This window comes from Pelmatolapia mariae, linkage group LG20 (assembly GCF_036321145.2).
Source record: "Pelmatolapia mariae isolate MD_Pm_ZW linkage group LG20, Pm_UMD_F_2, whole genome shotgun sequence".
NCBI classification, from domain to species: Eukaryota; Metazoa; Chordata; class Actinopteri; order Cichliformes; family Cichlidae; genus Pelmatolapia; species Pelmatolapia mariae.
Genome location: NC_086244.1, coordinates 36,266,311 through 36,393,139, shown reverse-complemented (window position 1 = coordinate 36,393,139; position 126,829 = coordinate 36,266,311). Strand labels below are relative to the sequence as shown.

The 126,829-nt window shown below is 40.4% G+C and overlaps 1 protein-coding gene across 1 annotated transcript; it reads left to right on the top strand.

Annotated features, from left to right (window-relative positions):
* Positions 1-57,481: 57,481 nt before the first annotated feature.
* ctnnbl1 (catenin, beta like 1) lies at positions 57,482-126,164 on the top strand. The gene is made up of 16 exons (XM_063463929.1): positions 57,482-57,648; positions 58,581-58,811; positions 60,560-60,666; positions 60,842-60,981; positions 61,539-61,636; positions 65,530-65,623; positions 69,440-69,531; positions 72,295-72,367; positions 73,574-73,632; positions 74,259-74,407; positions 82,216-82,397; positions 96,032-96,129; positions 100,024-100,104; positions 115,103-115,240; positions 115,889-115,961; positions 125,555-126,164. Exons 1-16 carry the CDS (start codon positions 57,619-57,621, stop codon positions 125,641-125,643), a joined length of 1,734 nt encoding a protein of 577 aa, XP_063319999.1. The 5' UTR covers positions 57,482-57,618; the 3' UTR covers positions 125,644-126,164.
* The last annotated feature ends 665 nt before the right edge of the window (positions 126,165-126,829 follow it).

Below are 126,829 nucleotides of genomic sequence, written 5' to 3'. Positions count from 1 at the left end.
AGGGAGTTCAACAAAATCTTGGACAGAGGGATATAATAATGGTGATACACTTACCTACATAATCCTGCCAGGTATAAAAATGATAGCTCTGGCAATGAAATGAATCACACTTCTTTTACAGTCGGTGGATTCCTGCTGAATAAATAAAATTTTAACTTAGTGACTTAGTTATATAAAGTCAGAACAGGAACATCCTCTTTTTAAAAAATCCTTGAAAATGTTCTTGAGACTTTAGCAAACAGATTAAACTTTTATGAACAGTAAATAATATTCAGACAGCCGTCACTAAGCTCAGCTTATTTAGCTTTAAGTTCAGAAGCTGTGACTGTGCGTGAGAGCTCACCTGTCTCAAATGAAAAAAGCATACAGCAATAGTGTCGATCTCTGTGTCAGGAATGAATAATAGTTCTGAAAAATTAATGAAGTTGTTGCTATGCCACATGCAACTCTCTTCCTTTGGAAACACTCATTGATCAAACATGTGGTTTCGCAGAAGATGCTGGACTCAACACTAAATCTGAATTAATGGAAGAAAGGACAATTTTTAGTGCCTATAAAAGACGGGGAAATAGGATTTGCAACCAGAATATGTGTCATAGTTTAATGAGTCAGTCAGCCATTTTGGCTTCTGGAGACACGACTTAATCAGTCAATTAGAGCAGCCCTTGATTAATATGGCTGGACTGGGAGCAACCTGCAGCCAAGAGAGAAAAGGGCCAGTGAATGAATAATCACCACCTGAGTGCTGGAGCACTGCTGCGTGAGTTATAATCATCAAAGATTAAAGGGGAAATAAACTCAAATTTTAAATATGGTCCTGGCTCTCAGCTTTGCATGATGATGAGCCGTAGCAATTTTTCTGAATGAGTGGAGAAGGAAAAAAAAAAGTTCAAAGATGGTTATTTGGCAATTGAGCAATAATGATACCTCTGGGGGCTATAAGGAACAAAGTCATGAATAAAACAGGACTGGCTGTAATTCTTAACACTCTCCATGGCTTCCAAGAGGCCATGATTCAAGAAAATCGGACTATATGTTTCAATAATCAATATTTTATGAGCTACAGAGTCATTTTCATCTCCCTTCAGCTCCTTTTTGGTCATCTGTGAACCGGAATACATCATCGTTGAGCTGGTGCCGCGGAAGGTGCTATTAGACTATCAAAGCTGACCGATTGCTAAAGTTGCCTCAGAGGCAGCATTGCTGAAAATCCAATATGTAACAGCAGAAGTTTAGTTGGAACTTTTATGCCTTCAAAACAGTAAGTTATAGCTTGTAGAGCTGGAGCTGCATTGCTTCAACGCGGGTAATTTAAAGACTAAAAGAATTACAGTCTGCTGTTTCATCTCTATTAACATCCTCTAGAAGAACCATAATGTTATTATTCTGCAGTCATACTGGTGCTATTTGTCCATACTCGCAGCAAGTAATACTCTGTGTTTTACTTGAAGAAAAAAGTGTGTGTATTCTGGGAATTCTTGTTAGAAAAAAAACTTAATTGAAGACAATTATGTGCTTTTGTATTTCTAGTATATAAAACAGCACATGGCAGGAAAAGGTAACTAAAGTAAAGCAGCCTTTTCATGTATGGCAAAGCCCCATATCACACAATATGTTTATGCTGGGTGGTTGAAACTTTAGAATTCCAGTTTTACTGACTTCTGGAAAGCTTTTGAATATGCACAAGTTCACAGATCCATAAGTAATCGTAGCTGGTTAATTGGTTTCTTTGTTTAGTTTAAATGCAAATTAGTTTCAATTAGACACTATAAACATGACTGTGCATTAACAGCTATGTTACTAACAGCTGAGAGGCAGATGCTGTTTGGCTAAGTATAAAGAGAGCATGCATAATTAGCCCAGTGCACAAAGGAATTACATCACTTCCTGCGTTCACCATGTGGAGTCAGAGAGCACTCACTAATCACATGTATAACATGTAAATTGGATAATGCTATCTGTTGCAACTACATGTGTTCACACCTAGATGTTTATCATGTATGAACAGACTGATGACGCACATTTTGGAGAAGATTCGATCATTTACATTTGACTCACAGTATTTTTTCTGAGTATCCATCCATCCATCTATCCATTCGCTTCCGCTTATCCTTCTTCAGGGTTGCGGGGGGCGCTGGAGCCTATTCCAGCTGTCTTAGGGCGAGAACCAGGGTACACCCTGGACAGGCCGCCAGTCTGTCGCAGGGCTAACACATAGACAGGAGACAACCAATCTCACTCACATTCACTCCCGCATTCACACCTATGGGCCAGTTTAGTGTTTCCAATCAACCTATCCTTATTTTCCCCACTAATTTAATGCTGCATTCAAACAGAAATAAAAAGTCAAAATTCTGTACATTTTGTGCATTTTCAGAAGCAGTCTTCATATCAGTAGGTTGGAAGAACCAAATATTGTAATTTTGCCTCGTTACACCACTGTCAGGGTTCCTGGGTGGTTCATCCAGTGTTTTCAGTTTTGTCATGTTCAGTTTATTTTCCACATCCATGTTTTTCACTTCCTGTTTTCTGTGCCAGCCTGTCTACCTGTGTATTGTGTTCCAGTTTATTCCATGCATCATTAGTCAGACTAAGTTCAGCCGTGTACTCACCTGTCTCCAATCGTCGTCATCGTTAGTCTTTATTTAAGCCCTCAGTTCCCTCCAGTCCTTCGTCTTGTCATTGATGTTGTCGTTCCCATGAGTGCCGTATGTTCAGTCAGCCATTCAGTCAGTCGATAGCTGCGTCCCAAAACGTAGGCTGCATCCTTTGGAGGACCCGGCCGGGTCCTTCGAAGGATGCAGTCTACGTTTTGGGACACAACTTTTCAGTTGTCCAGTCAGTCAGCCATCTTATGTTCTGTTCATTTCTCCATTATCTACAATAAATCACCAATCCTCACCTACCTGCGAGTTCTGCGTTTGGGTCCTCTCTTCCTCTCATCCACACACACCCCTGACAACCACCACACAGGATTTTAATGAAAATTGTGATTGAAAAGATAAAGTGCAAATTCTACCCTTTAATTTAAGGTGTTTGACAAAAGTATTGCATTAACTGCTCCATTTTCACAGGATCATTTGTAACTTGACAAACTAAATATTTTTTAACAAAATTTTTTTTCTGTTACATTTTCCTTTTATCAATAATTTATCACTGGCCCGTACTGCCCATACAAAGAACATGGTCAGGCCTTGAAACCATATGCTCAAATCATAGCTTGTACTGGTCAGATCTAACACTTTACCTAAGAAAAACACAGATTCTTTAAGGCACTTGAGGAGATGAAGAGAATTCATAAATGGCCATGAAAAACAGCACGCCCTGTTAAACATGGCATCCACATTCCCAGAGGAAAGAGTCATGTATGCTGAACAATAATAGGCAGTGGATAATTCTACCATGAAGGAAAATAAGTGTAAAAGTGTTTTCATCACTGAGCCTTGGACCAAGTCCAACCTCATCAGGAGGGTGAATTTATTTCAGAGTCAGAAATGCATTGGCTTTAATTTCACGCTGCACGCATTTTGATACCAGCAAAAGGAGAGGGCAGAAAAGAGGGACAGAGAGAGAGAGAGAGACAAAGAAGTACAGAGAGAAAATATGAAGTTTAATTTTCTGCCAAAAGTCACCATACCAAAGAGAATTAAAGTTGATATACTTACAAACAAAAGAGGGAAAATAAGATAAGGGGACAGGGGGAATGGAATAAACACTATATAAATTCAGAGGAGGTAATTGGAATTTTGTTTTGGAAATAATTTAATTCATTCAGTATTTAATGTTCGGCTTTGTATAACCCGTCTTCATGAATGCTGCAGTGCTTGTAAAATGTCTCCATTTTATTTCTGGATGTAGACTCAAAGGAAGACTATTAACAGAAGGAACTGGTACTTTAAGAAAAAAGAAATACTTTGTTGTGAGCCTGTACGTGTGTATTATACTTTTTTTTTTTTTTTTTTAGCTCTTATATTGGAGAGAAATGCTTAGTTTTAATACCTTAGGATGTGCCATGCCTCTTGGTGCCTTACATTTGGCCCCTTTTAGCATGGTGATACTTGCCAGGTAAGACTCCGCCTGCGCACTGAGCTGCTAGGTGTTTTACTTGTGGCGTTTGGTCTTTTTACATTGTGGCCAAAGCTTTTCTCCATTGTTTGCACGAGGATGACATGCAAAAGGAGTTAGTGTAAAGGTGTATTGTGACTTTAATAAAAGGACTCCATCATGATTTTGTGTAGCCTGATAATATATACCAATCACTGACAGGTGAAGTGAATGACACTGATCATCTCTTCCTCATGCACCTGTTAGGTGGTGGGGTATTTTAGGGAACAAGTGAACATTCTTTCCTCAAAGTTGATGAGTTAGAAGCAGGAAACATAAAACTGAATAACTGAGATGGTGTATTAGCAAAGTCACTGTTTAACTGGTTTCTTATGTACTAATCTGCAAAGGCGGACTGTAACAAAGCAAAAATAGTTTGTTACTATACTTAAGTAGAATTTTCAGCTATCTGCACTTTATTTGAATGTTTATTTTTCTGGCAACTTTTGCTATTATACATTCTAAAACAGATATCGGTCATTCCCATCCCTTGCATTTTCAAAAAAGGTTCATTAGTTTAGGTTTAAGCCATTTCAGGGGAGTTATTTCCTCTCCCTGCATGCCTTCAAACATCAAACCAATTTAAATTTAAATGGACAGAACAATAACACATAAACGACAGTGCTATTGGTGTATCCGTAACCACTGCTTATCACACACAAAAAGATGCAAGACACAAAAGCATATAATTTATGTATCATTTATTGTACGAAGGTGTTAAAGTGGGTTGGAATGATCCAGAATTATGTTTCTTTGTACAGATGTAAATGAAGTTGCAGTCACAGTACAGCTCCAGCATTTAGTTAGAGCTACAGAAGAGGAGCAATGTTTTTTTAAGGTAAGGTAATTTCAAATGCAACATTTCTAACAGCTTAACAAATACCAGCAAACACACAAAGTGTTTCTGTGCAAATTGTGACACAGTGTGTCTGCTAGCTAAAGGTACAAATGCTGTATTACTCAGGGAGAGAAAATAATGTGAGATGAGGAAGAAGAGAGATTACATTAGAAGGTAAGGAGTGTGCAGTGACATTTGATAAAGTGGAAATGTAAAGCTTACATCTAATGTCCTCATTTAGTTTAGTTTTTTTTCCCTGTCAGATATAGGATCCATACTTGATATGAGGTTGAAGTTAATTTTCTCAAATTGTGAGTTTCCTGAAAAAGAAACTGAAGTATATTAACTTTTGTTATTTAAAGGTTGCATGAAAACAAAGCAAAGTGCACAAGGGGTTGATTTTCAGCACTGTGGTGAAGTTTAGTATATAACAGTAATGCACTATGTTGTAAGGCAGCTGTGATGTTCATGGTTACTGGTAGGTTACATCAAAGCAGATATCATCATTTAAGTGGATAATGGCGATTAGATTAACTCCATATTTATACCATCTTTGTAATATCTAGGACGGGACCATGTGCCATAAAGTTTTTGACGAGAACCTCCTGCTCTAAGCCAGAATGCGTAATTCATGTAATTTAACACTCAATAAGGAGCAGCGATGGGCAGGTTCTGGCAAGTTCTAGGAAGTTTGCGATCATTGACTGGGATCTGATAGGTGGGGAAGCAGTGATTTTGGATGTGTGCTGGTGGGTGGAGGAGGGTACAGCCTCAGTCCTGATAGTTGGAGGACAGTGATGGAGGAGAAATGACAATGGCTGATGGTTGCTGGGTGATTGAGCATTTACAGTCATGATAGCAGGCTTGATAGCACATTGGGAGCTGTTCATATACTTGTTTGGGGGTTGCTTGAGCCTTCGATCCATTTTTTCAACTTGGTGCCAGAATGGCCATCTTTTAAATGTTTTTTCTTGATCTCTTATAAGCTTGCAGCAGTTTGCTCTAGCAGCACTGCCATATTGTGCTGTTTTGCATTTTTCACACATGCTGACAAACTTGATGATTTTTTGTAATATGCAGCCTGCAAGATAAAAGTGAACACACTTCACGGATTTTGTGCTTGACTCACGACCATCAGCTGTTCCAGTCTCATTGACGGGGTGGTATTTTTCTCTACTGTGTCCAAGAAGTTTGCCAGAAGGCTACTGTCATCTTCCTGGTAGCTCCCCGACCTGATGGTGATAAAGAGCTGCCCAAGAGATATTATTCTTAGTTCATATTGTAATTTCATTGGAGTTGGGACAGGATTTTAAAATGATAAACAGAATGGTACGTATATGGCACTTTTCTACACTCAAAGGGCTTTCTGCTACAAGCATCATTCACCCAATGAACACATCTGTGTGAGTATTCACTCACACAGATGTGTTGGGGGCAACTTATGGTTCAGTATTGTACCTGTGGACACTTTGATATGGAGACTTGAAGAGCCAGTCAGACTACAACCTTCTGATTAGAAGATGTCTCACTTTACCTCCTGAGCCACAGCAACCCATAAAACCCTTTAGATTTTTAGACCCCACACAGCTGAAAGTATTTACAAGGCAGTGATATGTTAAACTTGGACTTAACATAAGCGTAAGTACAGCACAAGTATAAATACTTGTGTAACTGCAGCTGTGTGACCAGGTTCCCAGTGTGCATGTGCAATGCCACATTTGGTGTGATTACCATTTCATCTCTTTAACCATGGCAACATACCTAAAACTATGTTAACACAGTGGGTAACAGTAACTGTAAAGACAAATCCTCATATTTTATGGTCAGAATATATTCTAATATCACAAAAATTAGAAAATTGCTTAATAAATCCAAAGATGCCACAAATGCTGTTGCTCTTATAAAGCAACTGCAGCCTTTCGCCTGGAGATGATGTCATCAGACAGTCTTCACTCGGTGTTTTGACCCTTAACTGCGATACCCACTATGTCACCAGTACATGTCATTTGTTGTGTGCGTGTGTGTGTGTGTGTGTGTGTGTGTGTGTGTGTGTGCTTTTAGAAGCTGATAGTAGCTTTTAAAAATGCTCACAGCTCTTGGTATTGTTCACATAAAGAACAAACAAAAAAACAAACACCAATAAACTAACATTTAACAAAGTATTTTGAAAATAATTTCCCAGAGGACCTACTGAGTTGAGCATCCATTCAGCTATCCTTTTTTTGAAAACTTACCTAACATCCTAGTTAGTCACTGGGAAACTTTGTATGGACCAATAGAGAAGATGCTAACAATCCCCATCCCTTTGGCTCTCCCAGTCTCCAGTTGAATTGAAACTGGCCTCAAATCCCTCAGAAAAAAGTACTTTAGGCTCTGTTAGAATTTTCTCTTTCTTAGCTTGCAGCAGTCTGCTGTCTGCTTTACAGTACCTGCCAAAAGCTGCTTCTATTTCTGGAGCAGAGAAACTGCTGCATATAAGCATATCAATACAATACAGGCACAGAGCGTCACTTCATTCATGTGATTATTGCACAGATGATAAAAAAGAAGTCTTAGACATTACACAAAAAATACAGCTTGGTTTTTAAAAGATCCTCAAATCAGCCATTGACTCAGTGTTTTTTTTAATTTTTCTAGACAGAGGCCTAGGGATGCTCTAAAAATGACAACTGCACGGGAAGCTTGTTGCTCAGCTGAGTCACCGCTCTGCTGCTTGTGTGTGGAAGATGTATATGCAGGGCAAAGGTAAGCAGACTGCAGAGCAGGTACCTCCCATAAACACACACTACCTGGCAATGTGTCACAAAAAGTATGGCATATTTAGCAGTAGCTGATTGTCTGTACCCTGTGATAGACTGGAGACATGTCCAGGGTGTACACTGTCTCTTGACCCATGTCAGCTGGGATAGACTTCAGTGCCCCTGCAGCGCTGGGGATAGCTGGATACGTGGTTAAGAAACTGAATGGATTCTTTCCTGATTTTCTAGTATGTAAGGATATTTATGCATTTATGCATGGTTAAATATGTCTTTGTTGTACTGATGCTTCATAGGGATAAAGAATGTGGGAAAGCCTATTTATTTCCCCCTAATGGTGCCACATTTGTAAGGAAGATGCGTTTGTGGGTTGAGCAGCAACGTTGAATATGTGGGTTGCGCCAAAAAAAAAACACTTGCCAGATCTTCTCTGCTGGTGCCAAACAGCTTATTCTGCTATTGACTCTTTTTTGGAGCTTCTAGTTCCCCATGTGCTGACAGATATCACCTATAAATAATCATTGAAACACTAAGTGCTATATCATATAACCTTTTTGATATTTTTTGCCTGGAGTGTTGCATTTGGACCCAAAAATCTTTTAGCTATAACAGCATTTGAAAATTATGAGAACAGTTGGGAAGTAATAGAACATTTGCTAAAATTTGTGTCCTGTGAGGCACCAGAATTTGCAGACATCCTAAACCAATTAATTAGGAAATAAATGTGGTTTGAATTAAATTTGTTGGGTGTTAAAAAATGTTTTCCACACCTCATAGAAGCAAAAACCCACTTTCTTAGAGTGGACAGGTTAATCTAGTACACACATTGGTGCGATACTGGACTGGACAACACTAGCATAGAGTTTACCAGCTCTTATTCTGGAGAGGTTGCTTATGTAATCTGGGCCATTTCTGCTTTATCAGTGATCAGAATGGATGATGCAGACATTCTGGCCTATTAGTATGGTACTACAGGCACTTAGGTAAAGTAACTGTAGTGCAATTAATGGATTGATATCAGGGATAAGAGTCATTTAATGATCTGATAACCTTTGAAGCAGCTGTACACAGTTAACATATTAACACTATAGTTGTATGAGGTTAAATCATTGTCCCTTAAAACACAATGTGCTGCGAACATTGATTTTGACTATTGTCTGTGTCCAGCAAATCTGATAAACCTCTTCAGCAGTTAAATGTGCCACTGTGTTCAGAAATGAGCCATTATCCTTATCTGTATGAGGGTTGATCATCTTCACTAAGTTTAAGCAGATAATAAGAGTTAAATGAAAATGCCATAAAACCAAAATAGTGAAATAGACGGTGCTTTAGGTTTGCCACTATGCATGCATCCACATGCAAACCACGTGCAAGTATTGGATACATTGTTAAAAAGAGAATGTTGGCTAAAGTAACCTTTAATCACTAATTTAAATATGATTTAATTAGACACGATCAAGATATGATCTTCTGCAAGGCTCTGCTCTTCTTTAACAGTGCCCTTGGTAACCCACTGCACATCGAGCATGTGACTCTGTTACAGAAAAGGCCTAAGTAAGCGTCATGTCTACATGTTGCTCTTTACTTGCAACTCAACATGCTGGATTCTTGAGATAAACTTAAAAACATTTTGTATCAAGTTCTGTGATGATAATGGAATCATTCATTATTAAACTTTAAATCTAATTTTAGGTAATTTGTAAGAAAATAGCAGAGCAAACGATTAGCCTGTTAACTTTGCAGCGAAACAGAGAGAGGCCATCAAAGGGTGCCTGCAGCCTGTAGAGCAAGCAGCCCTTTGCTGACTGAGCACTCAGCAGTCACAAGCATGCATCCTGACACATAAAGGCAGACACTGAAACCATCACATCGTAATGTGCCTCTATCTTCACGACATGTTCATATTGAATTTGTGCTACAAACTATGTGATGGCACGAGGACGATGATGGATGACTTTTAAAACCGAGTCCGTCATGGAGATGCATGTTACATGCACAACTGAGAAAGCAATTACGGCAGATATAATTCTCACATATACACAAATGTCAACCCGCTAGTGTCGCTCCTCTTCATCCAACTTCCCCTGCCGGTCTGTGTCTCCTTCACTGCCACTTTCTTTTTCAAATATTTGAGCAACTCAAGCAACACCGTGGGTATTTGATGTGATTCATTCATTCAGCAGACTCAGAAAGACATGCAGCAGTGTATGAGAAGGATACATGGGGAGTGATTACACTTGAAGAAAACCGTGCCCTTTATATTTGTAATGTAAGTTTCTTTGAGGGTAGACTAAATGGTTTAAAGAAATATTTATACACTGCATTTAATGCACTTTGTTCATTTGCCTTTGCACACATGAACTTGAGTGACGTCCCATTCTTAATCCAGAGGGTTTAATAAGATGTCGGCCAATCCTTTGCAGCTATAACAGCTTCAGCTCTTCTGAGAAGGCTTTCCACAAGGTTTAGGAGTATGTTTGACCATTCTTCCAGAAGCCAAACCCTGATGTTGGATGAAATGCCCTGCAGTCTCTGCTCTAATTCATCCCAAAGGTGCTCCATCAGGTCACAACTCTGACCTTCCTTATGGAGCTTGTTCAACCGTGTCTTTATGGACCTAACTTAGTGCACTGGTGGACAGTCATGGTGGAACAGGAAGGGGCCATCCCCAAACTGTTCCCACAAAGAAGAATGAAATTGTCCAAATTGTCTTGGTATGCTGAAGGATTAAGAGTTCCTTTCACTGTAACTAAGGGACCAAGCCCAACTCCTGAAAAACCTCCCCACACCACAATCTTCCCCAGCTGTTTGTAGAAGCAGTCTGCATGCCTACGTGCTTGATTTTATACAACTGTGGCATGGAAGTGATTGGAACACCTGATTTGGATGGGGTGAGTGAATACTTTTGGCAATATAGTGAGGTTAGTGAGAACTTAAATTGCTTCACACCAGGAAAGGAATGTAAGGTGTTGATTACACGAAAGGTGGCAGGCGCCATCAATTACTCAAACAATAATAATGATAATAATAATGTCGCAGCTTGCTCTTATTCTAACAGAGAGAAGGAAAAAATCCCCCACTGTTGTGCCCCACCTTGCTACTTTTTACCAACCCCCTCTTTTATTTTCTCAGTGCAGTATTCCTGAGCACTAATACAGAATTAGGACACCCTCCCCCCAAAAACTATGTCTTGTATACACAAATCATCTACTGACTGGTTCTATTTTCAATGAATAAAACACTAACTTGTCTTTACTGTGATGTCTGTGAGATGTTAATTCATAAAGCAACTCAATAAAAGGTCCAGGATTCAGGGAGCCTATAAACACACCAAAATACAACCATATTTCTTTCTCCTGACTTGGCTGCGCACACACACACATGAACTCACACAAATGCACACACACATGCACGCGCGCACACACACACACACACACATGAACTCACACAAATGCACACACACATGCACGCGCGCGCACACACACACACACACACACACACACATGAACTCACACAAATGCACACACACACACGCACGCGCGCGCACACACACACACACACACACACACACACACACACACACACACACACACACACACACACACACACACACACACACACTTTGCTAAGGCAGACAGTTGTTGTTTTAACCCATGTAGGCATACACACACAAAGGCTTATAGGATATTTACGCTCACACTCCTTATGAGACTTGAGATGACTGTGTTGCTATAGTAACATGAGTAGTGAGATACATGGAGCATCTTGTTTGGTCACTGCCCTTTTCAAAGAATCGTCCCCCGAGGCACTGAAATGAGAATGCAGCCTAAAGATGTGGACTATATAGGACTTCTTCTGCAGCAGCTATAGAAAAGATCTGAACATGTTGAACTCTGTGTGTGTTTGTGTGTTCAAGTCTCTGGCCTCAGTGCATTAAATAAGTACTTGTTCAATGTGGCTTGGACAGAATGTAACTCATGGATTTGTAGACACAATTTACTGATTTTACTGTCCCCTAAAACATCACACGCAGAAAATCATTAAATACCTGTTTTAAAAAGGGTACTCTACAGAGGACTGAAAAGTTGCTCTATGGATACGGTGTGTGTGTAATTGTGCCCGCTCAAGACGAGACTATGGGGAAGAGACATGGCAGATTACAGGCTGCAGCTTTTGTCCAAAAAATTATTTGATACAGGAGCCATTGACAAAAAAATAAATAAATGAACAATAACCTGTCAAACCATCAGAACCCTTCCAGCTCATTTTTCCTCACACTTTCAAAGGCCTGTTTGAGTGGAAAGACTTTGTTTTAGGATTTAGGTTAAACTTAGGTTCATGTTAGGGTTAGGATAAGTCTACTCTACTGAGCACTTATTCAACATGCCTATTTCACCCATTTATACTTTTTTCTGCATCTAAGTGTTTTCTATCTAACGTTCACACAACATTCATATGCTGACAAATGCATTAGAGAGCAACTTGGGTTTCAGTATCAAGGATACATAGGTTTGCGTACTGGTGCAGCCAGGGATTGAACCACCAACCTTCCAATTATTCAATGACCTACTCTGCTTTATAAGCTGCAGCCACCCAGACCTAAGGTTACGAGGCTTGGAGATGCTTGACTCTCGGTTTGTCATAGCAGAGGCCATGTCAATGAATTTTCTCATAAAGATGGCTAAACAAACGTATACGTATGAGTGGGCTCCTCAAGATAGGTAGAAAATGTACAGACGGATATCCAGAAATTACTCAAATAATTAGCAACATGTGTTCTTTAGACTGTAATTAGATTCAATTTTAATGCAATTCCTTCTTAGTCGAATCTGTCTCGCAGTATCAGTTGGTTAGCCTTGGTAAAAGTGCATTTTTGCATGCTGTTTTTGAGCATTTGAAAATGCAGCCTAAAGATGTGGACTATATAGGACTTCTTCTGCAGCAGCTATAGAAAAGATCTGAACATGTTGAACTCTGTGTGTGTTTGTGTGTTCAAGTCTCTGGCCTCAGTGCATTAAATAAGTACTTGTTCAATGTGGCTTGGACAGAATGTAACTCATAGATTTGTAGACACAATTTACTGATTTTACTGTCCCCTAAAACATCACACACTGTATCCATAGAGCAACTTATCAGTCCTCTGTAGAGTACTCTTTTTAAAACAGGTATTTAATGTTGAAGAGATTGAGCATCATATGAAACATCACATTTAATTGTTTATGTAGCATTTATGCCTCTAAAGATTCCTTGTGTTCCATTTGTAATGTGGAACTACCTCAGTGTTAAGTGTAAGCTGTTGCAGCAGCTTGTTTACACAGCACAAGTGGTGTGTCAAATAAAATAGGTACATAATTTTGGGAAAATTCATCATTTGCATCGGAGCCATGTTGCAGTGTACAATTAGTCCCCAGTTCAAAAGACATGGAGCATTATGTGACATACTCCGGTGATCTGTGAGCCACAATCAGTCACCTGTTCCAGATTAACTATCACTGTCTGAATCAGGGTGTGAATGCTTTCATTTTGCAACAACTTTCAAGCAAATTACATTAAATTACTTCTTTTCACTGAAAATCCCATAACACAATTAATGTGATACATTTACTGTGTTTTTGCTTTACTTCACTATGCCCTTATAACACAGCAGTGGCATTTCAGTTCTGTCAAAATGACTTTATCATTAATGGTATGTTAGAATTGAATTTTGGAATCTGTAGACTGATTCATGATTGAGTGGTTCTGAGGCTGTAAATCAAGTCTGGCAGGATAACAAATAAATTGCATCAATATTCAATTGTTCACCTTGCAATTTAAGTCCTGTCTGAACTGTGGGATTATGTAAAAAGACAGATCGTTAGGATGTAAAGGTTGTGGCAGTGCATGGTTGTAGTGAGTCATACTATCATGCAGAAGCCGACATCCTGCAAATTAATGTTTGTATTCATCATAACCACCATCTTTCTCCTGCCTTAACAAATCTGGGCGTGTTTACCATGAGCACAGCTAGCTTTAGATATTTTAGCCTAAATTCTGTAGTTCTCGTGTGATTTGTAGTACATGCATCAGCTTTTTGCTTTATTGTCCAGTACTAGTTATCATTGTTTTGAAATAGCGATATCAGAAGCCCTTTCTTTATATCAAATTCAACTTCTCTCATGTCCTGGGTCCAGAGGGGATTACTTCTAAACAAGACTGAGGTATGCTGACAAGTCTTGGTTTTCAATCTTAGAAATATGGCTCTCTATACTATATTTATATCTGTCTAGGTCCTCAGTCATCTTGGTCATAATAGTCTTAAGAGCCTGAAAAGAAGACGAGTGGACTTCTTTAGGTTTTTTGGAAGACGTTTCACCTCTCACCCAAAACGTTTTAAATCAGAAAAGGTGGAGAGTCTCAGGTATTTAAACCTTACTAGGGGTTCTCCTTTAGGAGGTGGTTGTTGAACCATTATTAATCATATGCGTCATCACACGAGCAAATGTGAGAAAAAAAGGCATGGGTCATTACCACCAAAGGTTTTTAACCACCCATTACAGACCTTCCACCGGTTGGTTTCAGAAATGAAGAAGCCTCTTGGATGAAAGGTGAGACATCTTCAAAAAAACCTAAATAAGTCCAGCTGCCTTCTTTTCTAGCTCTTAAAATAACTATATGTATTAGTGTCGAACAAATATAACAGTCCAGAGCAGGTTATATTTAGAGTTTTGGTTTAAAATCAGCTTTAAAAAATACCACATGGATGTAAGATATTTTCTAGATGACATTTTCCATGATTCTCAGGTAATTAGATTTGCAAACATGTTGATATGTTTATATTTAGTTCTGATTTGGTGCCATGTCGGTTACACCGCTGCAACTTCAACAAATGAACACAGGTTGGAAAACTGAATTTTTTACCCTGTCCAGGGTATAACCTGCCTCTTATCCTATGACAGCCTGGATAGGTACAACAACAACAGCACAGGGATATCAGAGCACACGCTACAGTAGCAGCCATACATCGATCAGGTGTAAGATTATGACCACCTGCCTATTATTGTGTTGTGTCTATCAGGAACAGCATGAACTTCTTTGGCAATCTGAACTACAGTTGTTCATGTGTTGGATCAGACCAGCCTTCACTCCTCGCATGCGTCAGTGAGTCTTGGCTATCCATGGCCCTGCCACTTGTTCCCCATCGTTCCTTCCTTGGACCTTTTTTGCTAGATTGTGACCACATCAGACCTAGAACAGCCCACAAGGGCTGCAGTTTTGGATGTGCTCTGACCCAGTCATCTAGCCATTACAATGTGGTCCTTGTCAAACTCGCACAAATCCTTTCACTTGCCCATTTCCCTGCTTCTAATACATCAACTTTGAGGACACAATGTTCACTTGCTGTCTGATATATCCCACCCACTAACAGGTGCCACGATGAAAAGATGATCAGTGGTATTCACTTGGCATGTCAGTGGTCATAATATGCCTGACTGGTGTATAAAGAGAAGTTTTAGATATGCTTTTGGGAGAAAAAATGATACAAAAAGAACACAAAGCATCAAAACCTTTCACGGCTGTAGTGAAAGTGTTGGCATAATTGCATTTGTTTCATAGCTACGCCTTACTGGTTATGATCTGAATATTGATGTATTACTCATGGCTTTTGGTCTATTTCCTCAAATGTGTCTGGTCTGACCTGATGAAGTGAAAATCAATAAAAAAGAAAAATTAGCTGGAAGTCAATTTTCTCTTTCTGTCCTCGACTCTCTATTTATAGCGGACAATCTAGCTCTAGTTTGTCTTTGACTGTATATATTTTCTCTTTTGTAGTTTCTTTTGTTTTTCATGGGTTCTTTATTTATGGCGAACTCTTTTTCTTTGTTAAATAATTCTACCAGTCGTGAGTCGTTCTGGTGACAGACCTCATTGTTGTAGCCATTCTAGCAGTCATGGTAGCTCTGAATAGAATTTCTGTGATTACAACTGATAAAATGGTGTACACCACATGGCCAGTGGTCATGCCTGGCAGAAACACAATGGATTCAAAATTCACTGCAGTCAAACTAGAGACAAAAGGTTGCCCTGCAGAATCTTTATAACTTGTCAAATAAACACAAAGGTAACAATCTTAATAATGTTTAGCTTTGTCCTAAACTTCATAAAGCATTGCCCAGGGTGTAAATGTGTAGACAGTTCTTTTAAACAGACCGTCAGTCTGACAGGGACAAATACAATTCAAGAGAAAATGCAAAGAAGGGTAGCAGTGAAATCATGAATTCTTCATAAGGTGTTACAGCTCAATATTAAGAAGGTGTTGTGGTGACACTGTGCACCCAGTGCATAGCTAGCAGGTTTATATGAATGCAGGCTGTGTGGGTGGTGATGCACTGTGGTCGATAGGATTCACACCGGGCCTTCAATATCACAGCATCACGCAGTCTCTTCAGCTCAAAGCTCCATCTTAACAGAGGTAATCATTTATCCTCTGTGGATCCACTGAAATGACTGTCTGTCTCACACACACACACACACACACACACACACACACACACACACACACACACACACACACACACACACACACACACACACACACACACACGCACACACACATTAGTCAATTCTCCCTCTCCCCTGTGACACCATCTCAGATAGAGTGATGAAATGATTTTCTCCTCCAGTGCTTTTCAATTCACATTAGGGGGAATATTGTGCACCCCCCTGTTTAAATTGCTACAGGTAAATCAAACTATATTGGGTGCACTGAAAGCTAACCCTTGTTACTTTATCCGTACGATCTACAAAGAGGCAGATACGTGATTGCATGTAAGTGCAATGGGAATGCAAAGCCTATATTTGAATTATTTTCTCTTGAATTTTAGAGGATGAAATATTTTAGAATATTGCTAAAACAGTGAAAGTGCATTTGCCGCATACATTTACATCGTCTTAATGGATGCTGCATTTGAAGACAGCAATCATGTCTGCCAGCAGCCATACCAATGTTCTTTTCTCGTTTCAAAGTTTGCTCGGATGGGGAGCTAGCACGGCTTCATTAGCAACAATTTATAGCGGCAACAACAAACCCACACGTACACACAAACTCAAAGAAGTCAGAGTTTCCTGTTAAAAATGCCTGCAGTGAAACCCTTGAACAAATAGCTCTCCAAACAAGAACAAAGCACTACAAAGCAAATCAACGCTCGATGCCAGCTTAATGACATCTGGGAATTAAATCACTTTCGAGAACTGCAGTCAGGTAACTCAAAAAAAAAGAAAAAAAAAAGAAATACAAACAAACTCTGCATTTCAAACTGACGGCACATACCGAACACATTTCTTCTCCTTCAGCTTCCACCTGCCACTGGATTGATGTCCTGACAGCTGTTTTTGTAGTCCTAAAATAGTTGAGAATAGCTTTGTTTTGGCCCGATGATCAGCACAGAACTTTAAAAACTGCAGTCTGCAATTGACACAACATTTAACGCAGCTTTCTTGATTTCATTCACACATTTTTTTCTAGGGATTGATCCTGAAGTAGAAGTAGTGGTTGCATGAAGCAGTGTCTTGGAATAAGTTGGGTTTTTGAATTTTGTTTTCAGCTTCACAAAATAAAAGTTTGTCTTTAGTACAGCAACTAAGTCTTCAACTCTGCAACTTTGGGTCCACATTATCCACACACTATGATATAGCCAAGATGGGAATTATAGTCTTACTAGAACCCTGCACAGGCTTCTATAAGATGTCTATTTATATAATTGAACAGATGTGCTAAGAAGTCAAGCACAGCTGCAGTGCCTGCAGATCAGCCGATCACAATTCAGGTGCATATTTTGCTGAAGTCATATAGGGAGTACTGTTTAGCCTGCTTACATTTCCTGTGCGCCTGCAAGTTGCTTTGCAGCCCACCTCCACAACAGCTGCTCCTTTTGTTTTGGATCTGACTTAAAGAGTAGCAGATCTCTTGTCGCTGGTGCCTGCTCTGTTTGGTGTTGGGTCTTGCTGCGGCTTTCCCCATGTACCGGTTTCCATGGATGCACATGGAAAGGCAGGCAGGAATGACTATTCTGTCTTATGCAGTCATGCACGTAGAATGGAATGGCAGAGCGAAGCCACACTGCCAAAATATAAGTTACTGCAGCTGGAACTAACAATCGTCCCTCAACTACAGTGGTGCTGACTGAACTGAATTCTCTAAGGCAAGTATAATGATCTCCAGGGTAATAGTGGCAACTAGTAATTGATCATCTCAGTACAATTTTCAAATATAGCTGACTCAGAATTAAAGATATGCCAATGACAAAAAGAACGAAGGCTTGTCAGTTCAACAAACTTCCTCCCCAATTGTTTCCCTAATGAGTTTTTCCTAAGCTACATAACAAGGATTTTGTTGCTGCTCAAGTCAGCCTTACAAATTACAGCATTGTGCTTGTACACATCCATGTGAGCATATATGTACTTGACTGTGCAGCATTCTGATTCTTAGTAAAAGTTTAGTGGATGTAACTTTTCTCACAACTGGTTTGTTGTGAATAGTGTTCATATTAAACTGAAGTGTGTGTATACATTTACACACATTTTAACTTTAAACATGCATGTATTATTCATTTATGTTTGGCTGTATCTCCAGTTCACCTGAAGAACCTCCAAAGATTACAGCTTTCACTACCCTGCACGCTTTAACTACTCTGGAACAGCTCTATGTGGGTGTCACGGTGTAGGAGGATGGAAGTGATATTGTTTGTTTGACCACAGAACAGTTTTCCACTTTGTCTCAGTCCACTTTAAATGAGCTTTAGCCCAGAGAAAACAGCAGCATTATTGGATCGTTTGCACATATGGTTTCTTGTTTGCATGACAGAACTTTAATCTTCAATTGTAGATGTGACTGAAATAGATGCCAGAAATCACTGTCTGTGAACACGGATCACAGACAGTGATTTCTGGAAGCATTCCTGAGTCCATGCAGTGATTTCCAACACAGAATCATTCCTGTTTTTAATGCAGCGCCTCCCGAGGGCTCAAAGATCACAGGGATCCAGTATTCATTTCTCCAGGTTCTCAGAATCTCCAACATTTTTGGAAATGGCTTTCTACGTTAAACGTTGCTAATAATGCAACAAATAATTTTATTTGAATGAATTTTCGGAAGCACTTGAAACTATGCATTTAACTATATTCAGCAGTTCATTTTGGATTTAAGGCATGGCGGGACCACAGATCTGTTTTGAGCCATCTTTATTCAACATTTGTCACACCACCACAACACTCATCGACCCCTGAGTCCCCGTGGGCGTGATTGCGGATGCCATGCAGGTGCATCCTCACGGCACCGCAGACCACACCCCACCACACAAACTTTCATGTGTTGTTATATACAAGGTCCCTGGTTTTTCAAATGCAACGAACACAAACCCATCCTCAGGGAGGGTAGCAATATGTGGCACTGAAGATAGAATTTTATTGTTAACCTCACAGGAGTATTGTAATTAGGTGAACATGAAAATTCAGGTAGCCAAAAATCTTGTCTAAACATGTAACTCTTGGGAAAGTCAACAGCAGTCAAACTTTGAGAAATATTGAAAATGGATTCAATCATGTTGCCTTGATATTTTGAGTTTTCCCTGCTTTTTCTTTTTAACAGTGCAGAACATGAGGCATTAACTCCAGCAGGAATGATACACATCAAATACAAACCATATTTAAAATTCTGTGAATATTGTCACATCTTAATTATGAATTTTACCCCAGAAACTATAGCTGGTTTACATCTCACACAGAAAGCAGAAGATTGTCATTTAACGGGATCAAATCACAGCAAAGTAATTATTTAGGTTGACATACCTCATAAAAGAAGACAACCAGCTGCCCCTGGGCCACTCTCTTTTCTCTGACCCACACTCACACAAACTCAATCACATGGGGGGGATAGGGATGATGGGAACTGTGAGTCCAGTGTAATTACCCATAGTTCTCTGTGTGACATCTGTTCATCTGATAAGCCTTGGGTTCATCGATCTCTCTTAAAAAATCAGTCAGCTCTGAGAAATTGGCGTGGATCTCTGGCATGAAATGACTGGGCTTGGCCCGTTGGCTGAGGCTTGTAAAAGTCTGTCTGTGTGTGCACAGGCTAAAGAGCTGAAGTGCAATTTAAACAGCTGCTACAAACTGTCACTGTGGGGTTCAGAGTTTGCTTGTTATTAAAAAAAAAGAAAGAGAGAGAGCAGCTTAAATATGAGCGATGCCACATTGTACCGCATCTTCAATACGATTTGAGGGTCGGAGCTAGTGCAACAGGACTGAATGAATGTCTGAATCTCTGTTTGTTTTAAATATAGGCACCCAGACAGTCCTCATCACAGGTCTTGTTCAGGGCACATCCGGCACTGCGGTTGCCTGTCTAAACATTTGCTGTGTGTACTCATCCACAAATTTTGGATTTTCTGGAAGTTATGCAAACAATTCACGTCCCTGTGAACATACAAACAGCAAAGAGAGCATTCAGAGGTGGAATCGCAATTTTAGCTCATCGTAACATCACTGATCTAGAAAAGTGAGAACAAGGCCATTTTTATATATGTTAGAATTTGTTTTCACTCAAATCTAAAATACTATTTAGTCTAGTATAAACATAGCATGAAAGAGAAATAATGCATTGTATGGATATTGTGTAGCAGGAGTTTTCCCAGTATTCATGCAGGACTTGCGTATTTAGATAAATCCTTCTGCATTTTGTTAAGCATTTCAAACCCTTTCACAATAATACATCTGATATACATCCAGAGCAGAGCTGTGAGGCATTAAAGTAGGGAGCCGGAGAATGAAGTAAAAACACTGCACAGGAAAGACAGGCAAGTTAAGAGAAAGAGAGATTGCCACCTTCAATTCTCTGCTGAGGGATAAAGAGATCGCTACCCTCCATTTCACAAGTCTGTCCCTGATGAGCTGGTTTAGTCGGTTCTGTTTAGTGATGGGCCAGCCACAATTACGGGCAATCCACTTAACTGGTGACAGCTTCCCTAAACGTGATAAATTACACTGGCGGGGCAGAAATAACATTCTAAACTTTGGTTTGATAAATTTGGTCTCTGTTTGGTTCCAAAACTTTGCAAGTTAATGAGTGAAGTCCCACAGCTCCCGAGCTTTTAATTGGTGTATTTTGTTGTGAGTGGCTATTCTGAGGTGTGTAGGATCCCGTTAAAGACACATCTATCTATCTATCTATCTATCTATCTATCTATCTATCTATCTATCTATCTATCTAGTAATGAAATGTTAAATTAATTAAAAGATAATTGCACAAAAATCAAAGATTAACACATTTAAATGCAAATTGATTAAATCATCCAAGTAAAATTGAGTGAATTACAAAGTAAAAGATTATTAACCTCTTTAATATTTCCAAATAAAATGGATTTACTGAAATAAAAGAAAACAGTCAAAAGTCAGCCAAAGTACGCCAATTAATTCAGAAATAAATAATGGATTTTTTTTTCTTCAATAAATCTGAAAATGCACTTTGAAAAGAGGCACGGATGGCTGAAACCACCAGAATTAAGAATACAGCGTTTGATCAGACATTTTAAAGGTCAGTCCAATTTCATCATTTGCTTTTTCTCATCCTTTAAGCTGTTTGATTTTCTTAGCCATTTAGCTGCCCCTTCCAGTCCCTCCATTTTCCTCTCCGTGACACACGAATCAGAGAGGGCCACTCGCTCATTTAGATTACCTTTTTTTCCTTTACATCATTTTACCAAGGGCTTAAGTGTCAAAGAAAGGGACAATAACTACCAAACCTAACAATCATAGTGTGACAAAAAAAAACCCCAAAAAGGTGGGGTCCTATTATTTACCACAGATGCTATGTGATTATTCTTGGTAAAATTTAAACCAGAGGTAAATAGCTTAATTATACTATTTTACTTTACTGTTTTGGACTAACCTGTTTTTCTACATTTATCTTCAGCTATGACCACACACCATATTTCATGTTAAGACATGACACTGCTGTCAGCATCTGTTTTCCAAAATGCTGATCTAATTCCTTACATGAGTGTGCTAAATGCCCTGCAAGAGACTTTCAGATCCTGGCATCTGCCCTATGATAGGTCTGACTGGCTGGCTGAATGGATGGATGGATGGATAAAAGCATATTAAATAAAACAATATACTTCATAAAGGCTGATCTATATTATTTATGTGGTAAAATATCTCTGTTCCTTTTTTTATTTCTTTATAAATGTATTTCTGTCTCTTGTGACTCACTCATTCAAACACACAGACACTTTCATTCTTCACTGTTATTCTTTCCCTCTCTTCCACCCTCCACTCTCGTGTCTCTCGTGTATATCTCCATTGTGACACACACACAGAATCGCTGACATTTCCACCCTTCTTTCTGTCTCTCTCACTCTACTCTTTGCCTCTACCTCTACCTAGCCTCTCTCTACTTCCATTCCCCCCCTTTCTCATTCTAATGCATGGCTGTATATTTGGCCTTTGTCGAGACACCCTCACTCCTGGAGGATGCTCCTGGAATCAATTTGGGTTGCCTGTGCCAAGCCACTGATCAACAATTTACAGGCCATCAACTGCTGGGGCTGCTGGGAGGCTGTTTAACTGGTATATTATGTGTCTGACATGACAGAGCATTTACAGCAGGTTTAGTCCCAGCTTTAAACACAAAGAGGACTACCTCTGACATTAGCTTACATTGCTGTTTGTGCAATTCCATACTATTCACAACAGTTTTATTTAACCTGTAGGTTAAAGCAACTGTATTTAACCTACAGTTGCTTTCCTGTTTGCAACTCTAAACCTGGACCCTGTGGCCAATCAGCTGAGGAGTTTGGATTTAACTTTTTTAAGAAAACATCAGAGAGACAGAAAAAAAAAAAATCAATGCACCTACAGAGCAATGAACAAAGCACCAGCACACTTCATTGCAGTGAATTTCATGCAACACATTTGACAGAGGTGAGATTGAAACCTGCATGAATAAATTTAGACCTGCAAATCCATTAGACAATCCTTGCATGCGTTTGTGATTTCTTTTTATTGTTCTTGTGAACTCCTAAATTGGGAGTGCACAACTTAAGAATTCTGTAGTGCTGTATCCATAGAGAATAATTAAATTCATCGGGGCTCTCGCATTCTCTCTTGACACTATTTGCGCGTGCAAAGAAAGGGAAAGCGAATGAGAGCAGAAAGAGAGAGAGCGAGCTTGAGAGACAATTGGGCAGTTCAAACGACAAACAGGCAGAAAGGAATGTAGTGGTTGCCATGCGACGGCCATATATAGTGGTGATGGCCTCAGTAATGCTACCTGGCGTTCTGTTCAGTGATTTAATCAGCTCTCCCAGCCAGCCATAAATCATCATCAGGGCGAGTTACAAAAGCTTAAAGGAGAAACACTGACAAACACCAGAATTCACAACACTGTTGCTGAAAAAATAAGCTTGTTTCTCTGACTTCTGTCCACTTCTACTCTTTTGTCCAGAACAATTACATGGTTCAGTGTATGGTCGGTGATTGTTTTAAAGATTAATGAGCAGAGCCAGGTTTGTAGCCCAGCGGGGAGGACACCAAAAATGGTTGTGACATCAGTGTTGCCAAGTGAACAAAAAAAGACTTCATGATGCATTTATATTAAAATGTACCCATCAGTAAGTCTAACAGCCATGTGTGGTCATTTTTACATGTCATGTTTTTTCAATAGGAGGATTTGCAGGATTTGCAGGATTTGCAGGATTTCCTCAGACAGTGGCAGCTGGCTTATGAATAGCGTTAGCCACTTTCCCTTTGTCAGTTTCTTTAAAATGTCCATTCAAACAGGTGAAGGTGATTTAGGTGTCTGATTGTTAAATCAAATCCCTCCAAGATTTACTTTGACAAACTTTGTTTCCTCACTCACAGTAAAAACATGTTAAGCTGTAAATGTTGTGCTGCTGTTTATGTGATGAAAGGCACAAACTCGTAATTGGACATATGTGAGACTCTGAGCAGCTGATCCCTGGTCAGCACTGAGAATGGCAAAAATCATTTGGTATTCATCAGTTCATCAGTACGTCCCTATTTACAAACATGTATAGTATTTGCTAGACACTTGCAGTCATATGCTGTGAACGTGACCTACATGGCCAGGCACTTTTGTTTTTTGCAATATGACTTTTTTATGATATTTGGAGTGCTTAGACAACGGTGGAACCTCTTCTTCATTGAGCGTCAAGTGTCGACATTAAAGAGTTAGCTAGCTTCAGCTTTCCATATGGTTATCAAGCTTGCTAGCTTCCAGATCCTGCATAATATCCATACTCAGGCTTGCATTGACAATTTAAGACGACATACATTCCTTTAAGGCATCTCTGGGCACTGATGGTCTATACTTCAAACTACAAAGGCTATGAAAAAGTATTTCACTGTAGCAGAAAGTTTCTGCAAATATGGGCAGTGCATTATTATCAATATAAAGTTATTTTTTATTGATATAATAATTATTTCATGTTAGGCAGATAAAAAAAACTTGAATGCACAAAATGCCAGCAGCCATACATGCCCATAAGATAACACTGACTTTACCACTTTGACAGATGATGTAGTATGCTTCAGCTGTTGCTCTCCTTATCAGTATTTTTCTCTTTCTATCAATCGTGTATAAGTTAATCTTTATAAACTCTCTGCACTTCCATTTATGAAGACATCTCTTGATTGTAGACTTTGAAAATGAAACGCCTACCTCCTCAAGAATTTTCTTGGCTTAGTTAGATGTTGTGAAGTTTCTGTTCTGAACCATGGAAATGTAAATTCATCACTTTGAATCAACTTTGGCTATTAGGTCTGTTCATTTGACATAAAATAACAAGGGAATGGGCCTCACCTTGAAACGAAACTACTTGTCAGTTAATTGTTAATTAAATTTGAGGGACTATGTATAAAAATGGCTCGAATCCCTAAAAATTTAATTTAATCTCTTTGTCAGACCCCCTTGAATTAAAGCTGAAGATCTGCACTTGTTAAATTATTGATTGTTTGATTTTAAAATCCACTGTGGTGGCAAAAAAACAGGTAAAACTACAAAAACTGTTACTTTATCCAGCAAATTATGGACCTAAGTACATTTGACACTACTACTTGTACTTCTCCTTGTTGGCTTCTTTAGTCCTAAAGGAGACACTTCAGCTACCATGTTCCCATGTTTCCATATTTAATATATTCTACAAGATGAACTGGCAAATTTAAATCCCATTAAATAACCTATGACCTATACCACAAATTGGGGAAATACCAACATCAGCAAAACTTTCATTGTGTTTTATATCACCAACTAGTTGTTTCTGTGGTATTCCACTGAGTAACATTTGTAGATTTAGCACATAGGGCAGAGAGATCCTCATCTGTGTCATCTAAAGTTGCGCCCTCCAACTCCCCTTTAAATACAGGACAGATGGCTCTTGTGCAAAGAAAGCTGTCTGAAGTAAGAAGGAAGCACACACAAACACGTGCACCCACACAGACACAGCAGCAGGTAGACTTAACCATAGGTCTTATCAGGTTGCCCCAGCTGTGTTGCCAGACGCTAGCCTCTGCTCACCGTCTGTCTGCCATAGTTAAACTGGGGGTGTTTAAAATTAGATTTAACATCGATCATTTCCCCGGCCTGAATAGGGCCTGGTGTCAGAGGGTGGCAGGGGCAATCCCTCACCCACCGTCTGTCTGTCTTGCCTTAACACAACATCAGTCAGTCTTGGGAGAGATGGAGGAAGGATGAGGTGAAAAGGAAAACAAGTAAAGGAAGATAAAGCAGAGTTGTGCAACTGAAAAAGGGGAAGGGGAAAAGCAAAAAAGGAGGGAAGAATCGGTGGAACAGGTGACGAAAATAAAGATGAAAGGAAGAAGACAAGACTGTAGAATAGATTGTAGCACCTTATTTCTCTTTTATCCTTTAAAAACAGATAAGCTACATGAAGAGCAAATAGAGATTTGTTAAGTTAAGTTTGAAACAATTCTGTTAATTTATTGCATTATTACTGCTCTTCAAAGAATAAGACTGCAGTGGTGGAGGCTGCAGGTTCCTGACAGTTGTGTCATTTACATGACTTATTTGCATGGTAATTGTATTTTCATGCTACGTTTCCCTTTATGCAGTGTTACCACCAAGGTAGAGGAGGAAGCTGATCTGCATATTAACAAGCTACATGGTAAGTAATAGCAACACAATTTTGGATTATAGACTGAGTATATATTCTGTCCCTGGATGTTTTTACCATATTTTATCTGAATTACTTACATTCTTACACTATGTGACACAATTTTTGTATTATTTTTATTATTATTAGGACAAGATATTGAGATTAATTGTGCTTGGAATCTGCTGGAGCCATTCTTCCAGTTTTGGGGTAATAGCTTCTCATGTTCCTGTTACTCTGGACTTTACCTTCCTTATCTGCTCCAGTTATTCCTTCAGCCCCTGGTACTTCTCTGTTTTCCTATACTCTTGTTGCTGTGTGCTGGAATTCACACATCTGTCACAATTGTGGTCTTCTGCTCCTTTTCAGCCACCACTATGTCTGGTTGGTTGGCCACCAGGTGCTTGTCGGTCCAAACTCAGTCCCACAGGCCCTGTTGTTCTCAGCCACCCTTTGTTGTCTCCCATCGGGACTTGGGAACTTCTAGACCATATGCACAGATGTTCCTGCACACTATCCCAGGCATTTGGTTGTGCCTCTTAGTGTATGTGGTCCCAGCATTCATCTTACATCATGTGTTGGATAGTCTCCAGGGGACCTTTGCACAGTCTGCAATGTGGGTCTTATCTCCTGAGCTAGACTGTTGCCTCTATGGACCTGGTGCTTAGGGCCTGTTCTTATGCTGCCGTGATTAGAGCCTTTGTCCTTTAGGACGGCCTTTTGGCAGGATTTTTTTTTTTTTTAAGTCTGCCACTTCCTTTTTCTGTGGATGGTACATCCCATGCAGGGGCTTGGTCATCCATGATAGTTTCTCTTTCTGTTCTGCATCACCATCTGTCTTCAGCTGCCTGAAGCATTCTTGGAGCAGCTCATCTCAGGAGGCCATCTTCCTGATGTGTTTGCAGATGGTGCCTGTTTCATCTTGGATTGTGCAACTGATGGTCACTAATTCTCACCCTCCCTCTTTCTTTTGATAAAAGAGCCTGGACTTTGGGTGACCTCTGTGCATTGCAAGACATTTTTGTGCCTTGACATCAATGCAATCTGTGTCCTCCTATCAGTCCATCATCTCAGTATATTCCACATTTAACTGCGACTTGTGGAATTGCCTTTGAGTTTCCACAGTCAGTCCGATTGAGTTCCTAATGAATGTTATCAGTCTACTCTTAGCCTTGTACAGTGCCAAGCACTCCAGTATCCATTTGGAGAGCACTGAGTCGCAGGTGTTCTTGAAGTCAATCCAAGTGGTGCTCAGGTTTGTTTGCCTCATCTTAAAGTCATAAAATCCTGCTCTGTCAACCAGGATCTGGTGCTTTGGCTCTTTGGTGTTATTTCCAATGCCTTTCTGAGCTTTCCTCATATGCTTACTCAGCTTGGTTATTAAGATGCTGTTCGAAAAGTCTGAAAGGACCTTCCATGTTGTGGAGGAGCAGATAATTTTAATAGTTACTACCAATAATAGTTTGATAGTGTTGTACCCTTGTGGGAATCCATCGTGATTGGGATTGTTCTGCCTTGTGTTAGCCAGTTTGGATGACTGCCTGCTGGCAGCAGACCCCTTATTTGTGCTGCCAGACAATCATAGAATGCCTTAGCTTCTTCTGCCATGGATCAAGTCATAGCCTGGTGCTGTGCAGCTCATTTATTCTAGAGATTTTATTGTTGGATGTGTGTCTTTGTAAGATAGACTGGTTCTTGCTTGTTGTTGTTGTCTGCTCTAATGTCCACCAGTCGCTTGGCATTGGTCTTGTGTGACACTTCTTTACCCCAGATGTTCTTCCAGTATTGCTCAGTCTCAGCTGTGGGTGGTCTGTCCTTGTGCTACTATTACCTTGTAGGTGAGAGCACACCCTAGATAGATATGTGGAGAACAGGCCATTTATTCTCTTGGCCTCTGCTTCTCTGGTGTCTCTTCAGCATTGTAGCTAGAGTGGTGGCCTTTGTTTGGCACTTTGTAGAGCCTCAGTATTGAAAAGCTTGTTGTATCTTATACGCAAGTGCTTCTAGGTGCTTCCATTATTTCTATATTGCTCACCACCATTGCCACTGTGTTATAGCCTCTTTGATCCAACTTTGATAGTACCAGACTCCCGTTGAAATTATTGCACTGAACAATTAGGTGCTTTTTGGTTAGTGGGGATGCTGGTTTTCTATTCATAGATAGTCCCCAGATGTTTTGCATATAACCTCTGTTACTAGGTCAGCTGGCACAGTAGCATGTTCCACTAACCTGCTCCTCATCAGCATGTCCTGGTTCTTCAACAGCTGATGTGGATCTTGTTAAGCTGGACAACCTTTGAGCTGGCAAGGCTTCAGTTATGTATCTTGCATTCATGTTTCTAGTAGTCAACTTCCAGATAACCTTATTTTACCCACCCTTGGCTGACCACTAATCATCACCTTTTACCTTCTGGTGATTTTAATGTTTTTATAGTTTTATTGCCAATATTTTGGGTAACTTTCTATACATGTATTTTTTGTGATAAATTATATAAATTATGATATTTTATTCACTCATTGGTTACCATACTTTTAAATGCTTTCCATCCGATATGAAAAGGAACAAATACCTTTTACTTTCTTAAACAATTTTTTTTAAATGCTTATGATTCTTTTTTATTTACAGTTTTATACACAGTAAATTTATTTAAACTCTTTCTAAAAATTTCACATCACTAATAGATGATTTTCCTCTCAATGGAATTTTTAATTTCACATACTTAATGCTTGCAGTGCTTGTTCTTGGAATAGAAGCAAATGTGGAAAATTTTTATAAAATTCTACTTAACATAACATAGTGTTACTATGTACTACTCTATCTATGTAGATAGATAGATAGATAGATAGATAGATAGATAGATAGATAGATAGATAGATAGATAGATAGATAGATAGATAGATAGATAGATAGATAGATAGATCAAAGGTGGTTGCTACAGTTTATGAATATTAAACATCCTCCGCTCCTGATTTTAGCAGTGCATTTTGAGTTTTAGTTATCACACTGTTTACTCGAACACTGGACTGAAAGAGTTTTGAAAGGACTGATAAAACAGATGAAAAGTGTCAAAGAAAGCTCAGTTTGGATTAGTCACTTCTATGCTGTGCCATACCCTTTGCCAGTCAAGCAGCACATCCTTTAATGAAATACACAATGATGCCTTTCCAAGCATGACATTCTCTCAGTAATGCCATCCATCCACCACATCCTAGTTATGGCCTTGCAGCAGTAATGCCCACTCATTGGACTGTGTTAATACCATCAGCATCCTTGTTATGTTTGTGAGGCATGGCCTTGCCGAATGTGAGGAACATTGATTTTTATATCCCTGCTTCCAGCAAGGTTTGTAGTATCTTTAGTCTTGCACCTGGCCTTGCATCTTTATTGCATTTTTGAGTAAATGCAGTAATTAAACAGTCACTGTTTTTCTGATTGATTTGATCAACAGTGTGATAAATTCTGTCCTTTTCATAGAATAGATGCATAACTCAGTCGCAGTTCAGTTAATTCCTTAAGAGGCTTCCTCATTACTGTCTTAATGGCTGTTCAATTAGAGTTTCCATCACTATGAACTGAAAGTGAATTAGTCCAACACTGTAGACTATGAACTGCAGTCAACTATTTGTACAAAAGGGTCATTCGAGGCGTGGAAATGGGTTTTATTTCAGGGATGAACTCATACGGCTGTTAGAGTAATGAGAGACTAGGTGTTTTGTCTGCATATGGACTTACACTAATACAATACAGTATGGAGTCCAAGGTCAGCTGAGGCTTTACATTGTCTAACATACAGGGATCTGTGTTTTATGACTAATTACCTTCAATACTAATAATATTTCCATGATATTACAAATATTACTATATTGTTAGCATACCACATAGTGAACATTAAGCATGCTTTTTGACAGCACTGTCAGCATGAGCGACATGCAGAGCTGCTAGCAAGGCTTTGTTCTCTTACATAAACACTTCCAGTTCAGGTTTAAGATAATATATAATGTATATAATCCCCAGAAGTGTGTGTCAGAGTATACCTGTCTTGATGAGCTGACATGAGCTGTCTTTTGCCATATATGCCCTTTACTGCCAAACAAACATAGATAATTTTTCTTTTTTTTCTGCAATAATGTCTTCTTCCCTCTTGAACCCTTTGCGATATCCATCAATCCTTAACTGTTGAGGGACACACTCATTTCACAGGTCAATTAATTTTAATCAGACTGTGTCAATTTAATCTGGGTTCAAACCGCTAGACGGACACTTTGTGAAAATCTCATTAACCTTCCCATTTCCAATCTGCTCACTTCATCAGTGGGGCACAGCAATGACTCAGTCATTTTCAAACCCACGCATTTTCTGTCAGTAAACAAACTCGTGAATTTGGATAATGTCAGAAGAAAAAAGATGCCTAGGAGAGGAAACACGCGACCCTCACCGCACACTGAAAATGACACTGACATTGACTTAGTGTCCTCGGGTAGGTGTTTTAATAGCAATAACGCTGGCGAGAAAATCAATGTGAACTCAAGATAAGGTTATGGTTAAATGATTGCTTTGAGGGTAAGGGGCGACTGCGGCAGCAAAAGAATGGTGATGGTTAAAGCAGGATACGAGTGACGGCACTGAAACGCTTGTTAAACAAACATTGTCCCAATCAGGCCAAAAAGTAAATCTGTCAAACTGCGTTCACGCTGCACAGACAAATGCTGCTACTGGGATGTCTTTTCTTTCACCTGATTTTTTACTACTGTGTGTCACGGTTCGGCATGGCAGACCGTGGGGATGTGGGGAAAGGAGGACCCAAAACGCAGACTCTGCGGTGCAAACAGTGCACTTTATTTACAGTGAAGGCTGTAACAGATGCACAATAAACCCCCTTTGCTCCCTAGACTCCCGTGTGTGTTCCCCTCTGACGTCCGTGCTCGTGCTCTCGGCAGTTGTGTTTCTGCACACCCTGTGCGTGCTGCCCTTCTGGTCCCTCGTTCCACCTGCAGGACAGAAGCAGCCGTTAACGCTGACCCCGCGCGTACACACGATCCGTACTTCCAAATGCTACACACACTGACTTGAAGTCTAGCTTAATGATCCCGCGCCGGTGGGAGCTCCAACACTCTCCTAAATAGCTCCCCCGACGAGCCCTGATCAGCAGCAGGTGTGTGGCAGGGACTTCAGGTGTGGCCAGTCCTCCAGCAGGGCCACACCCATCAGGCCTGCAGGTGGCTGTCCTCCATCCTACAGCCACACCTATACATCCACACCCTGCCTATACATATAACGAGTGGACCACAGAATAACACAGCATTGTGCAGACAAACACACATCCCCAAATAATAACCATAACAATAATAATAATAATAATAATAATAACAACAATAAAGGTCCATCCTGCTCACGGACCCCGAGTCCTCCAGAGCCGGGTCCGTGACAGTACCCCCCCTCTAAGGGTCGGCTCCCGACGACCCTAAAACAAAAACACAAAACAAAACAGCACAACCAACCCAGGGCGGGCGGTGGGGGGGTCCAGGACGGAGGGCCCCAAAACCTCTCCGCTAAACAGCCACCACAAAACAACAAACAGTTCGATAGTCCAATCCCCGGTCCAGTGGCAGCAACCATAGTTCTGGTGGCCGACCCGGTGGGCGGCAAAACAAGCTGGACCCGCTGTGGGTTAGGCAGTGGCGGCAAAACAGTTCAGGGGGCCTACCTCCAGTGCAATGACGGCAACGTTGCAGCTCCGGCGGACGGCCATGGGTCCGGCAGCAGCAGCAAAACAGTTCTGGGGGCCTGCCACTGATCCAGTGGCGGCGAAGCTGCAACTCAGGTGGCCTGCCACAGGTCCGGTAGCAGTGGCGAAACGGTTCCGGTGGCCTGCCCCGGGTCCAGTGACGGCGGCGGCGGCGCTGCTCCCCCTCTGGCGGCTTGCCCCGGGTCCAGTGACGGCGGCGGCGGCGCTGCTCCCCCTCTGGCGGCTTGCCCCGGTTCCAGTGACGGCGGCGGCGGCGCTGCTGCCCCTCCGGCGGCTTGCCCCGGCTCCAGTGACGGCGACGGCGGCGCTGCTGCCCCTCCGGCGGCTTGCCCCGGCTCCAGTGACGGCGGCGGTGCTGCTCCTCCGGTGGCTTGCCCCGGGTCCGACGGCAATGACGCTGCCCCGGTGAGCAACGGCGAGCAGCAGTGTAATGCGCTGGTCGCTGAAGTGGACGCGCCGGACGTCGATGGCGTCGAGAGAGCGCTAGATGTGGACGGCGTGGAGGGCGCGCTGGACGTGGAGGTCCCTCCGGCACACCGACCTCCAGTTCCGGCTGAGCGGGTCCCTCCAGACCTCCGAGCTCCTGCTCCGGCTCGCCGAGCTCCCCCGGCTGCGGCGCGGGCTCCTCCCGCTCATCGAGCTCCTCGGCTGTCAACGCCGGTCGCTCCGGCTCGTTGAGGTCCTCCAGCAGCGGCGCTGGCTCCTCAGCTGGTGGCTCGCTGAGCTGCTCCCGCTCTCCGAGCTCCTGCTCTCCGAGCTCCTGCTCCGGCTCGCAGGGCTCCAGCCCCGGCTCCTGCTCACTGAGCTCCTCCAGCAGCGGCACGGGCTCCTCAGCTGGTGACGCGAGCCCCTCCCGCTCGCCGAGCTCCTCCGGCTCGCCGAGCTCCTCTGCTGGCGACGCGAGCTCCTCCAGCTCCTTGGCTGGCAGCACAGGCTCCTCCGGCTCGCCGAGCTCCTCCGGCTCGCCGAGCTCCTGCTCCGGCTCCTTGGCTGGCAGCGCAGGCTCCTCCGGCTCGCCGAGCTGCTCCTCCGGCTGCGGTGTGGCTACAGACGGTTGCTCCGGAGGCGAAGATGGTAATGCGGTAGCTGCGGGTGGAGTATAAGGTGGCTCGCTGAGCTGCTGCGGCGCTGGCTCCCCAGCTGGCGGCACGAGCTCCTCCGGCTCGCTGAGCTCCGGCTCTTGCTCCTCGAGCTCCGGCTGCGGCACGAGCTCCTCCGGCTCGCTGAGCTCCGGCTCTTGCTCCTCGAGCTCCGGCTCTTGCTCCTCGAGCTCCGGCTCCGGCTCTTGCTCCTCGAGCTCCGGCTCCGGCTCTTGCTCCTCGAGCTCCGGCTCCGGCTCTTGCTCCCCGAGCTCCGGCATGTTGGGTTCCTCCAGCGGTGGCGCTGGCCGCTCCAGCGGCTTGCTGAGCTGCTCCTGCTCGGGCAGCGCGAGCTCCTCCCGCTCGCTGAGCTCCTGCTCGGGCAGGGCAGGTCCGGGTGGTGACGTAGCAGCCGGTGAAGAATATGGCAGAATGGTGGCTGCAGGCAGATGAGACGACAGCGGTGCTACAGCTGCAGATGGTAAAGCGGCGAGTGGTGTGGAGACCTCTGACCGAGGTGATGTTACCTGCGCTGTCGGCTTGTCCACTGCAGACACAAACACAGATGGTGAGGGAAATGGAAAATTGTCCGTACTACTCACCACAGCCGGCTCTTGAGATGTCCGTGGGTTAGGCTGCGGTAAGGAACGCCGGCGGCGCGAACGTCGTTTCCGGGTAGACGTCGGGGCCGGCGTATCAGGCTGCGAATCCCCCAGCTCGCCGGGCTGGTGGGCAGCCTGAGTAGGAGAGTGGAGGTGGAGGGTAGAGAGCAGGAAGTCCAGGACTACTGAATTAAGGGAGTCCACCAGCCAGGGGAATTTAACAAGTGTCTCCTGCAGCCGCTTCTCCACGGCGCGACGCAACACTTCCGCGGGCTTCTCCCACCATAACTCACACAGTCTATAAACTCTGTCCATTACCTCCCTCCTAAGCCTCTCCTCAGAGACCGCTGGGTCCATGTCTGGCGGGATCATTCTGTCACGGTTCGGCATGGCAGACCGTGGGGATGTGGGGAAAGGAGGACCCAAAACGCAGACTCTGCGGTGCAAACAGTGCACTTTATTTACAGTGAAGGCTGTAACAGATGCACAATAAACCCCCTTTGCTCCCTAGACTCCCGTGTGTGTTCCCCTCTGACGTCCGTGCTCGTGCTCTCGGCAGTTGTGTTTCTGCACACCCTGTGCGTGCTGCCCTTCTGGTCCCTCGTTCCACCTGCAGGACAGAAGCAGCCGTTAACACTGACCCCGCGCGTACACACGATCCGTACTTCCAAATGCTACACACACTGACTTGAAGTCTAGCTTAATGATCCCGCGCCGGTGGGAGCTCCAACACTCTCCTAAATAGCTCCCCCGACGAGCCCTGATCAGCAGCAGGTGTGTGGCAGGGACTTCAGGTGTGGCCAGTCCTCCAGCAGGGCCACACCCATCAGGCCTGCAGGTGGCTGTCCTCCATCCTACAGCCACACCTATACATCCACACCCTGCCTATACATATAACGAGTGGACCACAGAATAACACAGCATTGTGCAGACAAACACACATCCCCAAATAATAACCATAACAATAATAATAATAATAATAATAATAACAATAAAGGTCCATCCTGCTCACGGACCCCGAGTCCTCCAGAGCCGGGTCCGTGACACTGTGTACTTTTCTGCATCATGAAGAATTTGTGCATTTTTATTTTATTTTATTTTTGCTGAAATTGAATGAAAATCTAAGAGATTAATAGGTGGCTATTAACACAAAAATGGATTGGTTTGCATGGCTATGTTGTGTAACTTTCTGAAGCCAGTTAATTCATTCACACCAACATCATGATGATTGTTTTCCTCTCTCTCTCTGTCTTGCCAGTTCTCATTCTGGCCACAACTATTTTTGGCTCTTTTCATGTGTACAAGTTAATGCAACACTGTCTATACTCCCCCAGCAACAGCTATAAATACATTGATTGCCAATATAGTCAGACAGCACATCTTAAGAATTATTTCAAGAGAGCATGAAACAGCATTTTAAGTTGTTTTTTGTGCTCAAGCAGACGAGACAGTCTAGTCAAGTATATTACATGGTGTTATATATTTCTTTTGGCCATTTCATCCAATTAAAATAGCATTACACGTGGATCATCATTGATTAGTAGATGCCCTGAGGATGTCTGATCTTTGTGCTAAAATGCCCTCTAATTATTTTACGCCTGTCCCACCACGTGTTTTGATTTTAGTCAATGTGACAGATTTTTACCAACAGCTAAATCATTTTTAGTGCAGCGTAGGTTCTCTGAGATTAATGTCTCCATTAACCAGCTGTTTGTATGCTTTCTGTTGCAAAACCTCCATTTTTACAATCTGCAAAATCGTGGGGAGAAAGTGTAAATGAGCTTTTGATTGTACAACACTCTCTTTAAGTGAATGAAACAATACATAATTACATTTTAAACATGTGCACGGAATATTTTAAAATGTTATTATCCCTATATTTGATATTGTAAATAAACAATTGTTCTCTATTTTATATAAAATAGTAAAATTGCAATCATGACTAAGCAGCTGTATGCATGCATTATGTGCAACTAATTTGATTTTACAGATGGAAAACCAACATATTTACACTGGCTACACTGTTGTTAGTTATTAACATGGTTATATTACAGCTTTTATTTAGTGCTCCATTAAAATTTACCAGACTTCAAAGCAAAACCCTGCGACACTACAGAAATATGCTGTTGTTATATGGTGAATCTTTAGGCACCACGATTATATCTTGTCAGCTGAGGTTACACACACTTCATTAAGCTTTACTCTCATTCCAACTAATGCTTAGTGGTTTTTATTTTAAAGGTTTCAGTGTGCTTGGCAGACCAAATCGAGTGCACCCAACCACTACGGCCAAGTACTCATTATTTGGACTTCAGTGTCGTGGAGAGCTGATAAGATGCAAACTCATTTGCATGAGAGGCCAAGACACCCTTCAGAAACCATAGAGCCGTGCAGGAAAGCCACTATACTCAACACTGGCCTTTCATCTCTATCTCTATCTCCTTTACTCTTCTATTCTCTTTCTTCCCTCTAACACACACTCACAATGCCAGGCACAAAGAATAACATGCATGCACTGCAAAAAGAGAAAAAGAAAAAAGACAAGGTTGGCAAGAGATTTTATTTGGAATGAAAGCTTATCAGGTTAATTTTACAATAGCTACCATAGCTTGCAGACTTGTAGCAGTATGTTAACTCTTTCAGGTTTTGTAAAACAAAAAAGAGAGAAACTGTCTCACTGAGGGGTTTTTTGTGTGTTTTTTTTTCTTTGGGGGGTTCATGATTATTCTCCGGAAAAGGTCATTTTGAAGAATTAAAGAGCAGCTGCACAAAAATGCCCTGAAGTAAGGGTGACCATTGTTGGTACAAAATACAAGACATTACCTGGCTTGTCATTTTTATAGTGTAGGAATATGAAGATACACTCACATACACACAAACACACGCATGTATGGGTGCTCCTACTCCTGCTCTCACTTTCTCATAAAAGCACTCACTGGCCTTTTTAGTATTCTGATGGGGTTCGTGATTCTCTGTCAACATTTGACTTCACAGGCGGTGGGGATCAGACTCATACAGAGAGAGGCCAACCGCCTGTGGCTCACCACTGCAAAGGACTATTGATAGGTATTACACAGACAAAGGGACAGACTGACAAAATGCCATATAGACGGACACCTGGTCTCCTTACACTTGAAGTGAAGAGACATTTGACCTTAAATAACCTGGATTGGCAGGTACAAAATCAGAAACTGTAAGAATCAACTCCTCTTATTCTGCTATCATTTGAGCTACAGTGGCCCTTTATGGTCAAAAAACGCAAGAAAGACGGATGATCAGAAAACAGACAAATAATCTTGCTAATTACAGCAAAGACCTTTTTTATGCCTTGAAGATATATATAACAAGCAGTTTTTGCTCTGAGGGGCTTAACAGTAATTCATATATATATATAGACCCTTTAACATTCATCTCACATCCAGTTTGCTTCTGGATATGATTCAGCTGGAGTACATTTATGGCTGACATTAAAATGCGACGGCAGTATACACAGTGAAATTGGATTTCTCTTCCCCTCGCCTAAATGCAGATTGTGTCCTTTACGTCCTTTGAAACTGACAGTAAACATCTCATCTTACTTGTTCACCCACAAGTACCCAATTTTTGACATATATTTTACAATTCAAGCCATGTGTTGGCAGTTTGATGTGTTTTTATCTCTGTGTGTAGCTTCTTTATGCGCATTGCTGTTGCTTTGCATTGCCTTTCCAGGTGCATCCTGGGGCATCTGGGAAACAGAGATGGCATCCTGCACATGCGCTCTGCTTTGCTTAGAGAAATATGTAGTGGATTATGTACTGAACATGCTGGTGCAGTAATATCCTGATAGTAGTAAAGCTGCAGAGCTTGTGACCAAACACTGAATATTTAATCTTTACTGATTTAAACTTCTGGTGCATCGTCCTTCCTCTCCATCTGCCACTGACGTGTCCTGGAGCAAGGCACATCTTATCTCTGTTGCAGTTATGCCTTCCAGGTGGACTTGAAATGATGAAACATTATGCTTCTCTCACTCCAGAGCAAGCTCATTTCTTACTGTCATGATCACAGCTGCTAACTCAGTGCTCACGCTGACCTCTCACATCTGTTTTCATTACCCCAACCCCAGCCCCTGTTTACCTATAATAAGTAGAGAGTAATGGGTAAAAACAATAATGTTACCAGTGCTGGGTCAGATTCCCATTTGCGAAAAAAAAAAAGAGGTCCCTGAAAGATTGGGGGAGTGGGTAAGTCATATAAAGCCTAAGTTGTTTCTACTTTCATTTTCATCATCCTGTAGAAGGAATTTGGATAAGAGGTTTTCTTAACCAATACCTCAGTTTAAGAAACTACAACAGGTTTGATGATGAGCTGGCACTCTGTAAAATGAAATGAAATGTGTAAACTAGCAAAAGTGTAGCTTAAAAGGGTGTGCGAAAAAGTGGGATTAATCGTTTATTAAATGCTACAGTTTCACATAAATGACTCTCTTTTTTACTTATACTAAACACATGTATCTACTGTATGTTCAGAGTTTGGGTTTAAAATCAACTGGAAGTTCCATGTCTTTACAGATCCTTTTATTTAAAGCATGTTTTAAATGTAATAATTCACCTGGTGGGGACGTTTTAGATGTGCACCTTAAGCCATACCAATACTAATCTACTGTCCTCATCATCTGAATACAGTTCTCTCTGAAGAGCGAAGATTATTGCAGCTTTTGCTCTTCACTGAGATAAATTTAACACTTATGCCATCCATGACAGGTGTTATCCTTAGACACCTGGCTGGAGGATTTTGCAATGTGTTTCAGCACAGAAACAGCCTTCAAAGAGTACTCCAAGTAGAGAACCGTTCAAAACGTGTGCTGCTAAGCTTGTTGTGTGCCAGACTGGTGACACAAGTTGTGATCTCTGACTGTAATTCTGGATCTGAATTCGGTTCAGCGAGGCAGAAAATCTCCTGGTAACATTGTCTCTGTGCTACATCCACTAGAAATGCAGATCCTGTTAGCCAGAAGGAAATGTTAGCTAGTCACCTGGTTGCACGATCAGCTGGGTTGTTGTTGGTAGACACATTTCCACTGGCTTGCGCTTGTGGGCTGTTTGATCTGTTGCACACAATTGTGAACATAAACGTAAAAGTGTCTTGACTCATTTAAGTTTTAGCCAAGCACTACTCTGCTATGAGTAAAGAAGTGCACATCATCCAGTGTCATGTCTAACTTTTCCTGGTGCAGCTCTGCTACCTCGACAGCTAGTACAGCAGCACAGAGTTCAAGTCGTGGAACTGTGGTCTCTGGTTTCAGAGCAAGCTTTGCTTTCCCAAAGATGAACCTGATGTGACCTTTTGCGTCTGTAACTTTCAGGTAAGCAACAGCTACTACTGCTTTAATAGATACATCACAAAACACTAATATTTCTTTCCTTTGAGCTGCTGACAGAAGGGAGTAATGTCTACATCCTTGGTATCTTTAGCTCCGGTAAGTCCCAAAGGAAATGTCTCCCTCTTTGCCACTTTTCGTGGTTTTACATTGGGAGTGGCACATCCCAGTCACAGCAAATAAAAGTATGTGTATAATTTTGTGTAGCTACAGATTTGACTGTGCTAACATACAATGAGCTTTCTTCAGTACATCAATGGCCTCTGTTGCAGTACAGAATTACTTGAGCCCATCATCAACATGATGATCTCTCTTCATACTCCTCCCTCCATGGTTGTCCGTTTCAAACCTGTTGTTTGGCAGACACTGCCTTAGTGATCAAAATGGGAGAGGGGCCACCGTTGGATTAATCTTTGAAGAATTCTTCATTCATAAAGCAAATAAATGCTTGTCTTCAAATGATGATGCCAGCTTATTATCCTCTATGGCAACGGTGGGGAACTCCAGGCCTCAAGGTCCAGTGTCCTGCAGGTTTTAAATGTGTCCTTGATCCAACACAGCTGATTTAAATGGCTAAATTACCTCCTCAGTATGTCTTGAAATTCTCCAGAGGCCTGGTAATTAACTAATCATTTGATTCAGGTGTGCTGTACCAGGGTGATATCTAAAACCTGCAAGCTACTGGCCCTTGAGACCTGCAGTTCCCCACCCCTGCTCTATGTTCACTAAAGGTCTGCTTGCTAAGGTTATCTTAAACAGGAGGTCCAATGCAAACCTCTCTTTGACCTTGATGCTGTTTCCACATGGTCTGAAGGAACTGGGTCAACCGTTCTCCAGAATACTGGTCTTAAATGCGTTCACATTAGGTTTGTGGGCTCCCTTCAGGCACATGTCTCCAAATGTTACCCATTCTAAATCAAGGCATTGGGCATTTTTTTTATTGGCCCATTAAAGTGACTGCACACCTGATGGACATGAATAATGTCCCTTCCAAGCTGTCACGGTCCTGGGTCTGTGACCCAGTGTTTTTGTTTCTGTATTACTATTGAACTTTGAATTTGTCATTGTTTATCTTTTCTAGTCTTTTGGTGTTCCATGGTTGCTGTCTCACCTAGTCAGGTCCGCGTCTGTTGTGTTTCCTGTTTTACTTTGAAAGTCTGTGTCCTATGTCAATGTATTGAGTTTTGCTTCTCTTTGGTCTTGTCATGTCTGATTACTCCCAGCTGTGTTCCCGTTCTGTGTCTCATTCCCTCGTTATCCCTCTGTGTATTTAAGCCTTGCGTTTCCCTTTGTTAGTTGTTGGTTCGTCTGCGTGTCTTCCCCTGTATTTCTGCTGTGTGTTCCTCTATGTTCCAGGTTCCACGTCTCAGGTTTTCATGTTTCAGGTTTCTCGTCACAGGTTTTTTTTGTTCCTTTCATTATTATTTTGTAGCTGTTCCCAGTTTAGGTTTTTGTTAGCGTAGTTCCCTGCGATGCTCTGCTTTGGTTTGGATTTTGCCTTTCATTATTAATAAACTTTCTCACAGCTACGCTGTCGCCTGTGCTTGCGTTTGGGTCCAAATCCTCTTTCTCCTGACGATCTGCCTCCCAGATCGTGACAGTACGAACCAGCCCATAGCTCAGTCTCCTGCTCAGTCGCACGGAGTTCAGCCTCCTGCTCCCCAACCACAAGCTCCTCTTCCACCACAACTGTCAGACAGTCAGCTGCTCAGGCTCCAGTTCAATCACTCACTCAGTCTGTAGCTCAGTCACCACCAACTCAACTTCCATTACAACCATCATTACTGCCTTCACCTAAGGTTGTAGCCCAGTTAGCCGCCTGGCCTGTAGCCCAGTTAGCCGCCCAGCCTGTGGCCCAGTTAGCTGCCCGGCCTGTAGCCCAGTTAGCCGCCCGGCCTGTAGCCCAGTTAGCCGCCCAGCCTGCAGTCCAGTCAGCCACTCCACCACCTCTTACACCTCCACCACAATCATCTCCACTCCCCGTAGGTCAGCCCTTAGCTTCGCTCTCTGTAGCTCAGTCTTCAGTTCTGTCAGCCACTCAGCCAGGGGTCTCAACGCCTTCTGGCCCTGCATCAGCTCCTGCTGGAGTCTCGACTGAGCCTATCCAACACTCTGCAGCTTCCAGGCCGTCATCTGCCTCCGCTGGGGGGTCCGAGGGGCCTGTCCAGCTTTCGTTTGTCTCCGCTGGAGGGTCTGAGGGGCCCGTCCAGCCTTCTGCTGCCTCCGCTGGGGGGTCCGAGGGGCCCTTTCAGCCGCCTGTCTCCACTGGAGGGTCTGAGGGGCCCGTCCAGCGTCTTCTGCTTTAGCTGGGGGTTCGGGAGAGCCCGGCAAAGCATCACGCCACGTCAGCTGGGGGTTTGGGAGAGCCCGGCCAGCACCATGCCACGTCAGCTGGGGGTTCGGGAGAGCCCGGCCAGCATCACGCCACGTGAGCTGGGTGTTCTGGTGAGCCCGGCCAGCATCTTCTCGTGTCTGCTGACGGCTCCAGTGAGTCTGTTCAGCCACCACCTGTGGCTTCCATGCCGTTGCCTGCAGCACCACCAGCAGCTTCCCCACTGTCGCCTGCAGCGCCACCACCTGCTTCGTTGCCTGCGGCTGCCATGCCGCCATCTGGTCCTGCCTCGTCTGGTCCTGCGGTTGCTACGCCGCCATCCGACCCACGTCCAGCACCTCAACATTGCCGGCCACTTTCCTGGCCACTGGCTGGATGTCATTGCCGTTGTGAACGATGTCGCCGCCGCTGGCTTCTGTGCAGCCGGCCTCCCGACCTGCTCAGTCTCCGCCGCTACCTTTTACGCGGTTGGCCTGCTTAACTGACTTCTGGACTTTTGGAGCTGTCGACTTCCGGGTCGTTTTCACTTTGAGCTCCTGTGCTGTTGTCCTCCGAGCCGGCACTCTGGATTATGTGTGGACTGTTGCTGGAGCATCAGCGCCATTGTAGACGCCCTTTTTGGACTCTTGTTCCCTGTTGTTGAACTTTTGCTCCTTGTTTTTCATTTGTTTCAGGTGCGGGAATTTCTTCTCTATTATTGGGAGTTAAGTTTCACTCAATAAGTGTCGGTAGTGCTAGGAGTACATCACCATCTAGAGCTATCACAAAGTCCATGGCCCTTCTTCCACTGTGTGTATTACGCTGGGACGTGTTTTCAAGGTGTAAGAAGAGCCGGCTCCCTGAATGCTGAATATGTCAAAGAAAGCAGACCTGACTAGTAACTTGTCACTAACCATATGTGAGGGTATGACAAGTTACACATACATCTTCTTCCTTTTTTCAGGACATCCTTTAGGATATACATTGATTAAACACATCTTTGAACATGTTCAGAGTTGGACTCTGAACAGTGAATAACAGCCTTGCAATCTCTAGCTTTATGGTTTGTAGACATGCAGCATTTGTAGCAAATGGAATGCTCTTTGAGAAAATTCTTCCTCTCATCCAAAGTTTTCATTCTGAAACCCCTACATTTTTCCAGAGTAATTGTTTTCTTGTAAATCATACGATGCTTGTCTGGATCGATGCCAGGCATTTTGCCATCTGGAGTTCTGAAGGCTTCAACCTCTGTCTTATTAGCAGAGATGGGAAACTTGGTCTTCCACTGCTTATCTAAAATCCTCTCAGATTTCAGGGGGGCTGCACTGGAGCTCTGGGGGGAAAAGCTTTGGTCTGTTTTCATTACTGCATGATAGTTAACAAAATTAACAAAGAATGAGAATGGTGGGTAATGAACAAAATAGTTTTGTTTATATTTGGTGCCTTCAGTAACCCGTGACTCTTCAAGGTTTTGTGGGAGCTTTTCCAGAATTGAGTTGATTCCTCTTGCTGAATTGACGCTCAAACCAGATAGGTAGCCCTAATTTTTTGCTGCATCTACCTCAAGGAAAAGATCAGCAAGCTCTTGAAGATGTCAGTTATCTTTATTAGAGATCTTTGGGAAGTTCTCAAGACATTTGAAAAGCTTCGATGACCTCTGGAGAACTTCCCGAAGTTCTTATCTAACTGTTGCCACAATCTGTCAAGATCAGCTGCTGGATTATTGACGTGGACTGCTCTCGTTCTTAAAGCACGCTGAAGTTATTCCCCCCTCCAATCCATTTGGTAAGTAAGTCTAGTTCCTCGCTAGGTCTGAGATTTAAGCCTTTTTTGGACTTCCACGACAGATAATTCTCTCACCAACTGTCAAGTAGCTTATAAAAATACTCTGCCGTAAGAAGATCATGATGAGCAAGGAAGGCAGCAAGGTCCGAGACCTCTGTAAAAATCTGTTTAGGTCTGCCACTGACTTCATGAGGACCCCACTGTGAAATAAGAATGGGCAATAGGCTTTAAGGTTGGCGTGAATGATGGTTGCAGTGTCTTGAAATTGTTGGGGTGTGTGAGGAGAGAGAGAGAGGCTGCAACATAGGTTGGCTGGCATATGTAACACTTTTATACCAAGACTCTGAAGTATTCTTCTTTTCATCTGCTGATGAAAGAAGTGTGCATTGATGTATTCATCAGTGTGTTGTTGTGACACAGCTGGAGATAAAGGAGGGGCAGTGATGATAACATCACTTTTACCATCTTCATTGTCTGCAGCAGTTAATTCTTTATGTGCATTAAGCATTGCAGCAATGCAAGCTATCTCAATTTCCATGTCTATTTGATGTCTGGCAAATTCTGTTCTGCTTCTGCTTTAGCATGCATTTCTGCTGTATTTCGGCTTGCATGTGATTTGCAAGAATGACGTGAAGGCACTGACTTTGCTGATTAATCTTTACACTCTAACCTGACCTCCAGGTTTGAAGCTTCATTTGGATCTGGAGGATGTGACATGTCAGTACTTCACGAAGATGTAGTGTGCATCAAATCCACCATGACGCTCTTGATGTATGGTAAATCTTTTCACTCTACAGAACACCTAACACCACTGAACAAAGTCCAACTTTTAAGTTACAGCAGCGCAAACTGTGAATCACACTGTTATTATTCCATTGGTGATGGAGAAAATATAGAAATGTACTACTATTTGGTCCTCATGTTGCTTTCTCTATTTTACTCGACACGACATGAATTAAGGAATTGACTGGTTAGATTTGTATGTTATTTATCACCAACAATATGTATTAAATCAATAAAATTAGTATTAAAAATTAAAAAATTATTAAAAAGTATTAAAAAGTATTTAAATATTAAAAATATTATTTATTTTTATTAGTATTAAAAATAAAATTAGGGGGAGGAGGAGGGGGAAAGGACTGGCAGTGTTTGTGAATGACAGATGGTGTAACCCTGGGCACATCACTGTGAAAGAACAACTCTGCAGCAGAGACATTGAGCTGTTAGCCGTTAGCATGCGTCCGTACTACCTGCCCTGGGAATTCTCGCATGTTATCGCGATAACAGCGTATGTCCCCCCCTCGGCCAACGCGGATGCAGCCTGTGACACTCTCCACTCAGTGGTCAGCAGACTGCAAACACAATCTCCGAGAGCCCTCCTCATAATATCAGGGGACTTCAATCATGCCTCACTGGACTCCACACTGCCCACCTTCACCCAGTATGTGACTTGCCCAACCAGAGACAATAAAACACTGGACTTACTGTATGCCAATGCTGAAGAGGCATACAGTTCATCACCTCTCCCTCCCCTGGGCAGATCTGATCACAACCTGGTGCACCTTGTCCCTGTGTATGAGCCCTTAGTGCGCAGGGAGCCACCAGCCACCCGCACAGTACAGAGATGGTCGCAGGAGAGCGAGGAGGCTCTTAAGGATTGTTTTGAGTCGACTGTGTGGGAGGTGATCTGTGACGACCACGGAGAGGACATCGACAGCCTTACCACATGCATTACTGACTATATTAATTTCTGTGTGGATAACACCATACCTACCAGGACTGTACGGTGTTTCTCCAACAACAAACCTTGGATTACCCCAGAAATTAAAGCTGTCCTCAAGCAGAAGAGGAGGGCCTTCAAATCCAGAGACAAAGAGGAGTTGAAAAGGGTGCAGAGAGAGTTGAGGGGACTGATAAGGAATGGGAAGGACAGCTACAGGCAGAAGATGGAGAACCAGCTTCAGCAAAACAACGTTGGGGAAGTCTGGAGAGGCCTCAGAACCATCTCAGGCCACAAACATCAGAACTCTCTGCCTGGGAGGGATGTGAGGTGGGCAAATGAACTGAATCATTTCTTCAACAGATTTGATTCAGCCATGAGGCAGTCTCCAACATCGGCTGCAGACTCACCCACCCCCACTGCTGCTGTTCCACCTCTGACACCTCAGACACTTCACACCTCCTCTATTCACCCTGCTCACTCCTCCCCACCCCCAACAACAGCATCCAATACACACTCAACACAAGGCTCCAGACTGTCTCTCTCAACCACCCAGGTTAGGAGGGAACTGAGGAGGATTAATGGCAAGAAGGCAGCGGGTCCAGATGGCATCAGTTCGAGGGTCGTCAGGTCCTGCGCGGACCAACTGTGTGGTGTGATGGAGCACCTCTTCAACCTGAGCCTGAGGCTGGGAAGAGTCCCACAGCTCTGGAAAACCTCCTGTGTTGTACCAGTGCCAAAGACTTCACGCCCCAAGGACCTCAACAGCTACAGGCCGATGGCTCTGACATCCCACCTGATGAAGACCCTGGAGCGGCTGGTCCTGGCTCAGCTTCGGCGCCTTGTGAGCTCATCACTGGACTCACTTCAGTTTGCCTACCAGCCTGGCATTGGAGCGGATGATGCCGTCATTCACCTCCTACATCGCTCCCTCGCTCACCTGGAGACCGCTGGAAGCACTGTGAGAATCATGTTCTTTGATTTCTACAGTGCCTTCAACACTATTCTTCCCTCGGTTCTGAAGGACAAGCTGGAGAACTCAGGAGTGGACCATCACCTCACTACCTGGATTTTGGACTACCTCACCGACCACAGTATGTGAGGACTCAGGGCTGTGTGTCGGACAGGGTCGTCTGCAGTACGGGGGCCCCACAGGGAACGGTTCTGGCTCCGTTCCTCTTCACCATCTACACTGCAGACTTCTCCCACAACTCCACCCAGTGCTTCCTGCAGAAGTTCTCTGATGACTCTGCTATAGTCGGCCTCATCACTGATGGGGACGACAAGGAGTACAGAGGACTGACTCAGGACTTTGTGGACTGGTGCCAGCTGAACTACCTCCAGATCAATGCCAGTAAAACAAAGGAGCTGGTGGTAGACTTCCGCAGGCACAAACATCCTCCATTGCAACCACTGAACATCCAAGGTATGGACATTGAGGCTGTGGACAGCTACAGGTACCTTGGTGTTCATCTGAACAGCAAACTGGACTGGACTCATAACTCAGACGCCCTCTACAGGAAAGGGCAGAGCAGACTGTACCTGCTGCGGAGACTCAGGTCGTTTGGAGTGGAGGGCCCACTCCTGAAGACCTTCTATGACTCTGTGGTGGCCTCAGCCATCTTTTATGGTGTGGTCTGCTGGGGCGGCAGCATCTCTGCTGGGGACAGGAAGAGACTGAACAGGCTGATCCGAAGGGCCAGCTCTGTTCTAGGATGCCCTCTGGACCCAGTGGAGGTGGTGAGTGACAGGAGAATGGTGGCTAAGCTGTCATCCCTGTTGGACAACATCTCCCACCCCATGCATGAGACTGTGACAGCACTGAGCAGCTCCTTCAGTGGGAGACTGCGGCACCCACGGTGTGGGACGGAGAGATTTCGCAGGTCTTTCCTCCCCACTGCTGTCAGACTCCACAACAAAGACTTTAACTGATCTAACACACACATCCACAAATGTGCAATAACACTAAGTGCAATAATCTTTTCTGGCATCGTTATATTTTTACTCAGTTGTATATAGCATTTGTATTCTATTTTTATCTTATTGTATATTTTATTCTATTTTATTCTAGTGTATATAGTATTCTATTTTATTCTATTCTGTACAGTTGTGTACTGTGTTTATTCTTATTTTATTTTATTCTAATTTTTGCTTCATAACTTTTGCACTGTCCACTTCCTGCTGTGACAAAACAAATTTCCCACGTGTGGGACTAATAAAGGTTATCTTATCTTATCTTATCTTATCTTAGTTTCACTTTGATCTCCCCACAAACTAAAGTGTTTTCCACATCTATGTTATTAGGCTATTAGTCAGTAACCTGTGTAAAAAAACAAAAAAAAAACAAAACACAAGGGTAACAATTTTCAGCAGCATTAATATCCTGTTATTTACAACAGCCTTGGATTTTACTGTTGTCTTTTTTATTGATTTTTATCATCATTTTCTCCTCATCTCTACCATCTGATAACATCTGTGAGTGAAGCAGACATCCCTCGTAGGGATTATTCTGTGTGGAGGATGAGTGATAGGACATGCGAAAAGTCCTTTTTATAGAGCCTGAATCATAAAGCCTGCATTAACAGAGAAAGCTGATAACGTTAATGACACCTTTCAAGGACGCTTCCTTGTGTGTCACTGTCTTGTGTCTGTGAGTATCCCAGTATTCCTGATATGTTGGAACGGTAAACAAATTTGCACTGCAGGAGGGAACAAGAACTGTGTTGGCCAAATGAACTTGGAAATAAAGCAACTAGACTTGTTTAAGTTTCGTTAAGCCATTTCACCTCTCTTAGAGTCTTCATCAGCTCTAAAACAAAATGGTGGAGAGTTCCAGGTATTTAAACCCTAACGGGGGTTGTTGACCCATTGTTAATCATTTGGCTCATCACATTATGCAACACGGGCCAGTCAAGCGATACTGACCAATGTGAAAAAAGACGTGGGTCAGTATCGCTAGAGGTTTTAGGTGAAACCACTGTGAGACCTTGCCTCATCCTATCATGTGCCCTATTGAGTTCAGCTGATGCAAGATGTGTGTGGGTGTTAAGGCACCTGGGAAGGCATCTCAAAACTGCATTGTAGGTGGCTGATAGTTAGTGTTGCCTTTTCAGTCTGCCGTTTCCTGCCTCATTTCATGTCTTTTGTGCCAAATGTTCTTTTCCAAATATAACATCTACTGAAATCAAGTTGTGAGATTTTACACACTGCACCTTTAAGTTCATTAACTAAAAAGTTCATTGTTATGTTGCGCTTAACACATGTAAGAGTATACACTAAAAGTAAAGTAATAAATGTTTATGTTAATCCCATGTTCTTCCAAAGAATAAAAGCTGCATTCACTTTAGGATTTCAGTATATTTGTTTTTTACTCACTTCTTTTTTCTGTGTAGAGCTGGGAAGTTTTCAGCTCATGCTACTGCTGACAAGTTCACTTGGTAGGTTCACATGTGATATTAAGTGGGTGTTTTTGGTCATTTGTGTGTTAGAATGTTTCTTGTTTCTTGCTTCTCACTTCAAAACTTTCATTATTGTTTTGATTAGCTAGGATTCAGGCATGAGAAGATCTCTGATACACTTAATAATTATGCTGAGAAATAAAAACTTTGCTGCTTTTAGAAACACTGGGATTTGACTAATCTTTGCATAGTATGAACACAGTATGTGCACAGAATTGAGGTTTTTTACAACAGTTTAGATGTTTGCTAAAATATTTGACAGACAGTTATGCATCATACAGAAAAAGTTTTTGCTTTTTTCCAAAATGAGAGTTGTGCAAATTGTTCCTGGACTCAGCTGGATAGGAAAGTCTCATGCCCTCAAAAAAAAGAAGAGAGGGAGAGGGAGAAAGAAAGTCTGCTTTCTCTTCACCCACTAATTGGCAGAAATTAATCTTTGAACCCAAAGCTTAGATGATGATGCACTGGTGTGCATTGTGAAATTTTCTGAACAGCTAATCCCACTATCAGATGTCTGCATTGTGGAAATGCGATTATACATGTGGAAACATTTGTGGGGAAACGATAAAGAAAATCTCAGTGGGTGCTAATACAACTTTCTGTGTCCACTTGTGTAATCGTGTATGCATGTGAATTTATGTGCATGTAAAATGTCATTCAAGACAAGCGAGGCTTCGGGGGACTTGGTGCCGTGTGTGCATGCTGAGAAGGCGTGATGCAGGGATTAATCCGTAGGGATTTCTGTAGTGCTGTGAATAATTCATTAAAAATCTGAGTTAATGACACATTTGATTTTCAAGCAGCACTTCTGACTTGAGCTCGAGAGTGGAGTTATGAGTGAATACGGGGATTTGAAAAAGATGTCCGTGTGTGACAAAGACCCAATTGTGTGTGTTGGAGTAATATTGGGATTTTTTTCTGTATGTCCATTATGAATTAATCCCCACTGCTTTGTATGTAGAGCGAGTGTATATGCAGATTGGACATACATTTATTCAGAATGTATATACACATGTAATTTTTGCAATCCACTGATGTATACAAGGTAGTGGGGGCAGGAGTGCAGGCATGGATAGACCTTAAATATGGCACCAGGCTATCAGAGCACGTTGCTATATAAGGACTATAACCATTCTGAAACAGAAGCTCCCTGTATTTTGTTGCTCTGTGACTTTAAATCAGGTCTTCCGTTGGTATACACAAGGGTGCGCAGATTAATTAATTTAATTAATTTTCATGCCTTTAAGGAGCTGCTAATCAATCTAAAACACTTTCATCAGTATCTGTTTCATTGGAGTTTTTGTATCACATCTTGTTCTAAATTCTTTTTCACAGGCTTTTCCATCCAGCCAAGAACAGTGTGTGTGTGTGTGTGTGTGTGTGTGTGTGTGTGTGTGTGTGTGTGTGTGTGTGTGTGTGTGTGTGCACGCACAAAAGCCCCTCCGATTAAATACCGCTGGTTTGCTATCACCCAAAGGCGTGGGCCACCACCACAGCACACCACAGCCATCATATTCATAATGGAGATAAAATTAATTTGCTTTCCCCTCCTCTATCGCTTCCTGCCACTCTCCACCTCCTCTATCGCTTGTTCTCTCTCCCTACTCTCTCTCTCCTCCTACACCATTCCCTACATACATTTATCTCTATAGTGTGTGTCCTGCCATCTTCTGTGTCTCTTTGTTTCACTGCCATGTTACAGCAGGCCAGGCAGCAGCCTCCAGCCTCTATCGGTGTCAGGTTTGTGAACCGCACAATGGAGAGAGAGGCTATTAGGTGCTTTCTGGCTCCTCTGAAAACGTTTGTAGCAAAAAGGCTTGAGCTTGTTCTTGGTTTTCTTATCAGGAAAACACCATGCTTCAGTGTGCACATCTATCCATTAGTTGTTCTTCTTTGTTGGTTAAAATGTATTAGCATAATTTAAAAAAAAGAAATTTTACTTATGCAACCCATGCAAATGAGCACCTGCTAATGAACTGCTGTTAACAGTCAAGGAAAAGCTGTATAAGAAAAAAAGGAAAATTTATCATGAACTTCTTTTTTCCAAGCATGGGAATACTAGCCATATAGATCCTCTCAAATAGCTGTGAGAGGGACAGAATTCTGAGCTTAAAGTCAGAAATGTCAAGTTTTAATCTGATTTTTTTTTCTCAGAATTCAGTGAAAAAAAGAAATCCCCACTGTTTTTTTCTAGTGTACCTAATCCTCTTCCATAGACATGCACTTTGACTCCCACAAATAACTCTGAATTTACTGGGGTAGTCCGTTGTGAAATTATTTGCTGTTATTTGAACTCTACACCGTAAAAAAAAAATCCTAAAAAAAACAGTAATATTCCGGCAGCTGGGGCGCCAAAATAATACCATAAAATAACAGAAAATAACTTTCCCATGAAAATACGGTTATTTTCAGTAATGACAATACAGTTTGTTGCCCTAATTTTACATGGGATTTTGCCTTTTTCAAGTGCATTAAATTGTTCCTAATCTAATGTTTAAAAACATTAGATTAGGAACAATTTAATGTGATTAAACAATGAAATTACCTATAAACAAGGTCAATGAATGCGGCAATATGAATAATAATACTTAAATGTACAGAAATATACAGTTAACAGTTGGTTTAAATAATAATGGATTGCATTCATATAGCACTTTATGAGACCCTCAAAGCGCTTTACAATTCCACTTTATAATTCCCCTCTGGCCATCACCAGTAGGTAGTAGGTGAAGTGTCTTGCCCAAGGACACAACGACCGAGAGTGTCCGAGCCGAGGCTCGAACCGGCAACCTTGAGCCATGATCGCCCTAAATAACAATAATAATAATTATTATTTGATGTAAAAAAAGTTTATACGAATCATTTTATATATTTTTCCATAGCATTACATTTGAATTTAACAGTTCAATCTTTCAAATAACGGACACATATTTGTGAAATTATTATACATTTGTGAATGTATTTTAACAATCTAAATATGCATATGTACAGACAAATACATTTAAAAAACAAGAAAATTATGTTTTATTACATTTACAGTGATTTTATGTTAATTTACATTTGAAATGTAAAATCACAGTCTATTTATGTGAATTTAATGATATTCTAGAAGAACAGAACAAAACTGTAAAATACACAGTAAAATACTTTTATATTACAATTTTTTTTTTACAGTGTACCCGTATAGATGATTTCCCTTACAATGCAGGGATTTTATTTTAAATAATTTAGAGATGTGTGTTTTTCTTTATATATCCCTTCCAAGATGCACTGGCATTCACAGTACCTTTTTGAATACCTTGTCATGTGGAGTTGAGGAACGACTCAGCCCTCACTAGAGGCAAGATCACTGAGGCAGTTAAACAACTTGGTGGCTGGGTCTCTAGGGTGGATGAGGTTTGCCTTGAGTTCCTAAAGGCTCCAGATGTACTGCATGCTTTTACAATGTTATGTGGAGATCTGGGACGATGTCTGTGGACTGGTAGACTGGGGTGGTGGTCCCCATCTTTGAGAAGGGGGACCAGAGGATATGTAAGGATGTGTGGGAGTTTGCTCAACCTATCTAAATGTGGTCTTGGAGAAGACCTAGGCACAGCCAGGTTGGAGGAAGGCTTTCACTTTGGTGACCTTAGATCCTATCCTACCTCTGGTTTTTGCAGATGATGTGGTTCTACTGGCTTCATCAGGTGGTTAAATGAGAATCAGCAGCTTCAAATCTGAGGCCATGGCTCTCAGCCACAAAAAGATTGAAGTGACCACTCAGGGTCAGAGACAAGTTGCTGCCCCAAGTGGACAGTTTAGGTGTATCGGGGTCTTGTTCACAAGGGATGAGACAGGGGAACGTGAAATTGACAGATGGATGAGGTCGTGGCTGCAGTGATGTGGACTCTCCACTGGTTCATCGTGTTGAAGAGAGAACTGAACATAAAAGCAAGGCTATGAATTTACTGGTTGATCTACGACCCTACCCTCACATATGGTCACAACCTCTAGGTAGTGACTGAAAAGAATGAGATTGCAGATGCAAGTGGCGGAAATGTGTTTCAAGGAGTGCCTGGGCTTTTGCTTAGAAATTGAGTGAGGATCTCAGCCATTGAAGAGAGGCCAGAGTAGAGCTGCTACCCCCGCAACCTGGCCCCAGATAAGCAGAAGAAGATGGATGGAAGAAAGAATAACATGTTGATAGTATACTGTGAAGTACAACATACAAAGCTTTACCCAAAATAGAAGCAAAATTGATTTTAAAATAGATCAAAAAATACTTGCAGTGTTAAATCTGACAGCAGAAAATGCAGACACCACCAGAAAAATGAAAAGAAAAAAGCCCAAACATTATCTAATGCAATGACATGCAGAAATCTCTCTGGTTAGGGTTATATAAAAGTATAATAGCAGCTTTATAAAAAGGCACATAACCCAAATAATAATAAAGCACCTTTTTACTTGTACAACAAGCAATTCTTGACATATTCTGCAGACTATAACACAATATACAAAATTGTATTTTTACGATTTCCTAACAATCAAAGGAATACGGTGCAATTTCTATTTAGTGAGAGTTTTTGCTATGTTCAATTAAAATTAATTTATTATCAAATGTTCCTCCATCCAAGGAGGATAGCAAAGCTTACTTCTTGTTCATCCACAGAGAACTACTGTACATCATGACCAAACAACTTGTTAATTCTTTAGTTTTCTGGAAATCTAAGTAAGGTAAGTGCTTAATGTGCGTTGTTGGAGAATGGGGCTTTTAAGTACTCTGCTGATGTGATGCATAATTCAAATCATGTTTAAGAGGAGAGAAAATCATTTGATTGCACCACTTGACTTAGTGAGGGGGAAATGATAAGGCCAATCGGCTGTCATCATCATCTCTCGCTCTCTCTCCCTTTCTCTGTGTCTCTCTCGCTCCTTCTCTGAATGTTTTTTTTTTTTAATAGCATTGCCACTCTGAATTTTGAACACACTTATGCGTGTCTCCACAGTATGATACAATCACACTGACCTCATGTGATTTAATGTAATCAGCCTTCCCAGCTTGTGTGAAATTGTATTGTTCTGTTTCAAGGAAAATGCTGTGCGATTCTGTGTAAAGGGATCGCACAGCGTCGAACCAGAATAATTCTGTGGGGGAAACGATGAGGCAATGTCATTAGGCAGACGGTTGTGTGTGAAAAGCTTTTGGCTCCTTCAGGGATAGCAAAACGTGTTAATTATTGTGTGGAACAGAAAGTGTTTGTAATCATGCAAGCTTCAAGGTAGGCTTCATTCAGAGTAAATACTCTAGTTGACATGTTTATATAAAAATATTACTCTAGATACACAATATACACCTTTCTGACGATCCCCTTAAAGAGTTAATTGGTGCTTCAGCTGAACTCATTAGTAGATTTGCTGAAAACAATAAATTAATTTTATTTGATATTAGCATACAATTTTTTTTGTAACACAGTAAGAATGTTTGACATAGAAATATTTAAAAAAAATACAACACAATACAATAAGGTCTAACATCTAAGATTAAAAAGACATTAACTTGTCTGTAGAGTTGTATCTTCTCTGTTGTTTAAATGTAAATTTGTTCCACCCATCAGAAGCTTATCCAAGTAAGTCAAGTGGCAGCCATAATTTAAAAAGCATATCTGTGTCTGAAGTTTCCAGGAGACCACGAGCTACTGAAGAGCATTTTGAATGCAGGAAACATTCACAATGCTCTAAGTGAAATTCAATTTTATTTATATTGCACCAAATCACAACAAAAGCCACCTCGGGATTCTTTATTATGTAAAAACCTTACAATCATTGAGAGAAAACCCCGACAATCAAATCACCACCTATGACCAAACACTTAGTGACAGCAGGACGAACACGAGCTGCTGAAGAGCATTTTGAACGCAGGAAACATTCACAATGCTCTAAGTGAAAGTGTCAGAAATCAATTTCTTTGCGTTTGTAAGTAAGTGAGGTTTTCTATGCCTTAAATCATGGCAAGTACACTATATTAACAAAACTTGTGTGTCACTGCATTCTTAATCCAAAGAGTTTAATATGATGTTGGCCTACCCTTTGCACCCTCTTCTGGGAAGGCTTTTCATAACATTTAGGAGTGTGTTTATTGGGATTTTTGACCATCCTTCCAGAAGCACATTTGTGAGGTGAGATGCTGATCAACTAATATATTTGCAATACTGTGCAATATTTCTGTTCTATTAAACTATCTCAGTAAAGCATGACAGTTTCAATGTGACAGTGAGCCATCATGCACAATACCCTTCAACTGAAGCCAAATGGAAGTCAGCAATTAATCATTTTGTCTTATACACTGGTGGTTTTTCTACAGTGACTTGTGTGAAAAAGACCCTGTGATAAAAAAGTTAACTTTTAAAATTTAATTTTAAGTGCCTTACACTGGAAATACTGTGTGTCACTGCTTTGCTGGATCAAATCATATCATTTCCTGTGTCCCAGATGACTATACATTTAACTCATGGCTCAGATATCTGCTCTCTTGAACTTTTCACATTTTGACGACCTCCATAGTCACTATATTCTTTGTCTTTCACCATCCAGCTTTCGGTCATCAGAAGAACATGTGGCTCATTGTCATTGTTCACATGCATACTATACAACTGTCAGCAATATAAACATTGATAATGCACCTGGACGTTTACCTTATTGTATACTTGGTAAATAATCACAAACAGGCATTGGGATTGGGAGTATCAGTATAAATACTTTTTCATCATCTATTTTTTGTCTTTTTTTTAACCCAAATTCATTTGTCAAACTCATAAAAAGAGCCTTCTCCAGGTCCCTGATTCAAAGCTTTGTATTCATCTGAAACTGCCTCTCTCCAGCCCTGGGATTTCCATATAAAGTCCTCTTTTCACCCTCATGCTCCCTTTTTTTTTCTCTTTTCTCTCTTTTGCCTTTGATCAAGTGCATTTTCCCTCGTGTTTGGTGGGACGTCAAGCTTGACTGCCTGGCAGTGGCCTTCCTTTTAAATGTTGTTTCTATTGCTCTACTGTCACAGATCACTGGCCAGAGACTGGAGTGGCAAAGGAGGCTTCTACACCATGCAGCACTCATACATTTCTCAATGACGCTCACTGAAAAGGTGATTTTCTGCTTGTCTGGAACAGTGGGACAGTTGGGTATATGAAGCATCTTCTGTTATGAATGCACCAAAATTGAGCCTATAAGACCAGGATTCAATGTTGTGAGGTCTGATGAGGTAACAGTCATGTGTAATTTAGTTGTATTATTAAGTGGGCTTATTTCAGCATTGGCAACAGAGCCCAAAGGATTTTGTTGGGAGGGGAAACATATTTTTGTTAAGATGTATTATCAGTGGTGGATGAAGTAGCTTATTAATAATGCATCCATATGTATACATATTCTGCTAAACCAGAACAATGAGATAACCACAAAAATGACAAAAATGTAGGTTTAATGTTTTAAATGCATATTCTAGAATGTTGTATCCAACTTCAAATTAATTTTATTTATATTGCACTAAATCACAACAAAACCCACCTCGGGATTCTTTATTATGTAAACCCTACAATCATTGAGAGAAACCCCCAACAATCAAATGACCACCTATGAGCAAACACTTGGCGACAGTAGGACGGAAAAACTCCCTTTTAACAGGAAAAAACCTCTGGGAGAAACAGGCTCAGGGGGGAGGTAGCCATCTGCTGAAACCATCTGCACGTGAGGGGAGGGAGACAGGACAGAAGACACACTGTGTAGAAACAGCCAGAGATGAACAATAACTACGTAACTGAAATAAATATATAAACACATGGAGAGTAAAAAGAGATGAGTGAAGAAGTAACACTCAGCACATCATAAGAAGCCTCCAGCACCCTAGATCTATTGCAGTGTAACTAAGGGAGGGTACAGGGTTGCCTGGTCCAGGCTTAACTGTAAGCTTTATTGAAAAGGAAGGTTTTAAGCCAAATACAAAAACTAGAGAGGGTGTTTGTCTCCTGATTCCAAACTGGGAACTAGTTCCACAGAGGAGGGGCCTTAAAGCTTAAGACTCTGCCTCTACCTTTAAATATCCTAGGAACCAAAAGTAAGCCAGCAGCCTGAGAGTGAAATGTTCTATTGGTGAAATGGTATTATGAGGCCTTTAAGATAAGATAGGGCCTGATGACGCAAGACTCTTTAATCTTGCTGTAGCATTTAGGATCAACTGAAGCTTTCTAGTGACTTTTTAGGACACCCTGATAATAATGAATTTATTTATTGTATTGTGTTATAATACTACTTTGTGATAAGATACAAGCAATGTGTTCCCGTTACTGCTTGTTTAGAGAATCTAACTTTCAAGCACTGCCATTGATTTGCAGAATTCTTTTTGGGCAGGGGGAGGGGCCCTAAAAGTAACCATACTTTTAACTTCTCCAACTCTGATGGTATCAGCCCCAAGTTTCTTCAGACCCGTGTCTGTTAACCTGAGTCAAATTTACAGCTCACGTATAAGGCAGCATATGATACTGGCGTTGAAGTAGAAGCCGACATTATCACAGCTTGAGAACTGTTGACCACCACATGTGACTGGAGTGATTGGATGTATTAGTCATGGGCAGAAGGAGGAGGAGTATAGAGCACTAGTGAATGATTTTGTGGCATGGTCTTGGAGAAATAATCTGCTTCTGAACATGAGTAAGAAAGAGTGAGTGGGAGTGGATATTGTGGATGAATATAAATACTTGGATGTCCAGATTAACCACAGACCTCGAAAACCCACACAGAGGCTGTATACAAGACAACAATATCCTATGGACGCTGAGACCTTCCCGATAGAAAATTATGGAGATTTTTAATCTGCCAGTTGTGGTGGTTGTGGTGTGCGCTGTTGGCTCTGTGACTGGCTGCAAACCGGACACATTTAAAAAGTGATCACTGAAAAACCTATTTTCAGTCATTCATAACCCCGATCAACTTCATCACCGCTTACAATTTCCGCTAACATACTGATTCAGCTCCGCTGCCACAAGGACAGAGACAGGAAATCTTTCATACAATATGCAACAACTTTTTATAATGCAATTCAGATATCTGACATACAGTGATCTGCTTTTTCATTTGAACATTTTATTGATATTTAAAGTGGTTTTTCCCTTTTATTACTGATTTAGAAATATTATGTATTTCTTTACCGTTGCTTGGAATTTCAAAAATATGGGAAAAATAAAGTATTTCTTAATATTATTGTTGTCTATAATAGTCTTTGTCCGCTGTACTGTTAAGCAAATTAAGTCATATTTGCAAGTTTGGTTAAATCACTATGAGAAAATGAACACAGACACAAAGGAATACAAATAATCCTAGTACAATTGCACACTACAGGCACGGAGAGACATGGCAGTCCAGTCTACGGGAGAATTCCGCAACAGCAAGGATGATGATGTAACGATGACAGTAACTTTGAAAATAATCAAAATCCCTGTCCAAATAATCGCTCCGAGACGTTACGAAGATGGTTGAAAACTCTGCTCATGCAACGTCAACGTTTACGACAATTCGTTGCTACGGCAATGAGTGAAGACTGTTTTACGGCAGGCATGTGTATGCAGGGAGCTTGTAGTTAGCGGAATAGCTGTCTACTTAAATTGTGAGAGCGCTTTTTCAACTTTGAAATAAAATTATAAGAAAGCTGAGACTTGTATCCTGGACAAATGGACGTCGGAGAGCTCCTGAACTATCAGGTAGACGTTTCACTCCTGCTAATGTGTGTGAGAGCTAACCAAGCTAACAGTAACTTATCTCATTCATTTGGTTGTAAATAAACGCTAACAGTTTAATGAGTGTGAGCATGTAGACTTTTATTTAGCCTCCTTTGTTTGCGTCCTTGTTTAATGATCAGTAAATTAGAACTGAGTGACGCTTGCGCGAAAAGAAAGAACAACTTTGGACCTCAAGTCCGTGTTTACTAATGCTAGCAGTTAGCCCGTTTGCTAAAAGTCTGTTAGCTATCTCGCTGCAGCACATCAAGAGCGGGGAAACTCTGCGGACTTCCCTGAGATACATCTGTTTAAAACTAGTTATGTATAACAAAGCATTTTGAATCTTTGGCATTCTTTCGTCAGTTCGATTCGGTCTTTTATATGTTAATGTCGAAACAAATGTGTACCTGAACAGTTTCGTTTGTCATACAAGGCATAGGTACGAGAAATCGACTTCACCAAGTATTTGTATCAAATATGCAAATCGCCATTATATGTCACATTTCATAAATCTGTATTTCAGTAAAATCTCGTCTTCTACTTAGGCTCACTGTTTTAGTTGCAACTTTTTTTTTTAATGCCATCAGTTTTCTTAGATTAGTTGTTTGACAGCTGCTGAAAACTGTGGCAGCTGCTTCGATTAACTTGATAAAATTATATGTGCTTCTTTTTTTAAAATTCATTTGAAAAGTCACGATTGAGTGTTTCTATATTGACTTTTCTATAGTTGCCAGATATGACCTAGTCAGGTGCTATAATGGTGTATTTCATTGATTGTTTTTAATCTCATTAAATGCCACCTTGCTGAAAACAAGCAACCACATAATTTTGGGCTCTCCCAACACTTTTTCATATATTCATCTTGTAGAGTAAATCCCTGTACACACATTTAATGATCCCTTTTCTTGTTGCAGCCTGATAGGGGAGCAAAGCGTCCCAGGGGCGAAGAGGATGGAGGAGCAGGAGGAGATGAAGACTCCAGAGGAGGGAAGCAGTTGAAAGGAATGAGTGCTAGAGAGCTGGCCAGATACAGGGAGGTGGCAGGAGCAGAAGGAGGTGCTGAGATGAGGGAGACTGACGAGCTCATAGGGGACAAGAAGATAATCCTGGAAAAGCTGATGGACCAGGATGCAGAAGAACCTGAGGTGGGTTATTGTAATTGTTATGTTATTATTATAAGTTGTTACTCTGGTTTCTTTGGGTGATGAAAAATGAAGAAATGTGACAAAGATCATGAAAATTAAATATGTTCCTTTATTCTCATATGTTTTGAGTTCATAGTTTGCATGGCAATCTTTAAACAGCTTTCACCATACTAGCATGCTTCATCAGGACATAAGCCATATTAGCAAATTCAGATAGATTTACAGAAACGCTACTAAAACAAACACAAACATGCTATGATTAAAAATGTTTCAGCCAGATTTATACCGAGTCAGATTTATTAGATGTTAGTTGTTGGTATACTCTGCATGCATTGTGTCTAAATGTAACTACCTGTGACCTCTGTGTCGGTGGAGTAATTAGAACAGATTAAGATTGACAACATTAAATAGACAAAAGTTCAGTTTCTTTAACACGTGGGAGCACATCTATTAAGTCAGACTTAATCAAGAGCGTGTTTGTTTCCTGTAAACAACACAAACAACAGACTTAAATGCATCGGCATTCTTAGTGAATGGTGCATTGATAATATAAAAAAGCATTTTAATTCAAATGGAATACAGTGTTAAATGACAAAGATGACTAATTTCTTTTAGGCAATCTCTGCTTTAGTCAGGAGGAAATAATTCACACTCCTTTGTTGAAGACAAATGTGAGATTTGATGGTGCTGCCACTAACCCAAATTCTCCTCTTCACTACTGCTGCATCCTGCCTTTGGGTGTGATTAAGAGATCCCTCTTTTTACATCATTTAAAGTCACGCCATTAAACGAGACTTGGCCACTGCGGTCATGTCTGTTTATTGTTCTGTGACCTGTTAAAGTCGGTTAATTAAAAAAACAAAAGTAAACGTCCATTTATAAAGTGTCTTTGTATTTTTTATTTTTGTTCCAAGCTGCTTAGTCTGCAGTACCAGCTTAGAATAATAAGCAATAAATGATATAAACTGTAAGATGATTATTGCAGTGGGCACACAAAGGTTTTTGTAGCCACTTTTCACTTTCCTTTTTCATAGTTTTCTGTGATTCCCCACTGGTTTCCCTGCCCAAATTTCCCTTTCAGTTTCGTATTGTTCATTAATCTTTCTGGTTGATTTCTATCCAGGTTTCTGCTTTAAAAAAAGGAATTGCAAAATGGTTTATTCCTCAAAGCTCTTTGAGAGATCCTCTTGCTCCACTGGGGTTAAAACTTCCCATACATCAATCCTCCAGTCACAAAGTTGCCAGTCTGGCCAGTATTGCTGGTCCCATATTCAGTGACCACAGGGGGTGTGCAGCCAGTCTGCGGGGTCTAATGCTCTTGTGGCTTTGACAAACCAAACAAAACTAGATTACTATAACCAGGATCTGGTGTCCTGAATCACCTAGTTAATCTCGGATCTTTCAAGAAACTTGGAGAGAGTGAGACTTGAATTACTGAAACACTAACATGGTGAAACAGCATAAAAGTAAGTTCCAGGAAAGGTTGTTTTATTCTACATTGTTATCTGTCCAGCACTGCGGAGGTTTATAATCCATCAGGAGGTCAAACACGTTCTCTTTTCACTCAAATGCATTCCTTCTGATTGAACAAAATGTCTGCACAATTTGCTTCACTCACATGATTAAGGTGACCCTACAGTCTCTTTGTTGTTATTGCAGCAGTTGCTTTAATAATTTTATTTTTCCCTTTTTCTTCCCTTCTCCATCTTTTTGCTCCCTTTCCCCTGTCTCCTGTGCTAATCAAACAGGCAGAACTGGTTGATGAGAGCTCAGTGAAGAAAATGATCCTGACCTTTGAGAAGAGGTCATACAAAAACCAGGAACTGAGGATTAAGTTTCCAGACAATCCAGAAAAGTAAGCCTATTACAGACAGAGTAATAAAGTCTTGTTTGACTTTATTCCAACAAACAAAACTATATGTGGTCTTAAGTGGATCTAAAGAAAAGAGAGGGTCTCAGCATTTCTAAGAAACACTGTCATTATGATCAAACTTATAATGTAAAACGTCTGATTTGTGTTATTAAACTAGGTTCATGGAGTCGGAGCTTGATCTGAATGACATTATCCAGGAAATGCATGTGATTGCTACGATGCCAGATCTCTACCACCTGCTGGTGGAGCTGATCGCCGTCCACTCACTACTGGGCCTCCTCAGTCATGAAAATACTGATATCCTTTCACGTTGAGATTGATTCAGATCACCTCTCTCTATTGAATGTTTTGTTACATAACATTGGTCTTTAAACTTGTTGTAAACGTAGCTAGTACAAAGAACCAAGGACAGGATAAGAACAATGAAAAAGAGCTAAGAGAGTAAAGATGTGTCAACTTTTTATTGAATTTGTTGCACACAATTTTTTTTTTTACTATAAACTTGCTCTTACTTTAAAACTGTAACAAAATACAATTTACTAAGTGAGTCATATTTCAGATTCAAAACCATATTGGAGTAAATGCATAAACCCTTAAAAATACACAAAATAAATATTACTGTAGCCATTAAAATAACTTCAGTGAAGGCACTGGTACTCAAGGTGCATCCCCCAACAACAAACCAAAAATATAGACCAAACTGGGCGATCAATTTGCATTGTGGGTAAAGTAGTCGCCTGGCTTTGAGAGGAAAAGAGAAAGCATTGATTTGGGTCCTTTTACTTCTACAGTATTATAGGATTGCAGAGTTAAATCGAGTATGGAGTATTGTTATTGGCCTGAGCCTGAGCCACATGTCGCCATAGCCGTGGTGGACCTGCTGCAGGAGCTGACAGATATTGACACACTGCATGAGAGCGAGGATGGTGCTGAGGTACTCATAGATGCTCTGGTGAGTACAAAAGTTTCATGAGTCTCTGATGAAATTGATGAAGCAGCACTGTTTGGAGTTAGTACTTAAGCTTCTTGGCTCTGGTGGAGAGAAATTGATTGCTAAGTCTTTGTTAATGAATCAAAAGTAAGGTTTCAGTTAAGTCTCACTTAGAAGCATTCATGGTTTTTGCTTTTATCTTTTTTGTGTGGTTTGAAACACAAATTACATTAAATTAAAATAATTCTAATAAAAAGCGTTGTATTAAAATAACTTCAAAGGGGAAACAAATCCACAAACATTAGTTCTTAGTAAAGCTGCCAGTGTCATTTACAGGGGCGCAAATGTCTGAAGTTACCTGTTGATTTATTTATTTAAAGTCTTTTTAATTATCTCTCAGCGGTGGGCTGTGACAGTTAAAAAAACATGATGGGATTAGCAACATGACAAGAACTCAGTCAAGAGGAAAAAATGGATTTCAGTATGTAGTTTGATCAGCATAATTATAGCATCGACTCTCCCACTCTTTCTTTTTCCGTTCTGTTTTCTTTGTCACCCTCCGGCTGTGTGTGTTGGCATCACTTCACTGTCGATGATCTCTCCCTGTCTCTCCATCTCTCTGTATATTTAGCCCCCTCATTCCTTTTTTTTTTTCTTTTCTAGTTCAGCCTGTCGTGCTGCCGGGCTTTCATAAATATTAGAGTGTCGTGATTCTCGATAGCCCATTATGTTTTTTGACATTTAGATCGACACAGACAAAGGTCAAATTACAATAATGTGCGGGTAAAGCCATGATGGAGAAAAGAAATGCATGCCTCTGTTTCTTCACACCTGTCACTGTGACACTTCATAAGAGAATCAGTTGACTTTTTTTCTCTGCTACACTTGACAACTTTGGTTGGGAGTCTTGGGAGTTTTTGAGTAGTTTGATCCCAATATTTTACACATCTGCGTGGCATTTTGTACATACTGATAAATTCAGTGCAACTTCATGAGGATAGCACTGTTTCTTACACCAGACCTGTGTTGTTGTTGTTTTTTTTTTAAAAAAAATGTCTATGTTAGCTAATTAAAGTTTATTCAATTACCTGGCATGGACTTAAAAAGTGACAGTAGAAGGGAGCGGGAGATTGACAGACGGATTGGTGCTGCGGCTGCAGTGATGTGGACGCTGTGCCAGTCTGTTGTGGTGAAGAGAGAGCTGAGTGTAAAAGCGAAGCTCTCAATTTACTGGTTGATCTACGTCCCTACCCTCACCCATGGTCACGAGCTGTGGGTAGTGACCGAAAGAACAACATCGCGGAAATGGGCTTCCTCTGAAGGGTGGCTGGCCTCTCTCTTAGAGATAGGGTGAGAAGTTCGGCCATCCGGAAGGGGTTCAGAGTAGAGCCGCTGTTCCTTCACATTGAAAGGAGCCAGTTGAGGTGGTTCAGGCATCTGACAAGGATGCCTCCTGGGCGCCTCCTGGGTGAGGTGTTCCGGGCATGTCCCACCGGGAGGAGGCTCCGGGGCAGACTGAGGACACGCTGGAGAGATTATATCTCTCGGCTGGCCTGGGAACACCTTGGTGTTCCCCCGGCCAAGCCGAAGGAGGTGGCTGGAGTGAGGGAGGTTTGGACTTCTCTGCTTGGGCTGCTGCCCCCACGACCTGGCCCCGGATAAGCCGAAGAGGATAGTTGGATGGATGGATGACCTCTGTGGATTTTTAGCACTTTCTATAGATGGTAGATTGGATTTTATAGGTGAAACCAGCACCATGGAACTTTGGTCGTGCTCTTTGAACAATTTCTGCAGTATAGTTGGTAGCATCATCCTGTTCTATTCAATGAGGTCACTGCAGAACATTACTCATAATATTAAAATACCTTCATTGGCTCAGCTTCTTCCTTTAATGCATGTTGCTAGCCCAAGTAAACACAGTACCAGCAGCAGAATGTGGGGATATCACATATAGCCTGACCAGTGAAAATCCTCTTTCTATCTGTGTTTAACTGCACATTTAATCCCTGCGATATGTAATTATGAATGGAAGTGTATTTGTAACAGTATGTCTCTGTTTTTTAATATGATAAACAAATGTTGCTGTAGTAAATGAAAGAAATCTGTCAGAACAACTCTTTGGGCTGAAAATGTAAAAAATAGTGTAATTTCAAAAAAATGACAGATTAGGTTCTGGTAGCTCAGCTCAAACTGTCCTGTGATTATAAAACAGATGGTTTCTGTTAATTCACGCAAAATTTTCTTTCACTGTCATATATTTAAACAAAACAATTTTACAGTAGATGGTGAAAAAACAGGAACTTTTGCCATTTATTTGTTTATCTATTACTTAATTACTTTGGCATAGTATTAGTGGCCATGGTGGAGGTCTTTATCTGCACAAAAAACTTTAAAGCTAAAATTTTTAAAGTTGTCTGAGTGGGTTGGATGGGACCGATTCTGGGACCCAGACCTCCTGATTGACATCCCTGATCTAGACAGTGTGAAAGAACCTGTTTCATTGGACCACACCTACTTGCTCTGTTTTCTGGTTCTCATGGTAACCTTCCTCTTTGCAGGCACATTAAGAGATAGATACGAATTACAGTGTGCAATGTCACCAGCAGGCACAGCTCTTTATGTAGCAAGCAGCAATGAATGGTTTGCACATTTGTCAGTTGTGGCCCTCATTAAGGTTTTCAGCAGTTGTGTTATTGTGCTGTTGGTCTGTATAGTAAGCCTTGGGCTTGTTGTCCTTCCTTAAGACATAATGGCGACTGCATACCACAATACCTCACAAGGACTGCCTTCCTTTGGCCTAACGCTGTCGCGTAGCAGGTGCCACTGTAAATAATTAATGAAATGTATTCACTTTATTGAATGGTTGGATGTATAGATGGTTTCTGTGGTGTTGCCCATGGGGCCTTTCTCTGAAATGGTCTTACAAACACAGAACAGAATATTAATGTTACTTTCTGTGTAAGTATAATATGTTGAAATACTGTTTGTTCTAAATAAGTGACACAGTCAAGTTAAGAACACATATCTGAGGCCTCTATCTGGGTTATATTGGTGTGTGATAGGAAGAACTGTAGATGAAGCAGGATAAACATCAGAAATTGCTGACAAAAGCTGGCTTTTGTGTGTGTTTGTGAGCTGGCTTCTTATATGATAGTGGGTGAGATAGTGACTCGGGTAGCTGTGCAGCGCTCGCAGGATGAAGGAATTTTATAAATGCAGTCCATTTACCATGCAATGGAGCGCCCATAAACCTCACTCTTCTTTACAGCTACTTCCAAGGGAAACAGTTTCAGGGCAGCAAAGGTTGGTTGAATCCATTTGTCTGTCCTCTTTGCTATAATGCCCTCGGCTCCTCTGTCCTTGCTGCCTGAAGGCCAGGTGGCATCCTTGATAAGATAAATCAAAATGATCCACGGTGGTCTCCAGTGGCTCATAAATCTGTGTTGACTGTCTTCTTTCATCTATAAGAGTACATTTATCCAGCCCGCTGGCACCTTGCAAGCTTTGTGTGGTTATGAGTCTCCAATCTTGACTTGACTGATAACATTTGGACATCGTCAGAGAGGCTCCAACAGGAAGCAAGCGTCTTCTGCAAAGACAAGTCTTAAAAGTGAACCATCTCTCTGTTATCCCTGGATAGTCTATATACATCTTTTCTTTTCTTTTTTTTGAGATGGAGACTGTAATTTTGTTTTCAGACAGGATAGACACAATCATCTGACAGACCTCCAACAAAGTGCAAGGGTGGGAGTGTTTCTAGAACATGAAAAAATATTGTCTTTGCTATGTTGCCTTTCACCAAAACCTTTAAAAGATGAAAAATTGTTTCTCCAAAAGTCTGATGAAGTTGTATATGACCTTTGGCAAAATTGTTTTAGAACCGTGACTTGAATTTCATCTTTGTGTGTCTGTAGTTGGAGGGTCAGGTGGTTGCCCTGCTGGTGCAGAATATGGAGCGTCTGGACGAGCAGGTGAAGGAGGAGGCTGATGGAATCTATAACACCCTCGGTAAGGAGACATAATCCAAAATCTTAGCAATGAAACTCCAATTTCTAGTTGTCCTAAAGTAAACTGTCATCACACTCGGGAAGAAAAAACATAAACAAAACAAAACACTGGATTTACAGTTAAACAAGGCTACATGTAATAATGTGTTTGTCAGCTAATTCCATATTTTATGCTTGAAAAAAGTAGTCCACTTTGGCTAAAATGACATTGAGTAATGGTTTAAAGGACTATACGCCGTGCTTTTTCAGCTGTGGAAATAACATGAATGTAACTTTGATTTCCTCAGTCGGGTAATGTCTGAAACTACAGCACTACCACCTGAAATAGAAGGACTGAAATACAGCTAATGTCATGTTGTTCTCATCTGTCCAACATATATGTAAAATAAATCAAGCAGTCAGTTGACGTTTTGGCATGAAGCAGTCAAACATTCATCATGGATTGAGTGGAATAGTAGACAAGTGAAACTGCCCAAACAAACCAGGTGGCAGGAATAAAAATTGGAATTGTTTATTTTTTTTAAACAGTCTGTTTCTGTCCTGTTGTTCAGTGGAGTGAATTCAAGTAATTCAAGTACTCCTCAGTAGTCTCATATGAGCTTTTTTTTATTTCTGTGTTGCTTGAATGCTTGAAGTTATCAGATTTTGGCCGTTGGTATTAACAACTACGAGGGCAATCCCAAAAGTAAGGTCTCCCGTTTTTTTAGAAATACAAACAACTGTTTATTTTCTATAATATTTACATCATTTTAAAGGTTAAAGAATAATTTATTTTTCAACATAATCGCCTTTTCAGTGGATGCATTTTTGTAGACGCTGCGGCAGTTTTAGAAGGCCCATGTCATACCAGCTCGCCGCCATGTCCTTCAGGAAGCGTTGAATCTGTCACCTCTTCATCGGAGCAGAATCGTCTACGGGACAAATGTTCTTTCAACTTAGGGAACAGGTGGTAGTCACTGCACCACTTGCGAAGGTTTTTGACATCCATGCACGGCTGTCCATACACTTTCGTCAATTAGCGTTGAATTTCAACCGGTTTAATGCCTTTTGCGTTCAAAAGTGGAATAACTGCGCGAACCTCGCACTTGGCGGTAGCGTTCAACGGGAGCTCCATTTTCAAGGGCTGCCAAGCCAAGATTGAGAATCCCAGCGAAGTCGTGCATGCTTCTTTCGGAGTGGAGAAAGCACCAACCACAACAGTGTGGCAAACAGCCGTACAAACAGTTTCCCCACCGCTTTGGAGATGTTACTTTTGGGATTGCCCTTGTACATATTTCGATGAGTGAGCAGATTCTTATTTGTTATATTTATTATTTGTTTATAGATACATTTTTCCACCCACCACATGTTTTATTCGTTCTAATTCTGTGGCTGCACTAATTATGTGACCCTTTGCAGAGTTGATGCTGCAGGATTCTTCTACTTTCTGATTTTATCAGAATAAAATAGAAAAAAAAAAACATGTTCTGATTATTTTCTAAAATACTAGTATTATACGGCAAACAACTCTTACATTTATAGATATTTATACTCATGTTGCACAGTAACAGTGTGCTTTAACACTCAGAGATCCTGCCTAATAACTTTATTTGGTCTGCTCTTTAGTTGCAGTAATAACACTTACAGCTGCTTGTTGAATATCTAGGAGGGCAGAAATTTCACAAACTGACGTATTGTAGCGGTGGCATGCTATCATAGACCCATGACCAGTGAGCTCTTTAGAATGACCCAATCTTTCACAAATGCTGTAAAGCCAGACTGAACAGCTAGGTGCTTGAGTTTTTTTTTTTTTAAATGTATATATTTATTTTCTTATTATATAATCCTGAGGCAATGGGACTGAAAACACCTGAACTGTCTTAAAACTAAAGCTAAAGACATTCACTGCACATTTGTAGTTTGTAAGCAAATAAAATCTTAGTCCCCCCCCCCCCTTAAAATGTAGTTTTTATTATTTTTGTATTTTAGTGACCTATTTTTTTTTTTTTACATTTTAGTAACCATAATTAATTTTTAGGGGGCATGTTTGGCTGAAGAAAAACCTTTTTTGTTTTTTTTCTTTTTAATGTGTTTGCTGTAATGCTTGTGTTCAGTTTTTTCCCTGAACTTCAGAAATCAGTAAATATTTAAGTTGCTCATGTAACACATAATAAGGGCTACAATTTATACCAAGTTCCAAGTGAGCAGCATAAGCAATAAACACTGGACGCCACCGTAAATGCAGAGTTGTTCATATGCAAAACAAGGGAGACTCCTATTTGGTGTCCTATCTCAGGTGCTGCAGAGAGTCTGGTCCTAAATTCAACACTATAAAAACAGACTTGGTTAAAAATAGCACCTCAGTAAGATTTGAATATTTTGAGCAAGAATAATTGGCAAAGCGTGCCTTCTTTTTAGAACTGAAACTTGGCAAGTGTTTCCAGAGGGAGGTGTGCCTGTAAGGTGTGTATGAGCCAGGGTTAAGTCGTTGGGCAGTGCAGTGACAGGAAGTCCTTGCAGACTTGGGTTATACATCATAGAGGCTATAGACTAACTTTATTTGTATTCTGTTAGCAGTGTGTCCCCCTGTTGCCAGCTGCCCTAGAAATTTTCAGTGACAGTGAAAGGAAGCTGTCAATGTCTCTAGCACCAACTCTTTGGAGGTTTTATACCTTTTCAGAGCCTACCATAAAAGTCATAAGAGTTTCTGGGGAGTAATAATTGTATACACAAGGTCCTGGAGAGGGCATGGGCCAGCAGATAGTTTGAAAAGTCCTGGTCTCTGTATTTAGCCCCACATGAATCAGACTTTTCTGCCTCTCAGCTCTTTTTGTGTAGAATGAGTCTACTGAGACGATTTTTTTCCTCTTTGTTGCCAGATTGAGGCCGAGTGTCAAGAGGGCTGTTTAGGTGTGTGTATTTGGCTCTGTGTATGAGGGTTATATCGTGGGGGCAGTGCTTGTGCATCCTCTGCTCAAGTTTGTGTGTGCGAGTTATCAAGGGAGCTCTCCAAGCTTGAATAAGCCTTTTGTCTGCCTTGGCTGCTCTCTACTCTGAGCCGGCTGTCCTCCAGGATGCTGTCTGTCTGCTCTGTTTGAATCACTGATAAAGGCCCATCTCTCCCTCAGCACCCTGTCACTTCATCCCCTGTTTCACTCTTTCAATTATTTCCCTGTCATCTGCAGCTGTTCTCTCCAGATGTTTTTGCTTTATTTCAGTTTTTATGCTCTTGCAAAACTCTTCCCTTTGTCATCTTGTTATCTCCTCATTCACTCTGTTTTCCATCCTTCATCCCTGACACTGTCTTCCCGTCCCCTTTTCCCTCCCTTCTGCTTTTCCTCTGCCCTCCTTCCTGTTAATCTTCCTCTTTCCCCCTGGTGTCATGAACACCCCACAATGTCTTTTGCTCTCTCCGAACCCCTCTGCACTTAGTCTACTGTGATGGAGACATCAAGTCTTTCTGATGATAACATTAAAGAAGAAGCTGGGACAGAAAACAGATTAACCCTCTATAAAACTGCACCATGTTGTAAAGTCAGAGAATTATTTTTGACTAATAGTTGATTTTGATATTAAGCTTAGAAATAAAACGACATTGCACACAAAGGAACCCAGAGCAACACAGATTAAACATAAATGTTAAGAAATGCTTCTATAATGAGGCAGAAAGTGGATTAGTCACATCCGGGCAATTCTTAATCCATTAAATAAGATTGGCATTGGTTTTGATATCAATCTGGCAGATTTTGATGTCTATCAGAAATCCTTTTAGAAACTTACTTAGAATGAAGGGCTGATCTTAACAATAAAGGCTGAACTATGGTGTTGTGTGTTGCAGCCATCATTGAGAACATGGCAGAGTTCAGACCAGGCATGTGCACAGAGGCTGCCCAGCAGGGACTCATGCAGTGGCTGCTCAAGAGAATCAAGGTAAGAACGGGAATATTGTTTTAAGTTGCCCCAAGAAGGGTACGTGATTGGTTTGTCAGGTTGTTAGCAGGATTTGATTCATTTTTTAAATTTTTTCCACCAGAAGGCCAACTTAGAAGTTTGTAACGGTGGAATCAATCTGGATTAATAAATTTCTTTTTAATGATTATTTGTTGTTGCAAGCTATTGAGCCTTTACAAATACATATCACATTAAATGTCATCATCATGTTCTTAAGCAAATATCAAAAACTAATCCAGAGTTTTCAGCGTCCTTCTCGATTTTTAGACCCAACCTAAAACAAAATATTTTGAGGATAAAATATGTCGTGACTTCTGTGTTATGGAGTTTATTTTCCAGTATTTCGATGTTGAGTTAGCATTTGCCTTTAGTTCCCTTGACTTTAAGACCTTCACGTAGTGTTAAGCTATCTTGCTCCTAAAGGTGTTTGAATGAATTCTCATAGAAATTGTTGCGGGTGTAGAGTGAGCTCATGTTAACAATCTGTTAAAATTAGGCTTAGATCCACCAAGGTCTTCGAGGTCAACTTAATTATTTGTTGGAGTGTGGTGTGTGTTGTGAAGACACAAAGTACAGTATAAAATAATGTCACATATGACCTCTGACCTCTCCTTCAGGGTCAGTTGATTGATCTGAAGGTGAAAGTGATAATAATCCAAAGTATAGAGCTATTTTAAAACTATATTTCTTCTATTGTTTGTTTTGATGACATATAGGGAATGATCTACGTCAGAGGTTCCCAAAGTGTGGGGCCCGCCCCCTAGGGGGGGTGCTGAGCCATTGCAGGGGGGGCGCGGGATGAAAATAAAAAGAATGCTTGGACACTGCTAGCATAAAGGACAGGTTTTTGACGGGGCTCCCACACAAACGCAAAGCAGGAGATGAAGCATCGCCAAATATGTTTCCAAACCAACTTCATTCCAAGCCAAATACTACAAAATATGGTGAAGCATATCTTCCCTTTGGTTTCACCTGCACAATTGCCGAGGCAGGTCTCTGCGACAGAATTAGTTTCCCTTGCGTCGGGAGCACGCGCTGGGCTCTCCAAATCACGGACAAACAGAATCCCACATTCTTGATTTTTAGTTCACAAACACTTCTTGTAATAAATAACTACTCCTGACATTTTGGAGATGTTAGCTCTTTATACAGTAAAGTTACAGTGGGATACAAATAATATCAGGCTGATCCTGCCCAATTTGTTCCCTCTGTCTAAATCACGGACAAACAGACTCCTACAGTTGTTTATGTTTTTGAACCCATTTTGCACCGAGAGGCATTTTTTGAAAAATGTATTGATAGCAATGTTGAATATTATTACACAGGAAAAAAAACGACTACATGTAAAATAATCACACCGTGACGCCTCTGCCTTTCTAAATGGAGGGACAGTAACTGCGTGTGTATATGTAAGCGTGTAAAAACTGCAGATAGTCAGATTAACAGTATTTTGTCTCTATCTGCCATTCTGCAATTCATCTCATGTAAACAATAACATGGCGCACAGTGTGACGTGAAAAAAGGCACATACCTTTGACGTTGCGTGACAAACTCTGTATTCCTCGTCCACACGGAAACGCAAAAAACGGCGTTTAAAAAAAAAAAAAAATCTCAGTTTTCGGTGATTCGAAACGCCGTTTACATGTGGACGAAAGATCCAAACGCATAGAAACAGCTGCGTTTTCAAAAATACCCATTTAAGTGTGGACGTAGCGTAAAAGAGTTTGGAGATTATTTTATTACTACCCGTAATTTATTGAAGATTACTTGTATTTGCTTAATTGTTTACTAAATGTTTGAGGTGTGAAATAAACCGCAATGGAGCAAAATATGGGTGTGTGTGGTTGGAGGTTTGTGCAGAGGGGAGGGGGGTTAGGTGGTGGGGGGGCACGAACATTTTTCTTGTAAAACAAAGGGGGGCCCAGCAAAAAAAGTTTGGGAACCACTGATCTACGTTATGATGTACGTTACTTTAGCTCTCTGATTTCTTCTTCAAGGTCAGATAAGGTCAAACCATAAAATGCCTTTAATCTTTAAAACTGTGCTTAAAGTCCTACTGACATTGTTTAGATTGGCAACATTTAGGAAATGATACTGGTATAGAGCGACTTTAAATATCACATCATAGTTGGCAAATATCAAGTCATGTTTTACCTCTGATGTCACTTTTAAATTTCACATCTGCCTTTCAAGTTGACCTCAAAATATGTCATATCTTTAAAGAGTGTGTTGTCAAGAGAAAGAGAATGAGCTCCAGAGTTAGTTAGAAATGTACTGTAGGAAAATATTATATAATAAGATGAAGTTACTCATGTCCAGTTATTTACAAATCAATGCCTGTTATCATTACCTAGTCCTACAAAATGTTTGTGTAAAGCTAACATGTGTCATGCTACCCTTTTTACTACGAACTTCTTAAAGTAGGTTTAAAAAGAACAAAGAAAACAAAATGAATATATACGAAATGTAATACAAATACTGCCCAGAGAGTGAGCTGCCTTGGTGGAGGTTTGTGTTCTCTGAGTGTTTTTTTTTTGGTTAATTTTTTGTATTTGGAGTTTCTGTAAACCAGAAAATAGAAGCAAGAATTTCAGTTTAAAGAAAGAAACAAACAAGTTTGTTGTAAAATATGTTTTGATTTCCAAATTCTCATAAAAACCACAAGCCTCCACCCGAAAACTAAGCACAGCTTCTCAAGATGAGTAGTAATTAGATTTTGGTCTCTTTCCCTCTCCCTCTAAGGCAAAGATGCCTTTTGATGCTAACAAGCTTTACTGCAGTGAAATCCTGGCCATCTTGCTGCAGAACAATGACAGTAAGTGTGTCTCACTAAATGGTTTGTGGATTCCAAATGATATTAGTTTATCTTTCATATTTTTGCCAACCTATTTCCATTCTTTTCATTCCTTTTTTCTGCGCGTTTAGGCTTAGTCATGGTCTGTCGCAGCCTTATCTTATTGTGTCCTTTCCGTGCTCCCTTTTCCCTCCCTACATATTTTTCCTCTGTGTTACCTTTTCTTTTTCTCTTCCTTTCTTTTTCCTTCCACCACTTTATGACTTCATGTTACCTTTTAATGTTTCTCGTTCTCATTGTGCATTTGCCGTCTTTCCCGCTAACACTAAAAACCCAGTAGAGCCTCACATAGCTACAGAACTATCTGGTCCTTAAACAAGTAATCGTTAATGGTACAAGTTACATTGACATTCAGCTGGAGTTGTCTCATTTTAAGCTCACCACCCTTCTCTTTCACTCGCGCTGCCTCCATCCTATTCCACTTATCTTTCGAACACAAAATATAATGTAAATCTAAAAAAAAAAATGTTCTTTTACAAAAGAACATTTTTCTTTCTTTCGAGAAATGCTGCCAGAAATGATGTACCTTATTTGAAGTAAGAGTAAGGCAAATCACACAGCTGCTAAGAAAATGCCAGTTTGGAAAGAGCCTTGATGTGCTAATTTTAATGTTGAATTGGATTTAAAACTGGACTCTGAAAGAGTGCATTTTAAAATTCAGCATCCCATCCCAGTCCATAAATAGCATGAAAATTGATCATGTTCTCCAGCTCATTCAGCTGTTTATTGTAAAGCGAGCAAAGAAAGGTAAAGGGGGAAAAAGTCATAGCACATAATATTATTAGTGTTGTGTGTGCCACTTTCTAATGTCAATTTATAGGACGTGTGAGTGTGTGCCAGTTGGGTCTGCTGAGAAGCAGAGGTGTGTTGTGTAATGCTCAGGTCTACATGGAATAACTTGTGAGGATGTGTATTTGTCAATGCCCTCATTTTTCCTCATTTGCTGACTCTCTGGAGGTCCCTCGTAGCAGTTGTGTTCCTCAGTATTTATGCCTCTGAAGCACTTCTGTCGTCCCCACATTTCTCTTGTTTTCCTCTTTCTCTGTCCACTTAAACATTCTTTTTCCTGCTTTCTGTCCTCCCCGCTGCTCACTAAATGTCTTTTTTTGCCACCATCTCGACATGATCTCCCTGCTGTCTTTTCCTCTTTATTTTTCTCCTTCACAGATACCAGAGAACTACTGGGTGAGATGGATGGCATTGATGTGTTACTGCAGCAACTATCTGTAAGATTTTTGCTTTTTTTTTTTCCTTCTATTTTTAGTTTCTTCTGTGCACTACCCTTCATATTTTCCCAACAGCCCTTTGAGGCATACACGGGTGAAGCTTTAGTATTTCTCTAATATGAGCTTCTCCAGATCCAAGAATTAACTAGAACTCCACCACACAGTACTATACAGGTCCACATGTAACATTGAATGCCTCATTTTGATCTTTCTAGAGGACTGCTAATGTTTTTAATAAACCATATCAGAATGTCAAATATAGTAGCCCTGATTTAGACTGCTGTGTGAATCTTTGTAGAGCCTATAATGTAACCTGCGTAAGCGCCTAACGTCATCGCTGACATTTGTGAGTCCTGCTATTGATGTTATGATTATTAGTTGTTATACTGAAACAATAATTGTCGACAGTACTGAACAGCCCAAGCACAATAGTTGAGTGCTGCGTTGACTCGATGTGTAGTTTTTAGGGAGGTGCGCATTAGTTTACACCAGAGGGGTTTGAGGTTACACCGGAGCCTCGGTGTAGAATTCCTGCTGAAGCATAAATCCGTGGTAAATTGTTAGAAATGTGCATACTATGTATCCTTTCAAAATGCTTCCTTTGTTCTCCCGCCTACCTTCTCCAGGTGTTCAAGCGTCACAACCCGTCCACAGCTGAAGAGCAGGAGATGATGGAGAACCTGTTTGACGCTCTGTGTTCCTGCCTCATGCTGCCCTCCAATCGTGACCGCTTCCTCAGAGGTGAAGGGCTTCAGCTGATGAATCTCATGCTGAGGTGAGGCTGTGTAAGACGTTGTAGAAATGTAGAAGTGGAACATTCCCTGATGGCTTCATGCTGTAGATGCTCAGTTTTTACCTGGTTGAGAGCCACCCACAATGTCTGCATCTCACATTAACACACTTTTTTTTCTTATGATACTCAGCTACATATTGCACGCTAAAGCCAAGTGTAATTTAGGTTCAGTCTTGTTAACCCTCTACAGAAATCAGCTTTCACTCTCCTGCTGTTGCAGATGTCGACTACGATGTTTTACTTCCCAGTTTCTCTACAAATTGAGTGCTTGGTGGTGGGCCTCTTTGACAGTTCATTCATGTTAACTGTTGCTGTTCACAGCATCTGCCCAGTTAGTGTTTTTGTTTGGCAAGGTAGTGCTATCATTTACTGCCATGATAATAACTACTGCTTACAAAACATTTTTAATCTTACGGTGGAAACTGTGATATTTCAGGAACTTGATATTGCCATACTAGTAGAGCAGGACGATATGGCCAAAAATATTTATCACGATATACATTTGAAAATTTGAGATAACGATATAACTGATGATATAATTGACACTAGACAAAATACTTTACAATCCACAACTTTATTAGTGCAAAAAAAAACCCCCATCAGTGTATTTTCACTTAAACAAGCAGCTGTTTTTTATGTGCATTAAAGTTATATAAACATTTAACTGTTCAAATGCAAATTCCTCGCTGACAGTTTAACCAAAAGATATTTCCAGTGGAAATTGGCTGACATATCCTCAGCATAACCATGTATAACATTCACAAAACTTAAAAAGAGGTTATACACACACAATATGGTAATATTATGTTAAAGCACAGTACGTATCACTCCGCGAGGCTCCTGCCTACGATAGCTGTAATGCGATCCGATACCGATACTTTGTACAAAAACTTAATGTTTCATTGTATTTCATAATACAATATATAATTGTATTATGTAATTCTAATAATATAGCTTCGTAATGATTACAGGACATCAGACTACTTGTTCTTATTGCTTAATAATACAGAATTATCATATAGAAATAAAAAAAACCCGAAGTTGTGCGCTATTTGAGCACGTTGCCTGCCTGCAGCACTAAAGGACTCCGCGAGAGACGTCTCTCTCCCACTAGCAGCACCTGTCCATATTCATACATAAGGCACACGGGATTTTAAAGGGCACTGTCGATTTTCAGAAAAATCAAAGGATTGATTTTAAGTGTGCCGTATTTTCCAAAAAACACGGTAATAACGACGGCCCGCTAGCATGCTCTACCAAAAATAGTGCTTTGGTGTATCTGACGGACGAAAGCTAAACCAGTTCCACACCACTGAAGTTGCAGCATTTTTACAAACCAATTCTGGTTCATCCGTTTCATTCAATGACCCGCTTTCGCCCTTCCGCTTTCGCCGCCTTGCTTTTTCCGCCATGTGCATATGAAAACAAAGGCACTGCGCATGCGCGTTTTACCCATATTCTATCGCGATATTTCATTTTCTTATCGTTGCCCAACATTATACCGGTATTACTGTGAACAGTATGATATGGCCCAGCCCTACATACTAGCTTGTCTTTACAACATATGGATGCAACGTGTAAAAACTTGGTGCTTATTGTTTTGTCCATTATTCATACAACCTTTTAGAAAAGTCAAACTCCAAGGTAAAACAGAGTTCAGGCAATTCAAGGTTCAATTTATTAAATTTTGTCCTTGCCTGGCAACAGGATATTATAACAGTAAAAATCTATCCATATCTTTTTTTTAATAAAAACTAGTGCAGAACTTATGGCTCGCACAGTCAGAAAAAATAAATTATTCAAGGAACAATAAACTGTGTAAGAGAACTCCTTCATGTATTTGTGAGCTTTAGGAAACCTTGGACTTTAGAGCTCTAATTTTTTGCTGCAAAATCTCAACATTTGTGCTATGACAGCTTTCAATTTTAGATTATACTGTAATCTACAGCTTATAGCCGTAGATAGTAAGCAGCTACTTGCAACTGGTTGCTGAATGTACAGATTTAATGGAACCCCCACCCCCCCAGTTGCAAGTAAGTCGCGGTCTTATTGTTGCTCTAGTGTGACTGAGGCATAAAGCAGAATCATCAGTCCTGTGCAGTTGAAACAGGGCACTCATTTTAATAATTAGACTGGTTTAGTGCTCTGCCATAAAAATTGATATATGGGTGAATTACTGCAAATGCAGTAATTGCTACATGAGAACTAATTAAATGTGAATAGATAAAACTTAGTGACGCTACTTGCCATATACCTGGCGACAGTTTAGTTTCATCTGCATCATAGATACCGTACATGAACATGTTTGTTGCAATATTGAGTACCAATGAACAGTATCACTTCCACGAATCCAGAAATAGAACTTGGTGTATGAACTTTGTTCTCAGAGTAGTAACGTACAGAAGTACTATAAGTGAAACTTTAAATGACTTCTTCAGTGATATAAAAATAAACATTAAATGTCTTGATATAGAATGGGGCCCTTCTGGCACAGCTTTCCTTACGCTTCTACTCTATGCCTGCCGTTTCTGCCAGTCCAATCAATCAACAGCTGGTGGACTGCAGCACCGCAGAGATGTGACCTTAAAGACTCATAAAGACGCATTACACGCCTTTATGAAACCTTCACAGCTTCTGCATTATTGTGCTAATAATCACATCACTGGTCACGCAGATTTAATGCTTGGATCAATATCTCATTATTGGAATGCAGAACCCTTTTTCTGGTAAATCATCTACCAGGGGAAAGGAGAGAGAGTCAGAAAAGGAGGTGGCGGAGTAATTACAACAACATATGACGGAGCAGAATATATAACTCTGGGAATGTTGTAAATGTCTTCTTTAGAAAGAAACAAGTTCTGTAATTTTTCACTTATGAGCACTTCATTGTGCAAGGACGACCTTTATTTGACGCTAAATTCGTACAGAGAAAAATTCAATTTTATCACATAAATAATCTTGCTGCAGCCCTCAGTCTTCATGTATTCATTACCTCCCTAACAACATGTCAACAATGTTCCCTCTAAGCTGCGCGCATGTGCAATTGCGCACTGCTGGCACGGTCTCTGCACACAGAAAATCTGCGTTGCGCACAAAAAAAAAATCTAACCTGAATTGAAATTAAAATTAATACTTTAACAATTCTGTTTTGCAGTGTTAGTCAGTAAGTGACTGGCTGCTCCCGTATGGGATTAGAACGATGCCACCTTATCCCATAGTCCAGCCAATAATGCAATTCACATTTGTATATACGCAGCTAATCAACGTGGTTGACAGGCTATGACAGCGTCTTTATGTGCCGACACCGGGGTTTTAGCTAGCAAAGCGGCGTGGCTGATGTGGAGTGAAGTCACGTTAATGACAACGTGTACAACCATTGGAGATGTGAGCAGGACAGACGGAACAACTGACAGAAAAAGTGTGGACTTTATACCAGTTTTTAAATTGTGTTGATTGGCCACGTAAAACCAGAGTTATGATAAAATTATATGCAATGTTTGGTTTTCTTCCTGAATACTGTCGTTGTTTATATTTACTGCGGGAAGAAACGGTAAAAACGGCGTTTTATAAGGAAAACGCTCGAAAGCACTCTCTGCCTGTGAGCAAAAACAAAAACAAAAAAACCCACCCTTTCCTATTGGTGGAAAAATGTACCATGTCGATCAATCAAAAAATAATATGGTAACATGGCATTTAGTTGTTTAGGAATGGGGGGAAGTTTTAGGAGTGACGGCGGTGTTTTGAGATGTGAGAGATTTTCGACGTTTAGCGCAAATCTTGTGTAGTTAGTGTGTAGTGTAGTCAATAGTTTTGTTGTGTGTGTCAGAACAATGAGGCGACTACTGAATGTTACAGGAGTGATACATCTCCTGTTGTCAGACCTGCAGGTATCAGGCTGTTGTTCTCCTTTATCTCATAGTGGACAGAAATTATGTTTTGGAGGGGCACAAATAATTTGTGTGGCATCAAATTTGATTCAGAACACCTGATTGTTCTGTAAATAGTTTGAAATGTTTATTTAAAAAAAACGCCTTGGCTGCATTTTTAGGTAAAGAGCTGCAAAAAACTTTGTTGTTTGCATAACTCCGTTACTTTTTTGAAGAAGTAACTACATAATTAATTGCCCAACATTGGTCATTATATACTGTATTTTGCAGACAGAGAGTTACAGGACTCTCTCCCAGACCACAGACTCATACTCATAATACAAGTCAGAGCTTTATAAAAAAAAAAGAAAAAAGAAAAAAAAAGAAAGTTGTGTTTTAAAAATTGGCGTTCAAGTTATTTTTACTTCCAATAGTGTTAACATACTACACAGGTCATGAACAAGATTTTTTTAATTTTCATTGTAAGTGGGCTAAAGCAGTTAATTAAAAGTAGTCTAACATAAATGTAAATGCTGTAATTTGATTATTTTAATAAACCATGTAACTTGGATGGATTCGATGCTGGCGTGACCACAGTGCACACGTCTGCTGTTGCTCACAGTGGTCCAAGGGACCGCTCAGGGAGCTTATGTGTTCGCTTAGACACATGAAAAATTAGAGGGAACATTGCATGTCAATATCATAGTCAAGCTATTAGCCTGCATTGGATATGTACCTCTCAAATATCACATTTATGTTCTTTTGTTCATTCATTCATATCTATCGACAGACAGACAGATAGATATAGAGACACACACACATCTGCAGCAGAGGGATGATGGAAACATTTGTCTCATCTGCTCCTTACTGATGGTGAACACATTGCTGTATAGAGCAATGCTTCAATAATTTTAACTTAACTTCATTAACTTTTCCATTGTCTTGACCAGAGGTTCCCAAAGTGTGGGGCCTGCCCCCTAGGGGCAAAAAAAGAACGTTTGGACACTGCTAGCATCATTGACAGGTTTTTGACGGGGCTCCCACACAAACGCAAGTTTTTCTTGTAAAACAAAGGGGGGCCCAGCAAAAAAAGTTTGGGAACCACTGGTCTTGACTTCCAGCTGACCCTTCTAGGTCAAAAAAAAAGACCTAGTATAAGAAGTATTCTTAGTTCTTTACTTGTTACATAATCTGTCATGTTATAGCTTTATTCCAAAACTATAAGTAGTGGGCAGTTTCTCCCATTCTACTTTTTTGGATGGATGGGGCACGTTGGAGCATAGTCATTTTTAAATCTCTCCAGAGATGTTTAATAGGGTTCAAATCTGGGATCTAATTAGGTCACTCAAGGACATTCAGAATGGTGTGGAAGATACCCCTTTGTTATCATGGCTGTGTGCTTAGGTTAGTTGGAAGATTAACCAGAGTGCTCTGGAGAAGGTTATTACCAAGGATGTTTCTGTGTTTTTCCCTTGAACATGACTCGTCTTGCAGTTCGTGCTGCCAGAAAAGATCCCCACAGCGTGATATTGCCTCCACCATACTTCACTGTAGGGATGCTATTGACCAGGTGATGAGTGGTGCCTGGTTTCCTCCAGGCATGACGCTTGGCATTGAGGCCAGCGAGTTTAGTCTTTGTTTCATCAGACCAGAGAATTTTGTTTATCATGGTCAGCGCGTCCTTTATGCCTTTTGCTGAACTCCAACAGGGCTGTCATGTGCCTATTTTGAAAAGTGATTAGTGGAGTGCTGCAGAAATGGTTGGCGTTCTGGAAGGTTTCCTCTCCTCACAGAGCAATGCTGGAGCTTTGTTAGATTAACCATCAGGCTTTGCACTAAGGTCCAGTATAAGATGAATAAGGATAATTTTGGTTTAAAAGAGAGATGTAAATTAGAATAAAGATTCACTTTAAACACCAGATCACTTATATATTCCTTATATTTATGATAAACCGCCAACATGCCTAACAAAATAACCCCACATCATACAAAATGTAGCGTTTTTGATCTTTGAGTTACAAAGTAACCAAGATAAACAGAATAATAAAAAAATGAAAAGCTGCTCTACTCACTGTGACACTTCGATCAAAAGCTCAATTTCAGACCTCTTCAGCCTCATATAACATAAAAGATTTGAGACCTGGTGTCTTGATGAATTCCTGGCAGAGCTATATTTGTTAGACCCGCCACTGAAACAGAGTTTTATCAGAGCAGTTTTACAAACACACAGTAAGACTTTTAAATGCATCAGCATTCATACAAGTTCCTATTAATGTAGTTCCCTGTCTTTTCCAGTGGGATGTAGCCATTTTCTGATCAATCCTCGTAACTGTCTTGCTCAGGTTAATAAACTCTTTTCCAGGTTCTTTGACTTTGTTCTTCGGTTTAGTCTAATCTAGAATCTGACTGAAATCGAAAACATACTGCTGCTGTCATGCTTGTATCCACTAGATACAACCCACAATCCATTTTTTATGTGACAGCAGAGTAGTTCATGACACCAGGACTTTGAGTTAAGTCAGCTGTCTGCTAGCTGAATTGGCTTCCCTTCAGAAGGTTCCCTTCTGAAAGTACACTGCATATCGCTCCCCCTTGCCCTTCACTGCCGTCCATCATATATAATGTGTCTGTCTGCAGAACCAGACACAACTGCCTGAAATATGTGTCCCTCCTGTGAGATAAACACTGTCATCTGTCATTGGTGGGAATGGAGGAAGTGACACTTTGATAGACAGCTACATTTCCTACAAGAAGTGTGTAGAGCAGACGGGGTTGATGCAAAGAGAAGAGAACAGCATATCCTCGTTATTACTACAATAAATTGATGATGAAAAACAGATGACAATTCATCTTGTCGTGTTTACTCGTTTTCTTTTATTAGTAAAAGCATATATGAGTTTCCATGCATTACATTGGGCCGACAGCCTTTAGTGATATACAGCTTAATAAATGATGTGAGTGGAGAGTATAGGCAACATTTCATTGTTGCTTAGCAAGCTTGCACGTTCCTGAACGTCTCAAATCTCTCATGCTTAATACTGTGAGTGTTGTTTTACAACTTGTACAAATCAGCTCTTTAAAACTGCACTTATTTGTTGTGAATCAAATATAAAGCAGCTGTGTGTTTGTAAGATATGATTTTTAGTCTGTAAAATGCTGTGAAATGCTAAGAGTTATTTAGACCAAGCCCTGGCTTTGAAGAGAGGTACTCGAGGGATGTGACAGTCATATAGATACTGAAAGATAATATTATATGTTTATGCACTGCTAAACCGTCAACAACACCTACAGCTACCATAAAGAAAGTTTGTTTTAACAGTGCTGCAAGGATTGTCAGGCAGCTGTTTGAGGAATTTTCTGAACCACTACAGAAGTTTAAAGTTGCCACGCAAAAAGGCCAAGTATTTCTCAGTAAATTGGCAAACCTCATGCTGAGGAGAACAGCGAAAAAAGTATTCTTTTATTTTAGATCTGGATCACTTGTATGTTTTGTTTGCAGATAAGAAAACATTCCAAAAGCCAGAAGCAAGTGCTGAAATCCCTTTTACATGGTGCTTGATAACAAGTGTTTGCACAAGTAATTCTTCATGCACTCCACTGTTTATTTTAAGTGCTTAAAATTTCCAGCAGCATAATTGTCAAATACCTTGTTTTTTTGTATCTGTTAATTCTAGTGATAATGTAAAGTTGTGGTCCAATTTAATCCATGTTGTTTGACTCAGTTACTGCAGGAATAAATATATATTGTTTTTCTGTTAGAAATGAGAACATGCACCTCAAGGCTGAAATTTCATGTAGATATAAATGCATAAAAAAATGGCATGTCTGTTATCGGTGTCTCGATACCGTTAGCTAGACTTTTCCAGGACAAAATAAAAAAGCCTGCATTTAAGATTTATTCAGTGTTTCTTCTCTATCCTGCAGAGAAAAGAAGATGTCCCGAACCAGTGCTCTGAAAGTCCTGGACCATGGAATGATTGGACCAGAAGGAACAGATAACTGCCATAAATTTGTGGACATCTTGGGGTTGCGAACAATCTTCCCGCTTTTCATGAAAACTCCCAAGAAGATGAGAAAAACTGGTGTTTCAGAGCGGGAGCATGAAGGTCAGTTACTAATTACAGCAGGTCAGCAAGGCTGTGTTCAGCTGTAATCTTGTTACCTTGTTTTGATCTCTTGGAGTAGAGTGACACATTGGTTCAAGCAATGAAAAAGAAATTATTGCAACATTTCTAAATTGCGTAAAATCTAGGGGGACAAAATATTGATGGGATTGGACTGTTTTTGGTTTTATTTTCTCTGAGACATTATCAATACACTGGTGCCAGTGTATTGACTTTTCCACTGTGTGTCAGTACTTCATTACTCCTCATGGTGGCACTTTTCAAATGACTACAAAGCACAGCGTTTGAGAGCAGGGAAAAGGCAAAAACCTGAACAGATGCATTAAATTGATCCAGCCTTGAAATTGGTTAATGTTAGTCGGATAAACTTTTTGCATTTTTTTCTTCTTTAAGTTAAACAGATATTGTGATGTGTTAAAGATAATTGTTTTGAATAATGTTGAACATCACAGAGTTGCTGTATTGCGATTCTAGGTTTTAAATGGGCACTGGGACTAAATGATAAAACACTGTAGCTTTAATAAACTCGGCTGCTCACAGAACTAAACAAACTGTGGTTCATTTTTAATTGTGACCATACCAGAAAAGACATGTCCCTCTTTAAACCTTTGTATGAGGGGCAGCAGCTCTCTTTTTAAAGTTATGGTGACTCTTCAGAATCAGAATACTTTATTAATCCCTAGGGAAATTATGTGGGTTACAGTTGCTCCAGTACAGTAGCATCAACAAAAACAAACTAGACTATATATCAACACAATATGTTAAGATATGAGGTAGAGCTGGGCGATATGACCCAAAGTTCATATCTCGATATTTTTTAGCTGGGTGGCGATATACGATATATATCTCGTTTTTTTTTTTTGTTTTGTTTTTTTTAAGCCATGAGGTAAGCACAAAAAGAGTTCTTAGTCAAAGCTGCGTCCCATTTATTAAATAATAATAATGCTCCATAAATAAAAGAAAACAATGTTGTTTTTGTGCATAACAAAGAGCTCACAATTGTGCAGTCAAAATGTAAACTAACAGACACTGAGCATAATAACAAAGACAGATTTCGCAGCTGCTCTGTTCCCAACTTCTACTGCGTGACTGACAGCCTGGAGTTTGAAATCTGCTTCGTAACCATGTCTCTTAACAGGTGCCATTTATGGTCCTTATACACACACAATACGGTAATATTACGTTGAAGCACAGTACGTATCACTCCGCGAGGCTCCTCGGTAGCTGTAATGCTCCGACAATCCATCAAGCGGTGCAGCTCCGTAGCTTACCAAAGTCGTACTAAAACATTTATTGACAGATTGCTGAGCGCCGTGTACCACATAAAATCGGTTCGCGGTCAGTAAGCACAACCAGAATTCATACATAAGGCGCACTGTCGAATTTTGAGAAAATGAAAGGATTTTAGGCTGTGCAGCCCACAGGGGCTGCATGTCGTTAGCGCGGTTAGCTCGCTAACACGTTGATGCCGTCCAACCCCATGCACGGGGCGATCCGCAGTAACTCGTTAACGGAGATTTGCCGTTTTCATCTTGTCGTTGCCTGCAGGTGAAGCGATGGGGGAGGAGGGGGAGTTGTGTTCAGTGAAGGAGAGGCAAGGCCGAGTAACGCAGCGTAAAGACAAAAGTGGACGAAAGAGAGGCAAACTTGCGGTTCCACAACTATAATTATAACGTAACATATACTATATCGATATAAAGGATATTGTCACATCTTATATCTCGTATGAAAATATATCGATATTTTTTAAAAACTCGATATATCGTCCAGTCCTAATATGAGGAATAGCACAATATATACAAGTCACCGAGCAATAAATATTCAGGGTTTGCAGATGTGATTATAAATAAATATCAAGAAATTGACAGCAACATTACAGAATAAAGGCTGACAGTGCCCATTTACGCAAGTGCAAAAAGTCATTTGCAAGGCAGAAATGCAGAAAACCTGTTGGTTCAGATTCACATTTAGGTGTAGAGCTACATAGCTTGTACTTATTTTGCATTACAATCTAAGTTTGTTCAAGATCGTCTACATGATGATCAAAAGTATTGGGGCTACTTTGCCTAACAGTCTTCATAATTTTGGTTATTTGTCAAATTAAAAAAAAAATAAATACATTTTGCTGACCATGCTAATTGAAATGATTATAGTAATCAAGCCAAGGTCACTTGTTTCTGCTCCTGTTTTCTAGTTTTCTGCAACGTCTAGTCACACTCATTTCCTGCAGGCACACTCAGTCCTAATCTGCTCATGTATCATGGTTTGCTACCTCTTTGGCCTGTCAGTTTACACTATCAATCCAATCTTGATTGATTTTCCTGCCTGTGCTCTCGAACCTCTCTTGTCTCTGAGTGAGCGATAGGAAGCGCAAACGAGAGACGGCGAGAGAAACGTAGGTTCGTGTCATACACGACAAGCGAGTAAAAATGGAGAGGAGACTGAAGGAAGAAGAGGTAGACAGCTTGTCCATCTCTCTGCCCTTTGTTTGATTATCAACGTCCGAGACGTAAAATCCTTCCTCTCCTTCTGTTCGTATTAATTAGGTTTCATATGTCAGCTGGGGCTTGCTTGCTCTGCAGAGAAGAACAAATTGTCTTCCATTGTGTCCCGTTTTCACCCAGGGACTCAATAAATTAACCTTTGACCCCCTTGAAGAGCAGGACCAAGATAATAAAGCCCCCCCTCAGTGTGTTGAAGCCTCTGGCAGGGCAGACATACTCTTAAAGGACTAATGTGGAAATCCATCCCCAAGGTTCTCCCAGCCCTTGAATTTTGACAAATGTGGTCTTCATGGGTTTGTATTTGACAACATAAGCTGTGTTTGGAGATCAACAGTGTGATATGCAGTAATGATTAAAGAGGTCAAGATCAGAATCAGAAAATGATGTTTTTAGGCCAAATCAAACCATGCTCAGTTGGGCTGTTTTGTGGTCTTCAAGGGAAAAACTGGGGAATTACTACTGGTCCTTTTTATAGGCATCATTTAATGACATTATTATTATTCTTTAAAAAAAAAAAACAAAACATAAATGCAGAACAGTTTCTACTGAAGGTGGAATTAGGCAGGTGGAATCTATTACATATGCACTAAATGCATTTCTCTTAAATGTCAAGATTTTCAACTTCTCTTGTAAACTGCAAACTACAAAAATGTTCAAAAATATTACATTTTTGGATTTGGAGAGCTAAAATATTTTCCCTCCTATGGAATGTGAGGTCTTTTAATTAAATGGGTGGCTGTGTCTCTGGAGGTGTCGCAAGCCATCCACTAATGCGAACGTGAGTGGTTTGATCCCTGGCTCCTTCAGTTTCGAAAGCATCACTTGGAGTGGTAGCTATAGAGTGCTTAAACACATACATCAAAGTGCTGTATTAAATGTGTGTATGAACAAATTTCTGCATTTCTCTTAACAGTTCAAGATATCTATTAGAGCTGGGCGATATAAGATTTTTTCATATCATGATATGTTTTTTTCATTTCAGGCGATAACGATATATATCACGATATAAGCCAAATAACTATATTTGTAAGATTTAAATGTGCCGTTGCTCACAAGTAAAATGTGAAATAATCAGCAGCTTGTCTTGATTTTAATATTTATTTCCCATATTAAGTTCAACAGGGTAGATGTACTTAAGGAACATGAGACTTTTTCAGATAAATAAAGGCAAATATTGCAAACTACACAAAAGGCAGCCACTAAAGCGTTTAAGTTTCAAAATAGAACAAACAAAACAGACTACTAAATTCTCAATTCCGCTTAGAAACAAAATATTAATTCTAAAAATAAATCTTAGTTTGTGAGAGAAAGAAAGGAAAAAAAACGCCACGGCTCGCGATAAGGAGCCGGCTCGCGATGTTCACGTCAAAGATTCGGCTCTAGAGCCATTTCGTTCGCGACCGACACGGCGGCTGGTTGCTTCCCAAACAACTACACATGTGCGGCTTGGCACTTGTGCTGTACGTAACAAGTCACGTGACGTGACGCTGCGGCTGTGATTGGTTCAGCTCTGCGCTACTTAATTTGGATTGGCTGTTCTTCTTTTCTTTTCTTTTTTTTAAGAGAGCAAGAGAGAGACGAGGTCTATCGCAATAGTTAAATTTTTCTATCGAGAAAAAGTTATTTCGCAATACATATCGTTATCGTTCTATCGCCGAGCTCTAATATCTATTATTGATAAAGAGGAAAAGGTTATACCAGCAAGACCAAAATACTGCACATATTTCCTGTCAGATATAAGCAACAGGCATACAATCAATTCAAAATTGTCTTTTAAGTGTTTTGTTTATTCAAATTTTTTATGCAGCATTACATCAACTAGTAAATTACATACTTTTTATTGAAACATTGTGTGTCCGTGTGTGTGTGTGTGTGTGTGTATGTGTGGCTAATGCTAAAGCAACTGGTGTGTGGCACACCAGCTGCTTTAGCTACCTTTTTACTTTACTTATATTTACTTTGTTGAACTTGTGTGGACAGCTGTTTGCCTCCACCACTGTGCATGAAGCAGACTAATTCTGATTTTGTGCATCTCTACTATTTTCTATTTTATTATTTTTATTTTATTTTATTTTTTTTCAAATACAAACATAATCATTGGGGGGGAGGGGGACTCAAAATAACTTCATAGAATCAATATAGTGCTCCTAGTTTGATATTAGGCACATGTTATTATTACTGTTATTATTCTCAGTGGTTACAAATGGGACCTGCGTAACTTTCCCAATCACGTCTGTATTGATTCGTCAAACAGCAATAGATGTAATGAGTTGCCTGTCACAATATAAGAGTGAACCCTCCTTCTCCGTAAGACTTCTAATTGAATATGCTGCGACTCAAGTGGTTCTCTGGAATAACATAATAACAGTGTAGATTAATTAACTATCATGTGCTTCAAACAGAAGTAATTAGGAGGTATGCACCTCGCTGTCCTTCTATCCACAGTCCCCTCTGTTACATTCACTCTATTAGTCTCTCTATCATAAACCTTTTTGTGAAGACTGATCCCCGTGAAATCCTTTTTGAAATTAGCACAGCCCAAATGACCAGGGATTGCCAGACCAAGTTAGCACACAGAATGGCATAATTAATAGAGACATTGTAAGTGGCGAGAAAACACTGAAAAGACGCGAAAAAAAGAAAAACCCAAACAACGATTTACATTTCTGTGCTCATAAGTATTCTTGTCTCGACACCGCCATTCACCTTGTTTTAGGGTCTCGGTTTATTGGTGTATGTACTCTGTCATTACCAGTGAAATGAGATTGTATGATGGAAATTGGTGGCAGCCGGTTGTTATATTTAGGTGGCTAATGATGCGAGCGAGTGCGGGAGGGAACAGAAGTAAACAACTAATTTACATGGTGAGGCACAATAGTCCTAGCTCTTTCTCCGGCTCCAACTCAGAAAAGTGTTTGTTTTTTTGTGTGTGCACTTGTGTGCATGTGCGTGTTTGTTTGGTGGTGAGAGAGGGAACAGAGGCCTTTGTGCATGATACATTTTGAATGCCACACAAACACCTTCCAGTGCTGCGAACGGCCGTATCGCGACCCTTATTTTCTAATGACTGCACTACTATAGGTAATGAGTGAGACATGCTGCCAGAAAGAGACCAGAAGCACCATCATGTTTTATGGCTCTGCAGGTCTGCAAGATATACACGCTGTGGGTATAAAAGATGGAATAGACCATTTGATGGAAACGGCATCCCTTTATGAAAGCAACTCCACTCCTCCTCTTCCTCCTCAATAAGAGATTTCATTACAAAGAAGAAACATCAAACTCTATCATCTTATTACTTTATCACAAGCATCTCTTCTCTGATATTAACAAATGAGATTTTTTTTCTTAAAGCATGAATGCATAGTAAAATATATGACATTAGATAAGTGACTATAATGGAAAAACTTGGTTATCTAGATATTAAAATGAAACTTGTATATTTCGGGAAAAAAGCCCAGAATCAAATAGAAATCTCCTTTATTCATCCTTCTCCCAGCACAGACGTTTTAGGCATAGATTGGTATCAGTAACATTTTACAAGTATGACTGCAAACTGTGTTGTCGTAGTCGTACTGTGTTAATCCTATTATTAGTGTATTTCAGAGGGAGAGATTTGCTGTTTGAGCCTTGTGTAAAGACATATCTAATTAACATCTTCTTCATATTTGGTCTTTCCTCTGTGGGGGGATCATGTTTTATCTCTGTAAACTTTAATGAAATGTGCTGGGGTATATTTACATGTACTGTATATAAACGGTTTATTTCAACAGACTGATCAGAAAGAGACTTGGACAACATTTAGGCGAAATGTATTACTTAGTAGTAGTAGCAAGTAATAAACTCAGCCGTTTCCAATGCACGGGTTGTTTGGTGCAACAAGGTGGAACAAATATATAATATACTAATATACTAATAATATACCGTACAAAAAGCATTTTTTTTGTTTATAAGACCTATTGTAGTGTTTAGAAAATGATTGCTCTGCGGTCATATACTGTCTGTCAGAAATGGATTAATAGCATGGGTTAAAGTGGGATTTGGCAGGTAGCTGTGAACCCTGTTCTCTGGTATAACAATGCAGCAAGGGAAAAAAATCACTCAGAAATAAGACATAAATTGTATCGTGAGCTCTAGGATGTTTATTTTCTTTGCATACAGGTTGTGACCAGCTGACCCGTGCTGCCGTTGCTGCTTTAGGTTTTATTGCACTTTGTAAATTATATAGTTTAACAAGATTTAAATTAATGTCTGCTACTCTTGATATAATCTAACATTTACCAAGAACACCAGAGCTTGCCCTGCACCGGTCCATTATTGCAGTCTTCATCAGAATACTGCACAATAACCAGTTTAGCCTGCACGAAAGTGTTTTTTGATGCACCAAAACTGTTGTACTTCATTTTGTTTTTATGTTTTTCACTATATGAAAAAAATACATAAATTCAGCAACAGATCATCAATAAATCCTGGAGCTATTGTAAAAAAAATCTCTAAATTTAGAACTTTACCCAACCTTTAGATTTTTAGTGTTTCAGATTTCACTGAGCAGTCCTTACCTCTGAAAATAATCTCACAGCTTCTTCTATGGTCCTCTCTTTTTAACACCTTTCTCTGTCTCTGAAAATGAATTATCACACATGAACATTTTTCCTTCCCTTCTGATCTTCTGTAGTGTTAGCCAGGCAACTTTATTGATATCTGGAGCATGAATACGTCACAGTGATTACAAGAAGAAAGGATGTGTTGAAGATATAAGTTGACTGTGGGATGACATTACTTTCTAAGTACTGAACAAGCATCTTCATCCCATCAACTGTGAGCAACACACAAGTTGCAATACAGAGGTAAATAACTTTCTTGATAGTTTTCTTTAGGAAACTGCCAGATTAGACTACTAATTAACTGGAATTCCCATTCTGGATCATTCCGTTCCACTTTAACACCTGTTTAGAAGCAATAAAACTGCAACCTTAAAATTCTCTTATATTACCTGGTGGAGCTATCTGCGTATGTCCAGCACAGTCAGATATTGATTTAACCTGACAGCTGCTTTTTTTTCCATTGGAAAAAATGGTCTGAAAAATGCATGCTGAGCAGACGTCAAGTGTCCTGCCACAAATTCCAACCTGGCAGCGTCCTTGCATAATTCCATTAGTAAAGGAACTCTTATTGTTTGCTACATCTCAGAAAGGACAACATTAGATGTCCCATACAAATTACTACATTGCCTGTAGTTCATCTGTGATCATGGCTATTCTGACAAATATAGACTAGAACTATATATACTTTGTATACAAAAACTGCTCCCATAAAGCAAAACTGTACTGTATACTGTGTTACAAAGTCTGAAAATCTTACTGAGAAACATAATGAATGAATCCGAAGATGTGGCCTTTGGTCTCTTTCTCCAGACCTTATCCTCCAGAGGAACTTCTAAAGGCCTTTTACTCACCAAGTCCATTGCAAAAAAGTGACGCTAAATTCTGAATTTTTTGGATATGAACCTGCATTTTAGTGGAAAATTCATCTGCCAAAACCACACTGTGAAGAAAAGTCGAAATTTAGTGATGACAAGCTGGACCTGGTCTTTCTGCACAGAAAAAGGAAGAAATGGAGATTCTGGGTTCATCCAATTCTCAAGACAAGCAAGCACCAGGGAGAATTTCATGGTTTGATCCAAGATTTCAAGCTCTATCATGGCCGCTTTCGTACATATTTCAGGATCTCAGTTGGGCAGTCTGAGCTTTTGGTTTTAGAGTTGGGACCACATTTGAGACAGAAAAACAATTTTAGAGAGCCAGTTGAGCCGAAGCAGCATCTATCTGTGTCTGAGGTAAAATAGTATTATTTTACTTGTATATCCAGTACCTGTGCGCATTTTGAGCTGCAAGCACAGTGGTCTGATTGGTCAGATCTGTTTATTCGCATCTGAAAATTCAAGCTTGGTTAAAAGAAAAAACAAATGCCACAAATTCTTCTATGGAAATTATGCGGTTGGTGTGAACAGCTGTATTAAGAAGAATAATTTTAACTTACAAAATATTCAAACAGATTCTACATGTCATGTGTGTTAAGTCATCAGGATGGCCTGCATTTTGTCAACAGGAGCATAAGTGAACCTTAATTTTTGTCATTTTTTCCCACAAATCCGTCTCTGCTTCCAAGAACATACTCTCAGATACCTGTTTATGTACTCATCTGAGGAAACGTGAAGATGCTAATTAAGCAGATTAGGGGCAATATGTAGATTTAGTTTTTAAACTTAGCCAAGCTAATGATAGCAAATTGATAGCAATGAAATAAATCAAACAAACAAAACCACAATTCATTCATGCTCCTTCAGGTACCTCCTGACAGTCTATCATGTGGTGCTGAGAGGCTGATTGCTCTCCCTAGGGTGCTCTTAGTCCAGACTCAATCCGTCTATCATTTAGCTACCACCTATCTGTTCTTCTGTCATTCAGAACTACACCATGCTTCCTTTAAGTGTCAATCAATAAATGAATCCAGGCCCCTCAGGGTTATTTGCATGTTAACTTAGTGTTAGGGATCCCCTGGGGCAAAGCAAATGCAAATGATGAATAATTGATGGAGGATGAGTGAATATTTGCAATTGGAATATTATGCATGGGGTAATGTGAGTGCAAATATTTCTAGGAATATTTGACAGGGACCTTGTTCACTGCTGTGAAGTAGTTTAAGTTTACTCGAGGGTTTCGTGCATTACTTTTTGGAAGTGCAAACACTAACAGCAGTCTCGCTTTGTCTTATTGTCAGCAATGATGCAACTCTAACACGGTGAGGTAGGCTTTTCAGACTATATTGTTGCTTGACATTTATAACGGCAATATCCATTGATCTAGTGTTGTCTTCTTTTGTGACTTTTTGAAGGACTTTGTTGTGGATTGCTCCCCCCCCCCAGTTGTTACACTCATTATTCAAAGGTAAAGCACAGTGTTTGGTTACTTGTATAACCTCTGTTCTCTGAAAACCAATTGTGGTATCTCACTATGGGAGATGTAGCCTACTCCCAGATTGCTAATGATCAGACAGGACAAAGTGAGTTAAGCCACCTCTGGCTCTCAGCAGCAAATGGCGGAGGAAAAGCTGATAGCTCCTGGGGCAGCTATAGGTAGACTCCCTAACCTTAGGCATGAAGGCAGGGGTGCAGAGCCACCTTATATAATTATTATAAGGATGGGGGAAAACTGCAGACAGGAACAGGACATAGATAAGTCATTCATAGCATGCAAATCACTCATCGTTTTCGCTGATGCCAAAGCCAGCAATAGGATGGGTGCATCCTCGCTTAATGGCGTGCCCTTGTTTCTTAACGAAAAGAACAGAGGACATTGTGCATTTTTGCGTGATGCGAACAGATCTGTCCGAACCTCTCCCACAGCTGTTGCACCATTTCTGAATTGGGTCTAAACTCCCGGTAGAGTTGATTCCCTCCGGAGATCAGATCTGCCATGGTGTTCAACATACTGGGAATGTGCGTCGTGCATAATGACAGGAGGTATTTGCTGCTTCACGTAATCAGGCTGTGTGTCAGTCTGTGCAAAGTTACAGAGCGAGTTCCTCATGACGGTTTATATACGCCACTGCTGTTATGTCTGTTTTAACTAAGACATGACAACTTTTCAAAAGCGGCAAAAAACACTTCAGCGTTGGAAAAACTGCTGCCAGCTCCAGGTAATTTTTAGCGAGGTGCCATTTACGGCGGACCCCTCGAAACATACCCCCATCCTGTTAATGTACCATCCATTGTCAGTTTTCCTCATAATAACAGTATTCAAAGGGGCACCAACAGTGAACAGTTTGGGGTCCTCCAGTGACCGAGAGCCAGTAGACATTCGGGGAGAAATTTTGGCCATACGCCTGAGATGACGTCTCACATCCAGCTGCAGCGAGGACAGCCCCTGGGGGAATGACGGAAATCACCGAAACCATCAGCCCAGTTAAACGGAAGCAAGCTGTTAATGAGACCAGCTTCCTGTTGCGAAACAAAGTGTTTGATATTTGTAGGCTATGCCCTGGAACGCAAACCTAAAGAATTTCCGGTGCTGGATAAATGCTAATGTGGAAATGAGTGTCTTGTAGATCTATCGATGTGAATAGATCGAAACAACACATTTTGTGTCAACATTCTGAATTTGTATTTTTTGAGGTGAGAACTGAGGGAGCGTTAATTTCAGAATGGGACCAAATGACCCCCCACCTTTTCGGAATTTGGAAATATCTGGAATAAAAGCCTAGATTGATTTCCTTTTCCGGTCCAATTTGTACCGCTCCTCAGCTTAAGAGAGAGGATATTTTGCTCTCTAAAGCCTTTTTGGCTTGCTCTGTAGCCATCGAACCCACCACGCCATTGTAAATGGTTGGTTTCGTTGCAAACTGTAGCCTGTAGCCCCTGGCAACAGTTGTTAACACTCATGAATAGACTACCCGTGCTTGCCATTCCTCCACCCTGGCAGCTAATTAGCCCGGGGGACGGAAATTCAGAAACAAGGTCCAGTCACACTGCGCTCTTGGCTTTATGTCTGGCTTCATAAAAAAATAAAATATGTCCGTACATACCCACAATTCTACCAAAGGCACAGGATGTATCTGGATGCCGCCAAGCTAGTTTTGTAACACGCGGATAGCAGTAACGCGACAACTGCTATTAATTCCTCAATAAAAATACATAGCTACAGCATAATAGATGTTCCCGAAAACTAAAAAACAAATCCCACGTTCTTGAACAACCTTAACGGCTGCGTCAATGAACAGATTAAATTAATTATCCTGGTTCAGGACCGCTGAGGAGCTCTTATAATCTTTACAGGGAAGAAAGTGAGAATGCCTAGTGTGGGGGCCAGGGGTTGGGGGGGCCCTTGTCCTTGAAGTGATTGGTCTGTCTTGGACAGGCGTGGTGGTAGTGGCGCTTCCGTGATTGGTCACGCCAGAGGGCGCTCCCCATAGTGAAATACCGAAGGAGGTTTGAAAGAAAACATTTAAATGAGGTATTGATTGCACACTTTTCTAAAGACAGATGAGGAAGCTTATTTTTACTCAGCTTTGCCCTTTATCTGGTAGCCACAATGTAATCCCGCTCCCACCTCCTTCACAAATCTCAAAGGAGCAGTCTCTGCTTAGTTTTAAACTCTTTGGAAAGAACATTCTGCAGCCAGCGATCAATAGCCTCCCCGGCAGGGCGTGGAGGTGGTGACATCAATTACCACTTGGATCAAGTTGATAAAGTAGTGTCCTTTTGGAAATGGCATTTAGCCTCCTTGTCTTTGTGTACAGGAAATAAGGCTGTCTACATTAAAATAAGGGATCTTTGGACTGAACCGTCCTGATGTGCAGCTTGAGCAGATACTTGTGATACCTCTGAACCAGTCAGAAATAGTTCATTTATTTTTTCCTTTCTTCTGACGTGTCATGATGATATAAAGGATTTTAATAGAAATGCTGAGGTGATTTTAGTGTGTCGAAATTTGAAGTATGGTTAATTAATCCTTAATTTACTCCTGTAAGCAAACAAATCACAGCAGTATAAATCAAAAATTGGTCTACTTTAGACATGGGCATTCATGCAGTGACTGTTGAGATATGGATAATGTGAGTTCAGAATGCCTTGAAAGTTTCACATATTGAATTCTCAAATTTTAATGAATCAGAGTTTAATAATATTTGAATCAAAATATAACTGTGGTGTTGCTATTTTGCCATCACCATATATCACACCTGATTAAGCCATGCCTATATAGGGCTTATCACCAACATTACCTTTTCTCTGTGTCAACAAATAACTAAAAGCTGTTTTTTATTCAAGAATATTTGGTTGCTCAGAGGCATAATTAAAGCACAAAGCTACAGTTTCAGGGACTTTAATTACATCAGAAATATTGAGTAAATTATTAGAAGTTTGATGTAAAACATTGGAGGGATTTAGTTTGATAGAAGAACAATAGATGCGAACAGAAGTGTTGAAATAACCAAATATTTGGCTTGCAGATTTGGCAGGAATACACATTTATTGTTTAATTTTCAGCTTTTGTTACATTTTACATTTCCGCTGAATTGCCATCCTGAAACACTGCAACTCCAGTTTATTATGCGTTTTTTTTTCCTCTGCTTTTGATGGATATTTCTATATTCTGAAAAGGCTACATCTGGCAGGTGTTAGAGCCTTAAGTGTTCCCAGCCTTCACTTCTTGTGGGTAGAGAGCCTGCGGGTCATAGGGGATTGCACAAAGGGAGCTGACAGCAAATACGACCCCTTTTAAAAAGTAGAAATGGGATTGATTCCTGCACTCTTGTTGCTTAGCAACTGCAAAGCCTCGTTGAGAGAGAATATTGACCTCTTGTTGATAAAGTCCAATTACATTTTTTCCCCCTCCACTCTGTATATCCAGAGATTTTACAATGTCATATTCTCTTCCCCCCTTGTGTGTACACTGTATTTCCCATTCAATATCATGGAGCAATATTATGCTATGATTGCTGCCTTTTGGTGCCGCTTTGTGACTAAGAAGGTCTTTGAATGAGATAACACGTCTTACATAGCATGAATTTGGCTAACAAGGGCACTCAATGTGACTAACTGGTGTTTGTTGCTAATTCAGTCAATTAACATGTTTCTAGACCTCCTGCTTACTAAATGGCCCCAGAGCTGCCACAGACAAATTTCTATCACCCCGATAAATGTAATTCAGCCACAGCCAAAATCATTTAGCATGTTCCAGCATGCCCTAAAATGAAAATTGATTTCTAAATTTCATTAACATTTTTCCCTCCTCTCATTCTGTGCACTGTCTGTAAGAGTATCCACGCTTAGCCGGCTGCGTGCTCTAATTGCAAATTATCAAGTGCTAATCGATTTGTCCTTTCTGTGGATGTGGGTGAGAATGAGCTTTGCAGTAATCGGTTCTTTTTTTTTAAGAGTTTGAGACTGTTTGCTTTAACTGTAACTGTGGTGAAAGATCATGCACCTGTTGGGTTTTAAGCTTACTGTAAACCCCTGCGAGGTCTTCAGTGAAGCGATGCCGTGCTTGAGATATTTGAGAGATATTTTGTGTCGTTGATGAGCTTTTCTCTTCTCACTTTACTCTTCCTCAGAACACGTCTGCTCCATCATCGCCTCCATGCTGAGAAATCTCAAGTCCCAGCAGAGAAGCAGGCTCCTCAGCAAGTTCACGGAGAACGACTGTGAGAAGGTTTGTATCATTGTCATCTTGCTGGTTTCTTCATTCTTCTTCTTGCCTTGCAACCCCTTTTTGTTTTGCATCTCATGTTTTTGAGTACTTCATCAGACTGTATTGTTGTCTTCATTACCAGTTGTTTTTTTCATTCAGAGCAGGTGTACTGTATTTCCTGAATTTAAATGACTTAAAAATATATTTTCTAAAATTGCTTTGTACTCTGTGCAATAGAAATGCACTGATCAATATTAGGAGTAGATAATGGTCCAATCCTGTCTCAAATGTGTCAGGACTGGGTGTCGGTGAGAGCAGGCTGTGAATACTACTACAGCATGACTGAGCTTAAGTAGCCTTACAGCAAGGGTTATTCTGCACATATCATGTGTTTGCAACAGGTTTTTACCCAAATACTATAATGAAACTTACAGGCAACGAAGCTTTCCATGTTGGATTCTCTTTCTGTCATTCATCCACACTTGCTAATATTTGATCTTATATAATGTTTAGCCCCTAGATGAGAGCAGCATGCAGTGACCCTACTCTAAGCTGAAATGAGACTAGTGAAAAAATATTGGATGAAAAGCATAATCACATTTTTTTTAATCTTTTATTTTCTTTATACTGGTACTGTTTTCATTTATTAGTTTACTAAATGTATATTCTTGGGGGTATTTTTTTAATGTATTTTATTTGTGTATTTTATTTTGTGACATAATCTATAGGTCCTGATCTTGCGTTATACATTTTAAAAAAATATCGTCTTGAATACTTCCAGTGCTGCTCGGTACTCTGTATCTGCAGAAATTTAAAGTCATTTTATCGGAACTGGGAAAAGTTGATCATCTGTCCCTTTTGGACACTGGTAGTTGCGTATTTCTCTGTGCTCCATGATGTAGTGCAGCGGTCCCCAACCGTTTTTGCGCCACGGACCGGTTTAATGTCAGACAATATTTTCACGGACCGGCCTTTAAGGTGTCGCGGATAAATACAACAAAATAAAATGATACGACCAAGACAAAAACTGTGGTATTTTGTAAATATAATAATAAACACGAATTCACTGTGTAATTGTGTAACTTTATTAGCAGCATCATCCTGAAATGCGCCTACAACATTGAGTGTAACATCCTCCTCTCTGCCCCTTAATGCTCTCTTGTCGCTATGGTAATGCGTAAATATTTCATTCAAAATAAGACACACAACTACAACACGGGAAAAGACCATAAATTTCACACCTAAGCCTCAACTCTCGCGCCCCGGTACCAAAACAACTCACGGACTGTTACCGGTCCATGACCCGGGGGTTGGAGCCCGCTGGTGTAGTGGTTTACATATTCTCTTTACACACAGAAGATCCTTGGTTAGGACTGGGAGGAGATACAATCCCAGCCTCATGGGGTCACAAGTTTGTGTACTCCTCATGCCGGCCCCAAGCCCACTTAAATGGGAGGATTACATTTGGAGGGCATCTGTGCCTAATCAAACATGCAGATCCATCCGCTGTGGTGACCCTTGTGATTAAGGGAGCAGCCAAAAGAAGCTTTTAACTATTAGTCAGAAAATTCACACGGCAGTCACATCAACTGATTTCCCCCAAGCCTCTTCCTAATATCTTTAGTTTTTGTTCAAACTAGTCTTTAGTTTAAATTTACGTGAGCTGCATCAACAAAACTTAAACCCAGTCGTAACTTTGAGCGGTCTTTGCAATGCAAAATGTTTTACAGCAACTGTAGAGGATCAAAAGAAAAAAAAAAAGGCAAGTTCAGTGACATTTCATTTATAGAAGTAATAAAGTTGTGTGGTCAGTGTTAAGATTCAGAAGTTAAGATGAGATATACAGGAAATCCAAATAACAACCCTGGTCCGGCCGGGTGAAGTCAAACGATGATTTTTAATGAACACGCAGCGTGGGGAGATGTAATCTGTACGCAGACAGCATCAGATCTCCGCCCAGCAACTTCACAAGAATAGTTTTATACCATCGAGGTATTTTTTACTGACGCCCTCTCATACATCATCCGATACATTACATGCATACATCAAATCAAAACCACAATGACTTTTAACATAGTTTGAGAAGAACATTGTCGGCAGGTGCATCCTGTCACCATCCTGCCCGTGCTTATCTTCTGGAACATCAAGCTCAGTTCTGCAACAAACTGTCACGTATGCAGGCACAATTTTGCAGTTGCAAGCAAAACATGATTAAACTTTCACCTATTAATGAACCCACTAACTGGATGTGTGTCTCATCCTTAAATGCTCTCTCATCTCACCCGTTGCACTTCTGACCTTTCACCAGAACAGAGGCTCATCCTTACATGTAATAACCTAACTGGAACTATATATGTAATATGTTGAATAAATGTTTTAATCAAGAACCTCTACTAAAAGCTTAATCAAAGGATATAAATGAATAAAAGATGTTAAACATCATCCAAACAACTGCTCAAAATAACTTGTACTCAGACTCTGCTTTCGGTTTCACTTCTTGCAAAGCATGCTCTGCAAACCTGCAGTTTCCTGTCAAGACTTTTAGCATAGGCTATACTCAGAGGTGAGCCTTTCAAATGATACAATGTAATCTGCATATACACATTTTAAGATTATAAAAGCATTCAAGAGCATTTAAGATTATAGATTCAACTCAACAGTTTAAAGTGGTTCTTACTGGACCTGTAATAAAGGCTAATATGATACCAATATGTTTGAACATCTGAATACAATATCAATAGTGTTATTAATGGAATGGTAATGATGATTATAAAAAATAGCAGCAAATAATAGCAGCAAAATATCCCTATACTCTACATCAGTAAAAAAACAAAACAAAAACAAAACACTGGCTGCCTAACTTTAACTTCATGACAACAATGTTGAACATGTATAAATGAATGTATAAATTCTTACTCTTGGAAATAATTTTTAATCATAGATAGACTTCCTGCAAACCTAAGAAAGATGTTTCTTTCAAAAACAAAAAAAATAAATCTATTTTGAAACTGGTAGAAATACCACAGCTAAAAATGTTAGTATACATGGAAACGAATAAAGCAAAAGTGATTAAAGGTGAAAGCCTGAATAGTCAGCGTATCCACGATTGGGCTTTGCCACAGATCTTGTTTTCATGACATACTCACATTAGAAGGCCATTCAGCTTCCACACACTTAGGGAACACCTTTACCTGAATCAGTCTGCAGTAGTTCTATTTTTTCCAGAAACCAGTTCTAAGACGTTACAAGAGAGGTTAAATACACCGAGGTCATCGAGTCACCCTGTACCTGTATACCGTCTCCCATATGTTGCAGAATGTGAGAAAGTAATTATGATGTCAAACCTGACAGCTCGACACACTGCACACTCTCCCACCACCCACCTCAACTCCCACAATCCTACTCACATGTGCCCAAATGTGTCATATTCAGCCTGTGGCTCAAGGCCATTTTAATAGGATGCATGACTTTTTTTGAAAATGCCTGTGGTACAAATCAAATGTTGATAGCTTTCTCACTACTGAGGGAACCTAGAGTCTCATTTTAATCAGCTTTTAAGGTTTGTATCCAGCGTCTGGCGATATGTTAAGGCAATAAGGGAAGCTTGTGTTTTCTTCTCTTTGTTTGCCACTTCATAGGTTCCTCCCTGCAAAAGATCTGCAGCCAAATGAATGAGGGGATGATCAGTGGCATACTAACATATAAAAAGAAATATGAAATTGGAAATGTATTTTTCTATTGTTACTTCATTTTAAGAAGGTGGAATTTGTTTGTCCCTGTTATAATTTTTCCATATATGCTCGCAGAGCTTCATCCTGCTTTTGCTCTGCTTTGTAGTGCCCTCTTTATGTTTCTTTTTTCCACTTTGCATCTCTCACTTTTTTTCTACTTCGCTCTATTTCATTTTCTCTCCAGGTTGATCGACTGATGGAGTTGCATTTTAAGTACCTCGAGGCTGTTCAACAGGCTGACAAAAGGATTGAAGGAGAGAAACATGTAAGCATCTCTTCTTTTATTCCTTTTTCCCATCCCTTCCTCTTACCCTCTCAGTCTGTCAATGAGGCTTTTTGATTTGATGATGAATTTACATTATGCATTCATGTTTCCTGTATTTCATTATTGACCACAAACAAAAGCCACCAATGAATTATGAGTCACTGAGACATTATTCGGAATAATATTGCTATACAGGCGTTTTTCTTTTTTGGGTTGGTTTGATCTTTTTGATTTGTTTGTTTTGTAGGACAAGATAAATATATGAAAATATAACTAAAAACAGAATGCAATGATTTCCAAATACCTACATGTCTTACTCAGAATGGATTAAAAAAACATATTGAATGTTAAAACAGAAGAAATGTACCATTTCAGGCGAAACTATAGTTATTTTTAATTTGATGGCATCAACATGGGTTAAGGCCATCCCTCTTCTTTTCACAACAGTCTGTAAATGTCTGGGAACTGAGGAGAGCAGCTGCTAGACTTTTGAGAGAGTGTTGTTTTCCCGTTCTTGTCTGATAGAGGATTCTATTGTGAAAGCTGCAGTATGCAGTTTTGCGTTGCCTTGCTGAAATATGCAAGGCCCTGCCTGAAAAAGACAATGGATGGGAGCTTATGTTGCTGTAAAACTTGAATAGATCTTTTACCACTGATGGTACATTTCCAGCTGTACAAGCTGCCAGTTCCATAAGAACCAATGTACCTCCATACCATCAGAGATGCAGACCTTGGCGTTGAGAACTGATGACAAATTGGATGATCCTTCTCCTCTTTAGGCTGGAGGACACAGCGTCCATGTTTTCTAAGCAGAAATGTAAATTCATTGGACCACAGAACAGAGAAGATGGCACCATTTCTGGACCTTGTTCAAATATGGCTTCTTCTTTGCATGATTAAGCTTTGTCCTGCGTTTGTGGACGGCACAGTGAATAGTCTGTATCGAATGCACCCAGATAAGTTGCCTAGAACTTACCATTCCTGCATTCCCTTACCAGGCCTGGAAGAGTTTGTGTGTGTGTATTAAAGGCTATAGATAGAGAAACCTTTGGGGCCATTTACTCAAGATTTATGGCCCTTTTTATAAGTGATGAACAGCCTAATTTAGTTTAACGTTTTATAAAAGTCCGTCCATCCATTCCTTCATTTTCTTAATCACTTGTCCAATTCAGGGTCATGCTAGTGCTGGAGCCTATCTCAGCTGTCATATGGCACGAGGCGGGGTACCCCCCTGGACAGGTGGCCTATTCAGAGTGTCAGAAAATGGGAAGAGGGAAATGTATTGTCAGTAAGAGCTCATTTATCAGGTGGTTTATCTGTGGTGTTGCGTCGACACTCTTTTAAAGGACACGTACAGAAGCATTGCCAGGTTGAATACATTTAGAGAGAGTGGAAGAGAAGGAAGTTAAGAGACAGGTTTGTGAGTTACTTGAGCAGTCTGCAGCAGGTCATCGCAACGACACAAGATAAACTCTGAGTTGGAATTGTCCACAGACGGGGAAAAAAATGTGGACTGCAGCGCAATATCAGACAGACATGGTTTTGTATTGTCCACCAGCTAAATCACACTGCAATATAGATGTTCAGATTTCAGCTGCATTTCCTGTTTGAAAGGATTGGGATTTGCGATCAAAAATACAGTCCTTTTTTGTTTTTTGTTTTTTTGGAGGAGGGGGTAGATAAGATGTGCGGTTCCACACAGTGTCACATCCAAAGCCATGAGGGAAGAGACCTAAAATACAATCATAGTCCTGCTGATAACAATATGACAGTTTACAGAAGAATGGAAAGTTTGATAGCTGTGTGAAAGCGGCCTATTGAGCTGTCTGCGTGTGTATATGTCAGCGCATTGAGCTGTGGGCTAGACGCAACGATAGAGGGCTAGAGATAGAAGATAAGTGACCAAGCGGGGGATAATGGCTTGAATGGAGAGAGAAAGAGTCTCAAAAAGGTTGGAAGATAAGAAAAGACATAGTTATACTTATTATAATATCTATATAATATCTCAACAGATATATAGTCAAAATAAGAGGAGATGGTGTCATAAATGCAAGGAGAAAGAGCGAGGTTTGAGTGAAAGCGAGAATGACAAGGGGAACGGGGGTTTGGCTGGAGACAGATAAGTGTGAGATTCCTATCTAAAGATGACAGAAGATTAATTTCTCAGACAGGCATCTTTGGTGGGATTGCCAAGAAAAGGCCAGACAGTTTGACATTTTCTCTCCATCTCTCTTTCTCCTTTTCTCTTCTCTCTCCCTGTCTCCCTCTATCGTTCTCTCGCCTCTTCTTCCGGGATGGTGGAAGTATGACTGCGATAACATGGTGATAAGAAACATGTCTACGTGTGCAGCTATCTTTGAAGCCACATGGTTTTGCTTCAGCCAGTTCAGACTTCATACTGTGAGCCAGGGAGCAGGGGCGTCCAACTCCAGGCCTCAAGGGCTGGTGTCCTGCAGGTTTTAGATGTGTCCTTGATCCAACACAGCTGATTTAAATGGCTAAATGACCTCCTCAATGTGTCTTGAAATTCTCCAGAGGCCTGGTAATGAAATAATCATTTGATTCAGGTGTGTTGACCCAGGGTGATATCTAAAACCTGCAGGACACCGGCCCTCGAGGCCGGGAGTGGGACACTCCTGATGTAGATCTATATATTGGCATACATATTGTAGCCTGAAGCCTCTAGCATGTAGCAGGGATATGAAGTACTTTACAGTGGGGTGGTGACCTCGCTGCTTTCTGTGGGTCCACAGATATTTATAGACTGAAGTGGTTTTTGTCACATTTGCAGTGTAACACTCGTAAAAGGTTAAAGGGAACTAAAGGGCATATATACTCAGGTAGGATGGGTGTTTAAATGATGTACGGTTGGTGCTAAGGGGCCAAAAGTATGCAAAGAAATGATCCCCCACAGCATTACATCATACATTACATCCATTGATACTGTATAGATCTATGCTTTCATGTTGTTTACACCTTAATTCTTCTAGCAGTCTAGCTGTTCTCCTCTGACATCAGCGAGAAAGTTTTGCCGTGTATAATTTATGGCCTCACGTGTACCCATGAGGCCATGATTGTTCTCTCCAGCTACTTTTGACATGTCATTTTAATTCACAAACCATAGAAATTCCATTAGTGTTTTCTGATTTGATCACTTCTTTTCCTTAATGTTGGACAATAAACGATACTGCGGTTGCGGTGGTTTCCTTCCCGCTGCTCCGACATCCAGTCCTGAAAACACCCGAGTGATATTTTAAGTCTGTGTGAATCCAAATGCCACGTTACTTTAAATAAGGCGATAAAGACGCCAACCCAGTTCTGTCCAGCGCCTCGTCTGAATCGACTGCCGTCAGCAGCAGCAGCGTTTTATCTCTCTCCGCCGTGCTTTTTGGTTTCCCCTAGTTAAGCCTGTTTTTAAGGGGCGGTAAGCAAAATGTTTTTCCTCTGCAACATATTATCCACAGATTTCTCAGGAGGATAGCAGAGGAAAAGCTGCTGCTGCCTTTTCTCTGCATCTCCAGCCCAGTCCCTTTCTAATAAGCTGCTTATTTTCTTTCCACCTTGGTATCTCTTTCTCTTTTCTTTCTATCCCACTGATTCTCTCCTCCTTTTTCTTAAAGCTGTTTTTCATCCTATCATATTTCCAGTTTTCCTTTTTCTCTATTAAATTGCCTTTTTACGTACCTCTTATATTATTATTCTACTTAATTTCCATACCCCCCTTTTTCTTCTACCTCTCCTTCTTCCTTTACTTGCTTGTGAGCAGCTTATTTATAAAATTTATTTCTTGTTGTGCATCTTTTCTCCTTCATCCTCAGTTTCTGTTGCTATATCACACCACCTCGCTCTCTTTCCTTCCTTCTTTCCATCTTTCTTATTTCCCTCAGTTCTCCTTTCCTCCTCTCCCTAATGCTGCTGCTTTCAGTTCTCTTCCTTTCCAAACCTTCCCTTTGCTCTCAGCTTGTTGGTAACAGCTCTTTGAGATTGATGAAGCTCAGCAAAACATGGCTGAGGCCGACCTCAATACTGTAAAATGCCTGAGTGCACTTTCCTAGCTCCTAAGAACTCAGTTGCTGGCGGTGTTGTGTGTGTGCATGTGTGAGAGAGAGCGAGTGTGGGTTTCCTTTACTGGTCTGTAGCAAGTACAGCAGAAATGAGCTAGTTTAGCTTTGCTGACAGTAGACATTTTCAAAGAAAGTCTGTGTTAAGTTGGAATTGGTTTTGCACCTGGATGTGATATATTTAGTTTTCTTAAACGTCCTCCAAGAATAAATGTTTTCCCTCACTCGCTCTCCCTCTATCTGTTTCCTGATTCATACACGATTCTTCAGTGAAATTTTGTTTGTGTCACAGCTTGTTTATCTTCCTGTCATCATTTCTCTTTCTCCTCTCAGCTTTTTTTTTCTCCTCATCTGTTATTCTTTCCCTTTAAAAGTCACCCTCCATTCATATACTTGACTGTTTAGTCCTCAGAGATTTAGGACTAAAAATTACCTTTAACCAGAGTGTGCCCACCTCCAGTTTGGACTGAATTATTTAATGTTAACAGGTATTAACTTTTCAGTCTTAATTCAAAAAGACATGTCTCTCATTTCTTCATCTACTGTGTTCATATAAAAATAATTTCTAAAGGCTAATACATTTTCAAGGGAAAAAATGCTGTTGTATTTACAGGTAATGTTGCACTTCACAGATGGAAGTATTGTGGTATTATTTTACCAAGGTGTAAACATGGTAATCATGTGTCAGATACACAGAGAGCAATTTTGCATCTCCTTGTTAAAATCTCTTTGTTTTACCCAGTGATCCAATTTATTTTAACCAACACATTTATGTGGTATAGAAGTGTCACAATCACTGATTTTCACTACATGATTATTGTAGACAATAGCAATGATATGACCATGATAGCTTTAAAAAAAAAAATTCCCCAGATGTAAATATTTAAAATATGATGTGGTTAAAGTGGTAGCAAGAAATGTGAAGCAGGTGAAAATACAACAAAAAAAACTGCAGTGACTAAATCAGGCCATTCAAAAACACCTCTGAGTCAAGGACGTGGTGATGGAGTGAACAGATCAGCGATAGAAAGGAAACAGGGATGAAGAAGTAGCAGAAAGAGCAGACAGCAAACTAGTAATTAAATAAATAATTAGCTAAAGCAAATCTACACCTATGTGAGTGACTCAGTCAAAATTAGCAAGTTTGTTGTGGGAAGTTTCAGTCAGTATGTGAGAGGTGAATGCCGATAGCTATAGTCACCTTAGTTCAATCAGCCAAGAGGCGAGTGGGTAAGTTCAGGCTGCAGCAGTGCAGAGCTGTGTTAAATTGGTGAGTAAGTCAAACCATAACTGTTCTGTTCATGTGCGCTTTTTAAAAAAAACACATTATGATGTGATGCCCATGTTTAATTGTTTTAATATGTAGTGGGTACTGCCAATACTGGTGTATCATGATGAACTTAATTAGGTCTAGCACTGAATATGGCCTAATGCAGCAATAAAAGCTTCTTTTATTAAAGATATACACTCAGGCTACGTCCACACGTACCCGGGTAGTTTTGAAAACGCAGATTTTTCTATGCGTTTGCACCTTTGGTCCACACGTAAATGGCATTTTCGGTCACTGAAAACGGAGATTTCTAAAAACGCCTGCCAGGGTGGATATTTTCTAAAACTCCGTTTTTGCATTTACGTGTGGACGAGAAAAACTGAGAAAACACAGCGTCAAAGGTGTGCGCCTTTTTTGACGTCACACTGTGCGCCACGTTATTGTTTCGGTGAAATGAATTTCTACAATACTGTTACTGTTAATTGTACTCTCTGCAGTGTTTAAATGCTTACATATACACACACAGTTACTGTCCCTCCACACATACGACTCGGTTCTGCTTCTTTGCCCCATCTTTGTTTACTATTTCCCACCGAGGCTTCTAAACTTCTGATTGGCCAACATTTCTACACGGTTAGGAATATATCGCCACCTGTTGCTTTGGCATGTTCCTAGCAGCGTTTTCCTTCATTTCTGCATTTACGTGTGGACGGGTTTATTTTTTAAAACGAAAACGGAAAATCTCCGTTTTCAAAAATACCCGTGTACGTGTGGACGTAGCCTTAGTGGCCACTTAACTATTTACTCCTTGCTTGCACACAGTTAGATTTTTTTCTGCCTTCAGAAGTACCTTATTTGTTCACTGCGATGGCACATTGAAACATGAAATATTTCTCTAAGATTTTAGTCTTTATTGATATCACATCCCAAAGGTGCTCTGTTTGATTGAGATCTGGTGACTGGGGAGATTAGCTGAGTACACTGAATCATTGTCATGTTAAGGAAAACAGTTTGAGATGACTTGAGCTTTGTGATGTGCTATATTATCCTGCTAAAAGCAGACACCCAGAGAAGTATACGCTGTGGTCATACAGGCATGGACACGGTCAGCAACAATACTCGGACAGGCTGTGGCATGTAAACAATGCTCAGTTGTTACTAATGGGCCCCAAGAAAGTATCCGCCATACCATTAGCCTGATTCTTACAAAGACAGAAACATTTTTGTGGGGTTTTTTTTTTTTGTTGTTGTTGTTGTTTTAATGCTGCTTATGAAAAATTCTGACCTAACCACCAGAATGTTGCAAAAGACACTCTCATCAGGCCAGCCAGTGTTTTTCCAATCATCTATTGTTCAACTTGACACCCAGTGTGGTATTCTGCTTCCTTATCCTTTGTGTCTTCAAGGTTCGACAAGGTTGTGCATTCAGAGTTGCTCTTCTGCGTACGCTGGCTGTAATAAGTGTTTGCTTGAGTTACTCCTGCCTTCCTGGATCAGTCTAGCTATTCTACTCTGACCTCTAGTATCAAGAAGGCATTTTGGCCATTTTCAGACCATTCCCCTTAAACCACAGATATGGTGGTCATCTGCTGTGGACAATCCCAGTAGATCAGCAGTTTCTGGAAAACTCAAACGAGCCTGTGTGGTGCAAACAACCATGTCAAATTCAGAGTCACTTAAATCATCTTTCTTCCTCATGTTGATGGTTGGTTTGATCTTCAGCAGGTCATCTTGACCATATCTACATGCCTGAATCAATGAGTTTGCTGTCATGTTATTAACGGCGAGAATGTATCATCTAAGCTGAAAATACTACCAAACTGGAGCCTGGATCTCTTCCATGCCTGCTTCATGCCCTGGGGGACGGGGCTATGGCTCTCTACACCCTCTAGCAGACCATTACATGGGGAAACCTTTTGAATACAAGCGCGCTGATCAACACAGGTGTGCACACGGGTGTTCACTGTTCATAGACATAAACTACACCTTTATTGGCTGCTATCTCCAAGCACATTGTGCGCTGTCGGTCCTGCTTGCTACACAACAACATTCAATATTTAGTATTTACTGCTGTTTACACTTAGCTAGATTAACGTGATGGTGTTGTGCTTAGTATGTTGCTCTGGTTTTTTTTTTGCTTGTTTTCTCTTCTTTTTCTCTCAACAGGTGATCCAGGAGATTTTTTTTTCTCTCTCTTCTTTCTCTTTCTAAGTGCCCTTTCTCACTGTATCTCTTCCCTTCTGTTTTTCTTTTCCTTCATCTTTCTTTCTCCCTTTCCTATCCCTCAGTCATGTCTGTCCCGTCTGTAACAACTGAAAATAAAATAAAATAAGTAATAACAACAAAGGTTGATCAACTGGACCAATACGGCAAGGCCGTGATGATCCATTTGGCAAAGTAAATCCATTGGGTATCCTTGTTGGTCTTCAGACAACAATTCTGACGGCTAAAGAACCAAATGGGATAGGCAAAAAAAAAAAAAAAAAAAAAAAATACTACCAAACTGTAATATTCTAATGATGCCTAAATAATACCTATTGCAGTAAACAACCTAATATTGGAAATAGTTGCTTTACCAAGTGTGAATACTCTTGATATATTGTAACCATCAGTTGTTTGTATCTGTTTTTGAGACAAAAATAAGTGTAGGTAAAAGTCCAATTGGACCAGTCTCATACACTGCGAGGCAGTCCCTGAAGGACCCATAAATAGGTTAGGGAAGTGCCTGTGTGAAGCCATTACGTAGCTTTAAAGTGGAAAACACAGATAATCTCATTACAGTGCACTTTTCAGCTGAGAAACCTCGGGTCCTGACATTCAAGTGGATGTGACATACAGCACCCAACTAAACATTGTTCCAGACTAAGCTACTCCCCCCTGCTACACTGTGAAAACTCATCAGTATTGGATTGAAGAACATGACAAAGAGCCTGAGGTGTTGACCTGGCCTGCAAACTCCCTAGATCCCAGTCCAATCAAGCATCCATAGATGCTCTGAACCAAGGCTGATCCACAGAGACCCTCCCTGCAACTGTCAGGACCAAAAGGATCTGCTGCCAACATTCCAGTGCCAGATTTCCACAGCGTACCTCAGGAGGTCTGTGTTCATGCCCTGATGGGTCCAAGCTGTTTTGGAGGCCTGATGTATCAGGTGCTATAGCCTTCCCAAGGACTCTGTTGGACACTTTTTTGGGCTTATTTGGGAGTTTGGGCTAATATGTTAAATTTTTTTCTCTATTTTCAGCATCACGACACCAAATAAGGTAATATGTTTGCTTCTAGAAGAAAATGGTAGCCTTAGAAAAACACCTTTTGTTGGTTTTTCTTTTACTCTTTTGTTACCGTCTTTGTTACGATGTTTGCTTTACTTCCCCAACTCTGGCTAAAAGCAGTGCGCCGCTGCTTTCCTGAGTCTTTGATTGAGTCATCCAGTCAGGGCTAACTCTGATATCACAACTTAAAAGATAAATTACAGGAGAAGTGTAGTCCTGTTCATAAGAGAAACATTGAAGGAAGCTGTCAAAGATCGAGAACACAAAGCTGCTTGAGACTGAACACGGACAAACTGTGTTTTACCGTCAACCATTTCAACATTTGATCAGAGCTCAGCACGCACCGAATGTGTTGTTTTTGCTTGCAAATAGCCCCCACCCCACCCCATCTTCCTGTAACACTGCTGTTTTGCATTTCCCCACTTTGTAAGCAAACGATAACTGATAGGAACCCAGAAGCAGATGACTGTTCTTTGGCTCTCTCCATCACAACTAGAAATCAGCATGTCGTCGTGTGTTCTCACAAAGCAGTGTTTGGCTCAGATTTTTCCTTATGAACCTCTGCATCTCTGTTTCATAATGAGGCTATCTAACCCCTCCTTCTGGAGTTTGCTTAAGCTTCATCAAAAACCATTAGTTCCTACACACACAGCCACAGTGGGTTTTTGTAAATTGCTGACAAAGAAATCACTTTAATTCTGCATCGAGGTATGCCAGCAGAAAAGAGAGCACCGGAATAACAAGCAGACACACATCTACACACACACACTCATTAAGGAGCACGCTAGATAAAGGCTCTTGTTCAGAGATATGTACGCTTATGAACATGTCAAACAGAGACGCAAACAAACCTATGTGGTTTCCAAAAGTATGGAGAAAAGTATGCACACTGTTCCATAAATCATGCACATGCCGTCACACAAACACAAGCACAATGCAGCTGAAAATCACTGCTTATTACTTTGTCTGTACTGTAGCCTAGCTGCCAGGCTCCCCTGAGGTTGCAGTAATTGACTTGTCCAGTCCCTCCTTTCAACACGTTTTTCTTCCTCCGCTTCTTCTGTCCGGTGTTTGCCAGAGGGACCCAGCTGACACACAAAAGATATTGGCCACATTGTCAAAACTTACGAGTGAACAAAACTCTGCCGCTGTAATGAATCCTGCCACAGTGCCTACGCCGGTTCAGCTTTTAATATCCCAAATGTCCACTTCCACTGCTCTCGATAATAAATTGTAAATGCACGTCATGCTTCAAAAAGAACTTCCACTCTCTCACACTTTCGTAGGTCTTTCTCGATCTGTCGAGCTTTTCTTACTGTTACAGTAAAGTGTTGCAGGTGAGTTTTGCAAAATTTTTATTACTTTTTCTTGTTGATGAGGCTCGTTGTTGCTAAAGGGTAACTAAATGGATTGTAGATCATGGGTTATGGAAAATGCGTTTAGAAGTAAACGTCGCACATTAATTATGTTAGGTGAGTTACAGTTACAGAGTTTAAGGCTTTTGGTTAAAAACTGCTTCTAGTCCCTAAAACCCCCCAAGGGGGGGTGTCATATAGATAAATGAAAAACTTTCAGTGTTAATTCACCTAGATTTGTATGTTCTACAACTTAAATTGGAAGCTGGTTCCTCTGGTTTTCAAGGCAGTGTTTTCACACAGCTCGTTATCAGGCATCAGCTTCTGGAGCTGAGAAATGCGCCAAAAAATGCAGTTCTCTATTGGTCACTTGAGGCTGGCTCTGAAAGCGTTGCAACCCCCTTAAATGTTCACGTTAAAGTGACATTTAAAAAAAAAAAAAAAATCAGTTCCTTGTAAATGGACTGGTTCTTATATTGTGCTTTTGCACTCTTAATACTCAAAGTGCTGTATACAACTTGCCTTATTCTCCCATTCATACATGCACTCTTTCTATGCTTTTTCTACCTAGAGGCTTTCTATCTACATTCACACACCTTCATACTCTGATGAATGCATCAGAGAGCGACTTTGGATTAATATCTAGGATATTTGTCATGCAGACTGGAGAAACTGGGGTTTGAACCACCAACCCTCCGATTAGTAGAAGACCTGCTCTACCTGAGCTACAGCTAACCAAAAGTGTACAGCTCCTGGTATTCCCAGGTGGTCTCTCATCCAAGTACTAACCAGGCGCAACTCATTTAATGGAATTATCTGACAAATAATATTGCTTTAAGTGTCATAGAGCCCATCCATGAAGGTTGTTCTTCAGTTTTGATGATTGAAATTATTCTTAGTCATATGTGTTTTGATAGATTAACATACCAGAGTGCTGATCTTAGCTGTCTTATGTCAGCAAAGAAAACCTTGCACACATTTTTCTGTGACATCATAAACCTAACTGTAATTTTCTTTCTTTCTGTCATCCTCCATTGGTGACATCATGACTTCTCTTGCCTTGACAGGCCATATTTACATTCTAAAATTATGCACTAAATGTATTTTGAGTCTGGGCAGATGCTTTTTCTATTAGAGGTGGAGGTGATAAAGTTCTCAAAATTAATATTAGTAGCTGCCAGGATCATACTGAGGAGGAGTTTTCTGAGCATTTCTCTCTTCCTCCTCTTCTGTCATTTTGAAAAACACCTCTCTCTCCTTGGCACGGTTTCTCAGCACTAAATAAATTAAACTGAGCCTCTGACTGTGGAATCAAATAAAAATGATGCAAATCTGATACTTCACTGCCATTAAAAAAACAAAAACATTTTGCACAAGTATGATATTAAAGTGTCAGGGACATTAGCTGACAGTAGTTTAGCTGAGATTTTTTACGCTGAATATAAAAGACATCAGGTTTTTGACTTGGGTCTTTTCCCCCCCATATTCTTGTAATTAATGAAGGCTAAACCAGGGGAAACCATGTGTAACCTGTTAGTTTCTTTTGGATTCACTAATTAAGTCAGTCATGCACCATACAATAATTGTAAACTGAACTTAATAAGCAGTTTGCAGCATACATGGCAGCACTCCAAATCAAGTATTTTTTAATCAGCATCACCTGTCATGTTTCAGTTCTGCTCTCTGAATCATTTCAGGTAGGTGTGCTTTATAGTACAAGTAGAATAGTTTTACTTTTTTTTTTTTTTTTTCAAGTTCCTTTTTTGTCCAGTCTTGATTTTTTCTCTCTCAGTACTATGTTTAGTAGTGTGCAAAAGTGTTGAGCTACCCTTCTTTATATTTCACTTCCAATGAGCCACATGTCCTTGTAATTTGTTCAAAGTGGTCTTGAGAAATAGGCCTTCTCAAGGACTTTCAGCGTTTTTGATTGGTTGCTTTTCTACCATTTTCAGAGGAATGTCTGTCTAATAAACACTCACCTATGAATCCTTCAGGCATGAAAAAGGCTCCTAACCCGAGGAATGAACCAGTGTTGTGTCTTTAGGCACTTTGTTACTAGTAGCTGGCTGCAAATGTTGCAAAACATATTATGTGTTCCCATTTCTTTAGCTGAATTAAAAAGAAATGTCAATGCTAACACAGTTTGGGAGGCATAAAATAATATTTTTGGGCCAACAAGGTGATTACTAAGAAGAACCAAAAACTTGGTGTATCTGAGCATGCTATGTAGTTTGTCTTAATTGGTCAAGTGGAGGACAAAAGAAGAAGTGGGCAAACCTAAAAATCCAATAAAGACCTGACAGAGGATCTGTGAGATGCAACTGGACCTCTAGTTGATTTATCTGCTGTTCATCTGCTCCTTATCAGAAGTGATGTCAGTGGAAGGATGGCCATCAAGAAGCCATTCTTCAAGAAGGGAAATGGGGAGAAGAGGCTGAGGTATGCCAGATTACACAAGAAAATCGGTGACACAAAGGCTTATGAAGAGAGGTACACCCATTTGTAAAACACAGTAGAGGTTCTGTCATGGTGATGAAAAGAAAGAAAAGTATGATCATAAAAAACTAGAAGAAAAAATAAAAACATAAAATGGAATGCTGTTGATCATGGACAGGCCTGCTCAGAGCCCGGACATCGTCATTATTGAAGCAGCGTGGGATCTTAACAGGAACAAAAATCTGCCAACATCCAAAGAAGAGCTTCGACTGTCCTTTAAGAAACCTGGAGAAATATTCCTGAAGACTACTTTTAAAAAGCTTTCCTAAGAAACTTCAGGCTGTTTTGCAGAATAAAGTGGGCATACCAAACACTGACCTTCAAGCTTGTTAGACTTGTACAAACTCTGAAGGAAAGAAAGAAATGAAGATTGACGCAAGATTTTTTTCCATAGTACTCTAAAGCCAACTAAACAACTAATACTCATCAAAACATTTGCCTGATTCACGTCTTACTCAAACTGAACACATATGGGAGATTTTAAACCCTCTTGACAGACGGCACTCTCCGCAAACATCATCAAAACGCCAACTAAGGGATTATGTGTTGGAACAATGGCATTCCGTCTCTCCAGCAGACTTCCAAAGACTTTGGAGAATCCGTCTCATGGTTCATCAAAGCTCTTCTGGTCCATCAACAATTTAATAATTATACAACAATTTTGTATAATTATTTCAATTGTCCTCTAGTGATTGCTAATATGACATATATTTTATGCAATCTCAGGGTTAATGCACAGGGTTTATAGTGTGCGGTCAGCTTGTTGGTTAGGAGTTAATGTGTTACTAGTCTCAATAGCAATAAATGCCCTAACATTCAGCATCTTATTCCTTTAAATTCATTTTCTATCTAAATGCAAATATGCTTGTATTTAAAACAAAACAAAAAAAAACCCAGTTACAAAGAAGTACTCCCTGAGCAGGGATACCTCAAGTTGAGAATCACTGATGGAGACGTGGATTGTAGTTTTGAAGTCTGCATAATAATATCTTTACCACTGTTTTTCTTGGTGCTTGAGGCTTACCTTGTCTCAGAATTCGTTTTGTGTCTTTGATGAAGTTGGATTGTGAGATTTACTGTATCCCCTCCTAATAATGAGCTGAGTTGGAAACTGAGATAATCTTTTTTTTTTTTCCTCCTACAGGAGGGAAAGGCAACGCAGTTTAAATTCAAATAACTCTGTTTCAACTTTTGTGCATCTTTAGTAGGTCTGGTTGACAGCAACAAGACTGAGCTCTGGGGCTCTATTTTACAATGCGATAACACTCCTCTTTGTAATAAAACAGAATTCTAGGCCACGGTTTTACTCAGAGGACACAGAAGACAAAAAATGCCCTACATTTAATGGCTTTATTAACGGTTCTTGTTTTAATTATCTGCATTGTCTTGCATGTTTAACAAGCTGCATTATATACCAGGGCTTTGTTGTAAATGTGTACTGGGCTGTCTTCTCTTAGGAATGAAATCAATAAAGCGGGGCGCCATCCTGCTGTTAAATCACAATGTCTCTAACACTGACATGCTATTTTGTTTCTCAGCTTTGCAACATGGTTTAAAAGGGCTTCCCCAAAATAGTCTTGTAATGTAGTCCTCAGAACAGGCAGCTTTTCGATGTGATTGATCTTAAAGGAGAAGTCCTTAGAGATTAAATCATTTGGGTCTGAAGGTCATGGGGATACCCATTAGCTTGATGCTGAAATCCATGTTTTGTTTTGTTTTTTGTTTTGCCAATATACTTTGTCAACCCTGAAATTCTTTTTAAATAATAGAGGCCAGGCAATAAGTGTCCCTTTTCCGTCATTCTGTCTGGCAGCAAGAATCCGATTTTTTAGCTGCTTGGTAAAAGTGAAATTTGGCTGCCTCATTGAAAAGTTAGTATTACCATTTATATGCTTCAATATGAAGGTGTATCATTAGAAAATGGTTAAATTTGCATTATCGGTAGCTTAATAAAGCATGTTTCCTGTGAATGTCACCAAAGACACTCAGTTTGTCATTCTGCAAATACATGAATATTGCATTGTTTTTATTACAAGGCCAATTGCATCATTCACAATAAATAGTGACTTTACTGATGACGTTTAGATGTAAATCTTAGAGGCTGCAATGCGCTATACACACACACTGTTTGTATTTCTGTGCCACTCTAGTGGCTTACGCTTCAGATTCCCCTCTCCCCTCAGGTCTGCTTCTTGATCTCTAATGATGATTAATGTAGGCTGTGTGCTTATTGGCACCACTGTGTTATTGGCATACTGACAGGACCGTTAAGATGGATAACTATGCAAGTGTGTGTACGTATGTGTAAGTGTGTGAGAGCCAGCAGTAGAGCTGTGAAATCGATTGATTTGTTTGTCTGGTCAATAAGAAAATGGATTTGTGGAAGAGGCTGAAAAACAACACCTAAATTAAACTTGGTCTCTGATTTTTTTCTGTTTGTTGAATCTTTTATAAGTGTGCCACAAACAACAGAAAACTCTCTGCTTTGTGCTTGAAAACATTTCTCTTTTTACAAGCCTTTTCTATCTGTTTGTGTGTGTGCAGGAGATGGTCCGTCGTGGGGAGATCTTGGACGACAGCATGGAGGATGAGTTTTACCTTCGTCGTCTGGACGCCGGGCTATTTGTTCTTCAGTTGATCTGCTACATTATGGTGGAGATCAGCAACTCAGGAATCCCACAGGTACACACAGATACACAAACTGGTCCTGAATTACCAATTTCCTTTCAGATTAATTGTTCTTAACATGTCTGCACAAACAAACTATGAAAACAGATGGAGGTCAAATAGCTTTTAATGGGTGCAGTTTGTTAAAGTGTTACAGTTATGTAAAGTGTTGCAGTTGCAGGCAAAAACATACTACTTAGGCATTTGACTTGCATTGTGTCACAGTCTATAAGGCCGTGTCACTACTGTTACACTATAATACTGCTGCTGAAACCTTTTGACAGGGTTTGGGCTAAATTCTACTGCCTGCAAGGTGCAACCACTGCATTGTTTTCTATATTGTAAAAAATATGAATGAAATATTGTGATAAAGATTTGAGGCAGTATTTCCCAGCACTAGTGTTTGAAAGGCCTAGTATAACATACTAGTAGAGTCCAAGAATAAACATATGGAGCAAACAATGAGCTTAAAGTTGAACATTTTAAGCTAAGCAAACTAGCATTAACTCAAAGTGGAAACTGTCTTTTTAGCTACAATGTTACCTTTAGTTCTTGTTTATCACTAAAATACAGACCAAGTAATAAGACACATCAAAACAAACAACAATATACAGCCTTAGATAATAGGAATTCTATTTTCTTTTCTTTTTTGTCTGCATGTAGCTTCAACAGAGGGTCCATCAAATTCTTAACCTAAGAGGAGGTTCTGTCAAAGTAGTGCGCCACATCATGAGAGGTGAGTAACTTTATCTTCTCAATATTTCCTTAGTATCTCTGCTACTCTGCTGCACATAAACACACAGACACTGTTTTATGTGAAACATATGGGGAGCGCATTAACAAATAAATGCGTTTTGTTAATATTTGATCAATACACAAAAAGTTATTAGTATTTTTTAAGCGCTGTTAAGGTGGGTAAAGAATTTTTAACATAGCTTTTTATTTTGGATATTTATGTTATTTTACTTTGCAAACAGGCAAAATTATTTTACAAAAACCCAAAACAGTAGGGTTAAAATCAATCAGTTGTGTATCCTTTTTGCTGGATAACAACCTGCAGTCGTTTGTTGTGGTTTGCAACAAGTCTGTAACACGCCTTCTCCCCAGGCCGTTCTTCTTTGGCGAATTTCTCAAGCTTCTACAAATTTGACGGAGATAGTTCTTTACAAGGAGCTACACATGTTTTGAGTTGTGTTTATGTTGGAGGACAAAATGACGACCCAGATCCAGTTTGGCTTCTGACTGTTGAAATCTTCAGATATCCTTAATTTTCTCAAGTCCAAACTGAGTTCTGTTGTCTTTTGGCATGATGCTTTCACAGGTGACAGCTCAAACTCTCGCTGAAGTTTTTATATTGTGGAAGAAAATCCTCAGTTTTAACTTGATTTTAACAAACTTTGAGTATTACAGTACATAAAGTTGAAACACATCATTCCCCATCAGTGGTTTGATAAAAAGGTTAGTTTTTCAGAAGGCAAATAGTACTGTTTTTGCTTTTTCTGAAATAATTATGTTATTGTATGCTTAGAAATGTTATGTTATAAATTCCTTGCTCCGTTAAAAAAAGCAGTTGGAAGAATTCTGACAAAAACTTCCATTCTGATAGTCCTCATCTATCAAATTGAAAGAGTGAAATAATTTTCTCCTTATCTTCATACTTTGCAAATGGGAGAATAATCTGTAGTGACACATTTCTCAGCACAGGCCTTTCCCGTGACTTTATACCAAATCTACAGGTTGATCTGGGACCTTGCCCAAAAGCGCAGATCCTTCACCTTAGAGTGAACAAGGATAAAAGTAGAAAAACGGCGTATTTTGAAAGGGCAAAGTGGTGCCTTCAAAAGCTGCTCTTACACCCACAGAGATTTATATTACTTTCAGAAGTGCATTTTATTGACACATTTTGCAAAATCCTGTTTCCAAGTGCTTCTCAGCCTGGCAAGGAAACAGCATTTCAGGGGAAAGTGTTGGTATAATCGCTGTTCTTTGGCTCTGGTTATTGTTTGATAGCAAGCCTGTGCTGTTTGCCTGCCAAAGTGGTTAGGTTGGAATATAATAACACACCACAAATAATGTCATATGCTCCTGTTCTCTTGAACAAAGAAGTAGGCCTGGGGAGACCCTGTCAGTCTGACCTTTGTTTAGTATATTCTTCCTTTGCATTTGCACTAGCAGAGGTCACACTTGGGACCTTGTATGAGAGGGGCGTTTTTAATATTTAGACTGTCCTGAAGATTACGATATAGAAAATTCAGATGGAAAAATAAACACGATAAAATCGAGCATCTAAAATATCCAGGCAGATGTGATCTTTTGTTTTGTTTTTGTTAATTATATTACCTTTCTGTAGATGGTAAAACAATATGATGAAATTGAGTCTGGCTTACAAATCTGAACTGATCATATTGTCACTGAGTAGAGCAGAGACAGTCTGTCTGTCCTTTATTCGCTTTTTTCACTTAGCCAGAGATTTCTCCTCGTGCTATATTTGTTTTCTGCTGTCAAAGACCGAGCAGGTTGTGTTATTTCCTTCGCGGCACGACATCCATCCTTCCCGTATCATTGTCGGATAAAGCTCGAGGACGTGGCTCCGTTCACACACCCTCTGGCTCTCTGTGGCATGTAACACTGTAGATAGAGCCATCCGTCACACATGGCACTGCCAGCAAGCGTGGCATTTCTCCAGTCCTCCCCGTGTGTGTGTGTGTGTGTGTGTGCGTGCGCGTGCAGGAATTTGTATCCTAAATGTGGCTGTGTGACTCTTTTGTTTTCATCTGCATATTTGCATACACGCACATCGTGCTTGTCCACACTATGTTTTTGCTTACTTACAGAGTTTTTGTGTGTGTGTGAGATTGCCATTAGCATGTCTCCATATTTATTTGTACGCACATGTCCTTGCTTGCTTTTATCTGCATATTTTTTACATATTAACAAACCTTTGAGAGGAAATCCTTGCAGATGTTTACTTCATTTCTGATTCAGTTTGCATTCTGTACCCGTGCCTGCCCTTGAATGTTTTCTACATATTAATGTGCGTGTTAGGTTTCCTTGCATGATCTTGATGTGACTTATTTTTCATACACTATATTGTGTTTATGTATTCTGCAAATAACTGTGCATCTGCATACATAATAGCTTAGAGCCATTGCATATGTCTATCATAATTCATCTGCACACGTGTGGTTCAGTGACCTCACCCTTTCTATTAGGCCACAGTGTGTGGAGCCATCTCCCATTTCAAGTGCCCCACCCGGTCAATGTTAAACCACAGGAAAAGGTTAAGCACATGCAGTGTGTGTCGCCTGCTCTGCTATCTTGACCTTAACGGCTTTAGCTTACTGAAGAAAAAAAAAAACTGCTCCGCAGGAACAATTTTGCTTATGTTGTGAAGTTTTTGGTTTTGAATTCTGAGGTTTATAATTCGCCTTTTTTTTTAAATGTTTCAGTTGTGATAACTTTATATAATAATACTTGGATTTTTACCCAAGTATTAAAGCTAATTCTTACACTTAAAGTTATGATACTAGTAGTTTTGAGCCTACAGTGGACAAAAATGAATGCAATTCTTAAATATTCAGTGTAATACCTTCAAATAAAACTGAAAGTCTGCACTTTCAATTATTTTAACACAATGAAAACCAGCCTTTGTGCCATTGAACTGTACCGTTGACTAAAACGGTACTTAAGCGACTGTGTTGATTAAGAAGTTGGGTTCTTTCCTGCAGCACATTCTTGTGGCGTGAATCTTTATATCAGTAAAGATGTTAGAATAGTTTTGGGGGTTTTAAATCAGAGACCACCCTGACTAACTGCTGATGCAAACTCTGTTGTTTTGTTCTATAAGAAGTTCAAAAAAGAGCTTCAAGGTTTACGCCTAGTAGGCCTTCAAGAGGTAAAGAATGAAAAAGGTGCAAAAGAAGTCTTTACGCTGTATTTAAGCTAAAAGTGGAAGTTGACCAAAAATATTGAAACCCTTGCTCACCCTCCCATCACAAAAAAGAACAGTTAAGTAATGTCAAGCCCTTATTCCAGGGACTAGAAATTATGGCTCCCACGGTATCGTGTGGGGTAAGAACATGTACTAAAGAAAGAACTTGCAAGACTCAAAAATACAAACTATTGCATTTAATGTATGTAGCAAAGTCCACCTTACACAGACTTTCTCTGAAAGTATCAAAAATATAGTCCATCCATTCGCTTCCACTTATCCTTTTCAGGGTCGCGGGGGGCGCTGGAGCCTATCCCAGCTGTCATAGGGCGAGAGGCAGGGTACACCCTGGACAGGTCGCCAGTCTGTCGCAGGGCCAACACACAGGGACAGACAACCATTCACACTCACATTCACTCGCACATTCACACCTAGTGGCAATTTGGATTATCCAATTAACCTATCCCCACAAGCTGCATGTCTTTGGACGGTGGGAGGAAGCTGGAGTACCCGGAGGGAACCCACGCAAACACGGGGAAAACATGCAAACTCCACACAGAAAGACCCCGGCCTGATGGTGGAATTGAACTCAGGACCTTCTTGCTGTGCGGCAACAGTGCTAACCACCGTGCCACCGTGCTGCCCCCTATCAAAAATATAGTCATAGATAAAATTAATTTGCATTTGTTAGATGCACTGATGAAACTGGTTTATGAGAAGAAAATAAACATTTGCAGCAATTATTGTTTTTTGAAGCACATGTCTTGCTAAATGTTGTCATGGTATCCAGATTTTAGAGAGCTTTTGCAGTATCTTTTTTTCCCACTCTCTTTGTTTGTTTGTTTGTTAAAAGGCAAACTGCATGATGATTATAGACGGTAGGTTACCCCACTGTGGCCATATTCTGTACCAGCTGTCCTTTGTTCAGTGGGATCACAGTGGCTTGAGACTGGTTTAGCAGTGTTTTAAATGACTTATGGTGCTCCAGCTGCAGCTGTAATCACGCTGAAAGTCCTACAGCGTGTCCCTATCCTTGGCTGCCGTTGCAGAGGCTGCTCCTGGAAATGATTCTCCTTGTATTCATGGCAGATCCGTCCCAGTCACTGACCTGAGTAATGGCGATGCTCACTACTGTATTGTCCTCTGCCATGTTGCCGTGGTGACAGAAGGAGAGGGTACCAGCATGCCAAAGAAAAGGTTCTGCAGAGAGTTGAAGAGTCACGGAATCTCTGACCTCTCTGTCTGTGTGGCTGACTGCAACACCATTTATAGACATGGAGACACTGGCACTCGGTCACAATGACAGGCTGGCAGTAATAGAGGCCATAGATTATCATGTTTTTGTTGAGTTGCTTTCTCTGAGTTGCCCCTCACCTGCTTTTCTCAGTCACCCTTAAAATTGTGCCTTTTTAAGTAAGTCTCATTCGCATCCAAACCTCTGCGGATCAAATTAAAATCCCTGATTCTGACATTCAAGGCTTTTGTATTTGCACTGTGGACGAATCTGCATCCTCATATCTGCAGATGCTGGTCTAACTTTACACTTTCTTAACTTTATGCCTAGTGCTGTGGCCTGCTATAACCTAGCTCTCCCCTGAATACTCAATGATGGAGTAACCCGAGCGGATTACTGTCATCCTGAGCGTCTTCTGACCTGAGCTCAGTGTTTGTACTTCTAGAAGCACTTCTTGTAGTGTGCTAGGCTGCCTTTACTTCTAACTTCTTTCTAATGTTGCTCAAACTTAAATACATGTCTGCAGTCTCACTTCAGTTATTTTTTTGTGGTAAAGTAAGGTCTGCTCCAGTCTGCATGCCAAATATCCTTGGGGAAAGTACTAACCCCAAGGTGCGAATGTGTGGATGTTAGATAGGAGCACTTGTATAGAAAGAGTATAGAAAAAAGTGCTTGTGTGAATGGATGAATGAGCCAAGTTGTGTAAAGTACCACTACATAAAACCACTACATAAGAACTGGTCCATTTACCATAAAAATCTGAAAATCTCTTTTTGCACTAGGGCGTCTCCGGTAATCTCACTGTAACATTCATCTCTACTCAACATTTAAATAAATATATTCGTATTATCAGGCTCTGTGTCAGCAGGTAAGAAAAGGCAAGAATTAAGCTTGGCAGAAGTGTGGGTTTAGGTATTTAAGCTCATTGTCATCTTAGTGCTTTAAAGAGCCATTTTTTTCTTTTTCTTAAATAGTTTTAATAGTTTTAGCTATTAGGTATTATCATTGTCTCTCTACAAGTTTCACTGTACAGAACAGTCAAAGAATTATGCATTTTTCAAAAAATCTCTGTTAGCTCAAGCTGTTTAGAAGAGAAAATCAAAACTTGGCATGAATTTCTTGCATAAAGCTGACAATAAATGTCAGACTCAACTGTACGCACAGCTTGGCATTTTCCATTCATTTACTCTCAGATTTACCTCAGACTTCATCTTACTGAAATAAGCAGTGACCTAAAAAATGAAACTAACATGGAAGTGCCAGAGACTGCAGTCCCTCGACTAGCTGTAAATGATTATTACAGTGGCCAAACTCGGCTAATTACCCCGTTCATTACAACTTTGCAGGGACTTGAAATTCTGCTTTTACTGACTACAGTCTACTCATCTATACTTTTGCTGTACTGTGGGCTTTAAAGCATGATAAATGCTATCTCCAACTGAAGCATGGTGTTAAAATCATGTGAAATATTTTTCTTCTTTTAGAATTTCTGAATGCAGATTTTATACATACATATTTTGACCTACAAAGGTTGACATTACTTTCCATGAGTGGCATTACAAAGTTAAAATTCCTAATGAAAAAGAATGCATCATGCTGCATTTAGGTGTTATTTGTTGTGGTGAGGAAACCTAGAAAGTGTTGTTGTTAATAGCTTTCCTATTGAATAAGAGTTAGAAATTTATTAGTCACTGTAGACAAAGACAACTTTATGCACTTGGCCAGCTAAGGAGTTTAAAAGTGCTACTGGTTTTAAATAATGAGTTAAAACCAATTACCATGCCATTTAAGAACCATGAAATATGCTAGCTATTAATGCTCTCCCATACTACTCTGATAGATACAGATCTGTAGGATGTAGCCGTACAGTGGCCAGCAGGTGTGCTAGGCATGTCTGCATGTTAGCCCATTCTTCTTTGGAGAATCTCTCAAGCTTTTTAACATGGGATGGACCTTGATCTTCAGTTCACCCCACAGATTTTCAGTAGAATTCAGATCAGGGCTTTGTGCTTTGGTTCTTACAGAAAAAGTGTGTGTTGTGATTTTTTTGTTGTTCTGGAAGATAAAAACGATGACCCAGGCCAAGTTTAGATGCTGACTGCTTGAGGTTTATTTTTCAAAATAATCCTATATCCTTTTTTCATGATTCCTTCCACCTTGACGAGATTCACAGTTCCAGATACTAGTGATGTGTCGGTCGCGAACGAAACGGCTCTTAGAGCCGGGTCTTTGAAGTGAACGATGCGAGCCGGCTCCTTATTGGGAGCCGTGGGTTGTTGGGTTTTTTTGTTTGTTTTTTTCTTTCTTTCTCTCACCCTCTCTCTCTCACTTTTTTTCGCTTCACTCTGCACGTGAGCCTTGTGCGTTGCGCTGGGAGGAGGAGGGGGGAGGGGCGGTAGTTACACTCTCAGTAGCACAGAAACAGAGCAGGAGGGAGAGAGAGAGAAAGAGAGCCAGGGACAACAACATCACATTAGAAAGGTATAGTAATCATCCACAACTATTTTCAGTTGCAGATGATAAAGGATTCAGAAAGTTTATTCATGCAGGCCCATATGACAGAGAATGTGCATCTTCTTTTTGTTTTCATATTTTAATTTATATTTAATTGTGTTGTGGTTTGCAGTGTTTTGTGTTGTTTCACTTTAAATTTCTTTAAAAGGAAAAGGCTAAAATTTAAATAGTTAAAAGTTGAAATGTAAATAGTTGTTTTTTGTATTATACAATTTATTTATTACATTTTATGTGGAGTGAATAAATAAAAGTATATTTACGGTGGCCCCTAGAGACAAAGCGCGTACAAACTCCAAAACATGTACAAACTCCGAAGCACGTACAAAACACGACAGAAGTGCTCCAGGATTCTAGGCGCAGTGTTGAGCTTTTGTTACCTAGTGGCTACACAAGCCAGCAAGTACCAACGACCGGATTTGGTGTGTGGTAGTAAAAGGTAAATGAACATTTTTTTTAATTATTTGAATATATATGAGTGCTTGTGTATAAATACACAAACAATACACATATGCTTTCAATTGTGTAATTTAAGTGATCTAGGTAGTTCTGTTTTGGAAGTTCAGTTAACTCTAGAAATGTGTTTTGGAGTTTGTACGTGCTTTGTCTCTATGGGCCACTGTATATATTTATATATATATAAATAAAACAACAGGCTTTTTTAGATTAGTAATTCCTTTTCTGCATAATTTTATATTGTTGTTAATATTAAATTAATTAAAGCAACAAAACAACCTGAAGAGCCAGTTGGGAGCCGAAAGAGCCGGTTCTCTAAAAAGAGCTGGAAATCCCATCACTACCACTGTGATCTTTGGGTTGTACACCTCTCCCTTCTTTCTCCAGAGAAGTCTACATAATCTTTCTCCAGGTTATCTTTAGCGTGCTTCAGTCTGGCTTGAATATGTCTCTTTTCTTGGTCTGCAACCTCACGGTCCATTCCTGTGCAGGGTTCTAGTGATTATCTTCTTTGGGACTACATTTCCCAACATGGCTAAGTTCACTCGTGTCTCTGCATTTGTTCTGGGGTCTCAAGAAACATCTCTCACTTGTTTTCTTTCCAGTGTCCTTGAAATCGTTCCCTTCCTACCTCTGCCAGGCTTATTCTGTGCTGCGTGGCTCTCTTTGAATTTATTGTTGATACTTCTCACTCCAGTTCTTGACACGTGGAAACACTTACAATTTTTTGTATATCCATATCCTGCTTTTTGAGCATCAACACATTTTTTTTAAAGTTTAAACTGATTTCTTTTGTTTTTGTCAGAACGATGAAAAATTAAGAAGCAGGTCCTTATAAAACCAGAATTAACATAATAAATAATTTTGCCTGTTCCTGTAGACAAGTAGTATTATTTTACAGTATCTCTTGAGGTTTGTCCTCAGCCCTATTACATCTGTCACTATCCTTTATGTACAATCTAATAACATAAAAACATCCTTCTACCCTCAAAAGCAAAATCTTCTCTGTGTCTTTGGCAGCCATTCTTTATCCTCCTAAACCCTGCGGGCTCTTGTGAGGAAAGCCCCCCTTCATTCTCTTCTCTCTGAAGTGTCTCCCAGAGAAAAATAGTCTTTTTTTATTATTTATTTATTTTTTATTCCATCTTTCTGTCTCGACATCCCTGGGTTTAATGTGTAATCCCTGCCTCAGAGGCTGGGTGAGAGAGACGCCGGATGCACGGACTCTGCCGGGGCTGCGGCAGCTGCAACTTTCTGCACATTAGACTCACAAATCGACCGTCGCGCTGTCTCAGAGGGCTCGTGTGAGAGGCAGACAATAAAGAAAACAGTCAAATGTAGAGCAGTCCACACTTAAGTAAAAGCACTGCACAATACACCTGGACCGGTTACTGAGGAAACAGGGTAGATTTCAGTGCAGCCGCTGCTGCAGGGCGTCTTATTATAGAAAAGCCTTTTTTTTTTTTTCTTTCTTTCCACAGGAAACATCCTATAATTTGACTTTTTGTTGAAAAGTGATGTACAGACTGAAGAATGTCTAGATTAGAGTGAAAGGCTATTTAATAACAAAGCCTTTTAATGCATAGTTCCCTTTAGCTTAGTCCTTTTAATATACAGAGAATGGCTTTCACTCTTCCTCCTGAAGTTACAGCATCTCTGCTCTGCTTCTTTCTAATTATTCAGCATTTTAAGTGCAGGAAGCAGGCGTCATTGCCAGTAATTTCTAACTGAACTGCAGACTTGCCCCAGGGCCCTTGATGGTCAGTTTCTCAAATCAGCTTGCATGCATAATTCAAAGTATATTTGTATTCAGTCAGTTCTCAATAAATCAGCACAAAGTAAAGCTGAAGTGAGGTGGTGTTTCAGGACCAGAACACTTTAGTTTTTGGTGGCTTTGACAAAAACCCATCTCATATATTTTTGTTTTTCTGTGAATATCTTTGCGTTTTTGTGTCTGTTTTATTGAACAAATGAATTATTGAACCTACATTACTCTAATTAAACTTCTTAGGAAAATTCCTAAACCTGAGGTGTACGTTGTTTTTCTTCCCTCATTTGCCTCCTGTTCAGTGCTGGAGGAGGACCAATTCTGTCAATTTCTGGCTCCAAGCATGTTCTGTTTAACCGCAAAAGTCAGAAGGCCCACGCCTGTGCTGTCAAGCCAACTAATCCTCTGATTTTTCTTTATCTATTGCAGAGTACGCCGAGAGCATCGGAGATGGAAAGAGCGATGAGTTCAAAGAGGCCGAGCGGAAGAGGATCATGGACCTTGCAGACAACTTCTAAGCTCACTTCTTCTCTTGCAGACGCTCACGCTTTCCCACCCTCAAACACGAAGAACCTCGGTGATCATCAAACCCAGAAAATTAATGATTAAATGAACAGAAACAGCTAAAAGCATTCAGTGGAGGGAGATTGGGTTTCATGTGAGAAAGAATTTAAAATTACAGCCCTAAGTTAATAATATCCTTTTTGTCTACTTGTTTAAGTCTTGTGTCAGAGAATTGGTTCAGTTCCAATGAAGATGTTTACTGCAGACACAGTGGGAGTTGAGTTTGGAGGGCAGAAAATTGTATCTTGACTGAAACACCCAGCCAGCAAGACTGCTCTCAGCAACAGTGCTGTTTATTTACTGAACTCTGGTGTTGGACGCTGCAGGATAATCATGGACACAGATTTTAAACTCAGAAATTCCCCCTCAAAGCTTTTTACCTGGCGAGTCTTTGTTTGGTCTGTTTTGTTTCTGTTTTTGTTTTTGTTTTTTATGGATTTAGGTGTAAAATATTTTCTAATAAAACACATTTGGTAATGGAATTCTGATGGCCTGTTTGATTTTGATTAAATGTCATGTTTTACAGCGTGGGATTGGCACAGCAAGCTGATAACAGTCTGTGCACATGAATCTCATTATGCCCCCACTTGGTTACTGTTGCACGGACGCGCAGATGGAGACAGCAAGCCTATATCTGCAGCTTCGTTCGCAATATTAGAATCCTTGCGGAAAGGCAGACCTGCTTCTTCTTGTCAAACCCACCCACGGATGGATCGCAGCAGCCTCCCGGAGCTCTCAGCCCACTGCTGTTTTTCTTTGACGCTGATGCTGTTCACGCACATCAGTGAGGAGGTGGATTACAGTACAGCTGTGTACACAAACGGACCTACTGCATTATTGTCTCTGTCTTGTCCGCCAGGCTGCATCTTTGTTTGGGAGAAAAAAAATCATTATGAATTACATGTTAACTGAGAGAGAATATCAGCGTTAACCTCAGCCTAGTATCATTATTATCTGATAAGAGTAATTTCTATATTAAGACTGAATTTACGCTTTGGTGACAGTGGGAAGGAAAAACTCAATTTTAACAGGGAGAAACCTCCAGCAGAGCCATGCTCCGGGATAGACATCCATCAGCCTGCCACTGGTTGGGGATGAGGGGAAGGAGGCAGGACAAAAGACACACTGACACACTAAAGT

Excerpts from the sequence above, each read along its gene's own strand:
- ctnnbl1 (XM_063463929.1), top strand. The coding sequence starts at position 57,619 with ATGGACGTCGGAGAGCTCCTGAACTATCAG. Across the intron at positions 60,982-61,538 it reads CCTCAGTCATGAAAATACTG|ATGTCGCCATAGCCGTGGTG; the intron begins ATATCCTTTCAC and ends AGCCTGAGCCAC. Across the intron at positions 82,398-96,031 it reads TTCAGAGCGGGAGCATGAAG|AACACGTCTGCTCCATCATC; the intron begins GTCAGTTACTAA and ends ACTCTTCCTCAG.